This window comes from Alosa pseudoharengus, unplaced genomic scaffold (genome assembly GCF_046254945.1).
Source record: "Alosa pseudoharengus isolate Yale_2024_CS ecotype anadromous, Long Island Sound unplaced genomic scaffold, YU_APseudo_1.1 YU_APseudo_1.1_scf_5, whole genome shotgun sequence".
NCBI lineage: Eukaryota > Metazoa > Chordata > Actinopteri > Clupeiformes > Clupeidae > Alosa > Alosa pseudoharengus.
The window spans coordinates 3660584-3771808 of NW_027468837.1; the positions used below are offsets into that span (position 1 = coordinate 3660584).

Here is a 111225-nt window from a genome sequence, read left to right on the forward strand (position 1 = left end):
TTGGCCTTTGCTCCGCCCCTAGCTGTTTTCAAAAGATAATGTCTACTATCTTTTCTGGCATCCCTGGAGTGGTCGTTTTTCTCAACGACATAGTGGTGCATGGACCAACACCTGCTATCCATGACCCACGTCTGACACAGGTACTGGACACTCTGGCCTCTCATAACCTCACACTGAATGGGGAGAAATGCATCTTCTCTGCATCTGAGGTGGAGTTTGTGGGGTTTCGCCTGACCCCAGAAGGACTTAGCCCTCTACACTCCAATGTGGAGGCCATCCAACAGCTGCCCACCTCGCCTCCTTTCTGGGCATGACGGCTTATTATCTGCGCTTCCTACCACAGTATTCTGCCACTACTGCCCCGCTCCGTCTACTCCTCAAGAAGGACGCCCCATGGACATGGACCCCGGCCTGTGCGGACACCATCGCACAGCTGAAGTCTCACTTTGACCCGTCCAGCCCAACTCTTCTCACATGTGATGCCTCAAACTTTGCAGTCGGGGCTGTGCTGTCTCAGCTCCATGATGGCATAGAGCGGCCGGTTGCGTTTGCCTCACGGGCCTTTAATTCAGCAGAGCAGAAGTACTCAGTGGAGGGGAGAAAGGCCCTGGCCTGCGTCTGGGCATGCGAGCGCTGGCACATATACTTGTATGGCCGTTCATTCACTCTCCGTACTGACCACCAAGTGCTCACAGCTCTGCTTGCTACATCCAGATCAGGACACAGGCCCCTGCGCATCCATCGCTGGTATGTTAGACTTCACCAGTATAACTTTACACTGCAGTAGACGCCAGGCCGAGAGAACCGAGCAGACCTACTGTCACACTCTACACCCACTCCGGCTACTTCTCCCTCAGCCACAGACTTCAATACGGACACAACAGACTCAGACACCTCCACTCTCCGCTGCAGGAGCTTCGGCAGGCCTCTGAGGAGGACTCAGTGCTGGCACAGCTCCGCTCCTCGGGGTGGCCTCCAGTCTCCAGCCTCCCTACAAGCCTGACTCCTTTTCACCGCTTTAAGAATGAGCTTTTCTGCTGGAACGATCACTGTGTGGCCCGGGGCCACCGCACAGTTGTACCCCTTGCCTTACGGGCCCCGGTGCTGGCCATGGCTCATGAAGGCCACCTGGGCGTCGTCAGGGTAAAGCAGCGGTGCCGAGAGGTGGTCTGGTGGCCAGGAATAGACGGGGACATCGAAGCCATGGTCAAGGACTGTACGGCGTGCCTGGTGAGTGGCAAGACGGGCCCTCCATCGGCCCCGCCCCTCCAGCCCCTGCAGTGGCCAGCAGGGCCCATACAGATGGACATTTGTGGTGAGCTCCATGGCGTCCCGCATCACCAACGCTTTCTCATCGTGGCCTAAGACCTCTACTCCAAATGGCCTGAGGCTGTCTCGGTAGGTTCAGTCACCACACACACGGTTATTGACTTTTTGGAGACACTGTTCACCCGCTGGGGCATGCCATCAGCAGTGACCACAGACAACGGCCCTCAATTCACTTCCACTGAGTTCACCTCTTTTCTCAGTGAGCGAGGTATCAGACACATACGCACTGCCTTCTACAACCCACAGGCGAATGGGGGGGTGGAACGCCTGAACCAGACACTGAAATATGATATCAGAGCTCACCTGGCAGAAGGCTTCCAATTCTCAGCAGCACTCCAGTGAACCCTCCTGCACTATCGAGCTACTCAACATTCCACTACAGAGAGTTCTCCAGCGCGCCTCATGCTGGGACGGGAGCTGTCATTGCCGTTGGATCACCTTCGAGCCCCTGCTTGCCCTCCATCAAGCGCACAACAGGGTGTGCAGCGGCAGTCATCCGGCCAACTGTGCGAAAGAGTCACAGCACAGCACACAGAATGAAGCAGCGCTTTGACCGTACCCACAGGGTCAAAACCCCGGCGTTCACCACCCTGGACTGGGTCAGGGTCCGGAGACCCACCCGGGCCGAACCAATGCAAGTGACTGAGCAGCTGGGCCCTGCTACTTTCCGCCTGTCTGACAGTACAAGGTGGCACCCCGCCGCCTCCGGAGAGTGCCGCCACCAAACGCAGCGGACCTGGAGGACAGACAGAACTCTAATGCAGGTCCCACCGGCCCTGACGACCCTGCCAGGCGACCGACTCGCGCCCGGGTCAGACCGGGCTATCTCGGGGACTATGTGGAGTAATAAGAGTGATGCTTTCATGTTTACATTGGTACTATGTTGACATTCCGTAGCACACCTACTTGGGCGAAGTGATTTGCAGGCAGCACCTGAAAAGCTCTAGTACTACTTCAAACCCCAAGGAGCATTGATTTCCCTGAATGAAAACATAGTTCCAACCAGTATAAGTATATAATTATTAGTATATATTATAAGTATATAAGTATATAATCTAATTGTTATAAGTATATTTACTCTTTTGATCCCGTGAGGGAAATTTGGTCTCTGCATTTATCCCAATCCGCGAATTAGTGAAACACTCAGCACACAGTGAACACACAGTGAGGTGAAGCACACACTACTCCCGGCGTAGTGAGCTGCCTGCTACAACAGCGGCGCTCGGGGAGCAGTGAGGGGTTAGGTGCCTTGCGCAAGGGCACTTCAGCCGTGCCTACTAGTCGGGGTTCGAACCGGCAACCCTCCGGTTGCAAGTCCGAAGCGCTAACCAGTAGGCCTAATGAGGAGGGTGGGACATGTCTCATGTCATGTTGGATCACATCCTGAGGGTCTAAGCTTTCAGAAAATATATGGTTTATATAGTTGAATCAGTTTTCCCTTCATGGTACAGACCAAAAATGTATTATGTGTACACTTTCTTCACCTAAATCCATAAAATCCCATTAATTTTAATGGGAAATTTACTTAAGTGGTCTACCACAGTGGGAATGAGTTTATTTCTTGTTAACATTATTTTCTTAACTCTCTGGGACTAAGGCTACAAGAAAATACCACTTTTTTTTTTTTTTGGGGGGGGGGGGGTCTTTTTTCTTTTAGTAAAACACAATAATCTCATGTCAAAGTCAGATAACTGACTTTTACCATAAATTGGTGCCTCAACCGTTTGGTAGAGGTTCATAAAAATTGAATGGGAGGGTCCTTTGAAAAAATAAATCACATATTTTTCATATTTTCATACAGCCTAAAAGATAAACAAAACAAAAATATTTTTCATAACTTTTATCATGGTGTGCCAGTTAAAGGGTTAAGTTAAGTTCCAGACATTGAGTTTGTAGTTGAGAAGATATGTTCATTCTGATTTGATCAATTTTGCCTTTGAAAAAAGATGCAAACTTATTACATTTATTAGTTAAGAGAAGTTCAGGTGCTAATTATGAAGGGGAGTTGTTAACTTCTCCACAGTTTAAAATCGCACACTATTGTTATTTGTACTTCTACTGATGATATTTGTCTTGCTTTGCATATTTCAGAATTATACTTGTGGAGCATGTCTTTATGGTCTTTATTTCATAGTGGATCTAAAGTTTGCATTTCCATTTTCTTTCTGTCTTTCTACATTCTCTTTTTAGGATTTTAACCATTTTGTTTCCATGGTGCTTTTTGTTTGTCCTAAACTGTCTTGAATTTTAATGGAGCAATATCATCCATAATATTTGCCATTTTTGAATTAAAATGATCCAGTATATCATCTACTGATTCTGACAGTTCACTAGATGTCTGTGAGTGCACTTGTGTGTTCATTTATGGGTCTCCTTTTTACAATCATATATCTGTTCTGAGTGTGTGGGGACATAGACACATTAAAGAACACACAGAAATGATCGGATAAGGCTATAGGTCTTTAACTGTTGTAGAGACATTGAGACCCTTTGTGATAACAAGGTCGAGGGCATGGCCAAGAGTGTGTGTTGGCCCCTGTACACGCTGTGTTAGGTTGAAGGTATAAAGTAGTGCAATTAATTCCTTAGCATAACCATTTTCAGGATTATCCAGATGCAAGTATAGATCCCCTGATAAGACAGTCAAACTCTATGCAGATGGTTGACAACACCTAACTCTTCAAGAAAGACTTTAGCTGAGTGTTTTGGAGGCCTGTAAGTCAGTAGTAAAATCTGAGAAGATTTAATGAGTGCACACATGTATTCAAATGATACAAAGTCACTCAATGATGATTGATCCCCCTCCTCTTTTATTTGTTCTGCAAACTTAGAAAGCTGAAATGGGGAGGCTGATTCGATGAGGGTAGTAGCACTGTTTGCTTGATCTAACCATGTCTCAGTTAAAAGTAGAAAATTGAGGTGTGTGCAGATAAGATCACTGATTAAAAATGATTTGTTTGAAAGAGATCTTACATTCAGTAGTGGTAGTTTTACTCGAAGTGTTGAGGCAATATAAACCGCAGGGGAGTTTTGTGGTTGTTGTGGTAGGCCTACATACAGTAGGAGATTGGAGTAGTTGGTTTACCCTGTAAGGTCAATGCTCTTGACTCGTCCTATTGCTAATCAATACACGAATAGAGAATGTCATGGGCCTACTGGGTCCCGACATGTTCTCAAAACTACTGTCAGTACCATTTCTATTGCAGGGACCCCGGAAATATCAAACAACCATTTTGCAATTTTGAGTTAATGATTTAATTCCTGCTGTTTTTGTCAGTATTGTCCACTGCACATTCCATGTTATGTCCCGGCTGACAATATGACTGCTGAGAAGATTCTTCTGAATGGGGAGGGGGTGACTTTTTTGGTGCTGTAAAGGTTGGGAAAACAGTTGAAGGTCTCGAGCTGATATAACACTGCCTGTCAGTTTGCAGAGGATCTGCTGATGGTATTGGGGTATTAAAAAGCTGCCTGGTTATTGGCATCAGTCTCTCTGGGTATTAGGATGACTTCTTTCCTGATAGCATCTCAGCAGCCTTGGTAAGTGATATAGATTTCTGCAGCACTCCAATATAGCCTATCCCCTCATGTTCATTTGTTCCAGTGGATGTGGCTGGACATTGTTGAGTGGGCTGTTTATGTTCCTCCAAGGTGTGGGCCCTACAGCAAGGGGGTTCCAGCATGACTCTGTTTCAGCTTGTGCAGTGTTTTGGTTTAGCTGAGTTGTTGATGTCTTGTTCTGTCTGTACGGCTACTGAGTGCTTATCAGAGGGTCGGCAGAAAGGCGATAGTTTTCAGTTAAGATTTTGGCCCCAATTCAATCCAAAGTAGTAAGACATCCCCTGTAATATGTTTATCCACCTGGCATTCATAAAATTATACAATCATGTTCATGCAGTTGTTAACTGTAGTGAATAAAAAATAACGACGGGTGGACAACCTTTAACTTAGTCAAGTTTCAGCCCCTTCACCGCAGACACCACGATTTGCCATAACATGGAGTGCTAATCGTCACCACACCCACCTACCCACATCTGAAGGGGTGCTTATGTTTAAGGTAAGACATGAAGTTGGCAACTGGCAATGGCTAGCTCACAGCCTACAAATGAAGACTTGAGATAAACATTATAAGATATAGAAATAACGACATTAAACGGATTCATTTCTTAAATAAATGTTTTATAGATCACATTCAAAGTTGTCATATTATATATATATAGGTTTTTCTTAAAAAAATATCCATCCATGCAACAACAAAAGGAAACTCTGGGGGGTGGGGGGAGGGGGTAATAGTCATTTCTCTACAGGTAAATATATCTAACTTCTCTGGAAAGATACAAATCTACCACAGATGAGGGCTTTTCCTTTTTATCTAAATCATTTGAACATGTGGACTCATTTCCCTTCAACCCCATTGCTGGATTATCATATGCTTGGCACATCTCTTCACTTCAACTGTAGGAACACTTTTTTTTGTCTTTCTCTCTTTTCATACAAACTGACTACTAAAAGCCCAAATTTTTTTTTTTTTTTTTTTTTAAAAGAAAACAAAATTCATCCTGAACCAACCAAGTACCTAATCAAATATTACTGTGGGGGTACCAAAATAACCTTTGCAGTTGGCTTAACCATCCACTCCTGGTCTCATTAAACTTTTAACATTATCTAGTAGTGCTAAATTGTATTCTAATAACAGCTTCCTACTGATAAAAATATCTCACTGCCCCATAATATTTTTGTGTCTTCATACAAGTTAAAACGTGAGCATATCTTCAATAAATAAGGACAGGGTCATAACTAGCACAGAAAGAAACATTTGCTTAATGTGGACTATGGTACAACGGCTGTTGTCCAGATCCATCCATTGATCCACTATGATCAGTGCAAATGAACAGCACTTCTTGAACAACAGCTGTACTGTAATGTATGGACCAAGTGAACTGCAAGAACCCTGTGGACTGGCCACTGTCTCTTGAAAGTCGGACATAGATTTAACTGAGTGCGCTTTTATATCAAGGCCATTACTGCAGACAAACATCGGTACGCTCACAAAGTGCTCTGAAGGAATACATATGGCCACTGTAAACTACTGCTGGAGTGTTCTGTGCAAGGGGTAGGAAATTAATGAGTCCACTTCTTAATATACCAACAGGATCAATGAATACAGTGTACAATGGCTCCAATAACACAGAGGACATCCTATGAGTGTCACAACAGGGGAAACATCCCAAAATTAGTGAGGACAAGGAACGCAGGCAAAACAAAAAAGAAAAGCTGTACGGGAGGAGATGGAGTTAAGTTCTCAATGTTTTTTTCTGTACATTTTGCTACATGTGCTGATGGAGGACAAGGACACTGAAATTGGTGTTATTAATTTATAGACAGTCCCTAAGCAATAACCCCAAAAGAACAAAATTGATGGAAAGAAAAATAAATTAAATCATGCCTTCCAATGTCTTACAGTGCAAATGGTATGGTATGAGGAGTACTTTCTCTTTGGATTTGACAAAAAAGTATTTTGTAACACAAGGGAGCCCAACCATAAGAAGCAGGATCAGGCGTGTGTATACATACACCCCCCCACACACACACTTAGAGGCAGGTCCACTACAATTACAAAAGGATGATAAAACCAAAAGCAATAAAAAGAAAAAGAGATGGCTGTCTCCAGAAGAACAGGCTAAACTGGAAAAGTAAACAACAACAAATGCAATGACAGCATTAAAATGGAATTGGATAAGATGGCTACAATAAAGCAAAGCAACATTAAAATAAATAAATGACCTGTTTATGTAATTCCCAAACAGACTGTGGGGTAATTTTTCCACTTAGTCTATAAAGTGGTGGGATAGGTTCACCTTCTTTTGGTTTCGTATAGAGGAACCTGGTAACCTCAGAACTCCCTTTACAATACAGCTCTTCTCATCCCAGGGAGGATGAGTGCTCTTCCACTGGCTTGCCCTGCTTGGTAATACTGCTATGGAGGATGATTTTTTCTTTTTTTTTCTAAGACCCCCACAGCCATCCAATGAAACTGCCTGAAAGTGTGATCACACAGACTTGTCCCAGCATACCAAACCCCACAGTGTAGCAGCAGGGCCTGACCCTAGACTTGCCCTGAGCTGTGGCTGTTTGGTGAATACACACCTACTTTACAATACTACAGCTTGGCCACATGGTGGCAACATGCCCTTCTCACATAGTGGGCCAAAGCTGTTCATATCCATCAGGGAGTAGGGACTGCAGCCTTTTTGTCCAGATTGCTGGCCCTCAGCATCATCCTCGCTTGTGGTGGCTGAGGAAAGAAAAGACGAAAGAGCCCTCCAGAGTCTGTTTAGCTGCATCCATGCAAAGCGGCTTCTCCCCATTTTTAATGTGCTTTTACATCTCACAGATGTCTCTTAGCGGTCAATGTCCAGTTCTTTAAGGTAACATCAAGGATAGGCTTTGTGAAGAGTCAAATTGAAGTTGAGGTTGGACATACAGAGGGAGTGAAGACTAGAGACAACGAACAAAATGCAGAAGGAAAGGTAAAAAAACACAGTTAATCAAGTGTAGAGGGCTGCTTATGTCAGTTACTTGCTCTCTTCACTGATGGCCTCCAGGATCTTGATGAGGCTTTCTAGTCCAAACACATAACCCCGATCAGGCCCATCATGCACCGTCTGGTCGTCTCGGAAGCCTTTAAAGGTACTGTGGGCAAAGTCTATCATTCGGACGTCCACGCTGGGGGGCTGTGGATGGGCTTGGCTGTCACAGAGGGGATGAGGGAGGGGGACCGGAGGCTCTTGAGGCCGTGAGAGGAGGTCTATAGGTAGTTGGGCACCTGGAGCAGCCTCCATGGGTTGTGGGGGGCCCTGTGGATTGTGGGGGAGCAACAGGCCCTGACTAGTGTCCTCATTATTGGCCAGGGCTTCAGCTTTGGTCCACACCTCAGCCTCCTTCCCCTCATATATGATAAGTAGTGAGCTGGAGTAAAAGCGGTATGAGGCCTGCCGCTCCAACACTGCCTTCAGACTACGTAGCTTGCTGAGAATGGGCTCAAACAGGTCCCGCCTCAACTGTGCACCATTGTGCATGAACTGGTAGAGAGCATGCCTGAATCCCTCAATGGACAAGCCGCGACCATAATATTTGTTTCTGCACAGATAATGTCCCGTATCCATCTGGTACACCTGCAAAGACGAGGGAAACATAAGAAGATAATGGAACACCCAGGAGGGGTACAAGAGACACAGAAATGCACAAGCACATTTAACTTCAATTGGGCATACTACCAAACACAGAGAGGCAGTCATAAGAAAATAAGAAAATATCTATCATGGTCAAAATCATAGTCAGGACCCCTGTAATTACAAAACAGGAAAGCCATTAGCTAGAGCTGCTTCCTCTGCAGGGAGGGTATATAACTTCTCTATACTCACTGTCGACAAAGTGCAAAGGGAAGCATAATGCTAAATGCTGATGTACATATTTAGCAGCAGATTATATACATTACGAGACAAATATGTAATCACACAAGACATCTGTTCAGTAAAAAATATATACTGATTTGACTACTGTAACAATGGCTCAGTGTCACATTTAAACAGCCCCACAGTGCTAACGATGCATTGGCCACATTTTAGGCCAGGAGCACACCTAGTGAATTTAATTGCAACACATTTACATCTATACACTAATATATTTGATATGCTGGTCATAAGGATGTGCTATAATAAAAACTGTACATGATACAAACTTTTCCCACATCACCCATTTGTGTAGCGGCCACCAGGTATGGTGTACTGCATCAGTGCTACAGTACCAATGCTAATGTCTCTCATAAATGGCAGGCTATTGTTTCATCCAAAATCTAAGACATGCATGGCTCACCTGCATACCACAGACCCGCACCCCCAGCGTTGCAGAGGTGCTCTGCTCACATTTCTTCATCTGCCGTGCTGCCTTCTCTTCTGATGCATCATCTCCATGTTGCCGGGTGCCCATTTTCAGGTCAAGGATGCAAGGATAGCTGAAGTGATGCACAACATTCTCCAACAAAAGGAATTCTGGGAGGAGTCAATGGTCAAGGAGTTTTGATTAATATGATTTTGATCAGCATGGTGGACAGCATGGCGTTTTGGTGGTGGTCTGCTTCTCATATGCACATCTGTCTCACTGATGGTGGTAGGCTAATGCAGTGTTTCTCAAACTTTTTATGTCATGCCATTGCAGTTATTAGCGGACAACCTTTTGCTATTTCTATGTTGTTCTACCGTGGTGTAATTGACTGTTACTTGCAAGCAGGTGCAACATTCAGTATGCAGATAGTCAGTTAGGTACCTAGGTAACTAACATCATGACATTTGATTTAAAATAGTTTACAATTTCAGCAATTTTTTTACTATTATTTAACAACAATAATAAAAAAAACTGAATATGGCTTTTTCCTGCGTATTATTTGCAGTTTGGGAAACGCTGGGCTGATGGAAAGAATGGTTTGCCTCAAAGGCGAGTGCAAAATGAGCTTTAGTAGACAGAACAGATGAATAAAATCTTGGCTTCTATTTGGTTGTTTTAATCTTCTGGCTATCCTGTCAAAACAATCTTGAACCAAGGTCAACAAGTTTAAGTGTGTTCCCACTTTCCTTTGCAATCATAAAATAAATTAGCCCTGCCACCAAGGTCAATATGTGGCAATTTATTTATTATTTATATGTGGTAATTTAACCCACCCCTTTTTTCATAAATACATAGCTTGTGGTTAAAAATGGCTAGCAATTGCAAACAAGTGCATTTACAGAAAGACTTTTTGATCTCTCTTTTTGTAATTCCATAAATCAAAAAATATTGTAGGTAGTCATTCATTTTTTCACCAAGGTTTTATGGATAAAATGTTTTTTGTTTTATTTTTTGAAAATGTAAAGCAGGATACTGTAGAGCTTCCTATCTTTGGATTCTGACCGCATCCGGCTAAGCTGTTGTTTGTGACAGCGTAGACTCCAAGGGTTGTGAGTAATCTTCTCTGAGATAAGGCCGCTGTTCCCATCCAGCATTTGGAATGGCACCTCTGAGTGCATCTGCAGTTCAAGTCGTGGGCTCTTCAATTCCTGCAAACTTCAGATCCAGAGTGTAAGAGAGGAAAGGGGATAGGTGGGGGAAGAAGAGAGAACGGGACAAAACATGTAATTTGCAGCTCTTTACTACAGCAAAATAATGTAACGTAATAATGTAATGTAAAGTTTAACCTGCAGCCTAGGCTACTTGCAGACTTGCTAGTTAAATTTGTTTAACCAATCAAAAATGTTGTGAGAACAATGTTTACATTACATGTTAAACTGTGCCCTGTAGGAAGGAATACTCTAGATGAGGTTATTTTGAAAGACTACATCATCGCTATTGTCTTGGAACACATGCCAGTTTAGGAGCAATTCATCTTTTATTCTCATATTACTAGCCACATATCCATGCCACCCCATACACACACAATATACAAGTACTACTTTTAATGTATTCTTTAAACTTGAGCTAGCTCTAGAGGCACAATGAATTTCATTACAATTCCTTTTTTGACTACATGACTACAAACTACTTGAACTTCATCAGTATAGGTTCAATTTAAAGTTCTCTGTTAAAGCATACAGTTGTAGCCTATACAGTTGTAGGGGTGGGCGATATATATCGTCTGCGATAATATCGTGATTGTAGTTTTAATGATGTGCAAATTTACATTATCGAGTAATTAAATTACTTATGGGGAAAAAACACTCAAAATCACGCATTGAAACCCCATACATTCACTAAATCCAGGAGGTGAATGCAAGAGAAGCCCCGTTGCAGCAGAGCAAGTGTCACATGATCGCTAGTGGGTCCACGTTGTCACACACAGGCCTAATGTTTATTTTGTGTAGCGAGATCAAGACGTGGCCTACTTGGGATTTTGTGCAGCTACTTCTGTTCACGTAACATTGATGAGACAGTCACATTTTTTCCTACATGGTATTATATGGAGAGAAAACACTTGCCTTTGAGTATTTTAATAGTCAGTTGTAAACAAAGAACTCTTCTCATGTAACCCTTTTGCAGTGTTGTATAAAGTACTAGAAAGCAATACTTGAGTAAAAGAACAAGTATCACACTAGAAAAAGAAAAAAGTGAAAGTTACCTTTTAGAATATTACTTAAGTAAAAGTCTTAAAGTATCTGATATATACTGTACTTAAGTAACAAAAGTAATTTTCTGATATTTAATGTACTTAAGTATTTGAAGTAAAAGTAAAAAGTAAAAAGCAAGCGGTTTTATTTTGAACTTTTATTGTGAACTTTATTTTGGCTTTCTTATAGTAAAGCATAAAGCATATTCAGGGTTCCCATATCTTCTTAATCTCACTCATCAAATCAAAATCACATTCTTTTCTAGGACTTTTCAGGGACAATTCTCTTAAGTTCAAAGAACAAACAGCATATTTTTAGAGCTGACATCAAAGAAAAAAAACAGAAACAAAAATGTCACTTTTGCATGAACTTCAGGTAAAAATGAAAAATAAATAACTTATTTCTTTAAAAAAAATGACCTGCTTGTAGGGAAAACATTTTGGTCATGTGGTACGAGCATTTCTAGGGCTTACTCCCCAGGTCACCATCTCACTCACACACACACACACACACACACACACACACACACACACACACACACACACACACACACACACACACACACACACACACACACACACACACACACACACACACACACACACACACACACACACACACACACACACACACACACACACACACACACACACACACACACACACACAGGCCACCTATGTCCAGCTACTAATATGCCAGTCATTTAGGGCTGTAACGATACACAAACCTCCCGATTCGGTTTGTATCACGATTTTTGACCCACGGTTCGATACGAATCTCGATTTTTTTATTTTTATTTATTTATTTATTTATTTTTGGGGGGGGGGGGGGGCTAGACATTTTATTAAATAACATTTTAACAGCCTCCCTTAGAACACCAGAGGATTACAATATAATATATCTATTATTTTATATCCTGATATAAAAATATTTTTCTGAATGACTGATATTTATGACAGCACACTTTATGCAGATTAGCCTATAGCCTAGGCCTACTATTTTTTATTACAACTCTACCTCTTTAATTCAGCTGTCTGGTTGAAGCCTGGAAACATTGTAAACAAAGTAGCATATAGCTTAGCCTATCATAGTCTACTGATTGGACTGTTCAGTTTCCCCATGTGTGTTTAAGTTTCAAGGTAATACTTGTTCTCCTTGGGACAGGCCCTTTTGGGAAACGTTGGTATTGAGATGATCAGTCAACTTCAATGCAAGAGTTTTAAACAAATATGTGCAGCATGCTAATGATGCTAAGCGGATTTAATAGTAATTTAGCTAGTCGTCTATGCGTCCTTGCTTTCACGATTGTGAATGTTTTATTTAAGTTGCGCGTGTTCATTGAGCAGGAGAGGGAGGGAGAGTGAGAGGGAGGGAGCGCGAGAGGGAGGGAGCGCGAGAGAGAGCGGGGCAAGGAGAGGGGGTTTACTTCTATACTGTTTGGTAAAGTTGCACACATAGTCTACAATGAAAGCAAGGAGAGGTATGAAATTATTATTTATTTATTTATTTGTTTTTGGACAACGTAGGCTACCGATAAGTAAAGCGGGAGTTGTGGGTTGCTTTTGCGGCCGCATAAGCTGCAAAGCACTGCGTGAAACACTAGAAAGTGTGTGTCGCGATTCTGCCTTTTCACACCGCGACACAGTATCGTGGATATGAATGTCGCGATTTCTGTTTCAAATCTTAAATCGTTACAGCCCTACAGTCATTAGTTGAAACTGAAAAGGTGTCTGTTCATCTTCAAAAGCTGGTTTTCAAAGTTGCCAGAATTCAGTGCTTGGGAGTTTCAGGCCCAAGACCGGCCCACGTTTTCCATAGTGGTGGAAATTGGATAAATGAAGCAACATTTCAGCTCTTACTATCCTGTAGTTCTTATTAGTACCATGGTTCAACAAATGTTTAAAGGTTATATAATAACCTAATATAAAAAAAAATAATAATATTCAACTAAGAAGTTAACAAAAAATATTCCACTATTCCACAAGTTAACAAAAACAGAAAGAAAGAAAGAAAGCCTTTGAAATCCCACGCTTCCACAAAGAGAAAACTTTTTGGAAAAGACGGGCTATATGGACCCAACCAAATCTTTTTGGGAGGGGAGAACTCCCTCACATAGGTTACAACCCATGCAGAGGCATTGCATTGGTGTCATGCACAGAATGCAGAACGTGTCCTACTTTAAGAAAAGATAGGCTAACGTGACAAATGTCAATATTGTTTTCCTCGACCGGCCCAAAAGTGAAGCGGCCCACCGGGAATTCTCCCGATTTCCCACCCTGGGCCTGATTCAGTCTTACTCTTCTTGGACTGAAGACAAGTCCTGCGATGCTAAATAGCCTTTCACAGGCCGCTGAGGCAGGTAGCGGAGTGTTCAGCTTCACAGAAAGCTGCCAATGTACAGAAACATTCCTTGCAAATACGGCCACAGGTGTATGACGTTATCTTCACCACTACCCTGTTCACAGAGTTCACCACTATCGTCGGGGTGGTCGTCTATGATAACGGGAGGTCCTCCAGTAGGTGCTCGTGCTTCCATGGCAGTTTCAGTTGTGCGTCCTCCTCCTTTAGCAACAAACAAGCGCTGAAATAGAGTGCGGAGTGTGCGTAATGCAATCTAGGAGCAGTGATTCGCCAAACCTTCCTTATTGCAGTCGCACACATTTCTTCTAATTTTATGTTTTATGTTTTAGTAACGAGTAACGAAGATGCTTAGTGGAAATATAACGGAGTAAAAGTATACATTTTATCTAGGAAATGTAGTGGAGTAAAAGTGAAAGTTGACATAAATTTAAATAGCGAAGTAAAGTAAAGATACGTGAAATTTCTACTTAAGTACAGTAACGAAGTATTTGTACTCCGTTACATTACAACACTGCCCTTTTGTAAATGGACTGAAGTTCGCTCTAAATATCTACGTGTATCGATTATGCTAACTGTATGTAACTGTGCATCTCTATGGGATTTCTCAAATACATTAGCCATAAGCTAACGCATTAGTTTCTATTCTGTAACTTGGAATGCTTTCTCTTAAACAAAATATTGAAGGAAATAACCGACAGGGTTGGGTAGTAACGGATTACATGTAATCTGGATTACGTAATCTGATTACAAAAATCAAGTAACTATAATCAGCCCATTACAATAAAAAAATTGTGTAATCAGATCACAGTTACATTGTTGGGGATTACCTGATTACATTTTATCATGCAAACAATGCAACTTTTTTATGATAGTAAGTTAAAAGATAGCCAGGCTAACTTATTTACTAACTTATTTACTATTGGGGCAGGTCTCTCGGCACACTGCCTGATCTTTTCCTCCTAATCTTAAAGGTAAACTATGCAGTATTGGCAATTTCCTTACTGTTTTCTCAGTTTTTGCTTCTTTTTCGCTGGCTCTGTCATGACGAATGTCTGAAAAACTCCATTGCTACAGGAATGCTTTACTCAGAGCAAAGAGATTTCTTAGATGTAATGAAATAATAAAGAGAAAAATAGAATGAGAATTCTTTCATCAATTAGGTGGTGGTGTCTTTTACATAAGGGACATATTTATTGAAGTAATCTAAAAGTAATCCTAAAGTAATCAGATTACGTTACATATTTTTGGTAATCCAACTGATTACGTTACTGATTACAAAAATTGCCATGTAATTTGTAGTCAGTAATGGATTACATTTCAAAGTAATCTGACCCAACCCTGATAACCGAGATGTACTCTGTTGGTCTGCTTAGTTTTACAGTGAATCCTAAGTAAAGGTTTTTGAAAGGAACTTCAGCTTCAGACTTTCTCTTGGGAAACTGTTAGGCCTAGTCATCTTCTCTAATGTAGCTGGCTAGACCATGTCATTGCCACACACACAAGTGGGGGCAAAATTGGAAATGTGTTATATAGTCCATGAGCCACAGGGGGTCGTCACTACCACTTGGGGGGGGGGGCAAATTCTCACTATATTTTTCTGAAAGCTACATATCTCTGGAGTATAAAATGGTATGATAGCAAGTTGGATCTTGTAGCTTTGTGGCTGTACAGGCCTTCAAAGTTGACCTCTGATTTGAAAAAAAGGAAATTCCGCCTATTGTCTTTTTTTGTTAAAACACTCATAAGAGCCCAGAAAATAATCCAAATCTTATTATTACTGATGCATATGTGGTGTTTGATGTTGGCATAAATATTTTGACTCATTACGTGATTTTGCTCTTCATTTTGGTTGATAAAATTCAAGATTTATGTGCAAAAAAAAGCTAATTTGAGTTTTCAGAGCAACATGTTATGGCAATACCTGAATGCAGACCTTATTGATCATGACTATTCTACCTTCCTTACTTTCAATTGTGAGTTGAAATTAATGTTAAATGATGACATACATAGGTCTGCAGTACAAATGTTTTTTTTTTAATTGTAGCTGAAACGAGTACAAAGGATCTTTAATCTATTCATTGAATTCATCGTCAGAACAGGAGCAGAACAGATGCCATCTCTATGGCACTTCACTCTGCCCTGTCCCACCTTGACAATAGCAACTATGCTATGCAGCTATGTAAGAATGCTGTTCATTGACTTCAGCTCAGCGTTCAACACCATCATCCCCTCCAAACTGATCACCAAACTTAGTGAACTGGGCATCAATACCTCCCTCTGTAACCTGATTCTGGACTACTTGTATTGCATTCATTGTGTCTACACTCGAGATAAATAGGTTTGGTTTTTCTTTTATCACATACACATATATTGGTAGATGTTTTTTCTTTACTTTGACATGTTTCGACGTATATTTCTATCTTCATCAGAAGGTCACATGGTGGAGTAGTGTGACGCGTTTTTATCAGCTGATGTTGTTACAGAGGTGTGATCCACCTGTCAGTTTTTTGACAGGTGGACCACACCTCCTGCTGTCAGTCCGCAGCCCCCCAGGACGGCACTCCAGGTATGGGAGAGCATATATGCTCACTCATCTCTGTTCATCGTCTTGGGCTCCACTTTCTTATTTTAATCGCCTCCTTTATCCAGCGGTGGTATCGGTTGTTCTCCTGCTTAATGACTCTGGCATGCAGGAGGTGTGGTCCACCTGTCAAAAAACTGACAGGTGGATCACACCTCCATAACAACATCAGCTGATAAAAACGTGTCACACTACTCCACCGTGTGACCTTCTGATGAAGACGGAAGTATACATCGAAACATGGCAAGGTAAAGAAAAAACATCTACCAATATATGTGTATGTGATAAAAGAAAAAACAAACTTATGGATTCTGGACTTCCTAACCAACAGACCTCAGTCTGTTAGGTTAGATAATCGCACCTGGATGTGTGCTGAGCCCTCTTCTCTACTCCCTCTTCACCTACGACTTCACACCTGTACATGGCTCTAACACCATTGTCAAGTTTGCAGATGACACTACGGTGATTGGGCTCATCAGCAATAACGATGAGACGGCCTACAGGGAGGAGGTCCAGCACCTAACATCGTGGTGCACTGATAACAACCTGGCTCTCAACACCAAGAAGACCAAAGAGCTCATTGTGGACTTCAGGAGGTCTAAAGCTAGCACACACACACCCATTCTCGTCAACAGGACTGAGGTGGAGCATGTCACCAGCTTCAAGTTTCTGGGTGTCCACATCTCTGAGGACCTCTCTTGGACCCTCAACACCTCTACCCTGATCAAAAAGGCTCACCAGCGTCTCTTCTTTCTGAGGTCCATCTGTCTCCTCAGATCTTGGTGAACGTCTACCGCTGCAACATCGAGAGCATCATCACCAACTGTGTCACAGTTTGGTATGGCAACTGCTCTGCCCACGACCGGAAAGCACTGCAGAGGGTGGTGAAAACTGCTCAACACATCACCGGTTCCTCACTCCCCTCCATCGAGGCCATCCAGGGCAAGCGATGCTTGCGTAAGGCGCGCATCATCAAAGACTGTTCTCACCCCAACCACAGACTGTTCACCCCACTCCCCTCCGGGAGGCGTTACAGGTCTCTCCGCATCCGAACCAGCAGGTTCAGAGGAAGCTTCTTTCCTGCTGCTGTTACCCTACTGAACTCTAGCTTTGCATCCCGGTGACATCCAACAAATTAAGCCACCATCACCCCCTGCCCCGCCCCCGCCTGATGTCTCCTTGCCTGTGCCTGTTGAGGTGTCCACGACCATGGCAACCTTGACAGGGACAACAAGGAGGCGGACATCCCCTAGCCCCCCCCCCCCACAACTGCACTACCCTATCCCACCCATCTATCCCATCCATCTATTTATTTACAAACGTACATACTGTAATTACACTTATACTGTACATAGCCATATTCTACTGCTTTTCATCCTGCACATACACTTATTATTAATACTATTGTAATGTTACTGTTTCTGCACTACAATGGTACTGTTACCACACTGCACATAGTTGTACATACTGTACATATCTGTCTATATGGTTCATACTAAATATCCATATTTATTCAGTTTTTCTGTAATATATTTATCTGTTAATACACTGCATATATCTATATTGTTCTTACTACTACTATAATGGTACCGCCACTACATTGCACATACCTGTACATGTTGTTCATACATTGTTCATATTACAGTACATAGCCATATTTATTCTGCTCTTATAAGGTAACTGCTAATACACTGCACATATTTATATTTAATTTTTGCTACTCTAAACCACCTTCTGCAAAACAACTGTATACTACTGTCTACACTGCACTATATTTCTTGTCCTGTCTATGCACCACCTGCCTATACTGTGTATATCACATTGCACTTTTCTGCTTTTTTGCACTTCTGGTTAGACGCAAACTGCATTTCGTTGTCTCTGTATTTGTTCTCTGCATAATGACAATAAATCTAATCTAATTTAATCTAAAAAATGATCTGCCTCTGCTTTGCCTCTTTACGGATCATGCTATGAATAGCAGCAGCAATGTCTGCATAAGTTGAGACATTGTTATTGACCTTCTGGACCAGAGACATTCCATCAATGATTGTTGCTGTATTATATTAATCTGTTAGATTATCTGATAGTGATGCAAGTTTCTGCAAATGCTTTGCAAGTGCTGCTTTAGAGATTTTCCTTGGGGTCCCCTCAGGTGTCGCCAAGGTCCAAGAGGGTGACAAAAGACTTCTCTCATGTCCAGTCTTTAACATGATGATCTTGCCATGATCCTGTGTTTTCTTTTTTGACTCATGCTCGTAACTGTCTTTAATTTTTGCTTTGTCAATGTATCATGGAATTTGTGCTTATAGTAGGGGGGGACTATGTGTCTAATTTGGGGACTTGTGGGATTCGCATGTTAATTTTTGGAGAGTATTATATCTTTGTTCTAGGGCCCGCTAGATGGTTTAATCCGGCCCAGACTTGTAGAGAATAAAAATCTCTAGCCCATTCCTGTGAGGAGTTATGAATTTTCAAAGAAATAACCAAAATGCTCAATTCAGCCGCTAGGCGCAGCCAAAAAACAAAAAAAAAGTTCGGAGTTGACTGGTCCTGTGCTGTCAGTTTGGCTACATTGTCGGGAGAAAAGCAGGCGTTGCGACAAAATTCAGAGACAAAGTGCAGCCTGCAAACGGAGGACAAGATGTTTGGGCATTTTATTGTATTTTGCACCAGGAAGTGTTGTGTTGTAAAACACTAAACTTGGATCATGTTAAAGTGTGGTTGTGCAAACTGTAAATTTAATCAGGTCGCGAGGTCTGACTCACCGTCAGTTTGACTGTTTTCTTAGTGATAATGGCATTCTGTCTGGCTTACCATACCACGCTGTAGTACGGTGGTTAAGCCGAGGTGCCGTACTCAAGCGTTTCTTTGAACTACGAGAGGAAATTGGACAGTTCTTGGAGAAAAAAGGCAGACCAGTAGCAATTTAAATGCCCGGAATGGGTGCAGGATCTGGCCTTTATGGTGGATAGCCTATTACACAGCACCACCACCTAGCCTACAAAATTATTTGATCTGATGTAACCTAATCGTATCAGTTGATCGTATTGCTCATGCACTGCTAACTTATGTTTGTTAAATTCATTTTATTTTTCATACATTTGCACATTTACATTTTTAAGGCAGGATGTTAACTTTCTTCATAGCTCCCACTTGAGTTTAGTGTGGTGAGTTGGTTCAGGTGGTCAGATGCATGGTGAAATGCATTTTATTTCAATTTCAATTTATTTGCTTAGGGGGATAGCCCCTTGAGATAAGATATCTCGTTTTCGTTTTTCGAGGTTTTCATTGGCCTCTCTGGATAAATGTGTAATAATCTAATATATCCCTTGTGATTATGTAGGGATCAAAGGTCAAATTCAGAAAAGGTCAAATTAGGTTTTTTGTCCATAAACCTCACATTGCTGGTATTATAGGGTTTGGTGCCAAAAAGCAAAGATATTCTACAAGGTAGTGTGCAAAAGTGGACCACATAAACAATACAACATTATAAAACATTTTTAGGCTGATAATTGATCTCTTTAACAAGAAATTGTCCGCTTAAAAAAAGAATACTTCAATATCAATTCATGCCTATTAGTGTGCTTGAGTGTAGGCCTAGCCTGCTCTGCCAGTTCTTGTCTACACCCATTCAGAGCACAAAGTGCAGAGATCTCTGTTAAATCAAGTTTAATAGACTTTTACATAGCTAGTATCAGCTGAAGTCTGTAAGGCCTTCAGTAGCCTATGTAAGTGTGAAGAAAAGAAAGGGTCGTCAAATGAAAAGTAGTTTGTTGGTGCGCACATCCAAGGCAGGTGCTGGACAAAAAGTGCTAAGCTATCAAAAGGAAAAAAGGTAGATTGTCCGCATACTTGCTCCCATCAGGAATTTGTATTGATTTATTCACCCGTGTGTAACGTTTTGAGCTTATACGCTCTTCATCAGACTTGAATATCAGTCAGACTGTCGCCATATTTAAACAAGTACAAAAGGTCACATGACCCATCAGAGTGATAGGCTATAACTACATAGATTTACAAAACATTTATATACATATATACACAATGTCATAATATCTACAAAAAGCATGTACTTATAGAAAAACATTTATATAATATACTTTATATATATATATATATTTTTTTTTTTTTATAAATAAGTACAAGCTTCCACCCTATCAGAATACTTGGCTGTGTATCAGGCCGCATTAGGCCATCATAATAAGTAAACATGATATTGGCGTCTATTCAGTCTACAGGTTACTAATCATACACTTATATAAAGGAGACTACATTCACATTTATAAAATATAATATATAGGCCTGTCGCGATATTCAATAAATCAATTAATCGCATGATAATTAAAATTAGCTCGATAATTTTTCTGGCCGCGATAAATGCCATTTGCTTGTTTGTTTTCCTCGTCTCTCTCTCTCCCTCTCTCGGGTCCTTAGAGTAACGATGAGTGAACCCTCATGTCAGTCACTTGTCAGTCGCATGGTGTGTGGGGAGGCGGGACTACTGGCGTATCCTACCACAGAGTGCAGCTAAAAAGCCGCGTGAGAAGTATACCGGTAGGCACTAGGCAGAGAGAAAGCTAGTTGCGAGTTCCAGTAGGCTACGCCTAATAAAGACAAAAAAGATGGAATTGTTTCTAAGCCAAACGCGACAGCTGCAGTGTGGGAGCATTTCGGATTTAAACCGAATGCCCGTGGTGAACCACTGAACACGTGCGAGTCGGTGTGTCGCATTTGTTGGAAAACAGTCGCAATTAAAAGCGGCAACACAACAAACATGCATATGGATCTAAAACACAATCATCCGCTGCAGTTTTCCCAGTTGGGGGAAAAAAAACACAACAAGTGGGCCGTCTTCCTCTTCCCGAGGAAAATTCTCAGAACGACAATATTATCGCTTATCGCAATAATTTCTGAGACAATTTATCGTCCAGCAAAATTTGTTATCGTGACAGGCCTAATAATATATAACCATATCCAAATATCAATTCACACAGTCGAGTCGAGACACATAATCAGTTACAGAAAGGGCCTAATACTGAAGTCTTCATTTAACCCTTTAGGTGCCATTGTATCCAGTGTGTAAATCCAGTACAGTTCACGTTTAAGAAGTAGTGTCAATATGCCCCCCCCCCCCCCCCCCCCCCCCTCCGGGGACTCTTAATAGATTATATTCCGATGTATTTTAGAGCACATTATTGTCTGATATTCAAGTCTGAGTGTATAAGCTCGAAACGTTACACACGGGTGAATAAGTCAATACAAATTCCTGATGGGAGCAAGTGTGTGGACAATCCACCTTTTTTCCTTAAGAAAAGAAAGGGTAAAAGGATCAGATGGACAAACAGACAGGTGAGTGTTTGTGTGTGTGTGTAAGAGAGAGAAAGAGAAAGAGAGACACTAGCAGTGACAGTTGGCTGGCAGTTATAGAATTTAGAATATCGAATAACCTGAAGCACATAGTGCTCTGTTCTTCATGGTTGGTGATATTAGTGACCTTCTAGCCTTCTACATTTGAGCAAGCACATTTTCATAGTTCATGGTGGCACAGTCTAGTTAGGTTATATTCTGAGGTGTGTCTTTCTGTTAGTCTGGTGATGGCACACATATTCTAAAAGAAACAGATTTTGGGCTATGTATCCAGTGGCAGATATGTGTGGACTGGTGAATGACCCATCACTATATGCCAAATTTCTTGTTTTTGTCCATGAGAGAGTATGGAAATTGGTGATCACAGATCAGCCAACGATTACAATGTTACAGTGCAGTTATTTTACAACAGAACAAAGCAGTTTGGCACAGGAACTGCTACAAATCCACCTGGAACAGTGAGCATCTGCAGCATGCTTCACTACTAATCATGTGAAGCAGGCAGAAAAGGCAGAAAAGACGTGGTAGACCATCTTCTGAACCTGCAGCAACACCTCCAACTGCATCAAGTCCATCTAGAGCAGTGGTCCCCAAACTTTTTCTTCCGAGGGCCAGCTCACTATGCCTGGCTCTAAGAGAGGGCCAGAGACTCGGAGTATATTAGTAACCATAAATAGCTTAGTGCTGTGAACAACAGCAGTCTACCTTAGTTGAATATTCCATTCCATTTAATCATAGGCTGCAATTTAATACCATTGTTAGCTGTGTTTATATTGCAATCATGCCATATCAGTGTAAAATGTAGCTCAAATGAAATAATACTAATAAAAAAATAGCATTCCCAAAAGTATTAGCAGGGAGTCCCAAAAGTGTATTTTATTCAAAATGTGTGAACTCTGAACTCTGTGTCTTTGCATACACAGCTTAAGCTGTGAACAAGCAATATCCTACAAATAATTTGAAGTTCTCAAACTATGAGAGTTTTATAAAGTGCTGGCAAAAACATCTGAAATTACCACTTTCACTCACCTGATGAGAACTTTGTGAATTTGTATGAACATTTGAATGAGTGAATAAAAAATAGAAATAATTATTCCAGAAAGTCCCAGAAATATGACTTGAAGTTAGTTAGTTATTAACAATTAATTGATAAACTTGTAGAATACTTTGAGCACTGATGCAGTCAGCATAGGCCTCTTACATTGTTTGCAGGTAGGTAGGCCTACATTTCATTCCGCTTTCGATTGCAAACGCGAAACAGCGCCAAAACAACCACCAGTGGACAAAAAGAGTATTACATGTGTACTGTTAAGACTCGCCATAGAGAATGAATGGGGGAAATTACGGAGGTTATAGTTTGACGATGTCGTACTGCCATGCGGGCAGATGCTATATACCACGGACATGTTTTGGGGGGCCACCCAAAATGAGGTGGCGGGCCGTATCCGGCCCGCGGGCCGTAGTTTGGGGACCACTGATCTAGAGGGACTTTGTACACTTGTTCAGCAGCAGCTGTAGATAAGTGCTTCTTCTGTCAGAAGCAGACAAAAGAGCGTCTTCATGAGGTCTCTTTCAATGCAGGCAACCAACCAAGAGATATAAGTAATATTTTGAAGTCAATGACTTTTAACAGGTTGCCAGTGTAGAGATGCTAGGATGGGGGAAATATGTTCATATTTTTTTTTGTGTGTGAGCAGCTGCATTTTGTATAAGCTGTAAGCTCTTTAGACAGGTATTATTACAGCCAGCGTAATAGCATTGCAATAGTCTATCCTTGAGGTGAAAAAGGCATGGATTAATTTCTCGGCATCTGGTAAGGATAAGGACTTCCTTATCTTTGAAATGTTCCTTAAATGGTAAAATGAAGTTTTGGTGATCTGTTTTATGTGATTATTTAGTGATAAGTCCTGGTCAATTATAACTCCTAGGTTTTTAACACTTGTGGATGAGGTCAGTAGAAGATCACTATATGTAGCATGTGATGTGGATAGGATATCCCTCATATTTTTAGAACCTAAAACCTTGACTTCTGTTTTATCTGAGTTCAAAAGCAGGAAATTATTCGTCATCCATGTCTTTATATCTCTTATACATGTGTCAAGTTTGGCTAAAGGGGTTAAAGGAATTATCCGGAGTAAAATGCACTTTAGATCAATTTATGGATGATTGGGAGTACATACGTTGAGTTGACATCCAAATCATGTCATTCGGATGTGTTTTAAGAAAGTTCGATGTTACCGTTTTTAGTCAAAACTCGTTAGCGTGGAAGTGAGAAGGGCATATTATTTCGCCGCTACAATATTTTTATACCTCTTCTACAGTTCCAAACAACATTACACTTACGCGGTAGTGAGTAGAGGGTCCCTAAAGCCAAACCGAAGTATCCCGAGGTGGTTTATGTGGTCGGATAGAGAGTCCAGAATGAATTTCATCAAGCCAGTACCTTTCCGGAAATGTTGTCATCTTTGCTCATCAATTGCCAAGTGTGCTCTGGAAATTCACAATTAGTCCAGTATTTTTTTTTAAATTGAAATGAAGTTGTATGGACTGGACTATGTTTTTTTTTTTTTTTTTTAAACGGCGAAGAAATTGTGAACTTTACCCTAAAGATGGCAGCAAAGATGACAACATTTCCGGAAAGGTACTGGCTGGTATTGATTGATGAACTGGCTGGTATTGATTAATGAAGTAGTGGGCATTTCAATTAGTGCTGCAACACGTTTTGTCTCTGAAAAATGTTATCAACCAAATTGAAGGGCAAAATCACATAATGATTCAAAATATGTATGCCAACATCAAACACCACATATACATCAGTAATAATGAAGTTTGGATTATTTTCTGGGCTCTTGAGTGGTTTAACAAAAAAAAGCCAATAGTCAGAATTTCCTTTTTTCAAATCAGGTCAACTTTGAAGGCCTGTACAGCCACAAAGCTACAAGATCCAACTTGCTATCATACCATTTTATACTCCAGAGATATGTAGCTTTTAGAAAAATACCCCCCCAAGTGGTAGTGACACGCCCCTTTTTGGGCCTGTGGCTCATGGACTAATAGAGTGACAATGCATTGGTTGATTTGGTTAAAAAGTCACAGGTTAGGTTATTGGTTATTATTGTATTGTTTTTTTTTAAAGGATATCGACTAATTATCGTTATCGTCAAAATCACAAAAAATGGAGATATTATTTTTTGTCCATATCGCCCACCCCTAGCCTACACAGTGGCCCACATATCTATTTTATTCACATGCAAAAGCGGCAACATGAGGTTAGCGGTCTAAAATTGCTAATGTTTCCAATATTAGAACAAAACGTGCTGTTACATTGCTATGCTAATTTACTCAACGTTTTTCCTAACATCCTAACATAGTTCTCCAAACATCCTGACCCATGCTGTGTCCTGATTCAGTGCTACCAAAGCTCCACTTCTATCCTCTCTGTCTCTTGTCCTGCGCTGTGCTGTGTGAGAGGGGGAGTGGCTACAGTAGAGCGGAGAAACCCAACGTGTTCTTCTTATACCAATATATTTGGGGGCCAAGCAGCGAAGCTGCGAAGGCACCCATTGTGTTTCTACTGTTTCTTATTGGGGGCCAAGCAGCGAAGCCCCATTGTGTTTGTTAGTTTTCTTATTATTATTATTCCGCCATGGAAGTCTATGGCAGCCCATAGAACCGTCTGGTGAAAAGTTGTGAAATTTGGCACACAGATTTGGGACAGTCCCATGATTCATTTCACCAAGTTTCATGTTGGCACCCCAAGCGCTCTAGCGCCACCAACAGGCCAAAGTTGGATGTGCGTTCACGCACGTAACTTTTGATCCGTATGCCCGATTGTCAAAAATGAGGTATCGTTGTAATCCTTGGACCAAGCCGAGTTCAACGCACCCTATGACGTCATTTTCCGCCATGATGGATTTTCACAAAAACCTTTAAAAAGTTTCACGCCTCACATAGTTTGTCCGATTTTCACGAAACTTAACATCTTCAGACCAAGCCGCACAAAAGTTATCGATTTTCATCTTCGGAACTAAAACCGTTTTCCCGTAACAGCCAAACGAAATATGCGGCGAAGCCGCCAAACAGGAAGTGAGCTCATATCTCAGCAACCCTTTCATCTGTCATAACCAAACTTAGTACATGGACTTATAACCCCATCAGTAGGGCACTGAAAAAATCTGGTGACCTTTGACCGCTAGGGGGCGCTGTAATTAAGTAATATGCCTATTGGCCTGTAGCTGCTGTTGTGCTTAGAATTAAAACGCACTAGTGGTGTCTGACAATACTGTGGAAGGTCCTTAGGCCGACCCAAGCCAACTTGTGATGTCATCGTCATTGATTTGGTCGCCATATTGGATTTAATCAAAAACATGAATAAGTATTCGCAAGTCACAAATTTCAGCTGATCCTCACCAAAATTGGCAGAGACCATCTTCAGACCATGCCTTATCAGTGTATTTTTTTCTGGAACAATTGACAGAAGCGTTCGCCTGTAACAGCCAATCGAAATTTGCGGCGAAGCCGCCATACAGGAAGTGAGCTCATATCTCAGCAACGCTTTCATGTATCATAACCAAACTTAGTCCATGGACTCAGGACCTAATGAGGGGTACGCTCAAGAAATGGTGACCTTTGACCTCTAGGGGGCTCTGTAAATGGCAAAAATGTATTTTGGCCTGTAGTTGCTGCATTATTCTGCAATGGAGGTCAATGGCAGCCCATAGAACCGTCTGGTTCATCCTCATGATGCACAAATAATTTGGTGACCTTTGACCTCTATGGGGGCATTGAAATCACAGCAAGCATGATCATATCTCAATCGATCTTTTAATTTTGATGTGAAACTGATACAGCGAGTTCCATTCAATTAATTCTAATGCGTGCGTGCATGGGTGGGGCAGGGTGGGACGGGCAGGGGCGATTGCGGCGGTGAGTTGGCTGGTTGAGGGGGCGGCGACATTCAGCCACACAAAATCAGTTATGTTTTGATGTGAAACTTGACCTTGTAACTCAGCCAATCTTGGGTTGTTTTGCATGGAACTTGCTGTGACTGCTTAATTCTATATGCCTGATGCCACGGCATTGAGTTGCATAGCAAATCTGGCCTGCTGAACTGGCTGCTTGGCCCCCACATTGCTGCTTGCAGCTATATTTATTATTCCTCTGCCATTGAAGTCTATGGCAGCCCATAGAACCGTCTGGTGAAAAGTTGTGAAATTTGGCACACTAATTAGGCTGAGTCCCATGATTAATGTCACCCAGTTTCATGTCGGCAACTTAAGCGCTCTAGCGCCACCAACAGGCCAAAGTTGGACTTGCGTTCACGCACGTAACTTCTGACCAAGCCGAGTTCAACGCACCCTATGACGTCATTTTCCGCCATGATGGATTTTCCGCCATATTGGATTTTAGTGAAAGTGAAACTAAAACTTCACAGGTCACAAATTTTGTCCGATCATCACCAAACTTGACACACATGCTCTTCAGACCAAGCCGCACAAAAGTTATCCCTTTTCGTCTTCGGAACTCAAACCGTTTGCCCGTAACAGCCAATCGAAATATGCGGCGAAGCCGCCAAACAGGAAGTGAGCTCATATCTCAGTAACCCATTCATCTATCATAACCAAACTTAGTGCATGGACTCAGGACCCAATCAGGGGGACGCTCAAGAAATCTGGTGACCTTTGACCTCTAGGGGGCGCTGTAATTAAGAAACATGCCTTTTCGACTGTAGCTGCAGTTGTGGTTAGAATTAAAATGCACTAGTGGTGTCTGGTAATACTGTTGGAGGTCCTTAGGCCGACCCAAGTCAACTTGTGATGTCATCGTAATTGATTCGGCCGCCATATTGGATTTAATCAAAAACACGTACAAGTTTTCGCAGGTCACAAATTTCAGCGGATCCTCACCAAAATTGGCAGAGACCATCTTCAGACCATGCCTTATCAGTGCATTGCTTTTTGGAACAATTGACAGTAGCATTCGGCTGTAACAGCCAATCGAAACTTGCGGCGAAGCCGCCAAACAGGAAGTGAGCTCATATCTCAGTAACCCTTGCATGTATCAAAGCTAAACTTGGTGCATGGATTCATGACCCCATTAGGAGGACGTTGGTGACCTTTGACCTGTAGGGGGTGCTGCAATTAGCAATATTGCATTTTGATCTGTAGTTGTTGTGTTTTATTGATCTTTTATTTTTTGATGTGTAACTGATGACAACATGTTCCATCCAGTTCATTCTAATGCGTGCGTGCGTGCAAGGGCGGGGCGGGCAGGACGGGGAGGGACGGGCAGGGGTGATTAGGTGGGGGGTGCTGGCTGGCGGAGGCGGTGGCAATACTCAGCCCTGTTTTAGCCCTACAAAATCAGCTATGTTTTGATGTGACACTTGTTGAAAGTGTTGATCACGGGTGTCTGCTGAGTTCTATCTTGTCGCCCTGGCTACTCCGGCCTATTCTGCTTGGCCCCCTCATTGCTGCTTGCAGCTATATTTAACAATATCTTTTGCATTAATAATCCAAACAACGTCAAACTTGACACTGCACGTACTCGTGCCCGTAGCAAGACACCTGCCAAGTTTGAAATCAATCAGAAAAATGGACAGACAGATAGACGTTACTGTAATTTATAGATAGATGCGGCACATCACTATTTATGGTTCTCATACTACATGCTGCATATTTACACAATCATAGCATTGTGTTTATATGCTAAAACCTCTGTCAAACGTGCCATAACTACGGCAAAGCCTGAGCAGACTCCTTGTATTCTGCACGATCATTGAATGCAAGCATGATGGGTGGGACTTGGTCCTCCCCAGCTTATCAGCTTTAACTTGAGTCGGACGCTTGAGTCGGATGCTCTATCCAACTTTACACAAATCTAAAATCAGGATACAACTCCAAAATCCTAAATATGCATTTATTTGATGAGCAAAAAAACGAAATTTCTGAAAATTAATTCCAATGTTTCATTTTCAATAGAAAACCGATTAGCGTTATACGGACAGAGAATGTCCTTAAAGGGATATTCCACCATTTGGGGAATTACGCTCATTTTCTACTTCCCTGAGTTAAACAATAGATTTTTTTACCTTTCTCCAGTTCATCCAGCCGTTCTGTGAGTCTGGCGATACCACTTTTAGCTCAAGCCTAGCATAGATCATTGAATCGGATTAGACCATTAGCATCTTGCCTGCTAGCATCACGCTTAAAAGTCACTAAGATTTCCTAACGGAAAATGAAACGTGGCAATTTTCTAGGCTGATTTGACATGTAGGGCTGCAGCTATCGATTCTTTTTGTTTTTCTATTCTAGTGATTATTTCTAGTTGTGTTTTACTAAATCACGGATTGGGATAAATGCAAAGACCAAATTTCCCTCACGGGATCAAAAGAGTATATATACTTACTTAATACTTATACTTAAATACTTCTATGTTATTAAGTGCAATTTATTAATATGCACAACAAATGTCATGCTGTAAACTAGCCCTAGGTTACAACGGTGCCTTGCTCAAGGGCACTTCAGTCGTTCCTACTTCGAACCGGCAACCCTCCGGTTACAAGTGAGAAGCCCTAACCAGGCTGCCCCCAAATAGGACATTTACTGGAATACTGGAAGTCAAGTGTGATGCTAGCAGGCAAGATGCTAATGGTCTAATCGGATTTAATGATCTATGCTATGGCTGGATGAATGAGAAAGAAAACAATTGATTTTGAGAAAGGTAAAAATCTTTTACTCCAGGGGAGGTGGAAAATGAGTGTAATTCACCAAATGGTGGAATATCCCTTGAATCCTAACCATAAATGTCTAGTGATGACCCTGCTTGCAAGCTCAGAGGCAGAAATGACATTCATATACGGAAACAAACCAGACTCACTCACAGAAACATATTTTTCAAGAGCATCCATTCAACCCAGTTTGGCTCACCATCTCATCCTCGTAGAGAAACCCCCACTTACTTCTCGCTGCTGTCACTCTCATGTACAGGCCTCTCCTCCTTGTGGTCACTGCTGGAGCGGTGCAGGCTGCGACGTGAGTGCTTGCGGCGGGGTTGGTCACGCTCACGGTCAACCTGCTCTTCCTGTTCCAGCCCCTCACTCTCCACATACGGGTATGCCACCAGGTTAATGTAGCCATCTAGATCTCCCTCAAAACACACCAACACCACACCTGTGGGCATACCAAGAACACACACCTGGTTAGGAGACCAGGTCACACACCACAGATCAAGACATATTAATAAGTGCTGTTTTATCACAGCAAGTTTTGTTCCTTAATCATTGCTTCAATGTCCTTCAAGAGTGAATGTATTTGTTCTCTGTGTAACTACTTAAAGTAGGGGGTCCCATTTGCTTCTGTACCTTTTGGAGGTCACTTTTTGGAGAGTTGTTGGACCGTCTTATTAGATGATGGAATGAAGTCATTTTTATACCTCTTTCACATTTCACAATTCATGTTTTTCTCTAGACACTACATATTGTGAACAGAGAAACATTTTTAACTAATAGATATCATGAAACTTGCCCAGTTATTTTCTCAAATAAAGACAAAGATTATTTGTGTTAGAAGTTTTCTGAAATGTTATGTTTGAATGTAAATTAGGTATTCTATTTGTTCAAATTTACATTACATTTTTGTCATTTTTAAGTAGAATCAAGAATTAATAATCAAGACCTAACAGTCTCAAACAAATGAATGAAAATGATGGGCACCCAGATACATTGACCCCCGTACTATTGATAACTGAATGCAAAATTCTGAATTCTGCATGTAGATATTCAATAGGGTGTCACGAATTCAAACTCAAAGGTAGAATCAACGATGTAGCCACACCCCCAATGTCACATCCAACAGACGCAAAAAAACTCACACACACACACGTGTTGACGCTGCAGTTCAACACCTCTAAATTTAGGCTGCAGCCAGTTAAAAAAAAACACATCAAACGACTGAAATCGAAGCCCCTCTTGCTACTCTGAAGTCAAAGGCGTGGAAGTATTTTGTTGTTCATTCACATCAATTAGCACTAACTTACTCAACAGCAATTGAAAAGATGATCTAGTTAAAGGCCAAAATTACTTGAAGGCATAAAATGCACATTGATAAGTGCATATTCCACTAACCTTAGGTCTCTTAGGAATGTGCTAAAAAAAATCTAATTATCATTTTGTGTTGTTTCATTTCTTTGGTGACGTCACACCATTGCAGCTGCCAGTGTGTGATCAGAGTGTAATCGCAGTCTTTACCGTTAGAAAATTGTATTTGATCATATTGCGATATTATCGCAAATGCAATTAATCGTTCAGCCCTACCCGAAACATAATAGAAATCTAGAATCGAATCATGACTTTAAAATCGAATCAAGCATTTGGAGAATCGTGACACCCCTAATATTCAACGAGAGAAAAACTCACTTATCCTGTGGAGAAGACTGACCAATATGAAGTATGATTACAAGTTTGAATGCCAGATGAATAACAATATGCCCTACAGCTACATTCACTCCAAAAAAGACAAAAGTAGGGATGCCATCTAGTCATGAGGTGGCAGTAAGAGTGAGTGTGAGTGAGTAAGAGATTCTGACAACAGTGACCCTGGGCATAAAAAAAAAATTTCTTGGGTTCCGGTTTCCGACCGACCCTGTCAATTTATGTGCGACCCAAATTTATTTTATGAGCTTGGGGAAGAAATAACACTAAATAGTCTAGGCTACATTAAATAAATCCACAAATAAAAGGCGAACTATAATTACATTAATTACCCCTTGCGTTGTGTATAGGGATAAGCGTATTCTCTCTGTTACAAAGTAGCCTATGCACAGCTGTTCACGAAGACGATTGTTTTCGTCACTTACCAAGGCACTCACAATTTTGTCCAAACACCGCAACTTTTTCGCAAATTTGACCAATCATCGTAGTTTCACTGTGAAATGTCACCTACCGCAACAGTCCCTCGCGCAGAATATTAAGCCAGGTGGCACACTTACTTCTGCACCTTCTGCATATGACACCAAAGACTGCCCTAAGTGTTCGTTCCTCTGCAGTTTTGATGACTATAAATAGAAGGCTAACGTTAACGATCTGCTTACTTGCATCTCTCAACCTGGTGTTGCTAACCTACCTAGGCTATGAAAGTAAGTTAATTAAGGCCTACTTGGTTTACTGACATTTGAGTAGGCTATGCAACCCATTGGCAAACGTTTACCTGGATATGTCCTTTTAGCTTATGTCATGTTTATGTCAAGCTTATGTTTGCTAGCTTGTGGGCTTAGTTTGAGTAGTGCTACCAAAATCATAGAAATTAATAAAATTGCAAGACATTTACCTCTTCTATGATCCAAGAATGATTTCATTCGAGTTGTTTTTTTTAACATTTATTTTAACTAATGACATAGAAGACATTCCCAATTGCATCCACATATGGTAATGCACTATGCAAAAAGTGATTTACACTCGTAGCCGAACAGTGAGATGCAAGCCTTCCAATCCACTCAGAAATGTAATTAGGCTACTCTCACGTCCTTAAAGGGGCAGGCAGTGAATTAGACATACACCACCAATGTAATGACATTAAACAGAAGTGTAGTCAAATAGTTTAAATCAATATGAAATTACTAGATACTTACTTGCATATTAGTAATTATGCAGGCCACAGTCTATGATTTATTAAAAAGATATGAACTTAATATGAATTACAAAATATATGAATGTATTGAAACATATGACATGATGCCATCTCTTGGTTTGATTTTCTACTTTGATTTTCTGTAATCCTTACTGTTTACCTTGGATTATCCTTTTTAATAAGCATCAAGATTATCAGTGTGATTTTGGTCTTACTAACCTTAATTGCCTTAAATTTAAACTATTTTTGCAATTTTCAATTTCTCCACAAGAAACAGCTAAAATCACCGCAACTTCCATCCAGGCATATTAGGTCGCAACAGTCTCAAAAAACCTTGCGAAATCCTGGAGGGATTGATTTTCTACCTATCCCTTACTGCCACTGAAAAAAAAAAAAAAAAAAAAAAAAAAAAATTCCCTACCGACCCATGGCCTCAACTGACAACCAACAGGAACCAAACCTTTTTTTTTTTTATGCCCTGTTGAGCTGCCGAGAGTTTTGTAGTACTCTGATCCCTCTTTGGTGATGTCAGCTGGACAGCAGAAGCAAATGAATGAAGACAGTGCTGATGTCACATAAGCCTCTCTCCATCTCATGCATGTTTGTTTTGAGATTCTGTGAGGCATCACATGAGGCTCTTCCAACAGAGGCTCTTTGATCTTAAACTATCTACCATTAGGGATTTGCTTTTTGGCTATCTATAAGAAACCTCTAAGACACAAAGTGCTCTAAATATAAGGCGATCCTTGGCTCTTCCTTCTCACGGTCTCAACAATGCCAGGATCTAACGTCATGGCTTCTCAGAGGCTGTAAGTGAAGCTTAGACATGTTTGTTTAGACTGTACAGCTGTACTAAAGTACTAAAACAAGAGCAGTCAGGTGACTACAGATCCCCACTCCAGTTACGCAATATTAAGTAAAGTGAAATACTGTGATGAGTACCCTGCGTAGTATAACTCCTCCATTTAAGAGTTGAGTGAGCTGGGGTGGACAATCCCCAGAAAATAAGTAATTCTGTCTTCCTTCTGCCTGTGCATTTAACACAGACAATGGCACAACTCATCAACCTGTTACATCAGCTTATTAGTGATAATTAGGATCAGCTACCTGATCAGAAAAAAAAGGATCATCAAAAAATTTTTTATCTGACCAAGCCACAACAGAAAGTTAACTGTAGACACTGTGAAATTGAGGATAAGCAGGGAGCAATTTGAAGGTGAGAGGCGGGAGGATCTTAGACGCTGTAGATGGAGACTTTTGGTTCTTTATCGGTCAATTAGCAAAATATCTCTGGTGTATCTGATCAGCTGTGTTTTTAAATCTTCCGATCGTGGGTTGCACACATTCAGCGCCATCAAAAGCCTGTTCTGTCTTAAGCCATTTACACTGGCGTGGTTCCGTCTCTGTGACTACCCTTAATGGCGGAACAATTAGGAGGCCATGATGAACCCCCATACAGCCTCCATCTTTCCAAAGAGGACAGACGTGCCACGATAAAGGCACAATAATGACGCAAAAAAAGCCTCCATCCACAGGGTGATATGTTTCCTTATCAAATGCCTGCCTTGAACAGGCTATATTAAAACACCTTGACAGCAAGAATAACAGTGTCTGTGAATGAGTGAATGAGCCAGTCAGTTTAAGTGGACCAAAATGCAATCATGCGCTTCTATCTAAGCTATAAAAAATTAAAAGTAACACAAACCAAAACAGTCCTGACAAGTCAAGAAATTCAATGGGCATTAGTTTTCGACCACTTATACTTAATGGACAACAATTGCACAGCCCTGGAGCCCCAAGTTATTTATAACTCACATTCCTCTTGTTTTAAGTCTCATTGTCACCAATCAACAATGTCAAGCCTGTAGACTCAAGAGGCCAGCCCTATTTTTATCACAGTCCAGTGCTCTACAGCAGACTGGTGGTGTACACAGTATGGGAAAACTGGGGGAATGAAGGAGTCTTTTCAAATATGATACAAAAATAAAAATCAAGGAACTTCTTGTTGAATAAGGTACAGGTCAGATCAACAAAACATACAGCCTAGTCTGTACCATAGTCACCGTGGCAAATTTCAGACCAAATGAATTTGTTTTTCTTGAAAATTATACCACATTTGCATAATACATGCCAAATTTCAACTTGATACATTACACACTTACTGAGAAAATATATCGGCTTTACACTAGATTCGCCTATACAGAATAGAGGGTAATGTATTGTGCATGGCATAGGGAAAAATGGGAAATGTCTTAAATTGTGTTATATCTCATCTAAAGGTATGCTTTCAGAAAATATATAGTTTAGGGTGTTTAAACTGTTATACATAGACAGTATATGTTAAAATGTATCCGCTTTACACTAGATTCACCTATACAGAATAGAGGGCAATGTATTGTGCATGGCATGGAGGAAGATGGGACATGTCCTAATTGGTGTTATATCACATCTAGAGGTTATGCTTTTACAAAATATATAGTTTATGGCAGGGTTCACCAAATGGCGGACCGCGGTCCGAGTCCGGACCGTGACGTGATCCAATCCGGACGCGGACCATAATAGCCTAATTTAGATTTTCACGTAAGATTTCAAAGCTGCGCTAAATGTTTCGTTGGTTAGGATAACAGCATTTACTTCAGGAGCTTCCGGAACCATAATTTCGCTTGCTGCTATTCAGCCAGTGAAATCTGTGAATTCTGATAAAATCGAGCCAGTGAGTAAAGTAGCCTACTATGGAGAAGAGACTGATAGCCTGAAACGAGCGAGGAGAGGAGACGGGACGATAAACAATCAAATGGATATCTAAGTTAACCATAAGTTATTTTCAAATCATCGATTGCTCAAAGAGGAGAAAGCTAGAAAGCGAGAAAGCTAGAAAGCGAGAAAAGTGAAAAGATACGGGGGCAATACCACGCAAAACTGTCACGTCCGTAACGCCAACTAAATATGGATGTGACAGTTTTGCGCGGAATTGCCCTGGACCTCTTCTATATATTCTGAGACAGGCGATTTTTAAAAGGGTGGGCTAGGCCCATTCAACAGTGAACTGAGACCACAGAATATTTTACGATTTAAGAAGGCAATATGATTGATCCACCACAATCTAGTTAAGCCTACATGCATTCACTGCCCAACAACGTGATGTTCCTGGGTTTCCAGGATTTCGGGTCAACATAAAAAAAAAACTAAAATTAATGGGTTCAAGTAACCAGCTGTGGAATATCCATCCTTGTCTCAGCTCAAATTTTATTTTAAGTTCACGTTAAGATCTTAAAAATAGCCAAGGCTACTCAGTTTTTCTCCCCAATTACTCTTATCTTGCCTTATTTCTCCTCATTTCGAATGTTGCCTTTTAGGCTACTTATTTTATTTCACATTAAACATTAGGCCTACAATCTTCTACTTCTTGAATTTCCCCTTGGGGATCAATAAAGTATCTATCTATCTATCTATCTACAACTAGGCTCCATCCATCCATCCTAATATTATATATATATTATACATACATACATATAAATAGCCTAAACACGCACGTTAAACATTATGATGCTCCGGACCTTTGCTTGAGGAAATTTTCCGTAACTGGACCTCGCTGAAGATTAATTTAATACCCCTGGTTTATGGTGTTTAATTTGTTTCCTTTAATAATGCAGGCCAAAATTAATCTGCTGTTCACTTGATTCGCCTATATAGAATAGAGGAGTATGGTATGGAGGAAGATGGGACATAAGTTGATCGATGCTATATTTCATGTACAGGGCATATGCTTTTACAATATGTATAGTTTTGGCTATTCTATGACTTTGGTAAAACCATGATCCATGCATAGGCATGCATTGTTACTTATTAATCTCAAACTATATTAATATAGCATGCACCTTTTTGCCAGATGTCACAACAATAGTCACCTCTTTGGAGACTAGCTGCAGTTATCTGTACCCTTCTGTCGAATTTGGACATTATCATGTCCATCTTCAACTTTGCTTTTACAATTTTCCTTCATTCACTTACATAAACATAAGATGCTGTCTGATTACCGTTTTAGCCAAAATTGTGCAAAGTAGAAAGTAGTAGGAGTAGGAGAAGTTACATACTGCACAAATTTTAAGACCCAGATATCAAAATTCAAGACTTTTTCAAGTCTTTTCAAGGTATTATTTCCAAATTCATAAATTCAATGCTTTTAAGACTTTTTAAGATCCAGCGGGAACCCTGCTGAAGAAATAAAAAATAAAAAAATCCAGAAAAAAAACTCTGACTAAACCTATATGACCGAAGCTTCGCTAGCGCAGCGGACATAATTACACATTAGCCTTTCCAATCATTAACAATCCATCTGAGAGGATCAAGCAATGGCGTGCAATTTGTGCACCAACATAAGTAAACCAGGCCTACAACCTCATTCATCTAATAATGTGAAAAACTGGAACCTGCTTACCATTCAAACAGAGTGCATTATGCATTCTTAAAATCACAACCACATGATTTATTGTAATTAGCTATCCAAAACAGCTTCACATGCTGTTGACATTGTTTAACATTAATGCACCACGAAAGTCTTTATGAAAATCATTCCAGCAAGACTCTCCCCATCAGATCCCTCACGACTCCTACCTTTGTACTCAGGAGTGAATTCCTTCATCTCAGGTGGAAGAGACTCATAGAAGCGCTGCTCACGGGAGATGAGGGGCTTGCAGACAGTGTGGTCATCATAGCGCATCATGCTGGTGTGGCCACCCACTTGGTGCACAAAGGGTTCCAGAGGCACTCCTCCAGAGCGCTGCCTAGCGGCCCCTGCCTGCTGCTGTGGCTGAGTCTGCTGCTGCTGCGGCGTTTGACCTTGGCTGTGGCCACCACTGTGCTTGCCCACCTCCATGCTGTGCGGGACGCACATGGCGTTAGAGGCCCGTGAGGCAATGGGGGCATGGGCACGGGCACGTAGGCCAGGCGAGCGCGGAGGAGGGGGCGGCTGAGAGCGCAGGCTGCCGCCCGGAGGGGGTGGAGCCAGCCCGCCGGCCACACCCACCAGCAGCCAGTTGATTCCGCCCCCACGAGCGGCGCTGCTGGCCAACTGCTGGGTAAAAGAGAAAGATTCAGAATTAAAGATAGGTAGGCCTGTTTCAGACAAACTACATCAAAACCACAATCAGCTAACTAAGCACACCAAACGAATCATTACACTGTATAATGTAATTAAATATTTCTAACGTTTGTAAAGCCAAGAGTACAGGAGCTGCGTCCATGGAATAATATCCAGATTCATGCAAGGCATGTGTGAGGCAAGTGTCCTTAGCATGGTTCATGGGCTGTCTATACAGCACCAAAATGTTGTGCCAGCACGGATTAGTTAACTGCACATGATTCATTACACCAGTGTTTCCCAAACTTTTTTTCTGTGGACCCACTTTTTAAAAATGCGACCCATTTCACTTCAGATCTAACATGCAACCACCAATATTGTTTTAGGCCACAGGTTCTCAAACTTTTATATGCCCCCCCTAACCATTCTACAGTGCCATATCTAGATACGTAATAGCACCTATGTCTTGCCTACTACCACTACTATTACAGGGATTATTGATGCACTGACTCAGTTTCCCACAACTCTGCAATCTCAATTACACATGAAACAATGTTAAATATTTTCAAAGCTATAAAATTCTCGCTCAGTTTTGTACAAACACACAACCTCAGGTTTTCCTCATTCTGCTTTGAACACAGTTGTGTTGCATTTAGGGCACCATCAGCGTGGAAAGTTACCTAAAAAATAACGTTTTAATGCGCATTCGAGAGTTTGGTGATATTCTTGCATTCTATGCAATCGTCACTCTTCAACATAGTAAGCTGTTCCTGTATATCTAAAGAGAAATGTTGTAGGCTACGTTGCGTTGCAGAGAAATGGATCCATAACAGCGTTAATTCCGATGTAAACATAGCAAATAACTAAAGTCGTTATATTGTAGCCTATTTCTGGAGGTTTCTTTGGAAAGTTGAATCCGCAAGTTAAGTGTTTGTAGGCCTTATACTAAGGCTGTGTATTGATGTTGTGACAAGCTATGTTGTTGAAAGAATGTGAAATGAATAAATATCAGAACAAGAGGCTTTTGCGCAATAGCCAAAAGATAATGCGCTTTTACTGTAGCCTAGTAGAGTTTGCGAGGTGGAAAACAAGAGGAAATAATAGCTTTTAAAATGTCAATTTAAATTGTAGCCTTATATAATGCACTGGTGTGCATTTTAAATCTGAAATAATAAGGAATGTGAGGAGGCTGCTATTAACTTTAAAGAGTGCATCTACAATAGACTCTTCGGAGTGCTGCAGAAAGTTCCATTCACATGAACAACATTTTGAGGTCTGTTCAAACTATATAATTACTGCTGCAAAGTATATAATGACCGCTGTCAATAGCCCCCTTCAGACCTTTGAGCCAAAGTCGAGCTAACCAGGCCGTGCCGGGGCTAATTGCTTTCACACCTTCAGGTGGGGTGCTAACTGGTGCCACTTGGGGGCTATATCGGTGCTACTGACCGCTGATTTCTGTGGACTTGGTGCTAGAACGGGGCTAGGGGTGGTGTCAAGGTAAAGGTGGGGTCAACCCGTTGTGTGTGGAGTCGAGAAACATGATTTAATCTGTCTGACGTAGGCTATGAAAGCACAGCAGTACTCGCTAGCACGCCGAGTTTAGAGATAGCGGTTGTTAAAGATGTTTGCCTGTCAGTATGCTAACTCTGTCCAGAGGTCGCCATGTAGCACAGTAAAAAGTGAATTTGGAGTTAACTAACATATAGCACTTTCAGATATACGTGTAAGACCGGAGGTTCTGCCGATGTTAAACGGTGGGGCCGTATATCTGAACGACATAACCGGTCATGTGGAAGTCCGAATTCACCCGGTGTTTATACTACTCCCCCCCTAGTATTTCCTCCGGACATTATGTAAATGTGCTGTGTCTGAATGAAGCGTACAACATGCGGTTAAGATCACACCTAGTGAGAGGGCGTGTTGGTGACGTTTCTTTCGTGCGTCCATGTGGTTAGATCTGACTTAAATGCCAGTGTTATGATGGAGTGGCATAATGCTGTCCAGAAAATCTCCGACCTGGAAAGATGCAGACATCACGGAGCTACTGTCCATGAGGGCATACAACATTTTGATAGAACACATGAAGGGAACGGCAAGAGACGTTGTAGCCTACAACTGCATGGCAAGGCCAAACGAATACAAAAGACTGAATCACCAAGCAGAAGGCGCTGAAAATAGACACATGGGGAGAGGATGCTTTTGGAAAAAATAAACCATGAAAAAACGAACAACTTCACTGTTATGTTAGTATTTTGTTTATTGCTTAAAAACGTTGTATGATGGCCTTGCAGTCTTGAGTTAGCCTACTGAATTGGCTGGTAGCCTACCATAAAGTTTGTGCATGCTCTCTCTCCAAAGCAAACCAGATGTGGGGTTCTATAGCCAAGTAATTCTGGTACATAACGTTGAAAACAGATAAATGTGTTTATTCGAAGCACACATACAAATACTGTTTGCTTACTTGACTAGCCTACTTCAAGTATTAGCCTACGCACAATAGATTTGTCTTCTTTAGCCTACATAATGCATAGGCTACACGTTGTAAACAAAAAGCAGCTGTGACAGGCAGCGGCCGCATATATTCTGCGTCATATCTCGCATCTTGTGAACTCTACAAGCCCCCACCCCTCACTCGACAACCACACAGAGATTCTGTAATGTGCGTGTATGTCGTTCACACATACGTCCGTATAAGGTCAGTATTAGGTCCGCAGGTTAGCATCATATCTGAATCATCCGAAGGGTAGGACCTCCGTTTGACAAACCTCCGCATGTACTCCGGAGGTTATATCTGAAAGCGCTTACAGACAAGCGTCCCATTAAATTATTCGTGCCAGTGTGTTTTATGCTATCGATAGTGTGGAATACTTTAGAGAACTATTGTAAAAGCACCAATTTCTGTCCCTTTCGTTCGAAAATTCTAAAATAAAGAGGTTTTTTAGGGCCAATCTCTATTCTCTGTTTTACCCCTTCCCCTTCCCCTATCCCTTCATCTTACCCCTAGCCCTTGTCCCTCGAAACCGAGTGGCAAGACATAGGGGTGAAGAATATTCCCCTTGGAAATGAGATACCACTAGCCAACCATAAGGGAGAGCGGGATGATTTAAACACTTGAATTAACGTAATTTATAGAGATCGTACCACACTAAAAAAGCTAATATTTTGTCACTAGCAACCTGTCTTCTGTCAAATAGGCTATCATTGCATTTTCAGCTCGTAATAAAACCGTTCAGGAATTATTTCAACAACAGCAGAACGTGCCTATGTTCGTTCGCAGACTACCTTCTGGTCCGGGTGAATGAAACAGGGATGGGGGACAAAATAAACATGCAGTTTGCTATGTAAACATCCCACAACTCCTTCGATATTTTACAATAATATCCAAATGGTCGTTACTTGACATCAGAAGCAATCGCTACCTGTAATAGCCTATGCGAGGAGTCGGCAGCAGTAGGCCTATGCAGCATTCATATCAGACGAGCGGTAAAAAAGTTCAGCGAATTTAGCTGCAAGCCAAACCGAAGTATTCCGAGGTCTTTATGTGGTCGAATAGAGAGTCCAGAATGAATTTCATCAAGCCAGTACCTTTCCGGAAATGTTGCCATCTTTTTCGCCGTTTTTAAAAAAAAAAAAAAAAGTCCAGTATTTCTTTCGAAATTGAAATGAAGTTGTATGGACTGGACTATGTTTTTTTTTTTTTTTTTTTTTAAACGGCGACGAAATTGTGAATTTCCAGAGCGGGTTACAACACACTCAGCAATAAGACTCCTACGGACTTTCCCCTGAAGAGGAAGCAAAGATGGCAACATTTCCGGAAAGGTACTGGCTTGATGAAATTCATTCTGGACTCTCTATTCGACCACATAAAGACCTCGGAATACTTCGGTTTGGCTTTAGGGACCCTCTACTCACTACCACGTAAGTGTTATGTTGTTTGAAACTGTAGAAGAGGTATAAAAATAGCATTTTGTAGCGGCGCAATTGAAATGCCCCGCTCACTTCCAGGCTACGAGTTGTGACTGAAAACGGTACAATCGAACTTTCTCAAAACACATCCGAATGACATGATTTTGATGTCAAATCAACGTATGCACCCCCAATCATCCGTAAATCGATCTAAAGTGCATTTTACTCCGGATAATTCCTTTAAGGGGTATCTACCCCTTGCCCTTATCCCTACCCCTCGATCGAAATGAGAATTGAGATAGCCCTTCGTCTTACGTGCACGCGCAAAACTAAGGGGAAGGGGGAAGGGGTAAAATAGAGAATTGAGATTGGCCCTTAATACTTCAAAACAACATTTGATAAATTAACCTTACATTTTCCAGTAGCCATAGGTGTGTAGATTTGAACAAAGTCTGGTTTGGTTCTTAGCAGGAGCATCTACTGCCTTCAAAATCCGATTTTCTATTTTTTTACTGTGCGCTCGGAGCACTGCTGGGCTGGTGCGTGCCCAGTCACGCAGCACATAGTTGGGAAATCAAGATTCCACTGGAGCTCCAAGCGGATTTGTACACGCAGCCTTACAACACTGTTTACAGTTCTTCGAGTCACGGTAAAATATAATTTTTAGTACATAGCTAATTTAGATAGACGTGTTGTGTGTGCTTGCGTTTATTTAGGAATCCGCCATCTTGTTTGTATAGAAATGAATATTACGTGACATACACGTAAAAGGGCGGAAATAGGTGACTGACTTCAATAGCATACAGGATAGGATAGAGATATGTGACTTGTCTTTTTTGCTTAAATCCTGTTTGAAAATGGGTGGTATTGGTGACGTTTTCACAAGCGGGGGAGTGTCGAGGTGTAATCTGGAGAGGCTAGTAGCCTGACAGTCTGAACACAAAGGTCTTAGGGATAGGCTTGTAGACCTGGGCCACTATCACCGGTGGGGTATACTACGAAGCACGACATATCTAGGCTATGTAGACATATCGAGGCTTCACAAAGCCTTGACTCAGGGGTATACGTTAAGTGATACTACAATAGCAGTTTTGTGATATATTTGTCAAACTAGGCTTTCAGCTCAGATCTGTGCGCGTTCTCGGTGTTGGAATGATGTTGGCCAATCGTGAAACGTGGAGACGCACAAAACCGCCTATATTAAAAAACAATTACTTCCAAAACTTACAAAACACTATTATAAGCGCATTCGATATTCAAAATGTGTGTAGAGGCGGTGCTCCACCTGTAAGATATATGACAGAATCCTACACGTGAGAACTTCCGTTTTTCAAGACAATTGATTGGTCAGTGGGCGGTAGATTACACGATTTGAGCTATAACTTAGCACATAACCTCCTCCCGACCAGGTTTAGTTGCGAGCATAAGACACTAAAACAGATCCACTTTAGTGTCACAGCATACCCTGGCTTTGAGCGCAACATACCTCGCTAACCCACTAATCGAGATTCGTAGTATACCCCGCAGGTGGCCCCCAAATTACCCTAGCCTGGTCTGGCTTGACGGTCTGAAGCCAGCCATTGGCAATGGGTTTTGTGCCTCCGATTCAGGTCTTTCATATCATTCCGCAAGTACATTTGCAATGGAATTTCATTGAAAGTGAGTCAGCTAGTAAGACATTCCCACGCAAGAACTAAAACTGTCAAGTTCTATCTGTATGGCGAACTATTTGTTTTGTCAGCAAAAGCCACATACGGTAGCAAAATCATTTTTAAAGACCCATTGTGCTTTTCTCGTTTTGTCAAGTAGCCATATAATAGGGGTCCTGTTCGCCCTGTCGGAACTTATTTTCTGATAATTACTGGCGGACAATACATTATCCCTTACTTAAATAATATAAATAAGATAACTATTAGCTGAATTAGATTACCAGCAATTACATTTCAGATTACCATTACAAAAGAGAGCTGCACCATGTCTATGGATTAGGCTTAGCCACATAGTCAATAAGTTAAGCAAGGATGTTTTATTGTTCTATTAGCCAGCATTGTGTATAATATGCTTGTCACTTGCAGGAGACAAAGTCTTTACTTGTAGATAGCTAGTTTAGTTAGCTAATCATTGCTAACATTCAAGTGATATTACAGGACACCAGGTGGTCAACTAATAGACAAAAGGTTAGGATGTTATAGGATTTTGAGTGTCTGTGACTGTGCAGATGTGTGTGTATGTTCGCTTGTGTGTGGGGGGGGGTAATGGTGTGTATGTGTGTGCGTGCGTGCCTGCTTGCCTGCATGTGTGTATGTTTTTATGTTTGTTTGTGCGTGTGTGGGTGTGCGAATGCGTGTATGTATGTGTTGTGTGCGTGCGAGTGAGTCTGTGCGTGCGTGCATGCCTGCATGCATATGCCTCCATGTCTACTGTGTGTGTATGTGTGTTAATGTGTGGGTGTTTGTGCATGCATGCACGTGTTGTGTTTGTGTACGTGCATGTGGGTGGGTGTGTTTGTGTGTGTGTGTTTGTGTACGTGCGCGTGGGTTGGTGTGTTTGTGCATGTGTGCATGTACATGTTTGTGTGTGTGCTTATATGTGTTTATGTGCATGCATGTGGGTGAGTGTGTTTGTGCGTGCGTGTGCATGTACATGTTTGTGTTTATGTGTGTGTGCGTGAGTCTGTTCGTGCATGCGTTTGCCTGCATATCTACTGTGTGTATGTGTGTGCGTGTGTCTATGTGTGTGTGTGTTTGTGCATGTGTGTTCATGTGTGTGCATGCGTGTGTGTCTGTGTTTGTGTGTGTCTGTTTCTGAGTGTGTGTCTGTGTGTGTTTATGTGTGCGTATGCCTGCATATCTATTGTGTGTGTATACATGCGTGTGTCTTTATGTATGTGTTTATGTGTGTGTGTGTGTGTGTGTGTGTGTGTTTATTGCGCAGGCTGAAGTTTTCAAATCTCTTGGCCTGCTACGTCACACCATAGTGTCGTAGATTTTGACAAAAATTTAAATCCTTGCTGCTATGCTATGATATGCTATGCTACGGTACTGCAAAAGGCATCTGCCAAAATAGCATGCCAGCCATGCTCATAGTCTCTCAAAGCCTTGTGTCACCAATACAGCGAGGAGGAAGGTGGACAGAGGCCAGGTCTTCACTCAAGGAGAGAACAACAGGCGACCATAGAAAATGAGGTCACACACACAAACAAACCAAGCAATACGCTGACAGAGGATACTCAGTGGGTCTCCCAGTTGAACTCCTGAATCAAGACGGATACGTCTAGATTTGTACTCTCTGTCTATATATATATATATATATATATATATTAGGGCTGGGCGATAAAAAAATAGCGATATCAGTGTTTCCCATACGTTGACTAATCTGTGGTGGGGCGCCACACATTAATGTCCTATGTTGTACTATTTAAATTAAAGAGAAGATTAAATCCTTTTTATTGCCCCGCTCTCTCTCGTAATGACCCCGCTGCCCCTCCTCTCCATGTGCATTTAACAAAACATTAACGATTGTTGAAGGATTGTTGTTGCCACATAGAAGCATTGCATAGAAGAGGGCAGGCTAAATTGCTATTAAATCCGCTTAGCCTCGTGACAATGCTGCGCAAATTTGTTCAAAACTGCTGCATTAAAGTTAACTGCTAATAGTACATTGAGGAGACTAAACTAAGTTAAGTTATGCAATCAAGCAGTATATCAAAGCTAACGTTAGAATACTGTTTGGATGTAGAGTTTAGCATGCTTACTTAGAGCTGCTTGTCAATTTTGTTACTCATACATGGATCATTTTATTGACTGAATGTTTGCAAATACTGATGTAAATGGAAAAGTGTTTTCCAAGACTCAAAAGTGCTTGTCCCAAGGAGAAGTACGAACCTTTATTTTAACTAACTACGTAGAAAACGTTATGAATTGCATCCACACATCAGCATTAACTGTGTTACAATGGCAAGGGTTCCCTCAGTGCTTGCCAGTGGAATGTGTTTTTTTTTTATTTCAGGACAAGCAATCTTAGCAATCTTCAAATTCAAAGTTGCTACAGTGACTGTAGAGACAAAAGTTCTTTTAGGGAAGGCATAATTTAAAAATGTATCACATTAGCTAAATATACAGTATAGAATTTACCAAGTTTGTCTCTAACAGAGTTGACAGATTTTTCTGTTATTACATAATTTTTTCAAATAAATACTTACAGTCTTGTAGGTTTAAGCTCAGCAAATACTTGTCATTAGGGATGCACAATATATATCGGCGGCCGATATATTATTAGCCCATAAGTGAAAAAATGAAAATATTATTATCGGTCCGATAACAGAATTCTGGCCGATAATTTGCGCCGATATTTTTTAAAGTCCTAATTTAGGCCTACGTAAGGTCCGTCTGGCTACACTGAGCTAGGCTACTTGAGCTTGGTTGGCTATACTTTTTCCTCAATATAATGTCAGCAGTGTGAATGTATTTCACCACTCTAACAAAATCTGTGGATATGTGTTCATTTGGGAATCTGTGCATCTCAAAATCCTCTCGTGAATGATCCGCCATTTAACCTTACCAGAGCGGAGCTCAGCCCTATCTAGAGCCGTCTTGTGCTGGTGTGTTTGCACTTTACCGCGCTGGTCGGGAAAACAAATAAACAAACTCGTTAGTGGGACGAGTACATAAGTAGGCCTAGTTCTAAGTTGTGTTTTAGTATTATATTTGCATTACTTTAGCTTGGGTTTTGTATTATTACCTAGAAATATGCTAACCATTCGTGCTTCAGTTCCAGACAGGTCATCATAATAAGTTATTAAAACCTTCCGGGCTAACTCCTTTCATTTCTGCTGCAGCAGGTTGTGCGCAACAGAGTAGACGGACATAAGATACAGTCTGAGAAGTTGCAGCTTTATTCAGTTACCCGCAGTTGAAACTAAACCTAAGTTTCCCTCACAAACTCTGATTTGGTCGCTATACTGTAGCTTATTCCAAGCTGAGCCGTTTATGAGCGTTTAGTCCTAAATGAAAACGATTCAAACTCTCTAGCCACTCACTCGCAATTCACTGACGTCAGGTTCACTTAAAGGAGCCACACATACTGTAGGGCTAGGCTACTGTTATGTTGTTGACTGCCGTACTATTGAGGACTATTATGAGTTCTGTCCATCATTTGGTGGTAGGTAAAATTACTACAATAAAATTATGCTTATTAAATGCTTTCCCCAAATCACTTTTCACAATTTTTTTTCAAGAGTAATATTATCGGTTATCGTATCGGTATCGGCCACAACAAACCAATAAATATCGGTTATCGTTATCGGCCCTAAAATTCCATATCGGTGCATCTCTACTTGTCATGTTAACTTTGTGTGTTCTATGACTATAAAAAAGTTTAATGATAAAAACTCATTACATTTTCTTGGTTTCTCTCTACAATTGAAATGTACCCCGAATTATAGAATAGGGTTGTGCCGATGGACGATATCATCGTCCATCGTGATGGTTGACAGGCATCACGATGGGAAGCAACCATCGTGATGCCACGCTCCCACATGCCAGTCACTAATTCCTGGTGTAACAGGCTAAAACATAAAAAAACCTTTCCCTGAGGCCTAGGTCTTATCATAAGCTACTGGCCAGTGTGCAGAGGTGTACTGTGACTGTGCTTCTTTAAATTTTTTAGTGTTTTACAACAGCTTTGAGACAATTTCAATCAAAGACCGGAACTATCCGTTTTATAACTAGATGTACTGCAGAGCAATACAAAATATGACAGCCACTCAGTCCTGCACATTCTCTCCGCAAAAATAAATCACTTGTCAATTTGTCTTCATCTGCTACTCCATCCCCTACTACTGCAACTTTTGTGTATGTAAATGAATGTGTGCGTGTGTTTGCTTTTGTGTGCGTTCTTCTCTGTGTGTGAGTGTGTGTGTGTGTTTATGTTCCTCTGTATGTGTGTGTGTGTGCTTGTGTATGTATGTTTATGTGCCTGTGTACAGCGGGGAAAATAAATATTGAACACGTCAAAATTTTTTTCAGTAAGTATACTTCCAGTGAGGCTATTTGCATGAAATTTTCACCAGACATTAGTATTAATTTAGGTAATCCACACATAAAAAAATCCAAACATTAATGTTCATAAGTAGAGTTATGAGTAAAAAAGTGGAATGCCACAGGAAAAAAGTATTGAACAGGCCTACTGAAATTTTTTAAATACTTTGTGGAAAAACCCTTTATTTGTAATGAGAGCTTCAAGGCAGGTGTGATTTTGGCCCATTCTTTTAAACAGATACTCTTTTAATATTGAAGATTCCAGGGGTCCCTCTTGTAAATCCTGATCTTTAGGTAACTTCCAAAACTGTTCAATTGGATTTAAGTCAGAGCCTGAATTTCCTTTCTCTGAAACCAATTGAGAGTTTCCTTTGCTGAATGCTTTGGATCATTGTCCTGCTGGAAGGTCTAGCCATGTCTCATCCTCATTGTTCTGGTGGATGGCAAGATTCTCCCAGAAAAAATGGCTCCATTCATCATTTCTTCAACTGTATGAAGTCTGCAAGTACCATAAGATGAAAAACAGCCCCACACCGTGATGCCTCCACCTCCAAACTTCACTGTTGGTAGGGTATTTTTAGGGTGATGCACAGTGCCATTTCTCCTCCAAATATGGTGTGTAGTATGACATCCAAAGAGTTAAATTTTGCTCTCACCTGACCAGAATACATTCTCTTAGTATTTCATAAGCTTGTCCAAATGTTGTGTAGCAAACTTTCAATGAGCTTCGACATGTTTTTCTTCAGTAATAGAGTCATGTGGGGTGAGCGTGCATAGAGGCCATGGCGGTGGAGTGCATTACCTATGATTTTCTCTTTAACAATTGAACCTGCTGCCTCCAAGTCTTTCTGGAGTGGTCCTTGGCTCTTAGGCTACACTTCTGACTATCCTTCTGACTTCCTGGTCAGAAATCTTGTGAGGAGATCCTGTGCATGGCCGATTGATGATGCAGTGATGTTCCTTCCACTTGCAGATAATGGCTCCAATACTGCTTACTGGATGATTCTGAAGTTTTGAAATGCATCTGTAACCAGTTCCATTGATATGTTTTGCAACAATAATGTTGCAAAGGTCTTGGAAGAGCTCTTTGCTTTTACCCATCATGACATGTTTCTTGTGACAACTTGGTAACGAAAAACCTTTTTATAGCTCATCAATATGTACTAACCCAGCTTACATTAATTTGCACAGATAGGATGGATATTTACTCTCTAACTATGTATAGATTCCAGCTCGTTCCTTGCCATTCCTAGCCTTTGTGTACTGTTTTTTCTTAGTGTGTTCAATACTTTTTCCCTGTGCCATTCCACTTTTTTACTCATAACTCTACTTAGGGACATTAATTTTTGGATTTTTTGGAAGTTAATACTAATGTCTGTAGAAAATTGTATGCGAATAGCCTCTCTGGAAGTATACTTACTGAAAAAAATGTTGACGTGTTCAATACTTTTTTCTCCGCTGTATGTGTGTGTGTGCGTGTGTGTCTTCATGTGCCTATATTGTGTGTGTGTGTTTGTTTGTGTTTGTTTGTGCACGTGTGATCAGATGGATCAAAGTGAAAGTCATCCTTGTGGGGCTACATGGCCACCAAGTTTCATGCAGCCCGGTCTTCAGAAATCATCATTTATACCATTATAACAGCTAGATCCAGTTAAAGTATTTATCAATTTGTTATTGGATAAGAGGCATTTCACGTGTGCTACTATGGAACACTGTGATATGGGCCTTATGGGATTAGGCAATAGAGCAGAGAAGACCGCAGACTACTGGCTGGGTCCCTCACACACCCCTACTGCAACAACTGCTATTATGAGCTTGATCTTTCAGTGCCAATGTGCATGCACACACACCACTGCTCATGCACGGTGTCAACTTACATAACTAAACAAAAACAATAGCAGTACTGAAGGTTACAAGGTAGAAAGCACACAGCTGCATATTTAAGATGAAAGGGCTTGAGACTGCATGCTGTTACAAGGGCCCAAATCATTTAGCATGACAGGTGAGGGACTCATTCAAACAAACTCTGATTTAACTCTTAGATTTGACATGTGCATTATGGTTCATTTTAGAGTAGTTTAGTATTCAGAGAAATTACTTAACGTGCCCTTTTCCCCTCAATTCAATCTACACTCAATATGCCAATGACAAAATGAAAGGAGGCAGGAGGCTACAACATAACAAAATGGGAAACATTTCAGGGGGACTAAATAAGGAGACTGGGTGCACTATAGTTTATTACTAGTAAAGGATTCACAATGTGCCAGCTGTAAAGCCTGACCTACAACCAGCTGTCCTGACCATCAGGTGAATGTTTACCACAGGAAGTATGAGCATGAGTGAAGCATGAGTGCAGGTTTCAGTTTGTGAACAGCAACATGACAGATGATCTGTTTGAAAGTAAGACAATGTTCCTGTGCCAAGTGTTCTGCCATTAGCTTCAGTAGCATTGCCATGAGAGCTGAATTGAAAACAGGCATAGCCAACACAATGTACCCTACATTAAACAAAACAGATGTAAGCACTCACACAAACACCCATACTCTACTCTATAGCCTAATTTAACACCAGTATGTGTCTTGCTATTCAGCAGATTTGACATTATGTTGTGACAAAAAGTAATAATCATTTTACCAGAGATTAGAAAACAATGACCAGTCAAATGAGCTTCATGATGAGCTGCTAAATTCACAAATGCCTCAATGCAGGGCTCTTTATTCTATGATAAAGAATTAGACTACAGGCAGAAAATCATCTGGGGAAGAACTGTGAGAGTGGAATTTTGTCAGGCAAGAACATCTGCGTTCAGAGACAAACACACACAAAAAAACACAAATGGGTCACATGGCTCCTGGGATGACCAAAACAATAATTGGTTGCACCAATAAAATGTTGCATCTAACTGTGTTGCTTACATATGCAGCATCCCCCTCACTCACATTCTACAACAGTGGATGCAAAGTAGGCCTCTCTATCTATAAGGGGGTCTCCGAGGACAGCTGAAATCAAAGTATAAGCTGCGGCTAATAGTTGGGAAATTACGGTAGATAGTTATTAAGTAGTAAGTATAAGTATATATACTCTTTTGATCCCGCGAGGGAAATTTGGTCTCTGCATTTATCCCAATCTGTGAATTAGTGAAACACACTCAGCACACAGTGAACACACAGTGAGGTGAAGCACACACTAATCCCGGCGCAGTGAGCTGCCTGCAACAACAGCGGCGCTAAGGGAGCAGTGAGGGGTTAGGTGCCTTGCTCAAGGGCACTTCAGCCGGGCCTACTGGTCGGGGTTCGAACCGGCAACCCTCCGGTTAGAAGTCCGAAGCGCTAACCAGTAGGCCACGGCTGCCCCTTTTATTTTGTCTGTACCCAATACACTCAAACATGCCAATGACTACATCAAGGGGGTGACTGGGGTGCCCATGCTTAGACTTCTGCTTGAGTCCTAGAAACAGTACCTCTTCTCTATGTGGTCCACTCCTGACATTTAGTCCTACCCCTGACCCTATTGTTGCAACTGTGTGACAAATATCGGGTGCACCTAAACGGAAAGTCAGGTACACTGTTGCAACCAATGTAAAAAGTTAGTCTGGCTGGGCCTACCCCAGCTTTAAACCTCCTTCAGTACCACTACCATAGCAAGTGAGATCAATCTGCATGAGAAACACTTCATCCAACTAATGCTGACCTCACAAGTCTGTGACCAGCCCAAGAGGCCAACCATGACATGTCTCAGACATGAGTCTTATCCCAATAAGAATTTCTAAATATAGGCCTCACCTACCTGGGTCAAATCCTTCAACAACCTTCATGTATCCATTTGGAAACCGGTTTTAGAAACAGCAGGAAGTGAGATGTTTTTTACACTAAAAACAAATTTAAAGGATCTTTAAGTTGTTTTTTCCTCTGTAACTGTTTTTTCCCCGAGTTATGATGACAAACGGATTAATATCTAGGCTTCATCATGACTCATGCAAACTTAAAATCTTCCATTCATTCTTCAATTAAGAACTAAATTCAAGTTCTGCTAACTTAAAGGATCTACAAATTAAATTTGTTTTAGGGCTGGGCGATAAAACGATTGTGATATATCAGTAGTTTATAATTGTCTTGTTATATATAATAGTATATATAATTATAATGTAATTAATTAATGTTATACAGCCACCACCTTAACTAACAAATTGCCTGCAGAAAAACACTGTAATATGAAGAGGTAGCCTAATTGTTCAGTGTTCATTGTGATTTTAATTTTCATTCAGACTTATGTGTAGGCCTACATTTATTTATTTGAGTGTTTTTCATGTTGACATTTCTTTTCCCTGTTTGCCTTGACTGATAACTGAGGTAATTAAAATCAGAGGAAGGTTAAGTTTAAAATAAAAGTGTTTAAATTGAACATTTTTCATCTGGTCCTTATTCCACAGGTTAAAAAAAATCAATAACTATCGATATTGACTGATATGAAACACTTCTATTGTGATAGTTTTCAGCCATATCGCCCAGCCCTATATTGTGTGCCACAAGATGCTGCACTAGATCAGCAACTCAGACCAAAACAAATGCTTCCTAGACGTCTACCTTCCCTTCCCCTTTTTAGTAAAGTGTTTAAAAGCCCAGTGAAACAACTGAACCAGAATGGCACTCAATAGATCTCCTGAAGGTCTTCAGTCTGTAACAGATCTTCCAACTAGGGCTGGGCGATTGGTATATTAAAATTCCAAGCAAGGAAGAGAGGGTTGGTCTGGTACACCTTCATAAATAAGTGGCCTAGGCTTGGCTCTCGTAATACTCACTGTAAGATAAAACTCGCCAGTGATGTGGAGTTATGACACATCAACAATAAGAGGCTGGCTCTGTAATATTACCCCGTGTCCGCAGTTACTTTAACCCAACCACTGGGGCGAGTGGAGACCACCATGGGAAGAGGAGCATGATTTGAGGGTGGCTGAGCAAAGCTAGCATACAGACAGGGCCATAATGGCTAAATGGGCTAAATGAATTTCTCCTTTTTTGATATATATATATTTTTTTCCCTTCTATTTGTTTTATCTGTAAAGCGACCTTGGGTGTCCTGAAAGGCGTTCCTTAAATACAATGTATTATTATTATTATAATGTTTGTTGGAGTTGCTAGGTTAGCTGCTTTCTGTCACATTTCTTGTTGTGTGGTTATGACACATAGTTTTCTCTTAGGTGAAATAAGTCCATTATACAAAATAGGCCAGAGGTTACATGATGTAGATAGACATTTTAAACACTGGGTTACTCAGTCTACTGCAACCTAAGGTTATCCTACTGTTATTTTCTAATGTGTTTTTGCTTGGGCTCAGTTAAACAATCATGGGAACTACTATGAAAGTGACCAATATCACAATTTGCAAGTGAAACACTAGCCTAGATGGCTATGGGATCTGATGCAATAAAGCAGGAATGCACATTTCTGTGAGTTCACATTTAATACACCATACCAAAAATATGGACATGAAAGGCTTTACCCATAAAGATTTTGGCCATTGCCAGACACACATGATGCCTGCTAACGTTTCTGATTCCACACCTCACTTAAACTCTCTTCTGTGCCATTTCCCTTTGCCAAAACGCCAACGAGTCTTCTTAGAAAAGTTGCCCTTCTATAGAACCAGCAGTCTGGCAGACACAAGGTGTTACAGGTCAGGTGTTACTGTGTCTGGTAATGTCAGAGCGGCTGATCAGTAGAGGCGGCTGCACAGAAAGCCTCCATGAACACTAATCTCCACGTCATCTTTCAACATTTTCCAGTGTACTCAAATGTGTGTGTCACACACTGGAGGCAAATAGGATTTGAGAAGCTCTGACCATTACATCACATCTCCTAGTGGCAGTACAGTGCCATCAGATAGGCTAAGATTAGTAGCTATTTCCATCTTGGGTCACTAGGAACAAGACTGTTTTGTTTATGAGTAGTGAAAGATCCTTCCAAGAATGTCTTTTAGAACCAACACGCCTGACCATAAAGAAAAGAAGCAAACACTGACAGTTTCACTGTAGGCTCCCCTCCAGCTATAATGTAGCCTGTTAACGAGTGTCCTGGATATGGGCAGAAGAATTTAAAAATAATTAACTTACTGCAGAAGAACAGTGGATTAAAATCGTATTTACTAAATGATTTCATGCAAGCTATTGAAGCAAAACAAAGCCACCATGACAAAAAGAAAAACAGAACACAAATATCAAGCATGAGCACATAATCTTTAACAAACATGAGCCAAATGTGAGTTTTGTATTTTACTGGTGAACTGTCACTGTCTAAAATATAGGCCAAGTGGCAATAAAAATGAAAAGAAACTTCAGTGTTTGTTTTTGCTTTTATAAGACAAGACATTATACACCTTGATGATTGTTGTGACACTACTATAGTGAAACTGACCATTCACACCAAGCCTGTCCCAGTTCAATAATAGGCTATTGCTTGTATGCTTATCGTTGCATATTTGAACTGTGTTGATGCTGTGGCAGTTTTTTCACAACAATTATTTAAGAATGTAATATCTTCATAACTGAAAACTGCTGTATTCTAAACAAACATAGCCAAAATCATAATTATATGCCACCCCGGTACACGTCAGACTTTCTGTTGGTCTGACTGGCTCAAACAGCACAAATTCAACGTCATTCTCTCAAAATAGTGTTAACAACTTATCCATCCCATTCCAATAGAGGCTCTAGCTCTACTTAAGCCTCAGCTGAAGGCAGTTTTAATGTCTGAACTTAACATCTTCTGTGGTGCATGTGTACCTTGCACTTTCAAATTAGGGGTCTAACCATCTCTGAGCACACAATCAGAAACAGTAAAGTACATAAAACAACAGTGGTCCCAGTGGTTAAGCAGCGCCAAGAGTGCCAACTGTTCTAATAAGACAAGCCATTGACAGCTGATGAAGTACATCAAACAGCTGAATAGCTTGACATCCCATAGAAAAAACTTGCCATGTTGTCATCTGTCAGACACAGATCTGGTAAAGTATGTGGCATTCATACCAGAGGAACTAAGCATGTGTAGAATGTTTAGAAGTTGTTAAAAGAGCAGCTGGAAGAAAAGAACAGAGAACCCAGCATCATCCAGCAAATTTGAATGACAGAGTGGAATACACATAAGTGTTGTGGTCTTGCGGTTTAGTGTTGCATAAAGCAGCTATGCTTAGTGGCGTTCAAGCACCAAACATCAACAATGGCAAAATGTGCATCCTTCCATCTTTATCTGAAAACATAAGGCTAGCTGTCCAATTTGTCAAGGATTGCTGCTAATACCTTAAAAACCAAAGTATTGGATTGACAATACTGTCAGAAAAGGGGAAAAATGAACAAAACAATTACTAAAACTACAAAGGATCAGAGCCAAAAGTGAGGTGTAAAGTTTAAACTTCTCCGCAGACCATGTAAACTACTCCCAAGGAGGCATAGAAGATAATAACAAGTGAGAGGAGGCAAAGTTTCTAGCCTGAAGAAATCTGCTTCAGTTCTTCCACATTTCAATTATTCAATACTTACAAAGGGCAGAGTATCCAGCAGCCAGTGTTTTTCACCGCACCTATTACACTTCAATCTAAGGATTTGTGGGAGGTATGAGTGCAGCCAGCCTCTGATCAAACACACAGCCAGGCTAGCAGGGACAATTGCTTCAAGCCCAGAGGATCAGGGGATTAAGCATATAAGTGTGCGGAGGTTTGCTTCAGTGCTATCCCCATCACTACATTTAGCCTAATACCGCCAAATTCAAAAACAGTCCTAGTGTAAGAGTTGGTGGTACTGAAAAGTTCTGTTAGACCAAAACTAATTAGGTACAGCAGACTGAGCAACATGATGCATTAGCCAGCACAGTGCAAGAGGGGTTAAACAGAGACCACAAAGAAAGGGAATGATGCATCCAGTGTGTGCATGAATGAGTGGATAAGCAAGAGACAAGGTGAGAGGGTTGACCCTGCTAAGCCTCTTTGCAAGAATGACAGTCTTGTTTACAAGCAGAGAGGGGAAAGGGAACTACAATAGCATGCAAAGGTTTCAGCATCCCTGGTCAACATTTCTGCCCCAACTATCCACCATCAAACTTGCCCAAACTCTGAAAATAATAGGAAAATAACAGGAAGATAAGTGGTGACCACAGTTTGCAATGTACATGAGACAGCAGTAGACCTAAACAGGAATGGCAGGTCAAGTTGAGGTCTAGTACACTAACAAAACTGTCCAAGACAACAGTTCACAGGATTGCTAAAAAACCTAATACACTCCTTTTTGATTTAAAAAAACCCTGAAGAAGATGTGGCAGACTCTGGATACAATGTTGTACTGTGCGATGACACCTGCACAAATACAACCTTCATTCATAGTGTCATGAGAAGAAGCACTTTACTCTGTTTTTTTATTTTTATTTTTTAAACAGTCTGTAGTGCCAGTGCAAGCCACCTTTACTAAACCAACAACCTTCCATATGCTCTCTCACATCCCCAACAGACATTTCCATTGGGACAAGTAGAGTAGTGTCTCATTATCAAGTGCTTAAAGCCAAGACAGGTAATGTTAGACAAGTAATGTTAGTACTTGTTAGCTAGCCTCCTTCAGACATATTGGGATGCTTTAATTCTCTTTGAAGCTTAATCAAAGTCTCATATCAGCTTACACTATACCATACAGTGTCAGTACATTGAATTAAGATGAAAAATAATCTTATAATAAAAACAATGTCAGTTCATTACACGCAAACATATCTTGCTATGCCTTTAGTATGCTGCACCTAAAACATAAACAAAAAATATTTAAAATAAAATAATTAAAATTTTAAAAATGCCCAATGTGTCTAAGGTTTGTCAGCCCCAAGCCAATTTCTTCTCCATAGTGAACCTTACGTAATGACCTCCAGTCGGATATTTGTGCTTGAACGAAGAGCATGATGTTTGCATACAGTATAGTTTAGGTAAAACCGTCGATTAAATCATGTTTCTATATCGCAATACGAAGATGCTCTAACTTAATAACATGCAAAAGCTAATGTTATGAACTCTGATTGGTAAGTCTGAGTGGACGCTTTCGACGGTGTGCCACATTAAACGACACAGTTCTAGAGGATCTTAGGTACACACAATTCAGTAAACCACTCTGATACCAGAACAAGTAGGCCTAATATATATAACGAATTAACGTTACGTAATTGGTTAACATGAACTCCATCACTAATGATGTCAAATGGGGGTTATATCCCTGTTCTAACAAACCTTAAAACCACACACTAATGCATGATATCCACATTGACAAACTTTCTTGAGGAACCAAACGAACGTTGCAGTTACTGTAAAACATTTACCATGAACCAGTCAACTCCACTATGACAGTTAAGTTAACGTTACATTAAACACTCATCATGACCTAGCTACGCTTTACACTAGCAGCCTCACCATTAGCTAATTGCAGGTACACGTTAGCACGCTAACGTTAACGTAAACGCGTCCGTGGAATGGACCATATTGACTAATTTTGAGAATTAACATGTGCCAACGGTGTCAACATGAAATGCTTTAACTTGAGGGATACCATTCAAAGTTAGGCTGGAGTGATCGAGAGTAACGTACAATACAGCTCTCGGAGCAGTGCAAAAACAGTCGGCAACAACTAGAACCAACGTGAGGCACCACTAGAACTACTGCCCAGGCCAAGCAGCTAACAGTTCATGTTATCGTTAATTAGCTAACATTGTGATTGTAACGTTATACTTACCACGCTAGTAATCTCTACTGTTGTCCTTCGTTTCGACAATTAATTGAAGAGGTTTCCAGGTGTGCACTAACGTATGGATGATGAATCCTTTCCACTGTTTCACAAAAATCGGATAGAGAAAAACAACCTTGCTGCGACGGAGCCGGATGCAGATGCCTGGCAGTCGCTAACGTTAACGTTACACAGGCTACTGGCTAGCTAGCCGAAGGCCACAGAGGCTAAGAAAATATGTAAGGTTAGCTAAATCATTCACTAGATGCGACGTGTTCGACAAGTGACAGCTAGAACTGTTACAGTTAAAGCGCTAGACAATGATATTTACAAGTAGCGTTAGAAGTATTTCAGACATCATCAATTGTCAACCTCGGTATTACTAACATGTTGGCCAGGCAACTTACTCTGTTTCGATAAGCCTGGACAAGGCTAATTCTTGCCAGCTAACGTTAGCCAACTCATGTCTCGAGTCCTTGACGTTCACGTTACACTATCTAGTGTTGACCTGCGTGTGCATACAAAGACAGACGTTAGCACACACGCCAATAACATATAACGAAAACAAAATGATATGGTGTCTTCATCTGCTCGTGATAATGTTTGTTCTTCGGACGACCATGATTTAGAAGTAACCTTAACGTTAGCTAGAAGTAACCCACACAGGCAAAAATGAGTAACCTCGGCTAACTAGCTAGCTCTCTTGCTCAATGACGTTAGCTATCACAGTATAACGTAAATAAACGTTAACTTAGTGTTGTCTGATAAATGACTAGGCTCGCACGCATATATATTCCAACGCTAACAGTTACAAGCTAAGCATCAGCAACTTAACTTAATAGCCAATATGACGTAAAAAATCTATTAATCGGTTAACCATAACGTTAGATTCTAAATAAACAAAGTTTTGGGAGATGTAGAACTATCCTTCCAATATATAACGTTAACAGTTAACTTTAGCATCTAGGTTACTTGGCTAACATTAAGTTAGCTTAGTTCATATTAACTGTTTATAATACCTAGTAAAATCGTCGGTATCGCTTACCAACAACCGTTAACTTTGGATGAGATCGCCTAACGTTAGCTTGCTTATTAACGTAACTGACGTCGCAAACTCACGTCCATCAGACAACAGCCCTGAGGTACTCGGTTGTCGCGCTAAAGAGCACTTTACTGTTCGGACCTTCTCCCTTCCACTAGGCTTTAGCTAACCTGACAATGAACTGTAAACTGGATCCCAGGGTCCCGGTTTCCACCAGGTTCACTTCGTCTCGCAACAAACATTAACGAAGGAAGAAAGTATGGGAATAGTGGTGGTTCTGGACAGGGGATACTATTTTGATGCAGCCTGCTGAGTTGAGCGAAATGCTTCCGGAAAAATCGATAGATTTACTGATTCTAATTTCTGAGCCTACATGAGACAAAAGGGGGGACCACCATAGAGAAACATCTATCTATCTAAGGGGGGACCACCATTGAGAAACATCTATCTATCTATCTATGGGGGGATAAGGGGGTAAATGAGTCTGGTTTAAGAATCAGGCTGGGATGGGAACTCATTTTGACTTGGGAGTGCTGAGGTAAGAAGGGGGGGGGGGGGTCCTTTTTTATTCAGGTGCATTTTAAAGGAACACGCCACCCAAAATCAGTAGTGATATATGTTCTTACCGTAACTTTCACGAGTTGAGTCGTACCTCTTAGTGGTGTGTCGTTCGTGAACGAGCTGGCTCTATGTGCCGGCACTTTGAAATGAACGATGGGTGCCGGCTCACCTCTGGGAGCCGTCCGTAGATATTGACGTTCATGTTTAGAACGTTGACATTGCGCTGAGATGATAGGCTGCCGATCGCGTTTTACGCCACTACTCGTTTGCATAATATTAAACATAACCACACCGCTGTCATGTATTTGCAAAAACTCTGCTTGTTCTGTTTTTCTTTTAATAAAATAAATGTATGCCTGCCCAACATTTCTCACACATTGTTTTAATATGACAGCAGCCAATCACAAAAGACAATAAGCAACATTCTAAAACAAAGCGGGAACAATAGATAGAAATAGAATTCTAAAACAAAGCGGGAACAATAGATAGAAAAACTGACAGAATGATGGACGGTGGACGTAAACGCTCCAGTATTTGGCTTCATTTCAACAGCATCGGCGACAATACAAAAGCGGAATGTAGGCATTGCCATTCTAAACTTTCATACCGGGCAGGATCCACCAACAACCTCCACAGGCACTTAAGGTTGGTGCACCCTACAGAACAGCTGGAAGGACGCAGGGATGCTCCTCCTGACGAAACCGCTGTATGCGCTGCTCCTGCTGCGGCGGCTGCCACATCTGGAGGTAGCAGTAATAGGCCAATTCAACAGAGCTCATTAACTCAGTATCTACCGAAGGCAATGACACCGGTCAGGCAAAATGTAATAGATGAGAAGTTAGCTAAAATGATCGCGACTGATTTCCAACCATTCTCTATAGTAGAAGATCGTGGTTTCATTGAGTTTACGCATGCCCTCAATCCCATGTACGTACTCCCAAGTAGGAAGACGCTTTCCAACTCAACAGTACAACGGCTCTATGAAAGAGAGCACAGCGCAGTGAAGGACAGAGTGAGAAATGCAACAGCAGTGTGCCTGACCACTGACTGTTGGACTTCAAGGAATACCACCTCATTTATGTCTGTAACCTGTCATTACATTGAAAATTACAAAACAGTGTCGTCTCTTCTAGAGTGTTTTGAATTCAGTGAAAGGCACACAGCCGAAAACCTTGCAGACGAACTTAATAGAGTGGCGAAAGAGTGGGAGGTTGACAAAAAAGTGGTTTGCTGTTCAAGCGATAATGCTGCAAACATCACAAAAGCAATCCGACTTCTGAAGTGGAGCCATCTTCCGTGTGTTGCACACACTATAAATTTAATAGTAAGAGATAGCCTAAAGGTGATGAAGTCCACCACTGATAAGTTAAAGGCAATAGTGGAGTTCTTCCACAAAAGCGCTGTGGCCGCGGAGAGACTGAAGTCAACCCAGAAGCAGATGGGGGTGCCTGTCCTTCGGCCCAAGCAGGACTGCGTCACCCGATGGAACTCCACTTTCCATATGTTGAAAAGGGCAATGGAGTCAAAAGACGCCATCGTATCTACACTGGCTATCATGAATTCAAACATTGAGCTACTGACCCAAGAAGAATGGCTGGAGATAAAAGAGGCCTGTGCTGTTCTGGAGCCTTTCGACCAGGTGACTGTGGAGATCAGTGCGGACAGGTACAGTAGACGATTTATTTATGGAATTCTGTATTTGTTTCTGTTTGTTCGAGAGACATTAGTGGGATATCCCAGAACATCCTCACTCTGTAATTTGTAAACAATAATCTGGTGTTTTTAAAATCAAATTCAATCAATCAATCAATCAGATTTATTTATATAGGCCTAGCACAAAACTTGACAAATTCAAGTGCATGAAACAGCTTGACCATTGGGCAATCCCACCACAAAACCTTTCCATAGGCATGCAACGTTTATCACATAAAAAGTGGAATATGAACGCATTTCATTACACCTGACAATTAAACGGAGCTGCGGCTGTTCGCTGATTCCTGAGCTCCCAGCGCAGTGTTGATTTGCGCGTCTTTTTTAGATGGTGAGCGTAAACGACGGAAAGCCCTCTAATTGGACGGGCGAGACTGACAAGTAGACGGGCATAGGCCCGTCCAGGCCCGCCCGTGGCTACGCACATCATTACTAGATCCACGAACAGTAAACGTGCACTCCTACACTCAAAAACGTAACGCTAATAATCCATTAATCTGGACGGACAAATGTATTTACAGCAACAGCAAAACGATGGCCAAATCAAAAAGTAAACATAGCAGATGAATAGGCTAGGCTAGTAGCCTATTCTCCTGGCACAGTGGCCATTGAACCACAAACTGATAAACAATTAGTTAAAATAATAAAATAAACACATAGGCTACTCACCAGTTCAGAAGTTAACTTTCAGCTCAGCAAACCCGTTAACAATAGAGTTGAAAAAGAAAAAGTCCTATGTCACTCTCGTTGGAGAGAAGGCTATGGTAATCCACCCAAACAAAGCCTCCAGGTGTAGGCCTATAGGCTAACTTCTCTGGGTCACCGGTATCGTTGACATTGCTAACGCTAGGCAGCGCTAACTCTTGACGAGCCATTTTTAAAAATAGATTTAATTTAAGCAAATTGGACTTGCGCACAACCAGTTCCCTATTTTCTATTATTTTTTGAGCACCACGCTGCTGAAGGCTTAAATAGGTTAGCTGGGACAATCCTTCAGGAAGGAACACTATGCCTAGCACTTAGTAGTCAACAATCAGAATTGATGAGCTAAAAAATGACTGAACAAACAGATTTCCCAGCAGGCAATGTTCTTTTGTTATTTTGTAGGCCTAAATGTTGAGAAAAAATAAAACAAAATAAAAGTAATTGCGATTATGATTCACAGTCAAAGTATCATTATTAAAGTCCAACATAGGCTAAATTAAGAAAAGGAGAAGAAAATATATAGCATATATATATATATATATATATATATATATATATATATATATATATATATACCAAACTACTTTAAATAAGCACTTATTGTGAATTTGCCTCAATAAATAATACATATGTTCATAAATATGTTGTTGAATAAATATGTTAATAAATATAATAAATATGTTCATAAATATGTTGTTGAATTATTGTTATCTCCTTTTATAGTTATGTGACAGCCTCCAAGATGATCATACTCTGTAAGGGTCTGCAACGAGTTACTGCTAAACTCCAGAGGGATGGAACAGTAACTTTGGAGAAGGTCATAGAGTTGGTCAATGCGCTCTGTGCTTCAATGGAGAGAAGATTCCACAGAATGGAGTTTAACCCCATACTGGCCGAAACAACAATCTTGGACCCAAGATTCAAAAAGCTGGCCTTCCATGACAGCAGAGCTGTTGAGGAGGCAATTCAGAGAGTGACAACAGCAGCAGCTCGAAGCAGTCTCAGCAGCCAGCAGTCACAAACAAGAGAAGAGGGAGCACAGGCTATCGAGGAGCCATGCACTGCTGTGTGGAGTTTTTTTGACCAAAGGGCAACAGGAGACATAGAAAGAAGGAACCCCACAGCAGATGCCATGCTAGAAATCCGGTCATACCTTGAGGAGCCCCTCATCCCAAGGTCAACAGACCCACTGAGCTGGTGGGAAACCAAGGCTTCAGTGTACCCTCGCCTCACAAAAGTAATGACAGGCAGACTTTGCATCGTAGCAACATCGGTCCCCTCAGAGAGAATCTTCTCAAAAGCGGGACAGATCATTACGGAGAGAAGAAACAGGATTAGTGGATCGAAGCTGAAAACTTTAGCTTTTCTCAATGCTAATCTTTCTTAACCTGTTGAGGAATAGGCTACGGTCACAATATTAGAATGTTCGCAAACCAAGAGTTCTGCATGCGACAATTAATTTCAGAGATGTTCCCTGCTGAAACTATATAATTTGCGTAGGAACCAGGAAAATAATTCACTCCTCAACAAAATAAAGGCATTTTTTAGGGGTGCACCAATTGCAATTCTTTAAAAAAATCTGTTTTATATTATCTGTTACTGTTACTTAATGAATGTTTTTATAGCCTAAGCATTACATACATAAATGAATTAATAAATACAAGTTTTCACAGCATCCAATGAAGTGTTTAATTATTGTAATGATTTCAATTAAAGTGTAGTAGCCTACAAATCCATTTAATTATCATTTATTCAACAGGTTATTATTATTTTTTAGAGAGAGCCGTTTAAGAGCCGAAAGAGCCGGCTCTCATTGCTGAGCTGAGCCAAATGAACTGGCTCTTTAAGATGAGCCGTAATTCCCATCACTAGTACCTCTCCCGCGTCGGTAGGTGCACTCAAACGCTCTGTCGCGCGGCGCGAATGTGTTAGCATGTTGCTATGCTAGCGGGCTCTGCCGTGGCCGTAGAGAGAGGCACATAGCAGTATTCAAACACCTCCACATTTTACCTACTTAAATACAGTTGCACGAGTAGTTGATGAAAAATGTTAGGGCACACAACATGAAACGTGACGATTTTCCAAGCGAATAAACATGAGAACTACAATGTGTGGCGCAATAGCACTTGGGAGTACTTCGACCTTAGCGTGGTAATATTATTAACACCTAATTGTAGATCCTATCCACCACAGAGTTTAGAATCCATGCTGGATCGACCCTCAGCCTCTCCCTCCCCTCTGAGCGAGAGAGGCACACACACTAGAGATGCTGATGGGCTATTATTTCAACCATAACTGCATAGCAAAACTTATCATCCATCAGCCATCCATCAGCACTAAAGTTTGTTGACCAATTTTCAAAACTGCACCCGCCATCCGCTGGTTGTTTTAATGTAGGCTATATGGGTGATGCAGCGCTGCTGACGTGAGGCTAGAAAGCCCTTGCCTGTTCTAGAAAGACTGATCTAATGCAGCAAATATATTAAAAGGCAAAAGTCGTACATTGGCTAGGCCTATCCCCAGAATATCAGCAGCAAACTCAGTCTCTGTCGCGCAAAACAGTCTCCAAATAAAACGCACATCGGCCTGTTGCCTATTCTGCCAGCTTGTGACAATATATCGTCCAAAATGCTTGATTGCATTGCATTCTCCACATTTTTAGCTACATTTTCATGTACCACATCAGCATTTTTGTTCAGTGAATCTTTTGTAAATTGCTTTACAATTACCGTCGGGCCCTTGTCAGCAGACTTCGGCTTGCCTCTTGCCATATTCACTCCTTGTCTTCCGATGTCATTTCTGAGTCATCTACAGATGTTCACCTCCCTAAATAGAACCAACTTCAACCTGTGTTATATCCTAGATGAGACTGCCTGGGTTATTTTGCTTAGATATTAGCCTATATATAAAACACATAATTGTAGCCTACCATTCAGGGAATAGGCATTTAAAAGAGAGACAGAGAGTGATATGACTAAGAAATGACATCGGGCGATGGCAGTGCGAGATGTTCAGAACGTAAGAGCTAAAACTTCTACAAACTCACTAACATCCACAGCGGAAAAAGAAGGTAAGAAAAATAGTCGGAAAACTTAGATGTGTAAGGCAAGCAAGCAAGTTTGGCGGTTGTTACTAAAAATGTGAACATGCACGTTGCATTGTTGTGCGGTGGACTTTCAGAATGAATGGAGTCGGAGTTTCTTTAATATCGAGGCGTCATATTTGTCCGATGGCCTGCTAGGCTATAAAATGAATTGCGATGTCTGTCTGAAAAAGACGCGCTCGTGCAGTCAAAATGAATGGGAGTCTTCAGAACAGGCTTGTCAGTCAACCTGACATAACAGTGTGTAAAGTAGCCTATAATGTGAATGACTTGTTATTTTATCAAGGATTTCTTTCTTTTTGCAAAAAATAAAGTAGCCTACAATAGGCATTAATTAGTAGGCCAGGAGCATGCTGAAATTATGTGGCAAATTGCGTTTTTTATTACAATGATAAAATTGTAAAAGGACGTGACCGAAGCTGAGGCAAGCCAGGCAATAGGCCTATAGGCCCGACGGTAATTGTAAAGCAATTTACAAAAGATTCACTGAACAAAAATGCTGATGTGGTACATGAAAATGTAGCTAAAAATGTGGAGAATGCAATGCAATCAAGCATTTTGGACGATATATTGTCACAAGCTGGCAGAATAGGCAACATGCCGATGTGCGTTTTATTTGGAGACTGTTTTGCGCGACAGAGACTGAGTTTGCTGCTGATATTCTGGGGATAGGCCTAGCCAATGTACGACTTTTGCCTTTTAATATATTTGCTGCATTAGATCAGTCTTTCTAGAACAGGCAAGGGCTTTCTAGCCTCACCAGCGCTGCATCACCCATATAGCCTACATTAAAACAACCAGCGGATGGCGGGTGCAGTTTTGAAAATTGGTCAACAAACTTTAGTGCTGATGGATGGCTGATGGATGATAAGTTTTGCTATGCAGTTATGGTTGAAATAATAGCCCATCAGCGCATCTCTAGTGTGTGTGCCTCTCTCGCTCAGAGGGGAGGGAGAGGCTGAGGGTCAATCCAGCATGGATTCTAAACTCTGTGGTGGATAGGATCTACAATTAGGTGTTAATAATATTACCACGCTAGGTCGAAGTACTCCCAAGTGCTATTGCGCCACACATTGTAGTTCTCATGTTTATTCGCTTGGAAAATCGTCACGTTTCATGTTGTGTGCCCTAACATTTTTCATCAACTACTCATGCAACTGTATTTAAGTAGGTAAAACGTGGAGGTGTTTGAATACTGCTATGTGCCTCTCTCTACGGCCACGGCAGAGCCCGCTAGCATAGCAACATGCTAACACATTCGCGCCGCGCGACAGAGCGTTTGAGTGCACCTACCGACGCGGGAGAGGTACGACTCAACTCGTGAAAGTTACGGTAAGAACATATATCACTACTGATTTTGGGTGGCGTGTTCCTTTAAGGTGGCATAGTGCTACTGGAGAAGGGTATATATTGTTCACATTCATAGGCCTACATCCAAACTGCACAATAGGGCATTCAGGCGTATTAATCCAGTCACTAACCAATTCGTCTGCTGCAGCTCAACATTGCTGGAAGTTAGCCTACATCAGTGAGGATCTGAGCTGGTCACACCATATAGGTATGGTCACAACTTCTTTCTTCGGTGGCTGACGAAGTTTGGTATGGACGGTGAAATACTGACCAACTTCTACCGCTGTACCATTGAGAGAATCCTGATCGGCAACATTACAGTATGGGATAGCACCGCTCATGATCGCAAAGCTCTACAAACCCAGATAGCAAAGGAGCGTTGAGGGGCGTTGAATCCACGTTTGTTTGAAGCGGCGGAGGTTGATTCAACGTGGATTCAACGCCCCTGTGCTATCAGGGAAGGGTGGTCTGGACGCAAGGGAACTGGAATCCATGCATTTCCATGGAATTATTTTTGGAATCTGATCCCTTATCATACCTGTTCATTCGTACTCGTCGCTCGACTTATCGTGACTAAATTCAAGATGGTGGCGAACGGTAAACTTCCTGAAGGTACTGTCTGTATAAATCGTCTTGTAAATAAACTACCAGTGCTTTTTCAAAGTTCTTAATGTCTCGTTTTAAATGTCAAGGCCCTCGGAAGTCTACCAATGAAACGTGGAGATACTTTGAGCCTCGTAAATGGTGTAAAACAGTGATTTATTTGCATGGCTAGTCTGATGCCCGAGGCACCCCCAACGAAAACCTGTTGGTAGCATCGGCTAAATAGCGCCAGATTTCGGAGTGCAGGGGACAAAGCCGAGATGTGCTATGAGACGAAAGTTCACACTCGGTATCATGTTTCAACACACTTTATCACACCGAACCTCTCCGAAGTTGAGCTGGCTCCTGAGCTTAAAGGGATATTCCACCATTTGGGGAAATACACTCGTTTTCCACCTCCCCTTGAGTTAAACAATTGAGTCTGACAGTAGCACTTTTATAGCCTGGCCCTTACTGCCTGTGACTACGATTTCTCTTCGTCATACAGTCTGGAACAAAGTAATAAGAATCCGTCTCCGTAATGGGCGGATGCTTATTTTGAGGTTTGAAATCATTGGAGTTCCCTTAACCAATCAGCAACGTTTGGTAATGACGTTCAGGCTTTTACGCTTACCACTTCCGCTTCAGGCTCTTCTGCTCTTAGTAGTAAACAGACCGCTGGCTAGTATGCAGGCTACCTGGCCGCTAGGGCAGTCTCTTCGTAGTGGATATATCTCTAACTTGCACCAGCCACAGACCGAGAGTTGTACACCAAAAGCGTCACGTCGCCGAGATTATATCAGCTCTTGTCACACGCCAGTTTTCCCTGTTATCTCTTCTCGCCGCTTATCAGACGATTGTTGTTCTACGCAGCCCGGTGACTTCGTCGGAGCTTAATTTGTTCTCCACGGGCTATTCAGACTACACTCTCGGATAAGTTGTACTGACGACCTACGTGTTATTTAACCTGGAGCTTGCCTCGGCATAAAACAACGCAGCCTACCTTGAGCCACGCTCGGTGACTGGCTAACGTTACTGTCCACAAGCACGGTAGCCTCGCCTGGAGCCCAGCTCGGCCACAGGCTAGCCTCTGTCAAACACGGAGCGGTTTACCTTGAGCCCAGTTCAGTAACCGCTAGTCCCAGTCAAGCACAATCACAGCAGCCTTTCCTTGAGCCCCGCTTGGTAACCGGCTAGCTCACGTCAAGACACACAGCCTCGCCTTGAGCCCCGCTCGGTAGGGTAGGGTAGCTAGTAGCAAACATTCCATTCCTTAAGTAGGCCGCATTGATTTTGTAAAGGTAATTTGAGAGTAGGGGGGAGAATAACGAGCAGCAAACGTTTATTTGAAAACATGAAAAGTAGTGATGCATGTAGTACACTTGTGCGTTTAGGTTTAATCACCATCTGATAAATCAAACTTTTTTTCCAAAGCCAGTTGGAAGGAGAGTTTTACGACGTCCTTGCCATTTATAAAATTTACAAGACAAGCCTCTTGTTCCTGCTTTAATTGCGTGATGCCCTCGAGAGTTGAGACAACTTCGCGGATAGCTTCTAGCGTCTCTTCCTCCGTCGCCATTGTTGCTATAATGTTGAACTACAAGCTTCGCTGGACTACAACAATCAACTCGGCAGGCAAGTTCCGCGTCATCACTCAACTGTTCGCTGATTGGCGCGGTTATACGCGAACCGCATACTGTCTGTTGGGCCAGACTACGTGCGAGGCTGAAATCAAATTTTGGCCGGAAGTACGTAGGATGGTAACACCAGGCTAGCACTTTTAGCTCCAGCTCATTGAATCAGATTAGACCGTTAGCATCTCTCCTATAAGCTAACGGTCTAATCTGATTCAATGAGCTGGAGCTAAAAGTGATACTGTCAGACTCAGAGAACGGCTGGATGAACTGGGGAAAGGTAAAACTCAATTGTTTAACTCAAGGGGAGGTGGAAAACAAGTGTATTTCCCCAAATGGTGGAATATCCCTTTAAGAATTTCATTACTTATAATTAATTTTATAAGTACATGACAATACAACTTGAACTTACAGGGACTATTTTCAGGTGCTGCATGATATCATTGTGCTGCTGTGCCCATGGTGTTCCTTACCCAGACAGCAAACATACACTGGGACGGAACTGGGCCACACCTACCTCAACGTCCGGCACGGATCTGCATAATGGACCTGATCCGGCGTCCAAACGCACATCGGTCCAAAATTGGTCTGGATCCGTTTGACGGATCTGGTACCAATAAGGGCTAAGACTGGCCCAGTTCCATATGGTAGTCTGTGTTACTGACGTGTTCCAGATCTGCTTATCATATGCAATACGGGTCCGCTTATTGTGTGTGGTACGGATCCGTTTATCAGATATCAGCTGCCTTTATTTGACATGTGAAATGTGATTGGTAATTAGGCCTAATTATCCTGAAAAATCTGTTTGCTACACATTTGCTAACAGGTTCGTTATAGGTTCACCCAGGCTAAAGTTCGTAACGTTTTCCCAACAGCTCAACTGATAAACATAAGCTAGGCTACAAACAAAAGGGGGGTAAAAAAAAACTTTACACATAAGTGTCTAATTATTTTTTTATTCAACAACCTGGCTGTAGAAGTGCAATCCCAGACAAAGTTTAAGTCGTGTTAATTCCACTGTTCCCATCGATATTCAGGCTGTCTTCCTCAGTCATCTCCATGGTCAATCTGAAACAACACAAAATAAACATTAGCCATTTATTTCTTTTTGAAAATAGGTAGTCACAATTACACTCGTTTTTTATCATCAGTGATCCTGTTAGCGTTATCAATGTTTTTTCCAAAATAGTTGTTGTGATGGCTAAGGTAGTAGGCTAGCCCATATTGCTGGAAAGTATAACCTTAAAGTTATCAATCGCTCGGTTGCTTGTTGTTGTCTCTGAATAAAACAGATAAAAAGCAGATAACCTACCTTGAAAAGTTGGGCTGTCCTAGTCCAACCCCAGGCTGGCAAATCATGTCAAAAGATTGATAGTGAGCAAACCAAAGATCCTTGATTAACGTTACTGCTTGGACTTCTGCATGCGTGGAAAGAATATGGGGTTGTCTCATAGCACTGTTAGATCTGACACAGTCAATTTAGCAGAATCAGCACCTTAATTAATATCATTACCACCTGGGTCTGCTGTGAAAAAATGGTCCTTCGGTTTATATCCGTATCACAGGTTTTAGGTCAAATCAGTGTTTTGTATTTTAAAAGCATCTCATGACTTCCAGTTGAGTTGCGGAAATTGGACCTGGGACAAATCTGTAAACCGGTGATAAAACAGCATTGCTAGCAGAGCTGAAACCTGTATCAGGAGCAGACCTGGCCCACAGTCAGATTACCGTATGTCCGCTACAGGCGGATCTAAAGGCTTTTATGCGGATCCGGCCCAAAGGAAATTGCTATCTGGGTGGCATGACCCAACTTCAGACGTTGTTCATTTTTGGGGGCAGAAACCAATGAGATCATAATGCGCAAAAATTAAGGGCCTCGAACCGCTTACTAAAACTGCAAACCTTTAACAGTCGTTAAAGGTGCGTGCCAATTTGTCTCCATCTCCTTATAGAGCCTGATTGATATGGGGTTTTGAGGGCCAATACCGATTTCGGCGTTTGAGTTTTTCGAAAACTGATAACGATATATCGGCCAATAGTCATTTTTAAACACAATGTAAAATTGTTCTCCCATTACAAGGTTCTAATCAAGATGGGGCATTATGTATTTGAATAGACCTAACTATCGAGTTTCCTAAAGAAAAGCTTTTCATACAGTAATTTGTTTCGTTGTATAGAATAGAAAGAATAGTATGAATAAAAGAGGTCTTTGTTCTGTACATTGCCACAACCATTGTGAGCAGTTTATGCTTAATGACTCCCCCTTTATGCAAGCAAAACATTTTACAAATATGATCATATGATCATGATCATTACTTTAAGCCTTTAAAGCCTAAAGCATGCTCTTCCTTACTTGAAAAACCTTTGTTGAAATGCAAGAAATTGAAGACTGAAATTAGAGTGTAGTGGGTGTTTAGGAATGAATGTTAGCTCAGATGCTCATTATTTCGTGTAGACTTTTTGTGGTCTTAATGCAACATTTTACAAAGCACTGACAGGGCCACCAAGGACTGTGAGTGAGTCAACAGAATCTGGGATCAACCATTTCACAGGACCTAAAATGGTCTTCCCACATTGACTGTATCCAGAAAAGACAGCTAAGTAAGTTTAACCTGCCTAAGGAGCTGCTGATCACTTTCTACTTAGCCATCATTCATTGCCATCTGCACCTCCATCACTGTCTGGTTTGGGTCAGCCACCAAACGGGACAGGGCCAGACTGCAACGGACAATTAGGGCTGCAGAGAGGATCATTGGAGCTGACTTTCCCTCCATCCAGGACCTGTACCGGTCCAGGGTCAGGAAAAGGTCAGCAAACATCTCTGCAGACCCCTCCTGGTCACAAACTGTTCAACCTCCTTCGCTCTGGTAGGCGATACAGGGCACTGTTTGCCAAAACCAGCCAATACAAAGACAGCTTCTTCCCCCAGGCAGTCACTCTGTTGAACGCTCAGAAATAGCTCCCATCCTTACACTGAACAAAGTCAGTAAACACTGTTCCGCTCATCTACCTCATGTATAATACTTCAATCTTACAACTACAATATTATTATTAATACATTTTAATCATTGCACTGAACTGCCTTGCACTATATTTATATTTAAATCTTTAACCTATATATTGCACTATTCCTTCCCTCTCTTCATTACCTCGCCTGTGCTTGTTGAGGTGTCCATGACTATTTTTTACAGTATGGTCCATGACCATGGCAACCTTGACAGAGACAACAACAGCCGCACAACGGACATTTGCACTATCCTTCTGCACTACGGACAATTGTAGGGTATACTCTATCTCCCCCATAGTGTTCTATTTATTTATTCACAAATGTATATTACTGTAAAGTACTTACACATAGCTATATCCTACTGCTCTTCATGCCATTCGTATTGCTTTGTTTTTATTCTTTACATCAGTGGTTCTTAAAGTGCGGGGTGGGCCCCACTAGTGGGGAACAGAGACATGGCAGGTGGGGCGCAATGTAGCAGAGGAATTTTTGTGCCCATTGTTAACAATCCATTTTTTACAAGGAAGATTAAAGATTCAAAACAAAATAATCACACACAAACATAGAAGTTATAAACAGACCGACATATTAATTAAAATAACACTTGGAACCAGCGGAACGGGGCCGGAAATATAACATGGAGCCATAATGCGGACAAAAAATATTGTAAGTTACCATTTTGCTTGGTTAATGGGGTCATGTGGGGTTTGTAAATTCTCAACCTCCAAAGTGGGGAATGACAGAAAAAGTTTGAGAACCCCTGCTTTATATGTTAAAGGATTCCGGCACTTTGAGTCCCTTTTCTGGTTTGTTTTGGATTAACTAGAATGGTGGACACTGAAATTTTGACAATGGGTCCTGTCTCGATTTTCTGACTCGTTTAGAATCGCCTTTGACTGTTGACAGAGTTGCTGGCTATGGGCATGCACAAACATGTCTTTAAAACAACCCTTAACATTCGTTAAGGTATTTTTTTTTGTTCGAATTGTAAAAATTTGCTAAAGTTGCCCAGTTAGGGGCTCGTCATCACTTTTGTCTAGTGATGTTACCCGTGAACCCCCTGATTTGAGGCGTGTATCATTACATTACATTACATTACATTACATTTGGCTGACGCATTTTTAGCCAAAGCGACTAACAACATGGTAAACAGTTTAAGTTTAGAGCAATTCTCAACAATATTAGGACAATTTAAAAAACATTAGAGTACAGTAAGAATAAGTGCATCAGTGAGTGCTGTTTTTAACAGTTACGTGTCAGTTTAAGACGGCTGGTGAGTGCTAGGATCAGCAAGACTTGTTGTAAGTGTTGCTATGAGAGGAGATGTTCTCTAAAGAGCTGGGTCTTCAGGAGTTTTTTGAAAATGGAGAGGGATGTCCCTGCCCTTGTAGGAACTGGCAGTGTGTTCCACCAGCGAGGAACAACAGATGAGAAAAGTTTGGATTGTCCTGAGCGTACCGGAGGTAGAGCTAGACGTCGTTCGTCTGAGGAGCGCAGCGGTCTGGAGGTAGCGTATGTCTGTATGAAGGCATTCAAGTAGGTGGGAGCAGAACCGGAGACTACTTTGTAGGCAAGCGTTAGAGCCTTGAATTTGATGCGGGCCGCCATAGGTAGCCAATGTAGCTGGATGAGTAGCGGGGTAACATGTGCCCTCTTGGGTTGGTTGTAGACCAGGCGCGCCGCCGCGTTCTGGATCATCTGAATATCAAAGAAATTAACCAATTTAGAGTGAAGCTTTGTCTCGGAGCTTGATTCGTTTTGTTATAATCACATGACCAGTGATGTCCGAAGCTTCATTTCACACACACCCACGTGAATGCTTCGAAATTTAATCCAAAGCATTAAAGTTGCGCGACACGGGGCGCGCCGTTGTGGGTTGTTGAAGAAGGAGAGTCAACAGAGTCAAGAGTGCTGCTGGCACAAAAGCTAATAGCCTGGGCTTTTAGCTCGATTGTCAGCACGCTTGACTCCCGTTCCGAGATGCTTCTGTTTCACAGGTTCAAGTCCGGGCGTGTGCAGGACTGATTCGCGCAGTTTCAACACAACGCAGGTTACATTTTGTCTCTGCTACGTACTTAATATAATCACAGAAATGTGTGTGCAATGTGCATGCCCAGTCTTCATTCATCTTCATTCAACACAAGAAATGTTCACAGCCAAATTACATTTGTATTATGCAGGGTCCCAGGCTTAGGCCTATTTATGTCATTATTTATTTATCCATTAATTCATGCTCAACATTTATTTATCTTGGACTCAAAGACATTCATGGCTATTGTCTGTGAAACATTTTGTGACTATCCTTAACTTTCACCAGCAGAAGTCCTCATAGAGTTCTGAAGCTTCGAGCACTGAACCTTTTTTTCACTGGTTGAAAGCTTCAGTTTGCCATCACTACTTTTGTGGTCACATAGACCTCTGAAGTTCGCCTACAAAAAAGGTGCCATCTTTGACATCCGGTATCTGGCGATTTTTCCTATGGGAAAATAACATGGGGATTTTGAATAATCGCACCTGTTAAAGTCTCGTGGGGATGAAAAAGTCTGAAATGCAGACGTTTTCCTGAACACACTTTTGTCCTCTGCCTTCGAGTGGATACTGTGATCTCCGGTAAGTGAAGGCGGCACACTTAGATTTTTGCTACTCCAGAGCTAACTTGCAATGCAATTTGCCATAGGTAGTTAGCTTCAATTAACAACCGGATCTCCTTATATGGGCAAAGATGGCCGTTTTGGATCTTTTTTGTAGGCGAACTTCAGAGGTCTATTGTAGTTCGTTTGTAGCCTAGAAATCTAGACGCGCCCCTAGCGGCAGGGCTAGTTCGTTTGTAGTCCATGTGGCCTTTCATGTCCAACAGTTTTAATGTGAACTTGGGAATGTGTCGTTTTTGTCACTTGAAAGCTGCATATCTTTCTTTCACAATCGTCTTACACTATATTTTAAGCAAATACAGTTGTTTATTTAGGATTAGTGAGCGTATGTTTTAACCTTTGTTGTGGCATCCGTGTTTGTCACACATTCCGACGGCAAAACACATTAATGGTGCATTCAGAGCACCTCGGAATGACAAGGACCGCCCCCATGGCTACTTTGTTTTTCCGACAGCAAGTGTTCAAGTGCTTTGCCATCGAATGCGTGACAAACACGGATGCCACAACAAAGGTTAAAACATACACTCACTAATCCTAAACAAACAACTATATTTGCTTAAAATATAGTGTAAGATGCTCGTGAAAGAAAGATATGCAGCTTTTCAAGTGATAAAAAGGGCAAATTCCCAAGTTCACATTAAAACCTTTGGACATGAAAGGCCACATGGACTACAAACGAACTACAACGTGACGACAAAAGTGATGACGAGCCCCTAACTGGGCAACTCTGTTAGCAAAATCTAGCCCCAGTTTCCGACCTCTGACTCACACATTAAGTGACGTGAATGACGCGGAATGATGATGTTTTCACTCGGAGAAAGGTTTTTACGAAGCCCATGAACGCTAGGGAACACCATAGATGAACACTCGCTGTGGGAAAAATGCCCTTGTCCGCAGTTCACGTAATGCTGATGCTATGCTGAAAACCAATGAAGGCTCGTCTTAGTCCCAGAAATTGACCAATCCAGCTAGCTTTTATTTGTTGCGGTCAGCAACCATGTCTATGGTAACTACACAACACCCACTGTCCAGGAAGTGTATGTTACGTTCTGGTTATGTCTCTCTGCTGTTTATGATTTTGCATGAGGTATGACAGGCAGTTTCAAAAGAAAGAAAAAAACATTTACTGCAAGAAGATTCTAACATAGATGACCAGATACGTTAATTATGAATCTGGGGTAAGTGCGTAGATTTCTATGTGGTTCACATGAACATTTGACCAGGCTAACGTAGCATTATCTCGCTGGCGTTATTTTAACGTTAACGTAACGGTAACGTAACGTTAACATCTTACAACTATGAAATATTCCGCTACAGTGAACTTAGCGTCATCAAATAGTTAACGTAAGTTATATTCAGTGTAGCAGCTATTCGACATAGGTATTCGCACAGCGGTAAAGAGTCCAGCTAGGTGTTAGCTAACGTTACCTGCAGGTTAACATGGCATAGTGCTAAGAAGGAAACCAGAGACAGTTGAAGTGAACCATTGGAGCAAGCGAGCTAAAATATTGTAAAGTATGTTGGCTACCAAATGCCATTGGAAGCAAGCGAGCTAAAGTATTGTAAAGTATGTTGGCTACCAAATGCCTACCTATGTATGGAAATTAAACAAAGTAACGTTGTGTGTAGCTGCTAATAACTTTACAATTACATGAAAGAAAGGATACCTGTTAACGTTATATTCACTCCACAGAGATGGCTTGCTATTTGAGCTCGAAAATGGAAAGCCCAGGCTGATTTTTACCAGCCACGGTAAGAGTATTTGCTTGCTTCAGTGATTTAGTTTACCTGGCATTCAGAATGGTAGGGATTATTAAAATAAATCCAGTCAAAATCACCAGACAGATGAAAATGATACTACAATGCTAACATGTGTGTGGAGAGAGTCAAGCAGAATCTAGGATGGCCACTGGTGTGAATGATCAAACTGATGACGTCAAGGTGGTGGGGGCCCGTTATCGAAACATTAATTTTGGTATTGTGACAACACTACTCCAAGTTGGCCTACCATAACTTCCCAAATATGCACTGTAGCCCATACACTGCATGACAGTAGGCTATTTATATTTTTCTGTAAAATAACCACATGTATTGGTGTGTGTGTGTGTGTGTGTGTGTGTGTGGGGGGGGGGGGGTCGTTATCTGGCCCCTGTACTTTGATACTCGTTCCGGAGTGCCTTATCCAATGGGTTTCCTAATGGAAGTTGGGGAACATGGAAGACCTTAGGAATCCAAACAATAGCAGATATTATAAACCATGGATCAATATGGTGTGTGTGGATGTGTGTAGGGGTGGGTGTGTGGGCATGAAAGTTTGTGTGGAAGTATGTAGGAAGAACGTTTGGATAGGGTGTGTGTGAGGGGTGTATGTGTGTGTAGGGGTCTGAGAACAGCATGAGGATGAATGAAAAGAAAAAAATCTAAAAAGACAACTGGAATGTTGGTAGATAAACTTGATTTGTTTCTGTTTTAGGGTTTGAATCCAAAACTTCAAATAAATCTAGCAAGGCAAGTTTTACAGATTTAGTTTTTTTGTCAGCTACCATTACCAGATATTTCATGCAAATGAAAATGTCAACCATAACAAAAAAACTCCCGTCAACAGAATCCCCCAAGAAACAGATCGAAATTAATCACTGCCTCAAAGCAAGTGCCTCAAGAGGCTTCACGTGAGAGGCCCCAGAGGACTGAAGGAATAAGCCCAGGCTCATATAAGAATACCTCAGATACCACCACTGCGAATGTGGACAACCATGCAGTGCTTAATGGTACAGGGAAGATAAAAGCTAAAAGGGTGGCTAGAGTGCAATCAGTAAAGAGGTCTGACACTCACAAGACGAAGACGGCAAATGAAATCCAAAAGAATAATCCAAAAGAGAGCCTGGTTTGTCTGACACAAGATCAGCTACAACAGATCCTAAGCAACATAAACAAAACGGCCTGTCCAGGGGAACAAGATGATACTCATTCCAAAACACAGATGGGTAAGATCTATATTTTTAACAAAATATCAAATCACTACACAAATCAAATGAATAATTGCAATTGCCATTGACAGCATTGAATGAATGATACAAAGTAAAAACAACCTATGGACATTTTATGGATGATGACTTTTGTTTGGGAGTAAAAATATGTTAATCGGAGTTTTGAGGTAGACTGTTCAACGCAATGGCTTATAGTGAATACGCAAAAGGCATGGCACCAAATCAAAACAAATCACTATTTTTAAACCACTTACAAGTGTTCATATTTTGTCATGTCATGCCTAATGTTCATATTCTGTAAATCACTTTTGGTCTGCTAAATACTATAACCATAACCATACAGTTTACAATGCTTTGATTTGTCCCAAGGACCCATTCCACACTACTATGGAACTGTAATGCTATGTTGAGCCTTGACAGTGGTTTAAAAATAAATCAACAGCAAACAGCGGTCTAGCTCAAAACTCCTCAGATTAATGAATTTTTGCTCCCAAACTAAAATTTGAACTTATCATCCATAAATAGACCCTAATTTGTTTTTACTGTGGATCATTCCTTTAAACATAATTATATTTCATAAGTATTTTATAGGTATGTAATATATATATATGTTTGTCTTACTGACCAAACAATAACAGACAATCCCAGAGAGGATGGGCTAGCCATGTCAAGAGAAACTCATGAGGCACTCATTTCAGATGGAAACCTTCGTCAGAATGGGAGTGCACAGGAAAAAGGGAAAGACAATAAGTAAGAGTATCCTACCCTTAGGTTCACAAGAAGTTAACAAGAAAATATCAATTTCAGCTGTTGATCTGATTTTTCTCCTTTTCTCCTCAGAATAGTTTTGAATGGCACAGTTGCTGGCTTCCTTGGTAAACTGGGAGAGCGGGAACTTGACAAAGAAGCTCTGGAGGCCAGGAGAGCACAGTGGCGGAGAGAGTTAGGTGTGGAAGACTAACTATTTTTGTATGTTTGTACAAGGCAATGGGTTGTAAAAGATGCTACAAGTAAAAGGAAAAGATGTAAGGGATAAGGTATAGAATGCCGGTCATTGTTGGGAAAATTCGTCAACAGGGCGAACTGGATCCCGACGCACAGCAGAGGGGTCTTGCTTCGCACTGAAGGGACTTATTTTCCCGATAATGACCGCCGTTCTATACATTATCCTGCTTATTATCCGACTACTTGCCCACACTATAAAAAGAAACTTCACATGATATATCTTTTTACATTTGTTACCATATCGTTTGGGCTTTTGCTGAGAAACAAATAGTTTGCAATACACGCTGAACTTGTATCAAACATTCTTTAGAACACACTTTTGAATTAAGTTCCATTGCAAGAAGTGACTGGACGACTTGCGGAGTAATATGAAAGACGTTGTGAAATCCCGTTCAAGTCAATGGAGCGTTCTACTAGCATTGTGAAGAACTGGATAATAAGCTGTTATATTTCTGTGAATGTGAGCAATAGAGGGAAGTCTTGACGTTATACAGTGATTAAATACAAATAATTATTGACCCCTTCATGGTTCACGTCACAGGAAAAATGTGTGCGCTACTCCCGCGGTAGACCCGTGGGTCCCGACACAAAAGAGTGCGGCGCGGGACAACTTTTGAAATCTCTTTGCGGGAGCGGGCGGGATGAGAGAGGTGCGTTCGCGGGTGCGGGACAAACCGATGATTCACTGCACTCCCGCAGATTAAATATGTGCGTAAAATTAAATATGAAAATGATTAAAGTAGTGTTCATAACTGTAGTTTAGCTGGAGGTTCTGTTAGGCAGCATTAACAAAATGGGGTTTAAGCATAACTGACGGATAGCAGGCCTATAGCCTATATTGTCATTTACGTGGGTTCAATTTGTTCCTGCTGCTCATTGTCAAAACTCGAAATCGAAAGCATGACAAAGGAAGAGGGCACCAGACTAGGCCTACTTCAGTTGTTAGCCTACATTCAGAACCAAGAAACTGACATCTGGAGTCTTTCTCAGGTGTGTGTGCTCCTTTCGTGAGACAGAAAGAAAAACTGAATAGGCTATCCCTCCTGCATGCGGGCGGGAGCGGGACATCATGTTACAGATGCGGGCGGGAGCGGGACTAAAAATGACACATTAATGCGGGAGCGGGACAGAATATTGCGGGAGCGGGCGGGCGCAGGACTGAAAAATCAGTCTCCTGCAGACCTCTAGTGTGCGCATATCGGGGTCAGAAAGCTTTCCATACCATTGAATTTTCAATCGCCATTGAATTTTCAATCGCCATTAGCTAAGACTAATTTATTAGGTACGGTTCGCGGCCCATGGGTAACAACGACAGTGCATATCTTGACAGCTCAACATGCCTGACTATTAGCTGTGCCATTTTTCTGACCCCATGCTGCGCGCACGCACCCAACCTAGGCTCTGGATGTTTAAGTTGTGTAAGTTGACATCAAAAACAAAAAGCATTGTTTTTCAGATGACCAGTTACTTGAAAAACGTCAGGAGACAGCAAGTGCTAAGGCTACACTACCAGGAGGAACGAGGCAAATTAAATCCAGCTCTAGGGATGCACCAGTCAGGGTAAGTTCATTTCAGATCATAAAAAGCATAGTGATTATGCTCAGTGTCAAGTTAATTTGGAGGCCTTAAACATCTATTTTGGTGAAAGATCTATAGCTCCCTTTAAAGCTGCAGTTGGCAAGTCTAACAGATTGAAGGGACTTAGCCAAAATTTTGAATATTTACTCTCATGCCCCTCCCCCACTACCACCGAGCACCCTCTCATCGAGTTTGTGCTCGTCAGTGTGCACCAGACTGTGATTGACAGTCAGATCTCACACAGCCCTGCTTTGATTGGACCAGAAGAACCGGGAGCTGTGGACTTTTGCAAAACAAATAACAGGCTCTAGTGGAGTGCGGGTAGAGTGTGATTTTTTTTTTTTTTCTAAAACCGGCTGATTTATGTTGTTCTGTCGGCGCATAGTCTCGGTTTCAGTGAATATGATCAAAAAAATCTTGCCAACTGCAGCTTTAAGTCATTGAAGGGGATGGGGCCAAACTACTTACATGACCTGTTTAAACAATATTCTCAACCAAGACCCCTTAGATCACAACATAAGCAACTACTATTGAAACCTACGATCTATTTTTAAATGGCTCTTTGCTGTCATTATGTATACATTTTACTTTTTCCTACTATTACTAAAATTGTATGTAGTTCTATATTTTTATTTATCTGTTTTATCATTGTTTTTGTGTGAAGCACATTGCATTTCCATCGTGTATGAAATGCGCTATACAAATAAATTTGCCTTGCATTGCCTTGCCTAAGCTATTTGTGAGTGACCATGTGTTTTAGATCACCGAGATAGGGCCCTATATAATCTATTAGCACCGAGGTCACTTTTTGGAGAAAACATTGGCAACTTTTCTATTGATGCCAATGAATGTGGACGGATTTGTGTGTTTCAGCTGCAGAAAGAGAAGTTGCGTTTAGCCTCTGGTATGGGAGATACAGACAGCCAGGGATCAACCTTCAGCAGCCAAAGGGACCTACCTGCTGCCATCCGCTCTGCTTTTGTCCTGGGGGTATGATTTTTCTTTAGCATGATATTGGGGTTCATTGTCATACAGTCGTAATTTGTAAAATATTGTCAGTAGCGTGACCATTGATCATGGAGTATAACTGCTCTAATGGTAGATATGCATGTGCCAGTAATCTATAAAGACTGATGTGAACTTCTGATTCAACTGGTCAGGAGGCAGCTCCTTTAGATGAGGCATTCAGTACAGCAAAGAAGGAACAACAGAGGCTTTGGCTGCAGGAGCTGGATCAGCAGAGGCAAGAGGTCCAGCAGAGACGCAGGCAGGAGAAACTACTTCACAACCAAGTACAGTATATGACCTGTTAAACTACAACTTAGAACTTTACCTTTTTAAATTATGATTTTGCCCTGACTGGTTCATGGCTATTAATCAAAAAATGTTGTAGTTCCAGAATGCTCATGTTCTCACTAACATAATTGTTTTTAGGCCGAGGACCATGACCGCTGGGCAATGCACTTTGACTCCTTACATAAGAGTCTTCTGCCTCAGCCCTCATTTTTGCCTAATGACAAGGGAGAGGCAGAGCTTTGCAGCTCCCCGTCATGCCACCATTCTCCATCAAGAACATTGTCCAGTGGCTGGGAGGCCATAAGTGTGTCTGGAAGAGACAGCCAAGGCAGGTCCAGTGTGGACACAACATCTGGAAACAACCCCCCGAAAGCAAGGTTTTTGTCTGCCTGTTTAGTTACTTAGAACTACCTTCATACTGAATATATGTGCAAGTGAAGTAAATCGCTAGCCTGGGTGTGTCATAATTATCTCTGACATCCCAATTAGTGCTGCCGCGATTAGTCGACCTAGTCAACGTAATTGACCATGAAAATTAGTCAATGGCAATTTTTTAGTGGACGTGTCGCTTTACTATTGACCGCCTATATATTTTTGGTCTCCCGTCTCAAATAGTCTGTATTGTTTATTAACCCTTGAGAAGTACAATGACTGCCTTTAGATGTTAAACAGGCTACTTAGACTTTGGCAGTAATGTTTTAAACCCCGCCATGCATGCAAGTGTAAACAGCGTCACACTCTCGGAGTGTCCACAACATGTCAGATGGAAAATACGAATGCACCCATGATATACTATAACCTAATGAAAATGCTGATACTTATGCTTAGATTGTTAATACATAATGTTTTTGAGCAGTTTACTTATGAGGTTAAAGGTGCTCTAGTCTAAGCGATGCTGGGTAACGTCACTTCTGTTGACTTTCAAACAAAACCGAGAGCTAGCTCGCTACTTCCTCCCCCTTCCTCCCGTGCTGCTCCCGTGCAATTGAAACTCGTGCATCTCGTCTGTGATTTGCTGGAACAGTTTGTTATGTTTTTATGGGCTAGGTTTGCCCAGATTGTTTTTGTTGCCGTTTTTGGAGCCTGGGCTGTCCACAGAGATCGCATTTTTTTTTTTTACAGTGATTCAGGACACAGACAGCTAGCGGTTGGTTAGGTGATGTTTGCAGTAAGTGACATAAAATGTTTGGTAACACTTTACTTGATGGGTGAGTTCATAACACATTCATAGCAGCTGTCATAAACTGCACATAAAGCATTCATGACTGTTTCATGAGACATGACTTCAACATTCATACCAAACCTTTCATGAATGTGGAAGACAGAACAACAAAAATGTGTCAAAATAAAAGTCCAAAAGCAGCATTGCCGTTTTTGTTCCAAACCTCTTACCTGATCATGTCACATCTGAGTCAATGGGCTACTCCAGTGCCAAAAAGACAGAACATGGTCAAGCAAATAATTTTTGTTCATAAAAATGTATTTGTTTTATGATACCTTTGCAGATGATTTCTCATCTTTTGCTACTCGGAATGTCCAACCATTCCAGGTTACACAAATACGGGTCAGCTGAATGTAGGCTAGTTTACCTCCCAGTGTTAAATTCAGTGATTATGAATACTTCACAACTTGTATAGTAAAGTGACATTCGATGTAGACTTCATAAGATATTCATGAAATATTTGCAAAGGCTGGAGAGAAAAATGGCAATGCTGCTTTGCGATTGTTGGACTTTTATTTTGACAAGTTGTTATCGTTCTGTCTTCCACATTCATAAAAGGTTTGGGAATGAATGTCTGTGTCATGTCTCATGAAACAGTCACGAATGCTTTATGTGCAGTTTATGACAGCTGCTATGAATGTGTTATGAACTCACCCATCAAGTAAAGTGTTACCAAATGTTTTAACCAGGGCTTTGAACCGGTTCAAGGAACGAAAACGAAAACCAGGAACTTTTTGTATTTTACAGGGAACAGAAACGAAACCGGAAACGTTATTATTTTTTATGTTCTGGAACAGGAACACTTATTTAAAAATAATGGTAACCGGTTAATACCGGTTTTATTTCGTTCCTGTAATCTGCTTTTGTGACTGCATGATTTCTTTTATTTTTATTATTATTGGCTGTTAGGCATATTTTTTGCATCGTGGAAGGCAATTTACTCTCGTTAGGCCTAATGTCACTCACAAATCTTTGTTTTTTTGTTGTTTTTTTAAAAATGCCAGGTTGGTATAGCCATTTTTTTAGTTTTTGCGAACTGTTAAATGTGAGCCACTGTTATTACAGGCTATAATTAGTAGGCTATGTTTGTTGATAAACAATAGGCCCTACCTGATGAAACAGGCCTAATTGCAAGTAGGCCTAAGCAAGACAAAACAAAAGACTTGTTACAGTATGAGTAGGCCTACTGGATGGCCTTTCCCCCCGACAGTTGGAATTTGTTGTTGCCCGAGTGGCATAACCACGTGTCTTAATAATGTCGTTACGTTTGTGTGGAAATTTTCTCTTTTAACAATAAGCTACACATTTGAAATAATTGTTGGCCTATTTCATTATTATTATTATTATTATTAATATAATTATTATTATTTAATAATGGTTGTAATATTATTACATTTGGTTTAAGCTGGATGAGAAAGATGTGACATAATTCTATAGCATTAAACAGATGACAGGAACGAAATTAACCGTTCCGGGAACAGTATTTTTTTGTTCTAACCGGTTCGGGAACGTCAATTTATTGGTGGAACTCATAACCGGAAACGTTATAATTCCGTTTCTGTTCGGAACGAACCGATTGGGGAAAAAAATCGGTTCAAAGCCCTGGTTTTAACCTAAATTATTTATATTATTCATGGCACGGGTGACATTTTATGTTTTGGCCCTTCAGTTGAGTTCAAAATAAAATGGACATAATGAAATAACAAACACACTAAATTAGTCGTTTAGATTAGTCGACTAATCGAAAAATGTCATTCGAACACATCGAAAGATTAGTCATTATAAAACAAGTTATTAGTGGCAGCACTAATCCCAATGCAGCTATTGTAGTCATGCTCACACTTTTATTTGAAGAACCACAAAGAAAATGCATAAAATTGGGCCATGATATGTGTATGTGTTGTATATGTTTGAATTATGTTGATTATATATCCTTCACTTTTTAGCTACCTGCGCACTATGACTGCTCTTTTGGACCCTGCACAGTTAGAGGAGAGAGAGAGGAAGCGTCTGAAGCAGTTAGAGCACCAGGTAGTCAGGTCAACCATTTTATCATCTAATCTGTTCAAACAACAACAACATGACACAGTTACAACAACACCGGCTATTGTCATGATTAAAAGAATATAGTGCCTCATGTTTGTGTCTGTGGTTATGATACAGCGAGCGATCAACACTCAGGTGGAGGAGAGGAGGAGGCAGAGAGAGAAGGAAGAGTTAGAACGAAAACAGCAGGAACAAGAGGAGGAGAGAAGAATCGCAAAGGAGAGAGAATGTCTTCAACAGCAGTACCTACTTGATTCCCAGAGAGAGAGAGTCAAAGAGGTAAGAAGTAGTTAGGAGTGTCACTCTCTGGTCTGACAACTGTATAATTAGATTATGGTTCATAAATAATTTGATCATAATCTCACACACGTTTCAAAGATTTGTGACAGTTTTGTAATTTAGTATTACTATAAATCAAAATGGTTAATATCAATAAGTATATCATCAATGGAACTATATAGTGTTATACCATAGTGAGAATAGGCAAAAGACATATGACACATGAAAAGTCCATGGTGAAGGGTAGTCGACACCAGTGCAGGTATGGTCAGTGACTACCATCGCACGCATGACTGGGGTGCCAGTCACACGAGCCAGGGTGGTCACACAGCAGGGTGGTCCATTCCAAAAAAACCTGAGGTGGATAAAGTTCCACACTGCACCATACCTAACTATGGGAGACACTAAAGAGGTATGTTTTAAGTCTAGACTTAAAAATAGGGAGGGTGTCTGCTAATCGAATTGAGACACACGCGCACAAGGACTGTACAGAACTGAAAACCGTGATCCGTGGGTTCCGTGAACCGTGCCACCCCTACCACATAACATCAATCAGTATTTTGTCTACAAACACAATACTTTATTATTGTTGTGCCAATATTTGTAATATCCACAGCATATGAACATGGAGAAATTAAGGATAAAACTAGGGGTGATTTTATTTGGTCATTTTCAGTGGTCAAAAATGGCATGTGGGGTAGCTAGTAGTTTAATAATTTAAGCCACTTTCAGATATACACTGGAAACCTGGCATGATCCAGATGTCAAGCGGGTGGGCTGTATGAACATAAATGTCAGAATTATTTGACCTAGACATCACCCGGGTCTTACCCTACCAGCCTCCTAGTACAGGGGTCCCCAACCTTTTATGTACCATGGACCGGTTTGATTCCCATTTTTTTTCACGGACCGGTGGGGGGGGGGTTCGGGGGTTCCATGTTCCGTGTTGTGCATGCATTACTTGAAAAGAACTAGCTCCAGTTATGTATGAACAGTGAAGGTAACGAACTCTTAAAAATGTGAAAAACGTGAACTTGAAGAAGTGAAAATTGAACGATATGAACTATGAAAATTGAACAACTTGAAGCTACATCTATCATGTGTGAACATGCTTAACAAAATATGGTAACAAAACATGGGAACTAGTGCATTACGAATATAATCAGTGGGAGCCCTGTGCTTGTTTCCCTGCAACAAGAAGGTTTCATCTGGGGGTGATGGAAGACAGTGACACCCTCAGTGTGTTTGAAATGTCCAGTCGATTGCGCAATTTGGTCTTAGTTGCAGTCATTGCCGAAAACCTGGCCTCGCATAGATACGTGGTGGGAAATGGTAGCAAGGTTTTCAGCGCTTTTATGGCTATCTCAGGATATTCTGCTTTGGTTTTCATCCAAAAACCCGCCAGAGAGGTTTCCTCATAGCCTACACACTCTTAAGACCAGCGTCATTTGCAATTTCGATCAACTGCTCTTCCTCCTCCGCTGACAAGTTAGGACTGTTCGGGATATTGACAAATGGGTTGCGGACCCACTCATTGGTTTGCCGTGGATCTTTAGAGGATGGGAAGTAACGCTCAAAATCATTTGAAAGCGCAACAAGGTGATCGCGCACCAGCTGCGAGAGAAAGGGCCCTGCCTCAGTCTCTCCCAAAACCCCCACTACTGTTTGGAACATATCAAATACACCCCGATCCACTCGTCGTACCCACAAATCAAGCTAGGCTTTAAACGCAGCGACTTTATCTGCCAGTTTAAAGACAGTCGTCATTCTCCCCTGCAGTGACAGGTTGAGGTCATTAAGCAACCCGAATATGTCACACAGGTAAGCGACACCCAGCCCTCATCACTAAAATATGCAGCTAACGGTGACTTTTTTTCTGTAAGAAATCTCTGCAGCGGCTCTCGCAACTCAAACACTCTGGCCAGTGACCTGCAACCAACCAACTTGGATAGCGTACCACGGTGACCCATTTACCCTCTCTAACAACTGTGCCTCAATATCCTCTGACATATAATCAATTCGCCTATGGACAGTGCTTGCAGAAAGCGGTACCTGAGCTATTTTTTTTAGCTGCAGCCTCCCCAAGGAGTTCATTGCACATGCCTTTACCAGCAGGCAGAATTAACTCTTCCCCAATAGTAAAGGGCTTCAGATTTAGCAATCAGACTAGCCACTATGAGGCTTTTAGCGCAGCCACGTTCACTGATGTGGTTGCTTTACGCACTAGTTTTTTGTCCTTCTTGCTCGCGTTTCCTACGCTCAAAGAACTCAAGGGGTTTGTCTTTAAGTGTAGGATGCTTGGACTCTAGATGTCAAATTAGCTTTGATGGTTTCATTGCTTCGTTTGACAACTTATCGCCAAATACCACACATAAAGGACTTGGTGCATGCGAGTCACCGGTCTCTGCGAAACCATATTTTAAATATGACTTGTCATATTTCGTATTGAATGACCCCTTCTTTTTCTTTGAGGTATCTGGCTCACCATCGTCAGTGGGTATTATTGCGAATGTGACATTATTGCGAGTTTATTTAGTTTGCATGCATTTTTTTTTAAACTCTTGTCGTAGGCTACGGCCCGGGACATTCCTAGTGGCCTCGCGGCCTGGTGGTTGGGGAACGCTGTCCTAGTACTTAGTCCGAAGGTCACGCGAGTGAACGTATGTCTGAACACAAAAGGGTAAGATGCAGGTCAATTCACACCTTCCCTGTGCATAGCTGGTGGTGTCACCTTGGCTTAACTGTAGTTTTGCAGTGATTCCTCTACGTTCATTTTGCCATGGCGAATGTTATTGCCGCCACTGTATCAGAATTAGGGCCCACGCACAATGTAGCCTAGTCGCAGCTGCCATTTAAATGATCCTGCTGACGTGTCCTCCCCTGGCTGCCGCTCACATTGCAATTTAACAATAAGTAGGGCCCTTTCAGTTTCACTCCACATATTGTTGTGTTGATGTAGTTTATTGCCAAAACATTAACTTTCTTCCACAGTATTTCCTCTTAATTTTGTGTCGGTGGCTACTGCTTCAAAATTAGGGCAGTAGAAATCAGGTTGTTGCATGTTACATTAGATGTGCATTCAATCGCAAATGGCATAGTAATTTAGCAAATGTGGCAATGGCACACAACTTGGGGCAAATGTTTAGTATCCACTCGAGGAAGCACTTGCTTTTTAACTGAACACACAACTGATCAAAAATCAGGAAAAATCCAACCTTTAAAGGCCAGGGGAACTTTATCAGGATGCATAGTATCCTGGATCCATGAAATAACTGGCATTTAAAAATAAAAATCTGCCTGCCTGAAAAAAACCCAGAAAATTGGTGTCCTTAAAGGTTGGATTTTTCCTCATTTTTTAAATTAAGACATTAAGATTTCCAAAAGATGTTTTTATTCCTCTTTTTAGTCAACTTTAGCATGGGTGTCTTAACTCATGCACAGCAATGTATGTGGATCTTTGTTAAATGGATGTCCGACCCTTCCTGCATCATTATGGTCGGGATATCGTAGTTCCAGTTTCCAGGTGGTTTAGCACCGAATCAGCTGAACCCAAACTTTTTTTCACACAGCACATTCATCTTAGTGTGTTAAACTCCAAATCGTCTGGTTTAAGGAGTACAGTTCTAAAGCGGGGCTTAGCTTTCCAAATATTAACTGATACAGCAATTGCTCTTGGCCAAACTTGGCCAGTAAAGCTGATACAGATTCTGATATAGATTGATGTAGTATTTGGTATGTTGACTTTGTACAGGAGCTGCTCTGCCGTAGGACAGAGGAAATGTTGCTAAGTGTGCAGCGTGCACAAGAGGAAGCTCAAAAGGACAAGCAGCTGCAACGTATCCGCGAATTGGCAAGGAAAGGCCATGATGTCTCAAAGCTGCTGGGGAGTCTAGAGAGAGGATCGGCTGACTCAGTGCAAAGTAAGTCCACAACTGTTGGCACTCCTCCCTGGCCAGTAATGTAATACCTCAGATAGTTTGATTCGTGCATAAGATGTTATAATGCATTTACTGACCTTACAGTAAGATGCTTTAAGTAAATATCCGGCTAGGCGTCACAAATAGGAGAAACAAATAGTTTGCCACACAACACTGATTAAACATTCTTTAGAATGCAGCTGATCCATCAGTGTGCTTTCAATGAAGACACAAAATCCGTTGCCATTGACAGTGGTCTGTTACACATAGCAAAGGACCTCCAAACATCGGTGTTTGCGTCGACTAGGGCTACCTCTGCTAAACTCATTCTTTTTATATCATTATGACAAGTAAAAAGTGCCTAGGCGTCAAGAAGTGTGAAATAGACGCAGCGGCATCTATGGGAATGGCGAGCTAAACTCATTTCAGGACCATAGTTTAAACGGTGTTACAAAACGAAATATAGGGTTGAAATGATTTGTAAATCATAGCATTCTTTTTTAAATCACATTTTACAAAGCATCCCAACTTTTTCGGAATTCGGGTTACAACAAAAGTTGTTTTTTTCTGACCTGTAGCCCACATCACAGAGTGTCAAAGTCCATCTGATAGCCTATCTAATGCTCTGAGAATTGAGGAACTCAGCCCAGCCTCTCCCAGACGAGAAACAGGTGTGCAGACAGGTAATACCTCAACCTTTGCTTTCTTTGTTTCCTATTGTCATTTTGTTTAAACCAAATCAATTAAGTTTGTATAGTGAGATATTGAATTAAAATGTGTCTCTTAAGTGTTTTTCATGTATTAATTAGATGGACAAATCAAACTAAGCGCCTGTCAACGTATGCCATGTTGGTTCTTTGAATTTCAGAGAAAGGGGCCTGGAAAATCTTTTGAAAAGTCCTCTCTGAAACTATATCGCCTTTAACATTTTACCATTTTGTTGCATTTTCATGACCCGGTAGATATGGCTGGTGTAATCTCAGATGCCAGAGCCCACTGTGGCTATCCTGCCCCTATCATGGACATGGCTGTGGAGCACTGTCCTGCTCCTCCATCCCAGCCCAGGAGATCTCAAAAGGAGACACAGCTGCAGGAGCAGAGCTCAGGGAAGGAGAACATGTGGAATGCCACAGCGGAGCCTCAAGAAGTTACAGAGAGCAACCTGTATGAACAGTTTCAACGCACCAGCCACAGGACCAGGCCAGTCAATGGAAAACGGCCCGAGTGGAACACGCGAAAGCCCAGCAGGCCATTTGTTCCTGCGTCTGAGCGGTACCCACCAGGCCTGCGTCTGCACCGACACGAGAGCCGCTTGCGCAGGCAGATGGAGCTGTTGACATTAGTAGAGAGGAATGCATACTCCAGAACCTCAGCTCCATTACCACAAGAACTTGCAACCAGCACGTCTCTGTACATGAAGGTATGGAAATCATTTTAACCTCTATGATCTGTATTTGTGAGCCACTGCAGCTGGAGAAGATCATGTAGGTTTCAACTGAAGGTTTCCGCAGATCTGATATCCCTCAGGCTCCATGTCTCTATGGAAGGCTTAGATTTGATAAGACATTAAAGGTGTTCTAAGCAATGCTGGGTAACGTCACTTCTGTTGACTTTCAAACAAAACTAAAAAACGAAAACTAGCTCGCTACTTCCTCCCCCTCCCTCCCGTGCAATTGAAACTCTCCTAAACGCGCATCTCATGTGTGATTTGCTGGAATAGTTTGTTATGTTTTTATGGGCTTGGTTTGCCCAGGTTGTTTTTGTTGCCATTTTTGGAGCCTGGGCTGTCCACAGAGATTGCGTTTTTTTACAGTGTATTACAGTGTTTGCTGTAAGTGACATAAAATGTTTTAGCTTAAAAAACGTGTGGCATCACTTAGAGCACCTTTAAACTTTAAAAAATAAATATGAAACATTTTCTTCTTCTTTATATTATATATGATATTAATATTTACTTGACCATATCTGATCATAATTGACCCTTCACAAAGTCCCACCTCCCCTTAGTTACTGTTGCTAACTCCGACAACCTCAGACTAGAACTTTTGGAGACCCACGGACCTGATTTCATTTAGAATCTTTTTGAAAGACTCCAGTAGCTCATGGAAGGACATGTACAACATTCAAATTCTAGTTTTGTTGGGTGACAAACTGTTACTTGGGCGGAGTGATTTGCAAAGCACTGCTCCTTAGGGTTTGAAGAAGTAAAATTGGAGCTTTTCAGGTGCTGCTTGCAAATCACTCCACCCAAGTAGCAGTGCTTCGTCTGAATGTGAACATAGTACCAAGTCTGTATACGCTTACAAAACGGCTGTGTCTTATTTGACATTGTTATTTGTACTGTACACGCTGTAACTATACAGCAACTATATCACAGCATGTAAATAAGAAAATGTTGGAGTTCTTAAAAGCTTGCCCATTTTTCTCCGGAGTTGTTGTACATTGGAGAGGAATAGGCCTAGAGCTAGCAAGGACGTTTTATGAACTTGCCGATTGTGTGGAAGTTGCTCACCAGCCTGTCACCCAAGTATGGACACATTCATGTTTGGCACTGTAAATAAGCAAACATTGCAAAATACATAGAATACAAAAGAATCTTTATTTATCTAAGGGATATATATATTGTCCGCCAGTCATTATTGGAAAATAAGTCCCATCAGGGCAAACAGGACCCTGATGCGAACTAGTCTCTTGTACTGTCATTGTATTTGGTAAATAACTTTAGTACTTGAATGGTCCACTCTGTGAGCTGTACCATGCCAACAGTGAGCAACAGAACGCTCATCCAGATGGATTTCTCACCCTGGCTGGGGATTTCAACCGTGCAGACCTAAAGACTGTGTTTCCAAAAACACACCATCACATCACAGATTACAAACCCAGCAGCATGTCTGCTTAAGAAACTTAATAACTTCTTTGCATGCTTTGATGCAAACAACTCCTCTTCATGACCAGGTTCTCTGCCTCTCTTTAACCAGCGTGAAGAGATCCCAGTATCTATGCCTGCAAAGCTACTGGTCAAAATCTTCAACACCTTTCTGAGCTAGGCTCTTGTCCCTACATGCTTCAAAGCTATCATAATTCCATCCAGCTTCAATAACTAATGTCCTTTTGCACTGACTCCCATGAAGTGCTTGTAACATGTTTAAAACTATTGCTTGTTACATCAACACTGAATGAACTTGAAAGCAGAGTCTTTCGACATTAGATTAGGTTACTTGCAAATGCCGTTGTTCATGACCTGACAGTTCCATGGCAAGTCGTTTTAACATACCTTATGGTAAGCCACCTACACTGGATAAACTTAAAAAGGATTGTGTGTACATCCGTGGCAAGCTGTTTTAACATTTGAATTTATTATGCTTAGAAGATATTGATAGTAAATTGAATATAACAGTTCAATTTCATGTTCAAATTTGTCTTATCAATAAAAACACAATAAGCAATTCATGCTTTAGACCGATCGATTTATTCACCGGTATTGATTAAAACTCAAACAATACCCAACCCAATTCCAGAGCCTTTTGGCCTGCACCTCAGACTAAAGGACAGCTCACTAGGCTGTCAGGAGGTTAAACTCTCTCCCCTCTGCCACCTTGAAGACTGTACTCTAACTTTGGACTCTCCCCCGTCTTCGAATCCTGGAAGACTGGACTATCATACTCCAACATACACACACACACACGCACATACATAACACACACACACACACACACACACACACACACACACACACACACACACACACATACATAACACACACACACAAATAGCAGCAGACACTCTGCAAATTAATACATAATGTGCCTTTTTATCTCTTATATTGCTTATGTATCATTGTGGTGTTGTTTTTACCCTATCGTGGGCGTAAGAGAAATTCAACCCTCTATGTCTTGTACAGCAGAATTGACAATAAAGTTGACTGTCTTGACATTTTTAGTAGCAGTAGCCTACTAATTATGCTGCATGTTACTTTTACATATGAATTTTAACATTTCATTTGATATAATCTAGAAGCCATACCTTTTCTAATCCCAACAATACAAGTAATTGTTTTTTCTAACTTCAGGAAGACATTTCTGATCAACCAAAATCTCACTCCATGGTGGTCCATGCTGATAGGTAAGTGGTATAGCTGCTAAGATGGAGCCCTGTTAAATCCATTTCACCCCAAATTCCATTTGTTATTTCTTTCCCCAAGATTCGATCATGATATGAATCAGAAGCACAACACCTGTTACCAGTGGCAGCAGTCATTATTTGATTTTAATTTCTTGAAACAATAATAAATTACTGCAGTTGTTAGAAAAGAGAAGTTGAGGCGAGAAAACTGTGAGACTCTGTGAGACTCTGTGAGACACTGTGAGACTCTGATTCTAACATCTGTCTAACTGACTGATTTTTTGCTTGTGAATGTCTGGTAACTTTGTTATATACACTTGTATTGTAGATATGTACACAGATGGAATATGTCCTGTTGATTTATAATTAATTATCTCCAGTAGGGTGTGCTGTTCCCCCATCCCAACCCTCGAACTCCACCAACAGCAGCAGCTCCAGGCCCACAGTTCAGCCAAAAAGAGTTCAGAAGGCTCTTGTGATGCCCCCCCTTCGCCAGACTATGTCCCCTATGTACGCACAGATGAGGTCTACCAGCTGGACCCCTTGGCTATGCCACAGACACAGGAACCTCAGAGAAAACAGCAAACAGGTTTGTGAATATGAATATGTACGCACACTCAGCCTTCACTCTGTCGCCAAGATGGATTAGTCAACTGGATTTGTGAGTGGCCATTTGTGAGATCAGACTGTAGCATCAGCTACTTTAACTTGACATAGTCTAGAGTGGAGAAGAAATCCTGAGTAAAGAAGGTCCACGGAAGTCTACATCAAAGCAACTATGCAGAACCACAGCTATTGCAAAAATAGTATTAAAGCATTTCATTTGATTTTTTTTTTTTTTAAAGTATATTTTTTTGGGCTTTGCCTTTATTTGGACAGGACAGGGGAGAGTGAGACAGGAAGCAAGTGGGAGAGAGAGATGGGGTGGGATCGGGAAATGACCGCAGGTCGGATTCGAACCTGGGTCCCCGTGGTCACTCAGACCCGTACATGGTACGGGCGCTGTAGCCTGCTGCGCCACAGCGCCCCCTCATTTGATATTTTTAACACAAGGAATTATGAGAATAATCTGTAAATTAAATATGAATTCATCAATGAATAGCTCAACTCAAAATACATTAAAAAAAATATACAGAATGGATAAATGGAGTATTTTACCTTGATCTCCGATATTTACATTGAAGGACGTGCTACTTTGGTCTATAATTAGGCTGGGGAAAATTAGTCTAAAATTATTATAGTGTATAAAATTATAGTTGAGCTTGATGTTCTGTTAGGCAGCATTAAAAAATGGGTTTTATGCAGCCTAACTGCCGGATATTGTTGTTTAATTCTTTCCTGCTGCTCCGTTGTCAACTCGAAATGGAAACATGACCGAGGAAGAGGACACACTACTAGCTGCCTTTGTGAAGAAAGGTGGCCTACATTCAGAATCAAGAAACTTATAATCAGACATCTGGCAGTCTTTTTCAGTTGTGTGTGTCAAGTCCTCCTTTTGTGAGACAGAAGGCAGAATATCCCTCCTGCATATCATGCAGATGGGAGAGGGACAGAATATCCCTCTAGGAGGAAATAGCCATGTGTCCGGTTCACTGTAGCTTTGTGTCCATGCACCAAACTGTCCTTATTTAACAAATTAATTTATGTGTACATTTAGTGACTGTATACTCATCGGCCTGTAGATGGTGGTGTTGAGCGAAGGGTTGCTGATAGAGGATGATGAGGAGAAGAGCTACAAGGCAGGGCTGTCTCGCCCACACTCTCTCTCACAAACAAAAACACACACACACACACATGCATACACACACGCAAGTACACACTCATATCCACAGGCTAGACACACACACACAGATACGCACACATGAACACACACACAGATACGCACACATGAACACACACACGATTAGAGCCCAACTGATTCATTGCCGGGCCGATATTAGGCATTTTCCAAACTAACGGTATCAGCAATTATAACGGCCGATAAATCATTTTCAATTCAGTAAAGGAAGACCGAATATTGATCTTTCATTTAGGCTGCATTTCCAGTATTGGTGTTACATAGTTTGTCCACCAGATGGCGCTATGCGGTACATCTAGTTAATAAGAGTTTGACTTATTTTAAGACATTATAGAGACAAATTAGACAAATTTGCTTAACGCAGTGGCAGTCAAATTTGCTTGTTTTCTTGATAATATGTCTTTGCTGTGAGAATTTACTGATGTCTTCTGTGTGGACAGTTGTGGCTAGCAGTAGACAAAGTACACCTGTTGCTGTTCGAGACCCCCTGCTGCATCCAGAGCTGCTCAAGAACCGCGAGAGGCAGCAAGCCATCCTCAAGGGCCTTTCTGAACTCCGACAGGTATGAAGACACATAAGCCAAATGCACTTTAGTCCATTTCCACTGTGTAATTTGAGCTCTACCATTCCCAACGTACCAATAATTATGTACGCAAAGTGGCATTGAACTCATTTTATGACCTTATTGTTACCTTGTATGAAATGTTAAAAATTAGGCCATGGACAATTTACTTGTTAAGGTTCATTGCTTGATGGACATCAGCTCTTTGTTCATTAACATTTGTGTTAAATTAAGTTCTACTTTGATTTGAAATGAATGTATTCCAAGTACATTCTACATTTCGTCTTTTTATAATGACGCCATAGAACTCACTACATTTTGACTGTTTATACAAACGGTATTGATCAAATGTGAACACAGTTTGTGCCATTCAGAAGGGCAGTGTCTTATCAGTATTTTTTTGTTTTGTTTACAAAAGTAAAGCTCTCCTAAAATTAAACTGAAAAAGAATCAGGCTTCCACACTCCATGACTGTTTTTAAGACTAATAAAAGTGAGATGAACAATTTAATTGGTAATTCCTTTCTTTTCAAGCTATTTATGAAGGCTAGCGTGTTACAGTATGGTGCTCTCAATAATGTGTTAAGATGAGGTTAGAAGTGGACTGTATTCTACCATACACAATCCTTTTACCCAAATGTGCCTTAATCTGTTGGGGCTGGGATGTCCTCCACAGGGTCTGCTGCAGAAGCAAAGGGAATTGGAGACTGGTCTGAATCCTCTACTGCAGGGTCAAGGACCAAACATGGCGGCCCACTTCTAGCACAGGCTCATCGGCTACTTAGGAGTTCTATTTTCTAAAATCCGTCAACAAGCACTTTAAACAGGACAAAATCATGGAAGCGTTTACTGTACTTGCATTTGCACTTTTTACCCTCAACCTGTGGTCATAAGGCTGCTGTAAATGCTACTGAATGTATATTTTGTAATTTGTATATTTTTGTGGCACTTGTGGTATCAGTAACAATTTTTGTAGACCATCAATGAACATGAAACCATTTGACATTGTCTGTGACTTTTCTGTTGAACAGAATACTTGGACTACCAACCAGAAGTGTGTCGTCTGATCAGACTTAAAATTAAGTATTGATGTGAAATAAAGTATTTTAATAGTACCTTTTTGCTTTATTACTTGAATGGGAAAATGTGGAAGGACATACATTTACATGTAAGCCATTTTGCTAGTCACTTTTATTTCTGTCATAGGGAATTCAGGCATAGGGGGTCACCACTACCAATTGTGTTGGCTAATGTTCACTACGCTATATTATTCTGAAGACTATGTATCTCCTCTGGACATACTTCAAGAACAGGGGCCTCATTTATAAAATGTTGTTATGCACAGATTTGACCTCAGACCGTGCATACGCTCAAATACATACTAATGCTCAGATTTATATAAACGGTCTTTGACGTGGAGAAGTGCTTGTCTCCACGTCAGGTGGAGATGATCTCACATATTTCTTGCAGGCTAAATGCACGTAAATGACGTTTACGCACCTCCTGAAATTCGGAAATGGTGTTTAGGCACCTCTAAATTCCGATTATCCACCTATAAATAGCATAAACAATTCTAAATTAAGCTTATGCCATTTTACAATTGTCTATGAATTTATACTCTAAGTTTCATATTGTTGAACCTTCCCTGCGTAACAGTTTGTCCATATAGGGAGGGAAAGTGAAAACCAGCGCCCCAAGTGGTTGCGTTCCTATCGAAGAGCAGCTCCAATGTTAAGTCCCATAGACCTATTTAAAAAAAAATACTGTGAAGCCAAATCAGCGATCTTATCCACCAAAAATATTTTTTTTAGTGTCTATACAGTAATAATCTTCTAATTGTGAAAATGTCAGAGCCTATTTTGCCTTATTTAAAAAAATCGAAATTGCTCCTTTTGTTTCATAAACGAACTACAAAAAAGCCACGTGACTTTTCCCTTCGACGTTACTCACGGTAGCATGGTTTGTTTATTAGCCTGGTTAGCATTGTCACTTAACACTTACTGCTGTTCTATCTATACAGTCTATGGCAGGAAGCGTCAAAAATTAGTCACACCACATTTCATGTAAATGTGCAGAGCACGGGAAGGGTCACATGAAGGGTAAATATTTTTAGGTCACGTTGGTAAATATTTTTAGACCGCACTATTGCGTTCCTTCGCAATAGTTTTGCGTTCCCATGAAATACTTTCGCGTTCCCTCGCAATACTTTTGCGTTCCCTCGCAATAACTTTTGCGTTCCCTCGCAATACTTTTTGCATTCCCTCGCAATAACTTTTGAGTTCCCTCGCAATAATTTGTGTTCCCTCACAATAACTCTATGCTGCTGCTTCCTCAGTGAGCTGTGCCACATCCCATGTCGAATTGGACAAATGATACTTTAAAATCCTCACTTTAATGTTACTGTGTGAGGCTGGCAACTATAGTTATGCCAGTTCATAAGGAGCCTCACAACTGTGCAAGTTGCAGCAACTATTTTTCCTCTCACGGATCCCGTTCTCTCGTGAATCCATGTTGCCGTCTGCTGTGTGTGTGTGTGTGTGTGTGTGCATTGAGTTAGCCTACCCTCTCCCCACCTCTCCCCCCACTAGATCCCACTCACTCACTGTGCGCTCTGATATGACACTGACCATGAACTAACGTGCTGACAGCGCTGCGTGAATGGGGACTGAAATGTATGGAGCCCAAGTTGAAACTGCAAAGCAACAGAACAAAAATTATCCTGAGGAACTCAAAAAGGTATTGCGAGGGAACGCAAAACTATTGCGAGGGAACGCAATAGTGTGGTCTAAAAATATTTACCAACGTGACCCTTCCCGTACGGAGCCCCCCTGGGGACAGCTGGGCAATATTTTTAGACTGCACTTTTGCGTTCCCACGCAATACTTTTTGCGTTCCCTCGCAATACTTTTGCGTTCCCACGCAATACTTTTGCGTTCCCTCGCAATAGTTTTTGCGTTCCCTCGCAATAGTTTGGAGTGGGCTATTGCAGGGCTCTGTATTCCCAGTCTGGCGTAGGAGACACACATGTCCGTTGGTTCGCACATCATGGATAACCTCAACTTGATTAAGTTTTACTTTAACATGGGGCTCACATACAAAAATATGCTGGAGGCTTTGGCGGTGAGACACAATGTGGTTATGTGCTTGAAGACCCTGAAGCGTATTTTAAAGAAAAACGGTCTGTTTCGGCGGAGATATGATGCACTAGAACAGCGGTTCCCAAACTTTTTTCCCCGCGGACCACCTTCTACATCCTGACTCGGCTCGCGTACCCCCACCATCCAACACATAAAAAAGTAACTCATTCTATTGACGCATTCCAGGCATCGTGTTTAATTAGCCGCCCTACATGATAACAAAATCAAAATGTGCAACTGGTCTATGAGCTCTCACGCTAAAAAAAAAAAAACAGTGTGGAGAACCACATTAGAATGGTTAGATAGCATCTCACTGCAGACCACGCACTGTGGCTTTGGGCAGTCTGTCTCCCAATCCACGTGAAGCCTAGGGCTATATGCCTCACAGGCTTGGAATTTCACCATTCTGGGGGCAAGGCCACTTGGCCTTCAGTTGGGCATATTTGGTGGGGGGCACAAAGGCCACATGTCAGGGCACCAAGGCCAAAGTTAACTATACAGTAGTAGGCTATAAAAATGATCAAAGTTGTATTTAGCCTATTCACTGCAGTAGACCTGCATCACTGTATGAAACATTACAAAGACATGAAACATGACATATTACAAATAACTGTAAATCATCTGATCATCTAATAAAAACAGATATCTAGGCTATATATACAATTTATTTTAGATTTGGCCTGCTATGAAATCATGTATTGAACAATTTAAATGTAGCACAGCTCAGCTTTAAGAAACTCAAATAGCCTAGAAGATGCCGTGCGCTTTATCCGGGGCCAGCCTGGACCAGTAGCCTAGCCAAGCCTATGACAGCGCGCCTCTTACGTGAATGGGATCTGCGTACAGAGCCCCCAACATACCAGAGGAAGAAAAAGGTTTTCTTAACACCAAAACTATTGCGAGGGAACGCAAAAACTATTGCGAGGGAACGCAAAAGTATTGCGTGGGAACGCAAAAAGTGCGGTCTAAAAATATTGCCCACCCTGTCCCCAGGGGGGCTCCGTATTCCCGGGCTCCGTATAAATGAGTTTGGATAATGGATGTATTTTTTAAATGGATATACACCAATTTCTAAAGCGTCAAGACAGCACCCCTCCTACTGAATATGACAGAAAAAGGCCTCGGCTATAAGCCCAAAGTAAGTGAGCCCCAGAAACAATACAAAACGTACGTTTTTGAAGCTAATTTGGTGCATGCGTAATACTGGCCACCACCGCAGCCGAAAACAAACAGTTACAAGGAGTCACACACATGGCGGGCTCAGAATTCGCAATTGGGGTAATGAAGGGAGATACTGTAATACAGGCCACGACCGCAGCCGAAGCTTCAAGCTGGATTCGAACCGGGCAATGCTACTGGCATGATTCTTTATGTTCTTGGCAGAGCAACGCATTCGCAATAGTGCTACGGAGGCGATGTTTAGTCTTGTGCTCTATATACATTAGACTGGGCATTCATATTTTTATTTTATTTTTTTGGGGCTTTTTTGCCTTTTATTTGGACAGGACAGTGGAGAGTGAGACAGGAAGCAAGTGGGAGGGAGAGATGGGTTGGGACCGGGAAATGACCGCAGGTCGGATTCGAACCGTGGGCACTCGGACCCGTATATGGTACGGGCGCTGGTGATATTCATTGAGCTACATCCCGGTAGAAGTTAAGTGACAGCTTATTCGCAGTCCTCTTCAATGTTCTGGCAGTCAAGTTTCCTGCAGCTGCATGCATCTATACATTCCATGTGACTCTTTCTGAATAGAATAGATTAAATAGAATAGAATAGAAAGATTACAACCAGTACAAGCACAGGTACATTGGAATACTCTACTAGTCTATCATATTTGTACATTCTTGTACACAATGATCAACATCAGCTAATGCCCTATACACATACCTGCAGCTGCAGCGTTGGCTGAGGCATCCCTTGGTACACCCACATGAAGTGAACTCCCTGCATGCTTTAGGCATTAGCCGTGGCACTAATTGACCTTCCTTGTGTATCCATCCCATTTCGGAAGATCAGGATGTGGCAGGTGAGCTTGGTTCCAGATTGTCGATTGGTAGTGTGAATGCATGATATGAAACTGCATCTGAGGTTGGAGGCAGAGCAGAGTCATTTTTTGGAAGTCCAAGTCAAGTCTCAAGTCTTTGAGCTCGAGTCCAAGTTAAGTCTCAAGTCTGAGGGCAAGGTCAAGTCAAGTCTCAAGTCTTTTGTCACGAGTCCATGTCAAGTCTCAAGTCTTTGGCCATCTGATTTCTCCCTAACACTGTATTTTTAAATCTTATGTAGCTACCATCCATACAGTACAGTATCAAAATCAGTTGTAGGATGTCAGTTGTTTCTGCCTGCTCTGCAATCTGAAGAAACACAAATTAAGAACTCTGTTTATTTTGCTTGCCACTCATAAAATCTGCATGTTACTGACATATGTGTAGTGTTTTGGGGGGAAATGATTCTATAATACTGCAATGTGCAAGCTTGGAATTTCATCATTTTAGGGGCAAGGCCACTTTGCCTTCAGTTGGGCATATGGTGGGGAGCACCAAGGCCAAAGTTATACAGTAGTAGGCTATAAAAATGATCAAAGTTGTATTATTGTTGTATTATTATTGTAGCCTATTCACAGCAGTAGACCTGCATCACTATGAAACATGACACATTACATAGAATATGATCTATTTGATTTGAATATTTGCAGATATATAGGCCATATTATACATTTATTTTCGATTATATTTGGCCTGTTATGAAATCATGTATTGAACAATTTAAGCATATCTCAGCTTTAAGAAACTCAAGTAGCCTATGCATGCTTAACATTTGTGATCATTGACTACTTGTGATCATTGGCTACATTGGCAATTGGCTACTCTTAGTCAGGTGTATATCCTCTGATTTTAATATTTATAGATATCTAGGCGACATTTGTTTTGAATTTGGCCTGTTATGAAATAATGTACTGAACAATTTAAACACATTGTGACTGTGAAATTTAAAGCCCAAAGTTGGAGACATGCATGTAGAAATGTACTGCAAATTCAAAACTGGATTACACTGGAATGGTAGCCTGACGAGTGTCTAGATTTCTAGGCTAATGGAATATGATAATATAGTGAGGGGAACTGTGTAATTTTAGGAACGATTCATATAGATTTTTGCAACTGGTGATTTTTTACTTGCTAGGACCCCATTGAATACAAAACAACCTGTTTCCAATTTTTTTTCTTCATTTTCAGTGCCAAAATTCAAGATGGCGGACAATATGCAGAAAAATAGGCTTAAAGGGGTCAACTTTTTGATAAATATACACCTAATAAGGTAGACAAGTGAGATACAGACTATTTTCAAAAGATGTATTGCATCATTTACCAAGAAATTTGGAGAAAAAATGAAAAAAAAAAGAAAAAAATCTGCATCTTGTTTTTTATTATTGAATAGTTCAACAAAACATTGTCATTGTCACTCAAGTATTTATCCTCACCACTGTCACTGTATTTTTAATATTGATGCACATCTCCTCAGAGCCTTCACACCTGCAAAGTTGCGTGAATGGTAAGTTGTTACTCTTGCAAGAACACTTTCTATTGCATTGGCTGGCAAGACAACAGCACTTCACAAGCTCCACAACAGCATCTGGTGCCGGTGGAAGTTTTGACAGAACAGGAGCCCATTGCCCATCAACAATTTGCCTCCATCCCAGTGATAGTGAGTCAAGAATCTTTTGAGCAGGCACTGTATCTTGTGCCCAAACATTTGCTTGCCTGTGTGCTCTCCGAATTTTAATTTCAATTTAATTTCACTTACTCGCTTTCGCTTTCAGTGAAAACATTACACATGTCTCATGGCGCTTTACAGACTATTAAACATTCAGACAGAGCCCATGAGTAACAGGGGCGAGGATAAACTCCCAAGAATTGGAAAAACAAATAGGATAAAACCTCAAGCAGATCCACGACTCAAGGGCCTGACCCTTCTGCCTGGGGTCAGTTACAGGACAGTAAGGTCTATATACAGAGAATAGAACATGGTATTTAGAGCCACCTGAGCTATATGTTACAAAGTGGTTGGATGGTTACATAACCAGTATGATAATGCATGAATCCTATTTAGTGTAGAGGATGAATTGTCCATAGGAATTAGGAGTTGTCATCGGGCAAGTAGTGGGTCCCTAGGCTGCACGGGCTGGAATCTGAGCATGGGGACAGCAATAGGCGATGGTAGGGCAATCATAAGGATGGGATTTCCCTAGTTCCCAAGTTTTTCCACTCCCTGGTTGGGTTTTAGAGTTTTAAACATGTTCCACCGAAGGGCTTTAGCTGTTTGAAAACCATGTTTTGAGGAGCTGACACAAATTTCTCACATCCAGCTAACATGTCTGGAGATGGATGAGGACCTACTACAAGCCTACAAAACCTTTCCTTTCCCACGGGATAAACGGTATGGCGGGACAAACGGTTGTCTTTCAATTTCCTAATAGGATAGGATACAATAGGATACCCGATAGGTCCACCGACTCTATACACGATGTGATTGGCCTGACAGAAGTTTGGTTTTTCCACCTCACAAGCCAACGGAGAATTGCTAGACTACCCTGGCTGCAAATTACGTTTGCTGCCGCTAGGGTGCATCAAGATTTCTAGGCTGAAATGTATCTTTTGTCAATGTTCTCCAGTGCCCATGATCATGAGACTGTCTTTGTTGATGTCTGGTACCCTGCGAAGGGCAAGCACCAAGACATCTGTGTGATGTGTACATATATGGGGTTTTGCCAAAATTACTTCTACTGCTACTGCTACTGCCATCTTTGTGTGTGTGAACTGTGACTGGCAGTTTACATAGTTAAACAGCTTTATGAGCAAGGTAGTGGACGAGGTTGGCTTTGGTTTCCTTCGATCCCAGGAAAGCTTTAAAGTCTTTGATTGGTGTAGAGTCTTGTATTTTGTATCCCTTATCATGTGCTTTTCCCATTGTATGGACCTGTCTCATCCTGTCTTTCATGAAGTTTGTGAAGGTATAGTTGTTAAATAATAAGTATGTCATTGTAGCCTTGTGCCTTACTTTCAACAGATCTTGGCAACAGTTTATGTCACTTTTCCTGACAACCATCTCCTGCACAACAGCCATGCCTCTAGCATCTATTAAGATGCTATCCAATGTGTGTGTTAATTGCACTGAGCTACTCTCTGTAGATTGTTCAGAGGATGTTGTTTCTGAAACCAGTCACAATTCATGGATGAAGGCAGACTTAGCTGTAGTGGGCAGCATTAGGCTTGCATATAATCAACAAATTCATATGTTCCCACAATTTCCTGCAAGTCCTGTTAACAGAATTATTGAAGACCAGAGAGCTCATTGTGGACTTCAGGAAGTCTAAAGCTAGCACACACCCCAATTTCATCAATGGGACTGAAGTGGAGTGTATCACCAGCTTCAGATTTCTGGGTGTCCACATCTCTGAGGACCTCTCTTGGACCCTCAACACCTCTCCCCTGATCAAGAAGGCTTACCAGCATCTCTTCTATCTGAGGAGGCTAAAGAAGGTCCACCGGCCTCTTCAGATCCTGGTGAACTTCTACCCCTGCACCATCAAGCGTATCCTTACCAACTGTGTCACAGTTTTGTATGGCAACTGCTCTGCCCACGACCGAAAAGCACTGTAGAGGGTGGTGAAAACTGCCCAACGCATCACCGGTTCCTCACTCCCCTCCATTGAGGCCATCCAGGGCAAGCGATGCTTGCATAAGGCACACAGCAGGTTCAGAGGAAGCTTCTTTCCTGCAGCTGAACTCTAGCTCTCCATCCCAGTGACAACCAACCAACTAAGCCCCCCCCCACCCCCGGTCCAATGCCTCCTTGCCTGTGCCTGTTGAGGTGTCTACGACCATGGCAAATTTGACAGGGACAACAAGGAGGCCGACCACCCCCCCTCCCCCCAATGTATGTTGTTCATACATTCTACATATTTAAATTACTCTAAACCTCTCTACCTTATATAAATCAACTGTATACTACTGTCTACACTGCACTAGATTTCTTGACCTGTCTATGCATCACCTGTCTATACTTTGTATATCACATTGCACTTTTCTCCTTTTTTGCACTTCTGGTTAGAAGCAAACCACATTTCGTTGTCTTCATACTTGTACTCTGCAATGACAATAAAGTTTAATCTAATCTAATCTATTGTGGTGAGTGCAGAACATTACTTTAATTCAAATGATTATTAGGTTATGTGAAGGAAACTTTTAATCAGTCAATGTGTTTTTCCAGGTATGCCAATAAATAGCATAATGGTGGTTACACCCATCACTGGTTGATAATCACAACATCTCATGTCACCCATGGTCATATTTATTACCTAAGTCATTAAATTTTATTAGAAAATGTATGTATATAATGATAATACCTAACATATATCCATTTAAAATGTTTAAAAAGGCGATTATTTGCAATTTTTGGTGATATATCCGCCATCTTGGATTTTGGACCTGTGCAGTCCGGGAAAAAATTGGAAACAGGTAGTTTTGCAAACTATAGGGTCTGAAGAAGTGAAAAAACCTAATTTCCAAAAATCTATATGAAATGTTCCAAACACCTTTTTTTGCTACATATCGCCCTGCACTAATAGGCTGCTGAGTAGTTCAACAGAGAAGAATGGGTGAGTTTGGACACACTTTCCTTCTTGCCTGCGCTGTCACTTTCTCCACTGCGTAAAAGACTAAATTAATTTGCACTGTGAATGCTAAGATTATTTTGACAGACTATAGGCTAAATAAAAATTGCTATTAGTCGGATGCAAGGCAGAATATTGAAAGAAGGGGGCACCAAGGCCACATTGATCTGTGAACCTCCGATTTTCGAAGGGGCATCACAGACAATGCAAGGGGCAATGACGGCCATGGCTGTCGTGGCAGCCCTGAAATTCCAACCCTGGAAACTTTTATCATATTTTTTTCTAAAATAAAATGTGGGCAGCCAAGAGTGGATGTGACACTGCTTTAGTGGAGTTCTCAATTTTCTTTACATCCAGGACTTACATTGGGTCTCCAATTTAGAGCATCGTAGCCTATGCTAATACATCCCTCTAGCCCTCGGACCTGGTGAAATATTAACCTAAGTCTGTCACATCATATGGCCAACTATAAATATGCAATCTTCCTGTTCCCAGCATTAGCATTTTTAGCTTGTCACCTGTGACGATAAATTGTATGCTGTTTAACGTCTCTTTCACATCAGTAAGTGACTGACCTGCCTGGGTGCGTTTGAGATGGCTGATGAAATTTGACGTTGTTGAACCGGCATTGTCATACACCTTGCATGTAGCTGTTCGCTTATTTTCACTGTGCACAAAGTTATTGTAACCAAAATTAGACTAATGACAAAAAACGCACAACTCCGGGAGGACTTGGTGTCGCCATGGTCAATGCATTTTGGATCTGTGAGTGCGCGCACATAGCGCATGTACGTTGCACATTATGGCAAATAAAGGGGACAGCTCGCCATACTGTACGTTTCCCAGATGTATATGCACTAGGGGTGTGAATCTCTCATGTAAAAGACGATACGATTCGCATCTAGATACATGGGCACGATTCGATATAAGAAAAGATACATGTTTATAAAAAACGATTCAGTACGATTCGATGCGATTCGATGCATTTCGATGCAATTCAAGAATGGAAAGCATTCTGAAAGATTTTTTATAATTTGCTCAAGGTGCACATTCATTTTATATTATCAATTATCATGGTCATGGTTGTCAATTAGGCAACAAAATGTGTGAATATGATTATCTAAACTGAGGTTTGTTTCATATACTGTATTGAAATGAAAAAAGAATAGTCTACATTTCAGTCAAGCACAGCAGCGAAATACAACATAAAAATACATTTTTATAGACTTTACAGATTTTATAGAGTTATATTTGATTGTTTTCATGGAGCTGTAGCCTTGTTGAGGTAAGACAATACCGAAATAAAATAAAAGTGCTTAAGACACTGTTGGCCTTTTCTCATATAGGCCTAGCCTACCCTACAAGAATAAAATAGGCCTACAAATCAATGAACTCTCTGGGCTTATTTTGTTCCAATAGTAGACCTAATGCCGAAACCTAAAATGCTGTAAAAGTCTGAGTGAATATGAACAAAATCATTTGCTAATAATTTATGCATCGTTTTAGCAGCAAAGGCCAAATTATTATTTAACATTAAGGAAATCCCTTCATCAAAGGTAAGGCTCCTCCACAGACTATAGTTGCTGTTTAGGAATGCTTAAAGTGCTTAATTTCGCGCTGGATTTCGAAAAACAAAAGCCGACCGAGTGCAAATTGTCACATGGTTAAGTTGCAATAGATGTATGGGTAATGAGGTCATTTGACAACTTTGGCCAATGAATGTAACCAAAAACGAACTGCATTACCCACAATTCCGTGCCACATATAGTTTCAAAACCGGAAGTGGGATGAACGCGCTGCTTGGAACGTAAATGAGTCTGAGCGAGCAGAAAAGGTTGTGCAACGATTCATAACAAGTAAATCGATATAACGACCGGTTCATTTCAGTTTTTTCCGATACGGGGCTTCACGTATCGATGTAGCCGTATCTTACACGTTAAAAACGGATACCGATACGTATCGGTTAATCTTTACACCCCTAATATGCACCAATACAATTAAAATAGAAATACATGAATACATTTACATTTAAAAAAACAATAATTGCATGAAATACAGGTTGTTCACGACTCGCGAGTCTCGAAGCTCGAGTCGGAGTCAAGCCTGAAGTATTTGAGGTGGAGTCGGAAGTCAAGTCTGAAGTTACTGTTGGTGCGACTTAAGTGCGACTCGAGTCCGAGTTTCAGACTCGAGTCCCCATCTCTGAGGCAGAGTCTCTTGTGGACGACCTTTGCAAAACAACTTAACTCCTGCTTTGTTGCATGTATCAGCCTCGGGTACATCTAACAGATGAATTTCTCTGTTGAATTCACAATATCTTCTGTGAGAGGGCCCTTCCCAAGGCCAGTAAGATCGGTGATGTTGCTCAAACACCTGCCAGGCTGTTTTCTTTCCGTGACCGACAAAATGAGACACACTATCACAGCCAGTGATGTCATGGAAGGCAAGGAGTGTGTCCACTTGATTATCAGAGAGTATGTCCCGGCTTTCATGTAGAGATGGGTACATCTAATTCTACTGTAGCATGATGTGCTAGAAATAGAAGAAAGCACGTCTGTCACATGCTGACACGACTATTGTGTCCATAGGAGCCTGGATGCAGTGCAAAATCAGTCGTGTATCAGTCTCCTCATGGTCAGCACTTAGAGAGAAGTTCTGGATCAGATGACTTGACAGTGGTCGCTTCAGCAAAGCCACCTGATCTCGCTTGACTACTCTCAAACCATCTGATAGAACACAGCCCAGAATATGAGCCAATGGTTGTAGTATCAGGTGGGTTTGCTGAAGCGACCACTGTCAAGGTAATCAGATCCAGAACTTGAAATCTCCTCTCTGAGTGCTGACCATGAGGCTGATACACAACAAATTTATTTTGAGAAAAAGGAAAATCTCATAAAGAAATAAATATTTTTAACAAAAACACGTTGCTCACAATTATTGGCACCCCTGCTTGTAATACCTTCTTAAGCCTCCCTTTGCCAATAAAACAGCTTGTAATATTCTCCTATGACACCCCATAAAGTTGGAGAATACAAAGCAAGGGATTTAAGACCGTTAGTCTTTACAAAATCTCCCCAGATCGTCCAGATTCCTAGGTGGTGGCAATGTCCAAAGCTTGATTTTGTGTTGAGTAAACCGTATTTGTTTTGATCTGGATGTTTGTTTTGGTTTATTGACCTGATGAATGGTCCAATCATGACCAACTTTTAGTGTCTTGGCAGAGATTAACAGATTTCCTTTGAAAATGTTTTTCTTGGTGTTCCGAAGGCCTTTGGGAATAAAAACAGCCCCACAGCACAGCCCCTCCACCATAATTCTCATTAGGCATGGGGTTCTTTTCAGTATAGTCATTCTCCTACAGTATGTATGCCAAACACACCTAAAGTGTTTCTAGCTAGCCAAAGAATGCAATTTTCATTTCATCTGACAATAGACCACAATTCCAGACCAAGTCACTGTACCATTCAGTAACTACTGTTGTTTACATGGGTAATTAAATGACTGGACAGGCTTTTACCTGGCATGCCCTCCAAATAATCTATTAGCAGTGAAGTCACTTTTGAACTTGGTGACCCCAAGATGATACCTTTGTCTGTAACTCTCCAACATTGGTTCTTATAGAATTTTTGGTAACACTTTACTTGACGGGTGAGTTCATAACACATTCATAGCAGCTGTCATAAACTGCACATGAAGCATTCTTGACCGTTTCATGAGACATGACTCAACATTCATACCAAACCTTTCATGAATGTGGAAGACAGAACAATTGACAACTTGTCAAAAATAAAAGTCCAATAATCACAAAGCAGCACTAATCCTCCAAAAAGTTGAACAGATATTACCATTCAGTAACTCCTGCTGTTTACATGGGTAATTAAATGACTGGACAGGCTTTTACCTGGCATGCCCTCCAAATAATCTATTAGCAGTGAAGTCACTTTTGAAGATTTCTTTGGGGACTTGGTGACCCCAAGATGATACCTTTGTCTGTAACTCTCCAACAGTGGTTCTTATAGAATTTTTTACCTGTCTTACCATCCTCCATACTGTACGTGGGGGCAAGATAACCATGGGTCTTTGTCCAAGCATGTTTGTCACATTTCCAGATGATTACAACCTTTTAGTCATTGTTTTAACTGTAAATATATGCATTTTCAACAAAGTAGTTTTCATAGACATTCTCTAACTTACAAATGTCAACACACTTTGTTTTTGTTTAAGTTTAGTGTATTATCTTGCGCAAAGTGGAAAGGGAAAAAAGTGTGAGATTTCGCCTGGTTTTACTCATTTTGAGTAGGCCTAAACTCAGGGGCGATTCTAGACCTAGAGCTTTGCTCAGGCCCCCAACTCCCAATACATTTAAAAAAAAAAAAAAAAATGTGCACACAATATGAAATAAATGGCTAGCCTACGGGTAGGCTACAAGCTTCAAAATCATTATTGTCACTGTCATACTGTAGGACCAGCACTCTCTCCCTCAATTGTTGTAAGAACCACTATCCTTCCAAAGGACAATAATCTCAGCCGAGCTAACAGAAAGATGGTTACCCTAAGCCTACTACAAGCCAGGCGGACTATTGCAAAATGTTGGAAGTCTATACAGAGGCCGACTACCAAAAGCTGGCTAGAGGACATTGTACAAGTTATAGCCATGGAAAAAATAACATATTCACTGAAAGGAAAATATGCTCTGTTTGAAGAAATGTGGATTTCCTTTTTGGACTTTGTTAAGGGCCTTCAATTTCTTAGGGCTCTAAATTGACCATACAATCATTACCCCTGTACAATCGCTGGGATACCCACTGTCTAAATACTCCTTGCTTATGTACCAATGATCGTGCCATTTGGTTTTAAGTGTTTCATTTATTTTTATTCATTTTATGTCTCTCATTATTATTATTTCCTTTTTTTTTTTTTTTTCAATTTTAATTTCATGTATGTTTTTGCCTAGTAGCTTGTTTCTTATGTTTACTGTATTTGTAACTTCTTGTTCCTTGAAAGGAGAAAAAAAAAAAAAAAAGAAAATCCAATAAACATATTTGGAAAAAAAAAAAAGAACCACTATCCAGCAACATCCAAACACATAGGCATAAGTAGGCCTATACTCACTGCATGAATTTAATAGGCTTTCCTACTAACACAAGGGAAAGCTTATTTTTTAGTCAACATTGAGATATACTTCCCTCCCAGGAAAGGGTCCTATAGTCATCCTGGCAATACTGCAGTTCTTTGTAGCTTAAATACCCTACTAAAGCCTTCAAATTGACTTTTGGTGATAGAGTCTGTGTAGATTATTATAGGCTACATTTGCGAATGCAGCAAACTTATTTAAGTTTGCCATTAAACCATTGATCAAATCACAGCACTGGCACTTTAACATAAATGTTAATGTTACCGTTAATGTGGGCAATTATCATTCCTCCCTCGCCCTCATCTCTCCTCACTGTTCCTCTCCTGCCTCTGTTCAGGAAGAATTTTCTGATGTCCATCTCTGAATAGTTTATCAGAAGGCTATGTTTAGTTTTACAGTAAGACAGCTTTTACAAACAGTATAGGCTACTTTTACAGGACTCTCTCTACACTATACGTAAATCATTATTAATTGTCCGCATGTGTGCATGCAGCCTACGCATGGTGTGAGTGTGTGTATCAGGGAAAGAGCACAAGCTGGTAAACTGTTGCTAAATTTAGGCTACAAATTTGACGCTAAGCATTGAAAAACAGATGCTAATTATGTGGGCAACATTCTCTAACATCGATCAACTTGTCATATTTTCTGTCAAACAAGTTGTGAATTTGTTGTAACATTAAAACAGGGGACGACTTAGGCCGGCTTTACACGACAACGCTCCCGGGTGAAACTGACAAAATATTTTATCAGATGTGCCTTTCGTTTAGACGGCGACAGCGTTTTTGGGGTTTAAAAACGCAAAAAAATGAACCCACCCTCCAGAGTGGAAATCTTAAAGACGCTCCACCGTCGCGTTCCCGTCTAAAGGGTTGAAAACGCAAAAGTGTGCTCGGAGCTGCTTACGCTGGCTATCCTCGCATATGCGTTGACGTCATATCCATGTGCAGTACAGCCAAACAACAACATGTCAGATTATTTCCATCAGTCGTACATTCAAGTTGCCTTATCTGCTTTGATAGCTATTCAGGAGTCTGTCTTACTTAGCTTCTTTGCCATGTTTTGGTTTTCGACTGTGGGCTATTTCGCGCTACTACGGAGAGAAAAGTAGAAGGAAGTTTCAACGCATGCGCGCGCTCTTGGCGTTGTTGTATGGCAGTGCTTCACAGTAGGCTACCACCTAGCCACCTGGCATGCATACTACATCAAATTTCACACACTTTTGCGTCACCGTGTGCATGCAGATTTCCACCCAAAGACGCTTGTCTAAACCCGAAATAAAAAGTGGGAACGCAACGCCACTTTTGCGGATTGTGTTCAGATCGTTGTCGTGTAAAGCTAGCCTTACTCTGCGCTCAAAGTGATGTGATGAGCTCCAGCGGTTTCCACTGTACAACGAAACACTCGGAAGAATCATGTGAACGATTTTCATTGGTTGTTGCGTTCAATCTTACCCAGCTACAGAGGTGCTATTTCCTGATTTGCTATTATGGCCCCTTTCTTTTTTCCCTTGTTTGTTTTTTATTGGCTGGTAAGTGACAGGCTCGAGTCATGACTAAAGCAGGCACGGAGTTGTGCTCATGAATGCCGTTTCCAGCGAGAGCAGCGCTAGAATTTTACTGGGGCACTGGAGACTTTTACTAAGGCACGTGCCCCAGTGAATAAGGTCGAGTGACGCCCCTGCCTAAACTGTTCGCCAAAGGCCATCATCTCTGGCCCCAGCTTGATAAAAAGAAAAAAATAGGCTCCGATTTAGCCTAGACTACTTTATGACTTCAACAAGGTGTATCGTTCTGTAGCTTACAGTATCCATCACACTGCCGCTTGCAACGCCTTTGAATGCAGTCCGCTGCCCTGTTTACCGGCAATGCTACAGCGGACTTAAGCTACCACTTCGTTGTAAGTTGTAATATATTTCATGCAGCTGCACAATTTTTGACCAGACACAAAGCTAAAGGTGAAGAAATC

The 111225-nt window shown here is 41.3% G+C and overlaps 2 protein-coding genes and 1 long non-coding RNA gene across 6 annotated transcripts; 1 reads left to right on the top strand and 2 right to left on the bottom strand.

The window, feature by feature from the left end:
* Window positions 1-5487: 5487 nt before the first annotated feature.
* ip6k1 (inositol hexakisphosphate kinase 1) lies at window positions 5488-58475 on the bottom strand. Of its 2 annotated transcripts, none has more exons than XM_076268487.1 (6): window positions 57175-58475; window positions 37014-37470; window positions 29735-29945; window positions 10247-10428; window positions 9205-9380; window positions 5488-8504 (listed from the first exon to the last, which is right to left on the bottom strand). In XM_076268487.1, the coding sequence occupies exons 2-6, from the start codon at window positions 37291-37293 to the stop codon at window positions 7905-7907; spliced, it is 1449 nt and encodes a 482-aa protein (XP_076124602.1). In that variant the 5' UTR covers window positions 37294-37470; window positions 57175-58475; the 3' UTR covers window positions 5488-7904. The 2 variants fall into 2 exon arrangements, with proteins under 2 accessions (XP_076124602.1, XP_076124601.1); XM_076268486.1 differs by having other exon boundaries at window positions 37014-37473.
* A 10357-nt stretch (window positions 58476-68832) lies between these two features.
* On the bottom strand, window positions 68833-69295 carry LOC143104772 (uncharacterized). The gene is made up of 2 exons (XR_012983129.1): window positions 69165-69295; window positions 68833-68920 (listed from the first exon to the last, which is right to left on the bottom strand). It is a non-coding gene; the product is annotated as an uncharacterized LOC143104772 (long non-coding RNA).
* A 5233-nt stretch (window positions 69296-74528) lies between these two features.
* ccdc66 (coiled-coil domain containing 66) lies at window positions 74529-95430 on the top strand. 3 transcript variants are annotated; one of them, XM_076267836.1, is made up of 19 exons: window positions 74529-74688; window positions 75204-75262; window positions 75984-76018; window positions 76116-76494; window positions 77136-77247; window positions 77338-77444; window positions 78959-79062; window positions 79954-80070; window positions 80241-80372; window positions 80515-80753; window positions 83545-83629; window positions 83762-83923; window positions 87675-87843; window positions 88419-88523; window positions 88803-89260; window positions 91910-91962; window positions 92343-92551; window positions 94201-94322; window positions 94998-95430. In XM_076267836.1, the coding sequence occupies exons 1-19, from the start codon at window positions 74678-74680 to the stop codon at window positions 95082-95084; spliced, it is 2745 nt and encodes a 914-aa protein (XP_076123951.1). In that variant the 5' UTR covers window positions 74529-74677; the 3' UTR covers window positions 95085-95430. The 3 variants fall into 3 exon arrangements, with proteins under 3 accessions (XP_076123951.1, XP_076123952.1, XP_076123953.1); XM_076267837.1 differs by having other exon boundaries at window positions 92346-92551; XM_076267838.1 differs by having other exon boundaries at window positions 77196-77247.
* The last annotated feature ends 15795 nt before the right edge of the window (window positions 95431-111225 follow it).

Excerpts from the sequence above, each read along its gene's own strand:
- ip6k1 (XM_076268487.1), bottom strand. The coding sequence starts at position 37,293 with ATGTGCGTCCCGCACAGCATGGAGGTGGGCAAGCACAGTGGTGGCCAC. Across the intron at positions 10,429-29,734 it reads GAGAGTGACAGCAGCGAGAA|TTTGCAGGAATTGAAGAGCC; the intron begins GTAAGTGGGGGT and ends CTGGATCTGAAG. Across the intron at positions 9,381-10,246 it reads CAAAGATAGGAAGCTCTACA|AATTCCTTTTGTTGGAGAAT; the intron begins GTATCCTGCTTT and ends GACTCCTCCCAG.
- ccdc66 (XM_076267836.1), top strand. Across the intron at positions 75,263-75,983 it reads GCTGATTTTTACCAGCCACG|GGTTTGAATCCAAAACTTCA; the intron begins GTAAGAGTATTT and ends TTTCTGTTTTAG. Across the intron at positions 94,323-94,997 it reads GCCTTTCTGAACTCCGACAG|GGTCTGCTGCAGAAGCAAAG; the intron begins GTATGAAGACAC and ends TGTCCTCCACAG.